The 144,179-nt window shown below is 48.6% G+C and overlaps 2 protein-coding genes and 4 non-coding genes across 9 annotated transcripts in view; 4 read left to right on the top strand and 2 right to left on the bottom strand.

Annotated features, from left to right (window-relative positions):
- The window catches only part of LOC119967833, a 141,470-nt gene extending 109,624 nt beyond the window's left edge, over positions 1-31,846 (bottom strand). The window contains exon 1 of the mRNA XM_038800866.1: positions 31,817-31,846. The gene's annotated coding sequence lies outside the window, so the exon portion shown is untranslated. The remainder of the gene's footprint in view (positions 1-31,816) is intronic.
- Positions 31,847-36,796: 4,950 nt separating this feature from the next.
- Positions 36,797-115,369, top strand: LOC119967830 (NACHT, LRR and PYD domains-containing protein 3-like). Of its 4 annotated transcripts, XM_038800860.1 has the most exons (13): positions 36,813-36,873; positions 37,535-37,681; positions 46,222-46,378; positions 51,188-51,284; positions 65,803-65,969; positions 73,662-73,833; positions 73,938-73,997; positions 82,157-83,894; positions 98,235-98,321; positions 100,570-100,740; positions 103,272-103,442; positions 108,242-108,409; positions 114,075-115,369. In XM_038800860.1, the coding sequence occupies exons 4-13, from the start codon at positions 51,275-51,277 to the stop codon at positions 114,160-114,162; spliced, it is 2,832 nt and encodes a 943-aa protein (XP_038656788.1). In that variant the 5' UTR covers positions 36,813-36,873; positions 37,535-37,681; positions 46,222-46,378; positions 51,188-51,274; the 3' UTR covers positions 114,163-115,369. The 4 variants fall into 4 exon arrangements, with proteins under 4 accessions (XP_038656787.1, XP_038656789.1, XP_038656788.1 ...); XM_038800859.1 differs by lacking the exon at positions 37,535-37,681 and having other exon boundaries at positions 36,797-36,873; XM_038800861.1 differs by lacking the exon at positions 37,535-37,681 and having other exon boundaries at positions 36,797-36,873; positions 46,222-46,443.
- An 11,819-nt stretch (positions 115,370-127,188) lies between these two features.
- trnat-cgu lies at positions 127,189-127,262 on the bottom strand. The gene has a single exon. It is a non-coding gene; the product is annotated as a tRNA-Thr (tRNA).
- A 5,766-nt stretch (positions 127,263-133,028) lies between these two features.
- On the top strand, positions 133,029-133,100 carry trnad-guc. The gene has a single exon. It is a non-coding gene; the product is annotated as a tRNA-Asp (tRNA).
- Positions 133,101-141,142: 8,042 nt separating this feature from the next.
- On the top strand, positions 141,143-141,214 carry trnad-guc. The gene has a single exon. It is a non-coding gene; the product is annotated as a tRNA-Asp (tRNA).
- A 2,290-nt stretch (positions 141,215-143,504) lies between these two features.
- trnad-auc lies at positions 143,505-143,576 on the top strand. The gene has a single exon. It is a non-coding gene; the product is annotated as a tRNA-Asp (tRNA).
- The last annotated feature ends 603 nt before the right edge of the window (positions 143,577-144,179 follow it).

Genomic DNA, 144,179 nt, shown 5'->3' with positions numbered 1-144,179 from the left:
TTATCCACCGGGAATCGTCGAATCAGCGCCGTTTGGGGCCCTTAAAAGAGCCCACAAGTCCTTTTAAAGCGGGAGCTGCCGAAAGTGCGGCTTAGCTCCGCATAGCCGCAACCGGAAGTCTGAGCCAAAACACTTTTTAACAAAGACAGAAGGTTTGAATTCGCGACAGAGAACTGTTATCACTTTTAAATTATCAAGTGATCTAAACACCTTGTTTAACATACAGAGAAACCAGTATACATCTGCTTGATTTGAATGCAGCTCTCCAGCTGAAAGCGAAACTAAAACATAGTGCCAAAAAGAGCATTCCAGAAGGGCAGCACGGTGGCGCAGTGGGTAGCACTGCTGTCTCGAGGTCCCAGGTTCGATCCCGGCTGTCATTGTCCATGTGGAGTTTGCACATTCTCCCTGTGTTTGCGTGGGTTGCGCCCCCACAACCCAAAGATGTGCAGGGTAGGTGGATTGGCCACGCTAAATTGCCCCTTAATTGGAAAAAATGAATTGGCCATTCTAAAAAATGTTTTTAAAAGAGCTTCCAGCTCAAAACGAAAGTAAAAAGCAGAATCACATTCCAGCTCCACCCACACAATGAAATCATTGCAGCCATTTGATAAAACACACTTTTCTTAAAAGGACTCTCACATGACAGGGGGAAGCACAGATTTGAACCAGGGAAGTGGGATGGAAATTTTTGGAGAGCGGAAGAGAAGGGAATTAGAACATTAAAGGATTTGTTTTTTGGGGGTCAGTTTATAGGATTAAAGGAGCTGGGAACGAAGAATGGTTTGGATTAGGGGGAAATCTTCAGGTACATGGTCGAGATTTTGCCAGGAGATCCAGAGCTTCTCGGTGGAGTCAGCCTCCACGTTGCTGGAGGAGGGGCTGAAGACGGGGGGACTGGAGAAGGCGGTAGTGTCGTTGGTTTAGGGGGCTATTTTGGGAGAGGACAAGGCATTGCTGAAAGGGATCAAAGTGAAGTGGGAAGAAGAGTGGGGAGATGGTGTGAAGGAGTGATTCTGGTGTGAGCCGCACTGGAGAGTGAATGCCTCCACCTCGTGCACGAGGTTGGGGCTGATGCAGCTGAAGGTGGTATATAGAGCGCATCTCACAAGGGCGAAGATGAGCCGGCTCTTTGAGGGGGTAGAAGATGTGTGTGAACGTTGCGGGACTGGCCCCGTAAACCACGTTCGTATGTTTTGGTCTTGTCCAAAAGAGGTTTATAGGGTAATCTCAAACATGGTGCATGTGGGGCAGGTAGCACAGTGGGTAGCATTGCTGCCTACGGCGCTGAGGATCTGGGTTCGAATCCCGGCCATGGGTCACTGTCCGTGTGGAGTTTGCACGTTCTCCCCCTGTCTGCATGGGTTTCACCCCCACAACCGAAAAGATGTGCAGGATAGACGGATTGGCCACACTAAATTGACCCTTAATTGGAAAAAATAATTGGGTACTCTAAATTCATTTTTAAAAAGTGGTGCATGTGAAAATGGACCCAGGCCCTCGGGAGCCCATATTCGGGGTATCGGACCAGCCGAGGTTGGAAACGGGGCGGAGGCGGATGACGTAGCCTTCACCTCATTGATCGCCCAAAGGCGGATCCTGTTGGGATGAAGGGCAACCTCTCCACCCAGTGCCCTGACGTGGCGGGGGGACTGCCTGGAATTCTTAACTCTTGAGAAGGTTAAGTTTGAACTGAGGTGAAGGATGGAGGGGTTCTACAATTCATGGTCGTTATTCATTATGCAATTTCTTTTTTTTTAAACATTTTATGAAGGCATTTATAACAAGATACAAATACAAATGTAAACATAATTCAATGTGCAACACCCCCAGCATCTCTCACTGTTCCCGTCTAAGCCAACCAAAAATAACCTAACTTCCCCTGCCTCCCTTACCCCCTAAACCTCTCCCCTCATTGAATCTGCTGTTTCCTTTCCCCCGAAGAAGTCGATAAATGGCTGCCACCTCCGAACAAACCCTAACATTGATCCTCTCAGGGAAAACAGTTGTAACGGTATTATAATTAAATAAGGGCTGAAGCTGTGGTTACCCCTTTAAGGGTCTCCACAATATTTAAAGCGGCACGGTAGCACAGTAGAAAGCACTGTTGCTTCACAACTCCAGGGTCCCAGGTTCGATTCCCAGCTTGAGTCACTTGTCTGTGTAGAGTCTGCATGTTCTCCTTGAGCTCTTGGGTTTCCTCCAGGTGCTCCGGTTTCCTCCCACAAATCCCGAAAGACGTATTGCTAGGTGTGATGAATGGTATCAGTAGCTGCTGTAACTGTACCTTACCTTTAATACATTGGCCCTTTAAGACCGGGCTTGGAACCCTGGGGGACTCCGCCTCTGGCTCCACCCCCAGGAAACGGTATATAAGTTGAGGCTCACTCGGCAGCATGTGGTGAGCACACTTCTTGGCTGCTGTTCAGTTCTCTGATGATTAAAGCCTTTGAATTACCAATCTTCTCTCCTGTGTCGTAATTGAGGATATCTCAATTTAATCATCAGTTGTTTTGGAAGGGTGTAGGAAGGACGGTATCGAGGGTGGTAGGATCCAGGGTCAATCCAGGCTGGGGACTCGCAATATTTGGGGTTGCAGTGGAGCTGGGAGTGTAGGAGGTGAAAGAGGTCGGTGTTTTGGCCTTTGCGTCCCTAGTAGCCCGGCAGAGGATTCTTCTTCAGTGGAAGGATGCGAGGCCCTCAAGCGTGGAGGCCTGGGTCAATGATATGGCAGGGTTTATTAAATTGGAGAGGGTGAAATTTGCCCTAAGGGGGTCAGTGCAGGGGTTTTTCAGGAGATGGCAACCATTCCTAGACCTCCAAGCAGCACGGTAGCATGGTGGTTAGCATAAATGCTTCACAGCTCCAGGGTCCCAGGTTCGGTTCCCGGCTGGGTCACTGTCTGTGCGGAGTCTGCACGTCCTCCCCGTGTGTGCGTGGGTTTCCTCCGGGTGCTCCGGTTTCCTCCCACAGTCCAAAGATGTGCGGGTTAGGTGGATTGGCCATGCTAAATTGCCCATAGTGTCCTAAAAAAAAAGTAAGGTTAGGGGGGGGGTTGTTGGGTTACGGGTATAGCGTGGATACGTGGGTTTGAGTATGGTGATCATTGCTCGGCACAACATTGAGGGCCGAAGGGCCTGTTCTGTGCTGTACTGTTCTATCTTCTATCTATCTATCTATCTAAAAGGTCAGCAGCGGAAACCCAGAGGGGGGGGGGGTCTCTTTGTTTTTGTTTTGGGTTCAATCTTCGCTAACGGCGGGCGTTTATTTATTGATTCTTTATTGTATAAATGGGGGGGGGGGGGTTTGTTCTATTTGTTCTTTGAATTTTCTGTTATTGTTTCTTTTTTGTGAAAATGTGAAAATCTGAATAAAAATTATTTAAAAAAAAAAATGTAATCATCAGACGCATCAAGATGGACAGCTCTCTAAAGCTGGAGAAACTCAACCTGGACGCTCGGTCGCCGGAAGCCCCTGAAATTTTAAAATATTGGCTCCGGTGCTTTGAGGACTATCTTGACTCCCCAGCGACTGATGTCGACGGCGCTTGCAAGCTGAGATTACTACATGCCCGGGTAGGCCACCGACTCTCCTCCGTGATTGAGAACGCTACGACCTACGAAACTGTGGTCGAGATACTGAAGAAACGCTTCGTAAAGCCGATTAACGAGGTACACGCCAGACATTTGCTCTCAACCTGCAGCCAGCGTTCCGGAGAAACTCTGGAAGAATACGTGGAGAGACTCACTGCGCTCGTGAGGAACTGCAACCATAAAGCAGTGACAGCAGAAGCCCACATGAACTTGCATATTCGCAATGCCTTTGTGTCCGGTATCAGGTCCTCGTACATCCGGCAGCGGCTCCTAGAAGACGGGGCACAGGATCTCCAAGGCACGGTAACGCTCGCCTCTTCTCGAGAAACGGCCCACCGTAACCTCCGTACATAGTCCGCGGACCTTGCAAACCCCTTTCGATCCCCTCCAGACTCGGCCACGCTACAGGCCTGAGCCACGCGGCAATCTGCTCACTCCGGGGGTTCCCCATGCTATTTCTGTGGGCAAGGTCAGCACCCTCGTCAACGTTGCCTGGCCCACTCCGCGATCTTCAACGACTGCGAGAAGAAAGGGCACTTCGCTAAAGTCTGCCTGGCTGGGCCCAGAGGCCACAAACAAAATCCTTACCAGGCCCAGAAATCAAGCTCCCGGCCTCACAGGCCCTGCAACGCGGCCGCGCGGAGGCCGGACATGCCCACTTCCGACGCGTCATCGACCTCGTGTGAGTCATGGGAGCAGCCATCTTCGAACCCCGACACGTGCGACCGATGGCGGCGGCCATTTTGTGACTCCAGGCGGCCACTTTGTGAGTCCGACTTAACCGAGCACTCTGACTACCCGCAATTAGGAGCGATCACGCTCGATCAATCACGGCCAAAGCACCTGCAAAACTCAATGATGCGGGTGCGAATCAACGGCCACGACACTCCCTGCCTATTCGACTCCGGAAGCACGGAGAGCTTTATCCATCCAGACACGGTAAGGCTCTGCTCCCTGCGCACCTACCCCGCCTCCCAAACTATCGCCCTCGCCTCTGGATCCCATTCGGTACAAATCACGGAGTATTGTGTCGCTGACCTCGCAATCCAAGGCGCTGAATACATCCGTTTTAAACTCTACATCCTCCCTCAGCTCTGCGCCCCCCCTGCTGCTCAGTCTGGACTTTCAGTGCAGCCACCGGAGCCTGACACTGTAGTTCGGCAGACCTCTGCCCCCATTCGCGGTATGCAGCCTGGTGACACTCCCCCCTCTTCGCGCCACCCCCCCTCTTCGCGAACCTCACTCCTGACTGTAAGCCCGTAGCCACCAGGAGTCGCCGGTACAGTACCCAAGACATGACTTTTATCAAGTCAGAGGTTCAGCGGCTACTACAAGAGGGGGTCATAGAGGCCAGCAACAGCCCTTGGTAGTCTGTTCCGGGGAAAAGCAACGAATGGTAGTGGATTATAGCCAGACCATAAACCGCTTTACGCAACTCGATGCGTACCCACTTCCCCGCATAGCGGAAATGGTGACTCAAATCGCCCAGTATCGGGTATTCTCCACGGTCGACCTAAAATCGGCCTATCATCAACTCCCTATCCGCCCTGAGGACCGCCCCTACTCGGTTTTCGAAGCAGCTGGTCGGCAGTTTCACTTCCTCAGGGTGCCTTTTGGTGTCACAAATGGAGTCTCCGTTTTCCAGAGGGCGATGGATCAAATGGTGGACCAGTACAGCTTACGGGCTAACTTCCCGTACTTGGACAACATCACCATCTGCGGCCATGACCAGCAGGACCACGATGCAAACCTGAGGAAGTTCCTCCAGACTGCCCGGGCCCTCAACCTCATGTCCAACAAAGAGAAATGCGTGTTCCACACAACCCGGCTAGCCATCCTCGGCTACATCGTGGAAAACGGGGTCCTAGGCCCAGACCCCGACTGCATGCATCCCCTTAAGGAACTCCCCCTCTCCCGTCGCCTCAAGGCACTCAAACGGTGCTTGGGGCTTTTCTCCTATTACGCCTAGTGGGTCCCCAGATATGCGAACAAAGCCCGACCACTCATTAAGACCACGGTTTTTCCCCTGACGGCTGAGACCCAGTCGGCTTTCAGCCGTATCAAGGCCGACATCATCAAGGCCGCCATGCACGCGGTGGACGAAGTCATTCCCTTCCAAGTAGAAAGCGACGCATCAGACGTTGCCCTGGCTGCTACTCTCAATCAGGCGGGCAGACCAGTAGCGTTCTTCTCCCGAACCCTCACTGCCTCGGAAATTCGGCACTCTGCAGTCGAGAAGGTGGCACTACCTAGCTGGTAGGAGGTTCACCCTCGTCACGGACAAACGGCCGGTCGCCTTTGTGTTCGATAACGCACAACGGGGCAAAATAAAGAATGACAAAATTCTGAGGTGGAGGATACAGCTCTCCACCTATACGTACGATATTAAATATCGCCCGGGGAAGCTCAACGAGCCCCCGGATGCCCTGTCCCCACGGCACGTGCGCCAACGCGCAAAAAGACTGCCTGAGAGCCATCCACGATGACCTCTGCCACCGGGGGGTCACCTGGCTTGCCCACTTCATCAAGTCCCGCAACCTTCCCTACTCCACCGAGGAGGTCAAGGCCATGACTAAGGCATGCCAGATCTGTGAGGAATGCAAATCGCAATTCTATCGACCAGACAGGGCCAGCCTGATAAAGGCCTCTGGGCCCTTTGAGCGACTAAGTGTGGACTTCAAAGGGCCGCTCCCGTCCACCAACCGCAACATCTATTTACTCACCGTTATCGATGAGTTCTCCCGCTTCCCTTTTGCTATCCCCGCCCCGATATGATCTCGGCCTCCGTGATCAGGTCACTGCACAGCATCTTCACACTGTTTGGTTTCCCCGCTTATATCCACAGCGACCGGGGTACATGGTTCATGAGCGATGAGCTGCGGCTATTTCTGCTCAGCAAGGGCATTGCCTCGAGCAGAACGACAAGCTATAACCCGCGGGGAAACGGGCAAGTGGAGAGGGAGAACGCGACAGTTTGGAAGGCTGTCCTTCTAGCCCTACGGTCAAGGAGTCTCCCAATCGCCCGCTTGCAGGAGGTCCTACCCGATGCCCTACATTCCATTAGGTCGCTCCTCTGTACGGCCACGAACGAGACCCCTCACAATCGTTTGTTTGTCTTCCCCAGGAAGTCCACCTCTACGGTCTTGCTTCCACGTTGGCTGACCACTCCGGGACCAGTCCTGCTCCGGAGACACGTGAGGAGCCATAAAACAGATCCAATAGTCGAGAGGGTCCAACTGCCACACGCAAACCCTCAATACGCCTACGTCGAGCACCCCGACGGCAGGCAGGATACCGTCTCCCTGTGAGACCTGGCACCCACTGGCTCTCCCAGCGACCCCGCCGTCTTCCCCACCGACCCCCCCCCCTCCTACCGACGCTCCCCTCCCCGCACCGACTGCCGACCCCGACAGCGCCCCCCCCCCCCCATAGCGCCCCCAGCCGGCACCGATCACCCTAGTCACCCCGGATACCCCCCCCCGCTCCAAGGCGGGCAAAGGCTCAGTCAACCGTGCTCCCGGATATACCACCATCGAAACCGACCGTATCCACGGCACCACCGCTGGAGCGGAGAAGGTCAGCACGGATGGTCAGACCACCCACAAGACTGAACTTATAACTCCACTTCACCCCCGATGGACTATGTGTTTTTTTTAAAAACAGGGGATGTGATGAATGGTGTGAGTAGTTGCTGTAACTGTACGTTACCTTTAATACATTGGCCCTTTAAGACCGGGCTTGGAACCCTGGAGGACTCTGCCTCTGGCTCCGCCCCAGGAAATGGTATATAAGTTGAGGCTCACTCGGCAGCATGTGGTGAGCACACTTCTCGGCTGCTGTTCAGTTCCCTGATGATTAAAGCCTTTGAATTACCAATCTTCTCTCCTGTGTCGTAATTGAGGGTATCTCACTAGGTAATTTGGACATTCTGAATTCTCCCTCAGCGTACCTGAACAGGCGCCGGAATGAGGCAACTGGGGGCTTTCACAGTAAGTTGATTGCAGTTTTAATGTAAGCCTATTTCTGACAATAAAGATTATTATTAGATGACTTGAAGACCTCACAGATGCAAAACCGCTCCCCCCCACCCCGCCAGCCAGAACGCTTCAGCCCTCTGTGGTAAAATGGACAGAGGCCTGAATTTTCGGACCAATATAAAACGGGACACTCTATAAGTTAAGAATTGGACATTGTAAATTAAACCACAGTCCGCTGCACGCAGGCCTGATGGGAATGCTAACTTGGCCAGGTACTAATACTCTGAACACAGACAGACTTTCCAGGACATGTCTGGGCCTGCCGTGTTAACTATAAATCAGGAGATATTCGGTCCCATTCAAATGGATCGATTGTTGTGGATTGCCCAGATAGCAGCACGGTAGCATTGTGGATAGCACAATAGCTTCACAGCTCCAGGGTCCCAGGTTCGATTCCAGCTTGGGTCACTGTCTGTGCGGAGTCTGCACATCCTCCCCGGGTGTGCGTGGGTTTCCTCCGGGTGCTCCGGTTTCCTCCACAGTCCAAAGATGTGCAGGTTAGGTGGATTGGCCATGATAAATTGCCCTTAGTGTCCAAAATTGCCCTTGTGTTGGGTGGGGTTACTGGGTTATGGGGATAGGGTGGAGTCGTTGACCTTGGGTAGGGTGCTCTTTCCAAGAGCCGGTGCAGAATCGATGGGCTGAATGGCCTCCTTCTGCACTGTAGATTCTATGATTAAATATTTCTATAATGTTCGACCTTCTGACACCCAGTTACCATAAAAGGATAAAAGCAAATTACTGCGGATGCTGGAATCTGAAACGAAAGAGAAAATGCTGGAAAATCTCAGCAGGTCTGACAGCATCTGTAGGGAGAGAAGAGTTAACTTTTGAGTCCAATGACTCTTTGTCAAAGCCCATATATGGAGTACCGTATATGGAGTAAAGTTATGTGCAAACAATACACCAAGAGATGGACCCCTGGTGGTAGGTTCCTGGTGTCCTGCAGAATTACAATCAGCAACTCCATTGGGTGTTGCAACACCCATCCCTCTCCAAACTGGGTGCCCGTAGATCAGGAGTGAGGGGCTGATCTCAATCAGACCTAAGTCCAACTGCATAGCTGCGCATCCTCGGGTCCAAGCAGGACCGTTTTGAGGTCATGGTTGGCATTGACCTTGAGCTGGGCCGTTGCACCAATTTGCCAGGCATCATCCAGCCCACTCCTCCACCACCCAGCGCTTCCCCGGTCCTGGTCATCCCGTCAACTACAGTCTCCCCTCTCCGCCAGCCACCCGAAATGACATTGGGAGAGGTGTGGATTTCTGAGCAGTGGCTCCCTGACGACAGCTCCTACTCCAGACCTGGGAGAGCTGCGGCACAAGGCAACTATGCTCCACACTTTGAGCAGATCCTGGTAAAAGACGGGCAGCGTCTGTAAGGAGTTACGAAGTCCCCTCAGGTTTATGAACAGGAGCTGAGTCGTAGTTCAGGCTGCGCACCTGGCTGAAAAAATACATCATCAGGGCACACCATCTAGAAGGGGGCTCGACATACAGGTATCATGACAGGGTCTGAAGGCACACCAGTACCTGATGCCATCCCTAAGCAGGAGGCTCAGAACCAGTGTAATCTTTTGTCTCAGAAGAACTGTATCAGCATCCTTTAGATCTTTATGACAAAGGCAGGGGGTGGGATCAAAGTGACCAGCAGGTACCACAACGTGGAGGCAATCAACTGGTTTATAATCAGAACACGGCCCTGTAGGTCAGCACTCGGAGCAGTCCCGTGCAGAGTCTCAGACAAGTGGTGACCTTGGCTTCTGCCAATTCGCCAGCCGGGATTCCTCAGCCAGGCAAAAGTGGACTCCCACATAGAGGATACTGACCCTGCTCCAGGTGAAAGGCCTCTGGGAGGTGGTCCGTCAGCCACCAGGCTTCTGGCACACTTGGCCCAGTTGATCCTGGTAGAGGACGTGGCAGAGTACACAGCCAGGCACTCATGCATCCTCCGCTGCTCAGCAGAGTCAGTGAACATGAGGAGGGCATCGCCATAGGCCGAAAGGACCACCCTGATGCCCGTGCAGAACCAAGCTCCACCACCTCCTCCGCAGAAAAGGCTCCATGCAGATGGAATACAGTTAGCCAGACAAGGGGCAGCCCAGATGCACTCCTCTCCCAAAGCGAAGGCGCACTGTCAGGGACTTGTTAACCCGAACAAGACATTCTGTCACCCGGATCCAACTTCTGTACAATGCTGCAAAGTGAGTGCCAAACCCAAATGCCCGCAGAGTTCCCAATAAGTATTTGTGATCCACCCTGCCAAACGCCTTCTCCTTAAGAAGGTGAGAGGTGCTAGACAGACCTGCCCTTGGGGAATGGTGGATCAGGTCCCAGACCAGTGGGCGGCATGGCGGTACAGTGGTTAGCACAGTTGCTTCACAGCTCCAGGGTCCCAGGTTCGATTCCCGGCTTGGGTCACTGTCTGTGCGGAATCTGCACGTTCTCCCCATGTCTGCGTGGGTTTCCTCCGGGTGCTCCGGTTTCCCCCACAGTCCAAAGATGTGCAGGTTAGGTGGATTGGCCATGATAAATTGCCCATTGTGTCTAAAAAGGTTAGGCAGGTTACTGGGTTGTGGGGATAGGGTGGAGGTGCAGACACGATTGGCCGAATGGCCTTCATTCTGCACTTAAATTCTGTGATCTATGACCAGAAGGATGTTGTCGTAGATGGTCCAGCCCAGAACGGTGTAGGACCGGTCAAGGTGGATTATTTGGTCCAGCACAGTGCCAAGGCGGGAAGACATTGCCTTGGCAAAGGTTTTGTAGTCCGTGCTGAGGGGGGAGACTGGGCACCAGTTTTTAAGAAGGCAGAGATCTACCTTTTTGGACAGCAGTGCAATGAAGGTCCTATGCCATGAAAGGTGCATCTCCCTGGTCGAGATACATTCCACAGGAGCCCACATAGTCGTTCCTCAGGACATCTCAGAACGCCCTGAAGAACTCCACAGTCAGCCCTTCCAACCCTGAGGTCTTTCCCCTAGAGAGGCTGTTGAGGGTGCCAGTCTCAACACCCAGGCTGATGGGGGCACAGGATTTTCTGGAGCCCTCTGGGTCGACCTGTGGCAGGTCCTCCCACAAAGCTCTGCAAGCCACCTCGCTGGATGATTCAGAGAGAAGAGGGCCATGTAGAAGCCACGGCCGCGGGCATTGATGCCCTCTGGATCCAAGACGAGGGATTTGTCATTGGCCAGCAGTGTAAGAGCTGCTGATGGACCAATGCCTTTTTTTGCAGCGAGTAGAAAAAGGGGATCCTCGTCCATGAGGGACTGGATTCGCGACCTCACGTATGCACCGTGGGACCAGATGAGTTGCAGGTCCCCCAGCAAGACCTTCTTTGCTCTGGACGCTAGCCGCTGAGTGAGATCAGGCTGACCGAGACGTGACTCCAGTCGAGCATCTCCTTCTCCAACTCCTCAACCCTGGATTTCCGCCTCTTTGCCGACCCCTATGCATACTCCTGACAGATGACACGGATGAGTGTCTTACCTACGTCCCGCCATAGCCTCAAGGAGGGGAAGCCTCCCTGCTTCCTTCTCCAGCCGGTCCAGAAGCGACAAAACGAGCCCAGGAACTCCAGCAGCAGGTTGTTAAAGTGCCAGTAGGCAGACCATTTTTGAGTGCAAGACGGAGCGAGTTCAACCCACACCAGACGGTGGACAGAGCATGGCATCTATTGCACAGAAGCCGCTGGAACCCTGGGCAGGTGCCCCCTTAAAATGTAAAGATGGTTGATTCTGGATGCTGTGACTCACATAAGTAAACACACTTGGGTCAGGATGGAGATGTTGCAAGACATCCACCAAGCCCAGGGACATAACCTGTGCAGCGCTGGGCACCAAGGTAGTCTCTTGATTCATGGGTGCAGTTGAAACTCCCCACCCCCCCTCCAAGGATGATGCACTCGCCCACATCGATTATTCTGCTCGTTCCCTGCTCCTGGAGATGCCATGTTTGTTATTGTGTCCCATGCCTTCTTTCCGGCTCTCATTTCCCTGCCACCCCCACACCTCCCAGGTTCTCCTGTCTTGTTCCCTGTCTCTTCCATCCCCCCCCGCCCTCCCCTCCTGTGGTTCACCTTAATTTCCTCTGAGGTTTAGCTGTCCCCCAACCCCATCTCCCGGTCGATCTCTCCCTCTCTTTGTCTACTCACCCCTGGCTATTCTTCCGCTTGTTCGTTGGCCACAAACAGATTCCGGAACAATTGCATGAATGGCTCCCATGTTCTGTAGAAGCCATCGTCTGACTCTCGGATGGCGAATTAGATTTTCTCCATTTCGAGAGATTCCGAGAGGTTGGACAGCCAGTCTGCAGCTTTGGGTGGTGCTGCTGACCGCCGGCCGAACAGGATTCTACGGCGGACAATCAGGGAGACAAAGGCAAGGGCATCCACCCTCCTCCCCCGGAATAGATCTGGCTGGTCTGAAACCCAGAAGACCACCACTTTCAGGCATGGCTCCACCCTCATCCCCACCACTTTGGACATTGCCTCGAAGAAGGCTGTCCAGTACCCAGCAAGTCTGGGGCAAGCCCAGAACATGTGGGCATAGTTGGTCGGGCCTCCTTGGCACCATTCGCATCTATCCTCCACCCGGTCCGAGAAGAACCTACTCATACGGGTTCTTGTTAAGTGGGTTCTGTGTACCACTTTTAGCTGCGTCAGAGCCTTGCGCACGTAGAGGTGGAGTTGACCCTATGCAGTACTTCGCTCCAGAGTCCTCACCCTATCTCAATCCCCAGGTCCTCCTCCCATTTCTTTCTTGTTGCGTCCAGTACGGTGTCGGTCCTTTCTACCAGTCGGTCATACAGTTTCCTTTATCTAGTCTGCTTGCTTCCAGTAGTTCTTCCAGTAATGTCTGTCATGGCGGTTGTGGGTATGTCTTTGTCTCCTTTCATAGGAAGTTTTTGAGCTGTAGATACCTTAGCTCGTTCCCCCTGGCTAGCTAGCATTTCTCTGTCAGTTTGTCCAGTGTTGCGATCCTGCCGTCCGTGTATAGGTCCCTGAGTGTCAGTGTCCCTCCATCCTGCCCGCACCTTTTGAAGGTGGCGTCAGTCAGTGCTGGTGTGAATGATTGGTTGTTGCTGATGGGAGCTTTGTCCGACATTTTGGTCAGGCCAAATTGCTGCCATAGTTAGTTCCAGGATTGGAGGGTGGCTATCACCACCGGGCTACTGCAGTGTTTTTTGGGTGGGGATGGGAGTGCTGCCACGGCGAGTGCCCGGAGGGAGGTCCCCATGCAGGAGGCCTCTTCCGCCGCATCCACTCGGCTTCTGGCTCCTTGATCCATCCCCTTATTCGCTTGGCCGTCGCCGCCCAGTGGTAGAATTATAGGTTTGGGAGGGCTAGCCCCCCCCCCCGGATTTTGTTTTTTGTAGGACCTTCTTTGGGATCCTCGCATTCTTCCCCCCCTCCCCATACGAACGCCATGATTAGTTTGTCCAGCACTTTGAAAAAGGCCTTGGGGATGTAGATCGAATGGATCTAAGTAGGAAGAGGTACCTGAGCAGTACGTTCATTTTGATCGTCTGGACTCTCCCCGCGAGGGAGAGTGGGAGTGTGTTCCACCTTTGCAGGTCTTTTTTACTTCCTCCGTCAGACTGATCAGGTTCCATTTGTGGATCCCTTTCCAGTCATGGGCTATTTGGATCCGCCGGTTACGGAATTTGTGTCGGGCTTGTTTAAACGGCAGTCCCGTTAGTGCTGCCCCCACCCCTACTTGTGGGTGTACTGGGAAGATCTCGATTTTGCTCATGTTGAGTGATGGAACCATCAATTCAGCAATCCCGCGTAGTTGGATCTGAACAGAAGCTTTAATACACTTACAACAGAGCCAGCCTATTCGCCGTAGAACTCCATTAACTGGCTGGCTGGTTCTAAGGCACTGATCTTTATACATCGGTTCCAGGGGGAGGAGTCCTGGGTGGAGCCAAGGGAGGAGCCCAGTACAAACTCTCACGTACTCCCAGAGTGACTCCCCCTGGTGGTCGGATAGTGCAACAGCACTTACAATGGTGGACAGTGAATATATATACACGGAGTTATATTGGCAACTATATACAGCATTGATCTTACAATGGGTAGATAACGAACATATATACATGGAGTGATATTGGCAACTATATATAGTGTGAATCACATTCGCCACATTCATCCCCGTTAAAAAAATCAAGTCCGGCGGGTGTGATGGCTCAAAGAGTCAGTCTGTCCGGTGGACGAATTGTCCGTTTTGATGTGCGGAGCACCGGGGTTGCCGCCTCTTGCGGTGGCTGGGCGGGCATCGAGGTCTGGGGTATGGTTGCCGGCTCCGGGGCGAGTCTTGTCCGAGCCTCATACGCCTCCTGGTCGAATGGAGACTGGGGGCGCGGGGGGCGGGCTGGTGCAGGCGCTCGGGACTGGTGGGGTGAGCTCGCAGAATCGGGGGCGTAAAGGGGCGGCAGCATAGGGAACGAGGAAAGGAGTTCCACGGTGGGGGTAGATGGGGGGCTGGATCCAGCAGGTGCCAGGTCCCGGAGGGATACTGTGTCCTGGCGACGGTCCGGGAACTCAACAAATACGTACTGTGGGTTGGAATGAAGCAGACGCACCTTTTCAACAATGGCATCTGTTATGTGCGCCGTGACGTGCTTCCTTAGGAGAACCGGGCCTGGCGTCCTCAGCCACGCCGGAAGTGAGACCCCTGTGGTAGTGCCCCTGGAAAAAATGAAGAGCCGCTCGTGAGGGGTTTAGTTGGTAGCTGTACACAGGAGGGATCAATTGCTTGGAGTACGTCCGGGAGAACTTCCTGCCATTGGGACACTTGGAGCTTTCTGGACCTGAGGGTCAGTAGGACGGTCTTCCAGACCATTGTGTTCTCCCTCTCCACCTGTCTGTTCCCCCTGGGGTTGTAACTGGTAGTCCTGCTCGAGGCGATGCCCTTGTCGAGCAGGTAATGACGCAGCTCGTCACTCATAAAGGACGCACCCCGGTCGCTGTGCACATAGCTGGGGAAACCGAACAGGGTGAAGACACTATGCAGGGCCCTAATGACTGTGTGGGAGGTCATATCGGGGCATGGGATGGCGAAGGGGAATCGGGATAACTCGTCAATAATGTTAAGGAAGTAAATGTTTTTGTTAGTGGAGGGGAGTGGCCTTTTGAAATCGATCGCAAGGCGTTCAAAGGGCATAGAAGCCTTGACCAGGTGGGCCCTGTCTGGTCTATAGAAGTGCGGTTTGCACTCCGCACTGATCGGGCAGTCCCTGGTGACTGCTTTTACCTCCTCGTTGGAGAAAGGCAGGTTTCGGGCTCTGATGTAGTGGACGAGCCGGGTGACCCTTGGGTGGCAGAGGTAATCGTGGATGGCCTTTAGGCGGCTGATTTGTGCGCTGGCGCATGTCCCACGGGATAGGGCATCCGAGGGCTCATTGAGCTTTCCTGGTCGATATTTGATATCGTAATTGTAGGTGGAGAATGCAATCCTCCACCGGAGAATTTTGTCATTTTTAATTTTGCCCCTTGGCGAGTTGTCGAACATGAAGGCGACCGACCGTTGGTCGGTAATGAGGGTGAACCTCCTACCTGCGAGGTAGTGCCTCCAGTGTCGAATAGCCTCCACGATGGCTTGTGCTTCCTTCTCGACTGAGGAGTGTCGGAGTTCTGAAGCGGATAGGGTATGGGAGAAAAATGCAACGGGCCGCCCTGCTTGGTTTAAAGTGGCTGCTAGCGCTATCGCTGAGGCGTCGCTCTCAACCTGAAAGGGAGTGGATTCATCCACTGCCCGCATGGCTGCTTTGGCAATGTCGTCCCTGATGCAGCTGAAGGCTTGGCGCGCCTCAGCAGACAGGGGAAATAGTGTGGCCTTGAAGAGTGGGCTGGCTTTGTCCACATATTGGGGGACCCACTGGGCGTAGTACGAAAAGAGCCCCAAGCACCGTTTGAGGGCCTTGGGGCCATGGGGGAGGGGGAATTCTAAGAGGGGGAGCATGCAGTCCGGGTCTGGGCCCAGGACTCCATTCTCCACGACGTAGCCAAGGATGGCTAGTCTGTTTGTGCGGAACACGCATTTCTCCTTGTTATATGTAAGGTGTAATTTTTGGGCCGTCTGGAGAAAACGGTGGAGGTTGGCGTCGTGGTCCTGCTGGTGATGGCCGCAGATGGTAACATTATCCAGATATGGAAACGTGGCCCGCAGCCCGTACTGGTCTACCATTTGGTCCATTGCTCGTTGGAACACCGTTAGTGACGCCGAAGGGAACCCGGAGGAAATGGCAATCAGCCTTGAACGCCGTGTAGTGGCGGTCCTCCGGGCGGATTGGGAGCTGGTGGTGTGCAGACTTCAGATCCACCGTGGAAAATACCCGATATTGGGCGATTTGGTTTACCATGTCTGCGATTCTGGGGAGGGGATACGCGTCTGGAGCGTAAAGTGATTGATGGTCTGGCTATAATCGACGACCATGCGGAATTTTTCCCCGGTCTTGACGACCACCACCTGAGCTCTCCAGGGACTGTTACTGGCCTCGATGATCCCCTCACTGAGCAGCCTTCGGACCTCCGTTCTGATAAATACCCTATCCTACAGGCTGTACCGCCTGCTGCGGGTGGCTACCGGTTTGCAATCAGGGGTGAGGTTGGCGAAGAGAGGAGGGGGGGGGGCGATGCACATCGTGGCGAGGCTGCAGATAGTGAGTGGGGGCAGGGGCCCGCCGAAGCGGAGGGTGAGACTCTTGAGATTACATTGGAAATCCAAGCCTAAGAAGAGTGGCGCGCAGAGGTCGGGCAAGACATACAGTTTAGATTTGGAATAGCTAGCGCCTCGAATCGTTAGCGTTGCTGTAGTGCGGCCTTGGATTTGGATGGAATGGGAGCCCGAAGCAAGGGTGATAGTTTGGTTGACGGGATAAATAGGGAGGGAACAGCGTCTTACCAGCTCTGGATGTATGAAGTTCTCTGTGCTCCCGGAGTCGAAGAGGCACGACGTGTTGTACCCTTTGATCTGGACCTCCGTCATCGAATTTCTCAGATGCTTGGGGCGAGATTGGTCGAGGGTGACCGTGTTGAGTTGTGGGCTGCGTAGTGGGTGCCCGGGGGGAGTCGAATTCTTCCGATCGGGCGTCCTGTCGAGTAGATGCCGCTGCGTTCTGGCGAGCTTGATGCAGGAACACTGCTCTGAGTTGCGGGCCATGTGGTCACTGCCCGGGGAGGTCGTACTCCTCCGATGAGCTGTTTGAGTCTGGGGATGCAGCTAGGGCCCACGGATTGCACGTGGAGGGTGGTGATGAAGATGGCGTCCAAGATGGCGGTCCCCATGACTCGCACGTGGCCGGCCGCATGGTGGAGGTTTGCCAAGATGCCGGCCCCCATGGATCGCACGTGGCGGGAGGGGGCGGAGCCTGAGCGTAGGCCGCAGCATATTGGGCCCCGCGGGCCTGCTGGTGCTGGGGGCGATGTTTTTGGACTGTTGGGATGTTGAGGGCTGGGGCCCTTCTGCCGAGGCACACTTTAGAATAGCGGCCTTTCTTCCCGCAGCTGCTGCAGGTCGCTGATCGGGCTGAGCAGTGCTGCCGCGGATGCTGGCTTTGTCCACAGAAGTGGTAGGCTGGAGCAGTTGAATAACTGGTTTGGGGAGCTGAATAGTGGCAGGCTGGAGCAGTTGAATAACTGGTTTGGCGAGCTGAGTAGCTGGCTGGGCGAGCTGAGTAATTAGCTGGAGCAGCTGGATAGTTTGAGTAGTTGACTGGGACAATAGGGCAGCCGGCTGTGGCAGCGCGATAGCTGGGGGGCCTTGCGGCACAGGCTTGTGGGGTCCTCAGGTCGGGGGCCCATGCGGGGCTTGCGGGGTCCGCGGGAAATTAGTTGAGGCTGCGGAAGGAAACTTCCATCGTGATAGCAGCCTCTACGGTAGTCTCTAAGCCCTGGGCCCCATTTTCTAATTGTCTCTGGCGTACATAGCTAGATCGAAGGCCCGCTACAAAAACATCCCGCACAGCAAGCTCCCTATGTTCGGCCACGGTTACGGCTTGGTAATTGCAGTTATTTGAGAGATTGTTCAACTCGCGTGCAAATTCAGCTAAAGTTTCAGTAGCCTGTTGTCGGCGAGTCGTGAACACATGGCGGGCAAAGACCTCGTTCATGGGCCTAATATACATTTTGTCCAAAATCGCCAGCGCTGCGGTGTAGGAACCGGTTGGGTTTAGTTGTGTAGAAATTATGTGGCTTACCCTCGTGTGCAGTAGGCTGAGCTTTTGTTCCTCCGTAGTTTCAGCGGTGCTGATTTCGGCCAGGTTGGCCTGAAAACATTTCAGCCAGTGGCAGAAGGTTTCTTTCGCCTCTGCATCCTGTGGATCGAGTTCTAGACGTCCTGGTTTTAGAGCGGATTCCATGCTTTACTTTGGCACCTTCTTAAGTGTATTAAATTGATGGAACCATCAATTCAGCGAACATGTGTAGTTGGAACTGAACAGAGGCTGTAATACACTTACAACAGAGCCAGCCTATTCGTCGTTGAACTCCATGAACTGGCAGGCTGGCTCGAAGGCACTGATCTTTATACATCGGTCCCGGGGGAGGAGTCCTGGACGGAGCCAAGGGTGGAGCCCAGTACAAACTCTCACGTACTCCCAGAGTGACTCCCCCTGGTGGTCGGATAGTGCAACTGCACTTACAATGGTGGATAGTGAACATATATACACGGAGTTATATTGGCAACTATATACAGCATTGATCTTACAACGGGTAGATAACGAACATATATACATGGAGTGATATTGGCAACTATATATAGTGTGAATCACATTCACCACATTGAGTTTGCCCGAGAAGCCGCCAAAACTCTTTCATGAGCACGATGATTCCATCCATGCTGCTCTGTGGGTCCAAAATGTAGAGGAGCAGGTGATCTGCATAGAGTGAGACTCTGTGCTCACTGCCACCCCTTCGGATCTCCCTCCAGCTTTTTGCTGCTCTGAGCACGATTGCTGGTGGCTCGATTGCTCGAGCGAACAGCAGCGGGGACAGTGGGCATCCTTGTCTGGTGCCCCTGTGCAGCTGGAAGTATCGGGAGTTGGTATTGTTGGTCCGTACGCTCGCCATGGGAGCATTGTATTGGAGCTTTACCCAGGAGGTGAACCCTGTTCCAAGCCCGAACCGCTCCAGTACCTCTATGAGGTATTTCCATTCGACTCTATCGGAGGCCTTTTCTGCGTCCAGGGAGGCGATCACCTCTGGTGTTCTCTCCCTGGAGGGGGTCATTATCACGTTTAGCAGGCGCCTGATGTTCGAGCTTAGCTGTCTACCTTTGACAACACTCGTCTGCTCCTCTGCGACCACTTCAGGTACACAGTCTTCTAGCCTTTTGCCGAGGATTTTGGCCAGTATTTTGGCATCCACATTCAGCAGTGAGATGGGTCTGTATGACCCACATTCCGTTGGGTCTTGCTCTTTCTTAGGTAACAGCGAGATTGAGGCCTGTGCTAGCGTGGGTGGCAGTGTGCCCCTAGCTAGCGGGTCTGTGAACATCTCCCGCAAGTGCTGTCCCAAATTATTTGTAGAAGTCTGCTGGGAACCCATCTGGCCCCGGCGCCTTCCCCGCCTGCACGGAGCTAACGCTGTCCATGATCTCTCCCAGTGCTAGTGGTGCTTCCAGGTCCCGTTTTCTGTCCTCCCCGACGATTGGAATGTCCAGTCTATCAAGGAACCGTCTCCTCCCAGACTCCCCTATTGAGGGCTCTGAGGTGTACAGCCCTTGGTAGAAGGCCTTGAAGGTTTTATTGATCTTGTCTGGTTCTGTTTCTATAGTGCCTCTGGTATCCCTGATTTGTGCAATTTCTCTGGTGGCTGCCTGCTTTCTCAGCTGGTGTGCCAACAGGCGGCTGGCTTTGTTTCCGTGTTCGTATAGGGTCCCACATGCCTGGCGGAGTTGGTGCACTGCTTTACTGGTGGAGAGCAGATCAAATTTCCTTTGTAGTTCTTTCCTCTCCGCCAGGAGCTCTGTGGTCAGGGCCTCAGAGTATTTACGGTCGACCAGCTGCCGCCTAGCCACCCTTTCTTCCCTATCTCTTTGCGCTTTAGTGCTTCCCAGAATGCAGAGGGTGAGACCTCCCCATTCTGGTTGTTCTCTGTGTACTCTGCTATGGCCTGCGATATCCTTTCGTTGAAGGCCTTGTCAGCTAGTAGGGCAACGTCCAACCTCCATGTGGGCCGTTGGGCCCTGCCCGTCTCCATGTAATGTGGAACGTGGTCTGATATCACAATTTGTCTATCCCCGGAAGCACGGTTTGCCCCACCACAAAGAAGTCAATTCTGGTGTGCTGGGGAGAAGGAGAATTTCTTCTCCTCTGGGTGGGTGAACCCCCAAGAGTCCACCGCTCCCATCTGCTCCATAAAGTGACTGAGTTCCCTTGCCATGCAGGGCCGGGTCAAGGTACCGGCAACTCAGGCAGTCGCCGGGGTGCCATGTGCTAGGGGGCCGCGTAAAAGACTCGGGTACCGCGCATGCGCAGTTGGGCCGGTGCCAACCAGCGCATGCGCGGTGGCCGCCCTCCCCCAGGCCGCCCCGCACAAACATGGCAGATGGATCCAGGCTCGCCGGTGGAAGGAGGCCTGCCGACAGAGAGACCGGCCCGCCGATCGGTGGGTCCCGATCATGTACCAGGTCACTCCGCCCCGCCCCCCCTCGGCCCTCCCCCTTTCCCCCCCCCCGCCCCGAAGGGCGCCGAAGTTCAGCTTGCCCGGGGCGCCAGCAACCTTAGGGCCGGCGCTGTTGCCATGCTTGAGGTTTTCCCCGTTTTGGGGTTTGATCTGTCTGTCTTTGGATCCTGTACACAGTTGAAGTGTCCCCCCCCCCCCCTCCCCCATGATTAGCCAGTGCGTCGCTATGTCAGCGATTTCTGCCATGGTCTTCTTGATGTAGCTCGTGTCGTCCCAGTTGGGTGTGTACACGTTAACTAGTATTACCGGTGCCCCATCCAGGGCACCGCTGACCATGACTTACCGTATCCCCGCGTCCATAACCGTCTTTGTCGCCCTAAATATCGTCCTCCTGCCTATCAGTATCGCCACCCCCCCCCTCCCCCGTCCTGGTCCCATAGCAGGAATGGTAGGTTTGTCCCACCCAGTCCTTTTTTACCGCAGTCGGTCCTGCTCTCTCAGGTGTGTCTCTTGGAGGAAGACTATGTCGGCCCTTATATTTCTTACGTGGGTGAGGACTCTGGATCTCTTCACTGAGGCGTTGAGCCCCCTTACGTTCTAAGTGAGTATCCGGGTCGGGTGCTTCTGCCCCTCGCTCTTGTAAGATTAACCATACTTACCTGGTGGACGCGCTCCTGCCCTCTGGGGTTTCCGTTTGTTAGATGGCCATCCAGGATGGCCGCTGTCACTCCTCTCTCCATGCAGTCGGGTCCCTGCGCTCCGGGGTTTCCCTTTGTCCCGGGGAAACCCGACATAGCCGCCCACGGTGCATCTGCTACGCAGGTAGTCCCCTGCACTCTGGAGTCTCCCTTCACCCAGAGACCGTACTGGGTGGTGCTTGCAGCAATTCCTTCTTCCGAGCCTTTGGTTGTGGCACTTTGTAGCCCTATTCCCTTTCTAGCCTTGTTTGTCCTTCCTTCCCTGTGCCCCCCCACCCCCCCCTCCCGTATATCCCTCCTTTGTCCCTCTTTCCCCTGTTCCTGATTGCTCTCCCGCCTCTGTTGAGTGGTCCCCCCCCACCCCCTGCCTGGCGCCTTCCCACCTGTTGGGGGCGCACTGCGGCCCTGCTTTGTTGCATGCCCCCGGCACTAGCTTTCCTGCTTGTGTGGTGGCCCCCCTCTCAGGAGTTACTGTCTCGCTTCTCCCCTGCCCGTCCTCTGCGGTTTTCTGCCTGCTCTTCCCCTATCCTACCCTGCACTCCTCTTGCTTGCTCTCCCTTCTCTGCTACTCTCATTCCCTCGTGCTGGAGCCTGGTCTCCCACCTGAAGCGGTCCCTCAGGCAATGGTTTGCTCTTTGTTCAGGGTGTGCTCGTCGTGGCGGGGCGAGGGTGGGGGGTGGCTGGCGTTGCTTCACCCCTCCCCCCCCCCGTCGGCATGTTGTTGCCCCTTGCCAGGGCCCCTCATTTCTACCCTAGCTGCTGGTTTTTCCAGCCTGTGTTCCTCAACAAACTTGTTTGCTTCGACAGGGGCTCTAAAGAAGTATTCTCTTCTTGGTATGTGACCCAGAGTTTCGCTGGGTACAGCATACCATAACGCACGTTATCTTGTGAAGAGCTGCTTTCGCTCTCTTGAACTCGGCCCGTCTCCTGGCGAGGTCTGCCCCAATGTCCTCGCAAACTCTAATGAAGTGTCCTTTCCATTTGCAGGTTCTGTTTTTCCTGGCCCAGCGCAGGATTGTTTTCCTATCTTGGTACTGGTCCAGTTCAGCTATAACTGCTCTCAGGTGGTCCCCTGCCTTGGGCTTTGGGCGCACTGACCGGTGTGCTCTGTCCATTTCTGGTGGGTTTGGAAAAGTTTTCCTCCCCACTAAGTTGCCCAGCATCTCGGCCACGTATGTCGTGGGGTTTCTACCCTCGATCCCCTCTGGTAGGCCCACTATTCTGGCATTTTGCCTTCTCGAGCGGTTTTCCTGGTCGTCCACTCAGCCCTTCAGGCTCCCCTGTGTTGTGCCCAGTCTCGCCACCTCATTCTCTAGGGCTGTGATCCGGTCGCTCATGTCAGTCGCTGCTTTCTCCAGCTCCTTAATGGTCACCTCTTGGGCTTCCAGTTTCTTCCCTTGGGCTTCCAGTTTCTCCTCTCCTCTGCCCAGGGCATGCTGCACCTCCATCAGGGCCTTGGCCATTGCTGCCTGCACTGCGGCCTCTATGTCTGCCCTTGCCTCTGCCTTGTTTACCTGCTGATGTTCCCTCAATATCGGCAAAGGCTGCCTTCCAGTTCCAGTTCCCCCTTAGCCCCGGGGGAGAATGCACCTGTCTGCCAAGCTCTTTTTTGATGCGGCGATGCTTCCGTTCTACCACTTTGTGCGCTGATTAGCTCATCTGAACCGGCTCCCCCATTGCCCCGTATGCCTTTGGTGCCCCTTCTCCCTCTGCTTTGGCTCCCTTATGGCATTTTTTTTCCCCCTTCCCTTTCTTTTTTTTCTTTTCCTCCCATTTCTTTTCCTACTTTTTTTTGTTTCTTCCCTTTTTCTTTTCCCCTCCCTTCTCTCCTCTACCACTTTATTTTTTCTCTTTGCTCAAATTCCTTTCAGGAGAACTTTTTTTTTTTTGGCGGGGGAGGGGGGGGGGGGGGGGGGAAAGAGGTCGATACCCGCTGCGCTCCTTGCTACTTGGTCCGGGCCGCTGCTCATCGCACCCTGCATTCTCCTGCTGGGGGGGGGGGGGGGGGGGGGGGGGTCATCGGTCGCTCCTCCGTTCCTTCCTTCCTGCAGGTTTGGCCCCCGCTTCGGTCCTGGCCGCCGCTTGTTCTGCCCACCATCTCCAAAGCTCATGCATACTTTCTCAAGGGTGGTACACGCCTGGCAGGATCCTGATACGCTACGAAACACCGTACACACCTGGCAGGATCCTGATATGCTGTGAAACTCTGTACATACCTGGCAGGATCCTGACACACTGTGAAACCCTGTACACACCTGGCAGGATCCTGATACACTGTGAAACCCCGTACACACCTGGCACGATCCTGATACACTGTGAAACCTTGTACACACCTGGCAGGATCCTGATACACTGTGAAACCCTGTACACACCTGACAGTATCCTGATACACTGTCAAACCCTGTACACACCTTGCAGGATCCTGATACACTGTGAAAACCCGTACACGCCTGGCAGGATCCTGATAGTGTGAAACCCTGTACACACCTGTCAGGATCCTGATACACTGTGAAACCCTGTACACACCTGGCAGGATCCTGATACACTGTAAAACCCTATACACACCTGGCAGGATCCTGATACACTGTGAAACACTGTACACACCTGGCAACATTGTTAGAACTTCCAGGGAGGTCCGGGTTTCTCAGGTTGGAGAAGATGAAGTTCACCCTGAGAGGATCAATATTAGGGTTCGCTCGAAGGTGGAAGCTGTTTATCAACCTCTTTGGGAATAATTAAGCTGACAGCAGAAGGGGGATGGGGTCAAAAGGAAAGAGGGAGGCATGGGGGGCTGGTTGAGGTGGGAAATAGTTAGTAGGAAAGGGGGATTTGGGGATTATGAATGTAAGCCATGTTGGCTGGGTTTGTTGATTGGTTGGGTGGGTGTTATTTACTTTGTTAGTTTTCCTCCTGAAAATTGTGAAAATTATATATGCCTTAATAACATTTTTTTTTTTAAAAGGTTACCATTGTTAGATTGAGTAATTACAGGTCAGTCAGCTTGATGTCAAATGCTGGACAAATAATTTTTAAAACTTCTGAGACAATGTAAAACATCATTAAGAAAGGCAGTAATTTGTTAAAGGTGATCTCTGACAGATAATTCAGAAGATAATACAGAAAACCACTGAGGATAGAACCTTTGATTCAGCCGACATGGATTTTAGCGAAGCTTTTAACGAAGTCCCAACTAGTCAGAAAAGTAAAAGGCCATGGGATCCTTTGGAAAGTTATAATTTGGATCCAAAATGTGCTCAGTGACTGGAGGCAAAACACAATGGTGGATGGATATTTCAGTGATTGAAAGACTGTTTCCAATAGGGTTTCGCAGGGCTAACTGTTGGTGCCTTGTTGTTTGTGGTAAATATCAATTAGTTTGACTTAAACATTGTAGCGATCTGCCCAAGGGGCACTCTGCTCATTTCTAAATTTTTTACAAGTGGTTGGAAGTGAAGCAAAAAGCTGTAGAATGAAAGATAATGGCTGGATGGTGGGATGGGGCGGGGATTGTGCCACGCTGCTCCGACACTGGGGCGCCGACCGGATAATCGGTACTAATTGCACCCACGCGGTCGCTGCCGTGCCAGTCGGGGGCCATTAAAAGCGGTCCCCGTGGCAATTACATATGGTCCCACCCAGCGGGACCTTGGTGTTCTGGTTGTGGGGGCCGTCCTGGGGGGGGGGGGGGGGGGGGGGGGGCACGGGGAGGATCCGACTCCAGGGGGATCCTCCACAGTGGCCAGGCCCGCGATCGTGGGGCTACCAATCGGCGGGCGTGCTCATTCGGGGGGTGGCCTATGTTCCTCCGCGCCGGGCACCTGGAGGGCTCTGCCATGTTGCCCGGCGCGGAGATGTCAACCACATGCATGCGCCAGTGCGGAGCAGGCCGTGGCTCGCATGCGTGGATCCGCGCCGGCCGTGGTGTGCATCCGCGCCGGCCATGTCGGGCCGGCTTTCGGTGCAGGAGCATCGCACAGCACTCCAGCACCATTCTAGCCCCCAAGGGAGAATGACTGGGCCTGGAGTCCCGTTGACGCCGGCGTCGCTCGCGCCAGTTTTAACGCCGGCGTCAACACTTGGCCGGAATTTTGCAGAATCCCGGCCAATGTCTGTGCACTGGATAGCTGGTCAGAAAAGTGACAAATAGAATTTATTTCAGAGAAGTCCAGAGATGTGCAGGTTAACTGGATTAGCTATGTTAAATTGCCCCTCAGAATCCAGGGTGTGATGAAGGTTGCAATTTCAGCTGTATTGTATTATAGTTATTTGATGAAGTAAGAGTTAAAAGCCTGGATTAGTGAGTGAGTGACTGCTGCAAGCATGTTTTAAAATGATCCCAGTTTGAAAGTTTGGGAGCTAGGGTGCAATTAAAGCATTGTAAAAAGGCTTGGGCTAATGGAATATTGTTTTTATAACAGGGGATTCCTTGTGGAGTGAATTAGATTTCAACTTGGTGTTACAACACCCTGGACGAGTGTGCGGTCAATTCCAGGCCCCTTGACCCGGAGTCACAACATTTGTGAATTAACAAATAATTCTTATAAACTTGTCAAGGTTTAGGCCCTATACTGTTCCAATGAGGCAGAGACATCAGATTTATAAGTAAAACATTTTAAAATTGTTCATTTATAACAAGGAAAAAGATCATTATATAATAGTAAGAATGGAACAATGGCCTGCTAAACTAACTATTACCCCAAGCCCCGTCCCATCCTCCAACCAGACACAGGGCAGACATACAGTGGAGTGGGAGATGGTCACAAAATAACAGGGATTAAGAGGTATGAGAAGGTTCTTTGATGTAATGGCCTGTGTAGCCAGCGATCTTGTAATGGTGTCTTCAACCAGAACCTGTAGGCTGTAGAATGCTCTCTAAAACGTCAGGCAGAGCGAGAGAGAGTTTTGAAATTGCCTCTTGCTTGGATCTTTTCACAGAACTCAGGACAAAATGGAGCTCTTCACAAGACCCGCCTTTCTTGCAGAAGGTTATGAGCAGAAGACATAGGAGCAGAATTAGGCCATTCAGCCCACTGGGTCTGCTCCACCATTCAATCATGGATGATATGTTTCTCGTCCCCATTCTCCTGCCTTCCCCGTTAACCCTTGATTCCCTTATTAATCAAAAACCTATCCATCTCCTGTTCCTTTTTTAAAGCCGCTCAATGGTTTGGCCACTGCCTTCTGCGGCAATGAGTTCCACAGATTCCCCACTCTCAGGCTGAATAAATTCCTCCTCATCTCAGTTTTAAAGGACTGTTCCTTCAGTCTGACGCTGTGGCCTTGTTGTTCTGTTTGCTTGCTATAAATATGGCGGTTAATAAGGTCGCCTTTCTTAATCCTTATTATGACTATGCTTTCAGAGTCGCCAGGTATCTCTCGATACCGCCACAAGGTTCAACCCGAATACCGATCAAAGAGCCAATACACCAGTTAGTTAGTTCAAAGTCAATACTACCTTATTTACATACAATATGATTTACTCATCCACAATAACACTACAGGCTAAACTATATCTATCACTAACACCTATACTTAACTTCGGGTGCCCACTTAGGTCAGAGGAACAATGGCCGTTGTTCGGATCTGAGGCTGTTGGGTTCGAAGAGGTAACAGGAGTACAGCTAAGGTCTGGTGGTGCTGGTGGCAGGGTATCTCCGCTTGAGAGCCAAATCCAAGAGAGTGAACCTTTCACAGGGGTTCCTTCTTATACTTGGAGGGGCTTCGCGCACTTTTAGGCAGGCCTTAAACTTGGTCCCAATTAATTCGGCAGCTTGGATTGGATTGGATTGGATTTGTTTATTGTCACGTGCTCCGAGGTACAGTGAAAAGTATTTTTCTGCAAGCAGCTCAATAGATCATTCAGTACATGGAAGAAAAGGGAATTAAACAATTCAAGAAAATACATGAGAATACATAATAGGGCAACGCAAGATATACAATGTAACTACATAAGCATTGGCATCGGTTGAAGCATACAGGATGTAGTGTTAATGAGGTCAGGCAATAAGAGGGTCATTTAGGAGTCTGGTGACTGTGGGGAAGAAGCTGTTTTTGAGTCTGTTCGTGCGTGTTCTCAGACTTCTGAGTCTCCTGCCCGATGGAAGAAGTTGGAAAAGTGAGTAAGCCGGGTGGGAGGGATCCTTGATTATGCTGCCCGCTTTCCACCGGCAGCGGGAGGTGTAGATGGAATCAATGGATAGGAGGCAGGTTCGTGTGATGGACTGGACGGTATTCACAACTCTCTGAAGTTCCTTGTGGTCCTGGGCCGAGCAGTTGCCATACCAGGCTGTGATGCAGCCCGATAGGATGCTTTCTATAGTGCATCTGTAAAAGTTGGTAAGGGTTAATGTGGACATGCCGAATTTCCTTAGTTTCCTGAGGAAGTATAGGCGCTGTTGTGCTTTCTTGGTGATAGCGTCGACGTGAGTGGACCAGGATAGATTTTTGGTGATGTGCACCCCTAGGAATTTGAAACTGCTCACCATCTCCACCTCGGCTCCGTTGATGCTGACAGGGGTGTGTACAGTACTTTGCTTCCTGAAGTCGATGACCAGCTCTTTAGTTTTGCTGGCATTGAGGGAGAGATTGTTGTCATTACACCACTCCACTAGGTTCTCTATCTCCCTCCTGTATTCGGACTCGTCGTTATTCGAGATCCGGCCCACTATGGTCGTATCGTTAGCAAACTTGTAGATGGAGTTGGAACCAAGTTTTGCCACGCAGTCGTGTGTGTACAGGGAGTAGAGTAGGGGGCTAAGTACGCAGCCTTGTGGGGCACCGGTATTGAGGACTATTGTGGAGGAGGTGTTGGTGTTCATTCTTACTGACTGTGGTCTGTTGGTCAGAAAGTCAAGGATCCAGTTGCAGAGTGGAGAGCCAAATCCTAGGTTTTGGAGCTTTGATATGAGCTTGGCTGGGATTATGGTGTTGAAGGCGGAGCTGTAGTCAATAAATAGGAGTCTGATGTAGGAGTCCTTGTTTTCGAGATGCTCTTGGGATGAGTGTAGGGCCAGGGAAATGGCGTCTGATGTGGACCGGTTGCGACGGTATGTGAATTGAAGTGGGTCAAGGCGTTCCGGAAGTATGGAGGTGATGCGCTTCATGATCAGCCTCTCGAAGCACTTCATTACAACTTCTTGATTATTGTCATCGATCTAAGCCAATAAAGGGGCGCGTGCCTGGATGGCTGGGCATGTCCTAGGTGGCCGTTGGCCTTGCTTTGTTCGTGTCTTCTTGTTGGGGTAGTGGCACCGGATTGTCTGAGACAGTATCGGCTACCTGAGCACTCGTTCTTTGTTTCCCGGAGATGTGCCATCAATATGCAAATCGACCCAGAGTTTCGATTCCATCTGCAGACTGCCTTCCAAATATACATTCAAGTTCTGTGCCTGCTTGTTGCTTTGCATTGTCCATTTTTCCCTATAGGCTCTGCGAGTGTCCATTTTATTTACTGAAAGTGGACATCCCAGATGGCTACATCCTCAGGTTCTAATTTTTCCAATGAGTGGAAACATCCTCTACAAATCCACTATATCTAGGCATCTACGTAGTCTGTAAGTTTCAATAAGATCCCCCAGGGCATCAAGAGGAAGACATGGATTCATTCAAATGGCAGGTAATGCTGCTGACATTTTAATTATCCCCGAGAAATTCGACAAACGGCTGCCACCTCCGAGAGAACCTTAGCGTAGACCCTCTTAAGGCAAACTTTATTTTCTCGAGGCTGAGAAACCCAGCCATGTTGTTAACCCAAGTCTCTACACTCTGGGTCTGAGAGTCGCTCCACATTAATAAAATCCATCTCCGGGCTACTAGGGAGGCAAAGGCCTAGACGTCGGCCTCTTTCGCCCACTGAACTCCCGGGTCTTCTGACACTCCAAAGATCGCTATCTCTGGACTCGGCACCACCCATGTGTTAAGCACCTTGGACATTCCCCTCGCTAACATTGCCAGAACTCTCTAAGCTCCGGACATGCCCAAATCATGTGGGCATGGTTTGCAGGGCTGCCCTTGCACCTCATACAACTATCTTCTACCCCAAAAACCTTGCTCATTCTCGCTGCCATTATGTGTGCCCGGTGGACCACCTTAAATTGAATTAGACTGATTGGATCTGGCACATGATGAGGAGGAATTAACCCTGCCCAGGACCTCTGCCCACAGACCCGCTTCCAACTCCTCCGCTAGCTCCTCCTCCCACTTGCCCTTGAGCTCCTCCGCCAGGGTTTCCTCCGCCTCCTGTAGTTCTTGGTAGATATCCGACACCCTCCCCTCCCACACCCAGGTGCCGGAGACCACCCTGTCCTGTATCCTCAGTGGCAACAGCGTCGGAAAGGCCACTACCTGCTTTTTCAGGAAGGCTGGTACTTGCAGATATTTAAAGGTGTTTCCTGGTGGCAGAGTAAATTTCTCCTCTAGCGCATCCAAACTGGGAAAGCTTCCATCGATGAACAAATCTCCCTGAGAATTTGGAGGCTGGTTTGCACTCTCATTCTGAGAGGGCAGGGCCTTCTAAGAGCCAGTAAGGCTGGCTGTACAGAGGTCAGGGCACCATCTTTAAATGGTGCCCTGATCTGTGCTGAGAATAAAATTACCCCCCACGGTCAAAGAGGACCACTCCCCCACCACCCCTCCTGCAACTTCCCCTTCTGCCCCCCCTTCTCCCCTCCACAAGTATCGGGGCACCCCAAATTCCCAAACATGCAAGCATAAAGGCACTCCAGCACTCCATCCCCTTGCCTACCCACCTCTCCCCCAAGAGGCTCTCCAGAAGGTCTACTCCTGTCAGTGCCTGCCATTCCCAGTGTGGCAGGGAATGGTGGGGGACAGTGCCCTGCGTGTCCATTCCATCCGGGGGCTATACTTATCTGTGCTGGCGGCCAGCACGGCCAGTAAATCATGGCTACTGTTTCTGTACATGAGATGATAAGCCATTCAACTATCAAAACAACTGATCTCTGAACAAAAATGGCTGCAGCTGTTGGGCAAATGAGCACTGACATTCCACAGCTAATTGGTATTTTTGGAGATACTCAGATTTTCATTCACCTAACAAGCCACCTTTCGGGACTACTGGGAGGAAACTGGAGCACCTGGAGGAAGCACACGCAGACACTGGGAGAATGTGCAGACTCCGCACAGACAGTGACCCAAGCTGGAATCGAACCTGGAACCCTGGCACTGTGAAGCAACAGTGCTAACCACTGTGCTACCGTGTCGCTCAATTCTCAAGGGCACTTAAGGATCGGCAACAAATGCTGGTCTTGCCAGTGATGTCCAAATCCCATGAAGGAAGAAAAATAGACTTCAGTTATGTGAAGTCCCTGGAGAAACTATCACTGATCTGCATAGAACAGAAAGGCTAAAGGGAGATTGAGCAGGGAAGTTTTAAATGAGAAAGGTTTTGATAGCGAGTGAGAAAATTCTTCCACTGACGGAAGGGTCAGAAGCAGATCACAGAATAGAATCCCTACAGTGCAGAATGAGGCATTCGGCCCATCTAGTCTGCACCAACCTTCCGAAAGAGTTTTCCACCCAAGTCACGTCCCCCACATTCACCCACCCTCTCCCCGTAACTCCATAACCTAACCTAACCTGCGCACCCCTGTACACTAACAGGCAATTTAGCATGGTACATCCACCCAACCTACTCATATTCGGACTGTGGGAGGAAACCAGAGCACCCAAAAACTCCACAGTCACCCAAGGCTGGAAATGAACCAGGGTCCCTGAAACTGTGAGGCAGCAGTGCTAACCACTGTGCCATCCAGGACTATGAACAGATTTATGGCATCTGTAATTGGTTAAGAAACCAGAAAGAAGATCAGTTGTATTTAAAAGAGTAAGTTGTTCTAATTTGGAAGGAGCAATCTGAAAGAGTATGGATGCAAGTAACTGGTCACTATTCCCCTTTCCAACTGCTGGCTCTGACTAAGGATTTTGAAATGAATTAATCTGTAGACAGAAACTTTACTCACCAGTAGTGGTGCCCAGGACAAAAGGGCCACCAGAGTCAGAATCTGGATATTTTTCAGGAAAAACTTCTTCACAGGAAGAATGGTGAAAATAGGGAACTCTCCAACATATAACAGCAGATATTAGCGCAGTGAATAATTTTCAATCTGAGATAGGGATATGTTTGCTGCCCAACGTGTGGCTATGAAACAAGGGCGGGCCAATGGATTTGTCTCGCAAATCAGTCATGATCCGAGTGAATCGGCAGCTCAGCCCAGGGAGCTCAGAGGTTGTTTTACCCCCAGGTGGCTGGGCGGTGGTTACATTGCCGGTTCCAGGAGTTGAAGATGGCCTTCAGCCATTTTGATTCAGCCCACCTTTCAGATACTTTAACCCTTGTCTGATATCAGTGATATTCATGCGTTCTTTTTATTTTAGTTTCACGACAATGTCCAGGTTCACAGTCTCGGTCCCCAAATCGTGTTACAGGTTCAAAATGGCAGGAGCAGAAATCCAGCTGAACAGATCAAACTGTGGAGTTGTGAGGAAGATGGACAGAGCTTCAAAAACTGAGAAAACGTTGAGAGGATAAGGAGGCCGGAAAAGCGATCCAGATGTTTTACGCTTCAGCCACAGGTCTAACCAGGTGAGTCTCAGATCAAAAATTATCGTCTTAAATATACTAATTTATGGTTTAATGTGACAGAAAGTTAAATGCTTCTCAGCACAAACATCCAGCCGATAAGGTGCAACTTGAATTAGGAAGTGAGATTCAACTTAGGGTTTGATATGGTAGCCGTTAGAGACATTGCTGCAAGGTGGTCAGTGTTGAAAACTAAATATACCAGATTATAAGATTAACGTGAAAGATACAGAAAATGGAAGATGAACTAGAGATGCCCCGTACCTCTTAATTTCTCATCATCCGGGGCCCTGAAAACTCCTTCCAAGTTAAACAGTGATTTCCATGTAATCTTTCAGTTTCCTAACGGTATTCACTGCTCATGATCCCTCTTCATCAGGGAGTCTAATCGCAGATTGGGTGCAGACTCCTTAGTTCAGTTTAGCTCGAGTTCCCGGTCTCCCCTCGTTTTAATTCTGGTTTCCACTCATTCTGTCCTGGGCCTTGATCCAAAGAAGCACAGTCGAGGAACAACACCCAAACCCAACAGGTTTACATCACAGTCTCAGAACCGTTTATTTTGATTTTAATCAATAACTGTGGTCCCCACTGTCACATCCTCCAGATCATATTTAATTCCTAAATCCCTCTCCCATAGACATTGCCTCAACTTCCCCATCTCCATCAAACCTTTTCCCCCTCGACTCTCCCCATCTCCATCATCCCTTTCCCCATTGATTCTCCCCCGTCTCTATCATCCTATTTATTTGTTCATGGAATGTGGCCGTTGCTGGCTGGGGCAGCATTTATTGCCCACCCAGCGGGCATTTAAGACTCAACCACATTGCTGTGGATCTGAAGTCGCATGTAGACCAGAATGGGTAAGGATAGCAAACTTCCTTCCCGAAAAGATATTAACCAGATGGGATTTTACAACAATTGACAATGGTTTCATAATTGACTTCAAATTTCAACGTCTGCCATGGTGGGATTCAAATCCGGGTCCCCAGAGCATTATTATCCTGGGTCTTTGAATTACTAGTCAGGCGACAATACCACTATGCCACCGGGAAGAAGCAGTCAGTGCAGGGACCCCCTGCGGTTGTTCCCCTGAATAACAAGTATACCGTTTTGGATACTTGTGCGGGGGGGGGGGGGACTTACCAGGGGTAAGCCATGGGGTACGGGCCTCTGGCATGGAGTCTGTCCCTGTTGCTCAGAAGGGAAGGGGGGAAAGGAGTAGAACATTAGTAATTGGGGACTCAATAGTCAGGGGCACAGATAGGAGATTTTGTGGGAGCGAAAGAGACTCACGTTTAGTATGTTGCCTCCCAGGTGCAAGGGTACGTGATGTCTCGGATCGTGTTTTCTGGGTCCTTAAGGGGGAGGGGGAGCATCCCCAAGTCATAGTCCACATTGGCACTAACGACATAGGTAGGAAAGGGGACAAGGATGTCAGGCAGGCCTTCAGGGAGCTAGGATGGAAGCTCAGAGCGAGAACAAACAGAGTTGTTATCTCTGGGTTGTTGCCCGTGCCACGTGATAGTGAGATGAGGAATAGGGAGAGAGAGCAATTAAACACGTGGCTACAGGGATGGTGCAGGTGGGAGGGATTCAGATTTCTGGATAACTGGGCCTCTTTCTGGGGAAGGTGGGACCTCTATAGACAGGATGGTCTACATCTGAACCTGAGGGGCACCAATATCCTGGGGGGGAGATTTGTTAGTGCTCTTTGGGGGGGTTTAAACTAATTCAGCAGGGGCATGGGAACCTGGATTGTAGTTTTGGGGTACGGGAGATTGAGAGTATAGAGGTCAGGAGCACAAATTTGACTTCGCAGGAGGGTGCCAGTGTTCAGGTAGGTGGTTTGAAGTGTGTCTACTTCAATGCCAGGAGTATACGAAATAAGGTAGGGGAACTGGCAGCATGGGTTGGTACCTGGGACTTCGATGTTGTGGCCATTTCGGAGACATGGATAGAGCAGGGACAAGAATGGTTGTTGCAGGTTCCGGGGTTTAGGTGTTTTAGTAAGGTCAGAGAAGGGGGCAAAAGAGGGGGAGGTGTGGCGCTGCTAGTCAAGGACAGTATTACGGTGGCGGAAAGGATGCTAGATGGGGACTCTTCTTCCGAGGTAGTATGGGCTGACGTTAGAAACAGGAAAGGAGGTCACCCTGTTGGGAGTTTTCTATAGGTCACTTAATAGTTCTAGGGATGTAGAGGAAAGGATGGCGAAGATGATTCTGGAAAAGAGCGAAAGTAACAGGGTAGTTGTGATGGGAGACTTTAACTTTCCAAATATTGGCTGGAAAAGATATAGTTCGAGTACATTAGATGGGTCGTTCTTTGTACAATGTGTGCAGGAGGGTTTCCTGACACAATATGTTGACAGGCCAACAAGAGGCGAGGCCACATTGGATTTGGTTTTGGGTAATGAACCAGGCCAGGTGTTAGATCTGGAGGTAGGTGAGCACTTTGGAAACAGTGACCACAATTCAGTGACCTTTACGTTAGTGACGGAAAGGGATAAGTATACCCCGCAGGGCAAGAGTTATAGCTGGGGGAAGGGCAATTATGATGCCATTAGACATGACTTAGGATGTGTAGGTTGGAGAAGTAGGCTGCAAGGGTTGGGCACACTGGATATGTGGAGCTTGTTCAAGGAACAGCTATTGCATGTTCTTGATAAGTACGTACCAGTCAGGCAGGGAGGAAGGGGTCGAGCGAGGGAACCGTGGTTTACCAAAGAAGTGGAATCTCTTGTTAAGAGGAAGAAGGAGGCCTATGTGAAGATGAGGCGTGAAGTTTCAGTTGGGACGCTTGATAGTTACAAGGAAGCGAGGAAGGATCTAAAGAGAGAGCTGAGACGAGCAAGGAGGGGACATGAGAAGTCTTTGGCAGGTAGGATCAAGGAAAACCCAAAAGCTTTCTATAGGTATGTCAGAAATAAAAGAATGACGAGGGCAAGAGTAGGGCCAGTCAAGGACAGTGGTGGGAAGTTGTGCGTGGAGGCTGAGGAGATAAGTGAGATACTAAATGAATACTTTTCGTCAGTATTCACTCAAGAAAAAGATAATATTGTGGAGGAGAATGCTGAGACCCAGGATATTAGAATAAATGGCATTGAGGTGCGTAGGGAAGAAGTCTTGGCAATTCTGGACAAGGTGAAAATAGATAAGTCCCCGGAGCCTGATGGGATTTATCCTAGGATTCTCTGGGAAGCCAGGGAAGAGATTGCTGAGCCTTTGGCTTTGATTTTTAGGTCATCATTGGCTACAGGAATAGTGCCAGAGGACTGGAGGATAGCAAATGTGGTCCCTTTGTTCAAGAAGGGAGTAGAGATAACCCCGGTAACTATAGGCCGGTGAGCCTAACGTCTGTGGTGGGTAAAGTCTTGGAGAGGATTATAAAAGATACAATTTATAATCATCTAGATAGGAATCATATGATTAGGGATAGTCAACATGGTTTTGTGAAGGGTAAGTCATGCCTCACAAACCTTATCGAGTTCTTTGAGAAGGTGACTGAACAGGTAGAAGAGGGTAGAGCAGTTGATGTGGTGTATATGGATTTCAGTAAAGCGTTTGATAAGGTTCCCCACGGTCGGCTATTGCAGAAAATACGGAGGCTGGGGATTGAGGGTGATTTAGAGATGTGGATCAGAAATTGGCTAGTTGAAAGAAGACAGAGAGTGGTAGTTGATGGGAAATGTTCAGAATGGAGTTCAGTTACGAGTGACGTACCACAAGGATCTGTTCTGGGGCCGTTGCTATTTGCCATTTTTATAAATGACCTAGAGGAGGGCGCAGAAGGATGGGTGAGTAAATTTGCAGACGACACTAAAGTTGGTGGAGTTGTAGACAGTGCGGAAGGATGTTGCAGGTTACAGAGGGACATAGATAAGCTGCAGAGCTGGGCTGAGAGGTGGCAAATGGAGTTTAATGTGGAGAAGTGTGAGGTGATTCACTTTGGAAAGAATAACAGGAATGCGGAATATTTGGCTAATGGTAAAATTCTTGGTAGTGTGGATGAGCAGAGGGATCTCGGTGTCCATGTACATAGATCCCTGAAAGTTGCCACCCAGGTTGATAGGGTTGTGAAGTAGGCCTATTGTGTGTTGGCTTTTATTGGTAGAGGGATTGAGTTCCGGAGCCATGAGGTCATGTTGCAGTTGTACAAAACTCTAGTACGGCCGCATTTGGAGTATTGCGTACAGTTCTGGTCGCCTCATTATAGGAAGGACGTGGAAGCTTTGGAACGGGTGCAGAGGAGATTTACCAGGATGTTGCCTGGTATGGAGGGAAAATCTTATGAGGAAAAGCTGATGGACCTGAGGTTGTTTTCGTTAGAGAGAAGAAGGTTAAGAGGTAACTTAATAGAGGCATACAAAATAATCAGAGGGTTAGATAGGGTGGACAGTGAGAGCCTTCTCCCGCGGATGGAGGTGGCTAGCACGAGGGGACATAGCCTTAAATTGAGGGGTAATAGATATAGGGCAGAGGTCAGAGGTGGTTTTTTTTACGCAAAGAGTGGTGAGGCCGTGGAATGCCCTACCTGCAACAGTCGTGAACTCGCCAACATTGAGAGCATTTAAAAGTTTATTGGATAAGCATATGGATGATAAGGGCATAGTGTAGGTTAGATGGCCTTTAGTTTTTTTCCATGTCGGTGCAACATCGAGGGCCGAAGGGCCTGTACTGCGCTGTATCGTTCTATGTTCTATGACTGCCCCACCCCCCCCCCCATATCCCTTTTCCCATCGACTGTCCGCCGTCTCCAATATACCTTTTCCCACGGCCAATCTCCTGTCTTCCACTTATTTCTCATTCTTTCCTTTCTCCCTGTTCCAGCTCATTCTTTAATTCCCCTGACACCTCCCGCTTTTCCATTTCTGATCATATTTGTCTTCCCTGAACCGTTAAACCTGTTTCCATCGCCACAGAAGCTGCCGGGGATCTGGACGGAAACCTGGATAAATCAACGCCCCTGGATGACTCTGCCTTCCTATTGGCTGCGAATGGGTGATTGACAGCTGCTCTCACGAATCGGGAGAGGGGAAACGACACGTCACGTCACGGCACGTCACTGAGCGTGCTGAGTGCTGTTCGTCTGCAAGAGGCTCGGCCGTTGAACCGCCAGAGCGCGAGCCGCAGGTTTCCGGAGCATCTGCCATCCCTTTGCTGCTCGTGCGTGATCAAAAAGCGAGCATGCGCAGTTCAGTGATACATCTACATCGAGCCCCCTCCTAGATCGTCTGCCCTGACGACAATTCAGTTCGTAGTCAGCGCGCAGTTGTCGTGCTGCTATGTGGACAGTTTCTGGTTTCCGCATTGTTTTCTGAATTGGTGAGGAAAACTTAAATATTCATAATTAAACTCTGGATATATAGTGTTCAGAGAAATATACAACTTAAATTATACAATCTAAATCTTATAAAAACAACGGCTGGGCCGAAATATTAATGTGTAATTTGGAGTGAGTGGTGAAATTTTGCCTCCAGCAATTAAAATGGAGAAAACAAACCCGGGGAGGATGGAGTCAGTGAGATCAGACAGTGTGTAACTCGGGGAGGATGGAGCCAGGGAGATCAGACAGTGTGTAACTCGGGGAGGATGGAGCCAGTGAGATCAGACAGTGTGTAACCCGGGGAAGATGGAGTCAGTGAGATCAGACAGTGTGTAACCCGGGGAGGATGGGGCCAGTGAGATCAGTCAGTGTGTAACCCGGGGAGGATGGAGCCAGTGAGATCAGACAGTGTGTAACCCGGGGAGGATGGAGCCAGTGAGATCAGACAGTGTGTAACCCGGGGAGGATGGAGTCAGTGAGATCAGACAGTGTGTAACCCGGGGAGGATGGAGCCAGTGAGATCAGACAGTGTGTAACCCGGGGAGGATGGAGCCAGTGAGATCAGACAGTGTGTAGCCCAGGGAGGATGGAGCCAATAGGACCAGACAGTGTGGATTTATTTTAGTCCAATAAAAATTCCTTTGTACAAAAAATATGCAGAATACAAACAAGTGACAGGATACCGTAAACACGAAACACTGCAAGAAAGAAATGAGAGGCGAAGTCAGCCTGTCGCTCATCCCCTCCCACGAAGCACCCGCAGACAATGTGTAAATTCACTGCCACTGGAGTTCCAAATCAGTTTTGGTGAGTACTGGTCTCTGCTGCTCTGGGGAATGGCAGTATCGTCTACTTGGCAGTCCCTCTTTGCCTGGCTGAGGAAACCTGGCGAATTGGCAGAAGCCAAGGTCACCACTTGTCTGAGACGCTGCACGGGACTGCTCTGAGTGCTGACCTACAGGGCCGTGTTCTGATTATAAAGCAGCTGATTGCCTCCACGTTGTGGTGCCTGCTGGTTAATTTGATCCCACCCCCTGCATTTGTCATATAAATCCAAAGGATGCTGATACAGTTCTGGGACAAAAGACTGCACTGGGTCACTGTTGAGGTTCTGAGCCTCCCGCTTAGGGATGGCATCAGGTACTGGTGTGCCTTGCGCTATCAGACGCTGAAGTGATACATCTACATCGAGCCCCCTCCTAGATAGTCTGCCCTGACGACGTATTGTTTCAGCAAGGTGCACAGCCTGAACTACGACATACAGCTCCTGTTCATAAACCTGAGTGGGACTTTGTAACTCCTTACAGGTGCTGCCTGTCTTTTACCAGGATCTGCTCAAAGTGTGGAGCATGGTTGCCTTGTGCCGCAACTCTTCCCCCGTCTGGACTAGGGACTGTCGTGAGGGAGCCGCTGCTCTAAAATCCACACCTCTACCAATGTCATTTTAGGTGGCTGGCAGAGAGGGGGGCTATGGCAAATGGGATGACCAGGATTGGGGAAGCACTGGGTGGTGGAGGAATGGGCTGGATGATACCTGGCGAATTGGCATGTTGCACGACGGTGGATATCCAGCTCGCTGCCAACGCCAACCATGACCTCAAAATGGTCTTGCTCGGACCCGACGACACTCGTGAGCTCGAGAATGCTCAGCTATGCGGTTGGACTCGCGTCTGAGCGGACCCTTGCACCCATTTTTCAGTTTCTTGAAAAACCTTTTGTTGCAGTTTTGTTTGCGCTTCAGCCCCATACTCTTGATCTACAGTTTGGAGAGGGATGGGGAAGGAGGAGGATATTCTTGTGAAGCTGCCCCTCGGACTTGCAAAATCTGCCATGAATAAATCCAGACAGTGGGCGACTGAGGGTCATCCATCAGTGGGCGACTGAGGGTCATCCAACCAGACTGTCTGCCTCTCCACTGTGGCTTAATTTGCAGCCAGGTGTCCCTAGAGAGGGAGTATATGATGCCCATTGAGTCTGGTGTTCATGTTCCATGTTCAGTGGGCACTGCAGAGTCTGGGGTGCTTTATTGACGCTTTTAATCAGCTTTTGGTTTGACGTTTTAAGTTTGATTTGCTCTTTCTTTTTGTTTGAGTGGGTATCCCTTTAAGGGGGCTGCCCCTCTTACTTTATCCCTCAGTTTCAATCAAAATAGTTGGAGCCAGTGAAATCGGACAGTGTTTTGTGTGTGTGTGTGTGTGTGTGTGCGCGCGCGCGCTTTTCCACATTGTATTCCATCTGCCACTTCTTTGCCCACTCTCCTAGCCTGTCCAAGTCCTTCTGCAGCTCCCTCAACACTACCTGTCCCTCTGCATATCTTTGTGTCATCTGCAAACTTAGCAATAGTGCCTTCAGTTGCTTCTTCCAGATTGTTAATGTATATTGTGAAAGGTTGAGATCCTGCCACCGACCCCTGAGGCACACCACTAGTCACCAGCTGCCATCCTGAAAAATACCCCTTTATCCCTACTCTCTGCCTTTTGCCAATCTTCTGACCATGCCAGGATCTTACCCTTAACACCATGGGCTCTTACCTTATTTAACAGTCTCCTATGTGGCACCTTGTCAAAGGCCTTCTGAAAATCTAAATAAATCACGACCACTGGTTCTCCTTTGTCTAATTTTCTTGTTATCTCCTCAAAGAACAGATTTGTCAGACATGACCTCCCTTTGACAAACCCGTGCTGACTCAGTCCTATTTTACCATGCACTTCCAAGTGCTCCGCATTCTCATCTTTAATAATGGACTATAAAATCTTACCAATGACCAAAGTCAGACGAACTGGTCTATAATTTCCCGTCTTCTGCCTCCCTCACTTCTTAAATAGGGGTGTTACATTAGCCATTTTCCAGTCCTCTGGGACCCTCCCTGCCTCCAGTGATTCCTGAAGGATTACCACGATGCCTGCACAACCTCCTCAGCTATCTCTTTTAGAACCCTGGGGTGTAGTCCATATGGTCCAGGTCAATTATCCAACTTTCTGACATTTCAGTTTCCCCAGAACCTTCTTAGTGATGGTCACTACACTCACCTGTAAGAAAACGGGGCCAATCTCCTCCGGTCATGACTAGATAACTGGCTATATGTAAACATGTGGGCCACTTCAAGGGTGGGGATCTGGTCCAGTTGAATTGGTGTCCCCCCCAACTGCCTGCCACCTGTTAGTCAAGGCACATGACCCGCCAGGGACTGTGCCCAGGTCAGCAGGAAGTGGATGATTCAGCATCAGATATGGATACATAATCCTCAATACTTTGTGAGGACAGTATGGTCAAAGACTGACCTCCGATAGGACCCCTTCGACATTTGGCGCTAGTACGATACTGCCCAACATCTCACATACCTTCTGACCTAGTCTCACAGCTGTCAGAAGAACAACCAGGAGCAAACCGACGAAGGAGACCCTCATTGCATCCAGCGAAAGAGGGACCTTTGGAGGGAGGAATGTAATAACCCGTGCGAGACCCGCAGGGACAAGCCAGTTGATCTCCCTTTGGGGCCCGTGGAATACGAGCTTCCCTGCTCATGGGCAGAGACTCATCAGCTGGGCCTCGTAGAAATCACTTTATAATAACTGGCCCAGATCGGGACCAGCATGGTCAATAGTCTGGTTAGGGACCAGTTATTTGGCTTAAAATAAATTGATATTTTGATTCACCTTCTCGGGTCTCCTGAGCTTTTATAAAGGGTTTTGGGAATCGGCAGGAAAGTGTACCCAGGATGAGCCATGATCATATTGAATGGCAGAGCTGGCTTGATAGGCTATAGCATCTACTTTGCACCTCTTTATTGTGTTCTTGTGAGCAATGAGGACATAATCCGCAACAACGACAGAATCCGGAATGACTGTGGACATATTGTGAAGTCAGATGTTTTTCAAATGAGCGATTTAATCCAGATAAAATCAAATTACTGCAGATACTGGATTCTGAAACAAAAACAGAAAATACTGAACAAAGTCAGCAGGTCTGACAGCATCTGTGGAGGGATAAGGGAGCTAACGCTTTGAGTCTGGATAACTCTTTGTCAAAACTTTCATCCAGGTCTGGTCAAGTTTTTTGTCAAAGGTTTAATCCAGGTCTAATCTCTCTGTAAGGTTGGAAAAACTGGCTGAATGTTCAGGGTTAATCGTCCTCTTAATTCACCTCAGAACATATGATGTTTGTTTTGTTACTTTTGTTTTCAGTTATTTTCACTGAGTGACCTCACCTTGTCCCAGGTTAACAACTTGTCAGATCTCAGGAGACGAGGAATTGGTTCTAATTTAAATCTGAAAGACCGTGAAACATTCAGTGTAAACTATGTATTTGACAGTCCAGGGGCTGGGAAAATATAAGGGTTATTTTAATACAATGTCACATGAGTAAAATAAGATTATAAAGCTGTTGATTCTGACTGGTAGATGAGCATAATGAGGAATCACGCATTGATCTCTTTGTGGGGCTCGTTGAGTACGGTTCCCATGGTAATGGGCTGAGGCCCGTCCAGTTGGGACTCGTTATCAAACCTTTTGTATACTGTTCCAGACCCGAACTGGGAGTTCCTGTTAGTCCCAGGCTGGGACACGGGTGTTGTATGCACCGGGTGCAGCTTTACTTTTGAGTTAAAATAAATTTGATTTAACCTTTATCTGTATCAGGATTACTACAATTTCGTACGAACTTCCACAAATTGATAATGCTGGAAAGACCAATAAGGTCTGGCAGCATCCGTGGAGAGAGAAAGAATTAATGTTTGAAGTTGATGTGACTCTTAAGCTTTCTGAGCTTCTTCAAGTACTTTTGGAACTTTTGTCTCTGTTCCGAAGAAGCCATATTGGACTCGCAATGTTCACTCTCTTTTTCTCTCCACTGTCTGATCTCCTGAGTTTTTCCAGCGCTTTGATTTTATTTCAGGGTCTACAGCCTCTGCAGCATTTGGCTTTTCTTTTTATTTGAATAGCCGACTGTACTTAAGATCCAGGATCAACTAGGAGGCCTCTGAGGGTAGCAACAGTGGAAATTGTGCAGGCATTGATCAAAAACATCAATTTCTCCTTAGATCCAAGGAGAGTGCCAGAGCACCAGGACATACAATTGGCTGAGTAATAAGCAGAAATAATCATGAGCAATAGTATTTTTTTGTTCAGAATAAAGGAAGGCTTATGTCAAGTTTCACTCGGGTGGGTACAAGAACCACTGCAGTTTTTAAGAAGTATTTTAATCAAATTTTAACATTTTTACATTTAACACACATAACATTACAAAACAATATAAACCCAACACCAACCCCTGAACCAGCCTGCCCCAACCAACAACCCCCTGCTGACCCCCCAGCATTTGTTGGTAACCAGCTCCCCGAAATATAGTATAAACAAACCCCATCTTTTATGGAAGCCTTCACTCACCCCTCTTAAAGTGAACTTCGCCTTTTCTAAATGCAAGAATTCCACTAAAATTCCCCAGCCACACCGAGGCACAGGGTGGTGAAGCTGACCTCTATCCCAACTGAACTCGCCTGTGAGCGATCAATGAGGCGAAGGCCAAAGCAGCTGCCCCAGCTCCCGTCTGCAACTCTGGCAAGTCCAACACCCTGAATATGGCCCCCAGGGGACTAGGTTCTAAATCCACATGCATGATCGCTGACATGGTGCAGAAATATAACCTTCAAAATGTCTCCAACTTCGTGCAGGACCAGAATATGCATATGTGATTGGCTGGGCCCCCCCACACCACTCACAAACATCCTTCACCCCCTCAAACAGCCGGCTCACTCTCGACTTTGTCAGGTGCGCTCTCTGTATCTATAGCTGTATTAGCTCCAGCCTCGCATACAAGGTTGAGACATTGACCCTCCACAGCACCTTATACCACAACTCCTCCTCCAGCATCATCCCCAGCCCCTTCTCCCATGTAGCCTTCACCCCCACCAGAGAAGCCTTATCCTCATCGAAAATTCTCCCATAGATCACCAATATTAACCCGCCCCTCCTCACCAACGACATCACCGACAACACCCCTTTCAAAAACAAGGAGGGCGGTGCCACCGGAAAGGTCGGGAGAACTTTTTTTTTGCAAAATCCCGTACCTGCGTGTATCTGAAACCCTCCCACGCGGGGACCCCAAACTTCTCCCCCAGTTCCTCCAGCCGTGCAAATCACCCTTCATCTCCATCACCCCTCGCATCCATCCTCCCTGGCTCAAACCCGTGGTTGCCTTATCAGCATCAACTTTGACCCTGCCCCAACCTAAAGTGCTGACGAAACCTCCATGGGGTAAATGGGAGTGGTGCTGTTGTGAGCGCCCGCACCCCCAACCGCTTGCAAGAGCCTGCCTCCATCCTCACCCACATCCGTCTCCCTACTCTGACCCTGCACCTTCATCACATTTGCTGCCCAATAATAGTATAACAGGTTTGCACGGGCCATGCCCCCCGACTGCCATTCTCTCTGAAGTACTGACCTCCTAATCCTTGCCACCTTACCTGCCCCGCAAACGACAAAGCCAACCTATCTACCCCCATAAAAAAACTACTTCAGCAAAAAGACTGGTAAGTGCTGAAATAAAAATAAAAACTGCGGCAAAATGTTCATCTTGACTGCCTGCACCAGACCCATCAGTGATAGGGGAAACTGTCCCACCTTAATATATCCACCTTGACCCTGCCCGCCAGACTTGTAAAGTTCAACTTAAGAAGCTGGGCCCAATCCCGAGCTACCTGCACTCCCAAATACCTAAAGTGTGGGTTGTTTCCACCCTAACTTTCAACTCCCTCACCTCAACTCCCGCCCCTGTAGAGGACACCACAAAACACTCACTTTTTTCAAAATTTGACTTGTAGTCTGAAAAAGCCCCAAATGTCCTATGTAGTCCCATTGCATCCACCACTAAACAGCCCAGGTTAGAGACACACAGCAACAAACAGCAAACATCAACAGACAGTGACACCCGATGCTCCACCCCCCTCGATGTCGCCCTTCATTTATCTGAGCACACCAACACTATGGCCAAAGACTCTAGAGCCAGCGCAAACAGAAGTTGGTGGGGGGGGGGGGGGGGGGGGGGGGGGGGGGGAGAGACAAATAGGGCACCCCTGCTTCATTTGCCTCTGCAACGGAAAATACCCTGAATTCATCTCATTTGTGCGCGCACACCATCGGATATACAACAATTTAACCCATGCCACAAACTTAGGCCCAATCCCAAACCTCTCCAACACTGCAAACAAATAGATCCACTCCACACAATCAAACGCCTTTTCCGCATCCAGTACCAACTCCCTTCTTTCTGCCGGAAAAAGCACCACATTCTCTGCACATTTGATGACAGCTTTCTGCCCTTTATGAACCCCATCTGATCATTCCCAATCACCTTCGGGAGGCTCTCCTCCAACCTAAAGAACTGCACGTTTGTTAATATCTTGGCATTCGCATTCAACAAAGATATAGGCCTATATGACTTACACTCCAGCGGGTCCTTGTCCTCCTTAAGCAACAATGAAATGAATACCTGTCCCATTGTCTCTGGCAATGCTTCCTTAGCCACTGCGCCATCAAATATCTCCATCAACAGCAGCGCTAACTTAGCCATAAACTTTTTATAAAACTCGACCGGGAAGCTATCCGGCCCTGGTGGCTTGCCCGCACTTCTTCCACCCCCACTGGCTCCTCCAATCCTGCCTTCTCTTCCTCTTCTACTTTGGCACACTCTAAACTACCAATAGCTCCCGCATGTCCAACTCATCCTGCGCTCTAACTTGAACAGTTTCTTAGAGAACTCCTCAAATGTCTTGTTCACCTGCTCCGGTGCCACCACCAGCTCCCCATGTCCCATCCCGGACCCAGACAATCTCCCTTGCTGCCGCCTGCCAGTGGATCTGGCCTCAAAACAAGCAGCTGGCCTTCTCCCCATACATGTACATGGCCCGCCTGAACTGCCGAATGCCTTTCCCATGGACACAAACTCACCTGTAGCTCCTTCCTCCTCATCAGAAGACCCAGAGTGGGATCCTCCACATACGTTCCATCCACCTCCAAAATCTCCTCTACCAACCGCTCCTCCCTTGCCTCTCTATCCACCCATGCCTTAAACGGGATGGCCTCTCCCCTCACTACTGATTTCAACACTTATAGAACATAGAACAGTACAGCACAGAACAGGCCCTTCGGCCCTCGATGTTGTGCCGAGCAATGATCACCCTACTCAAACCCACATAAACGCCCTATACCCGTAACCCAACAACCCCCCCCCCCCCCCTTAACCTTACTTTTTAGGACACTACGGGCAATTTAGCATGGCCAATCCACCTAACCCGCACATCTTTAGATTGTGGGAGGAAACCGGAGCACCCGGAGGAAATCCACGCACACATGGGGAGGACGTGCAGACTCCGCACAGACAGTGACCCAGCCGGGAACCGAACCTGGGACCCTGGAGCTGTGAAGCATTTATGCTAACCACCATGCTACCGTGCTGCCCTTAACTGACCGTACGTATCATACCACTGACGGCAAATCTCCATTCCTAATGAATCCTACATAATCCCATTTTGGTACAGTAATTTGGGTCTGCCAGCAACTCCATGTCCAACCTCCATTCAGGCCTCTGAGCTGGCCCCTTCTCCAGGGCCACATCTACCCAATGTGGAGCATGGTCCGAAATAACAATTGCAGAATATTCTGCCTCCCTCACTCAGACCAACGGCGCCATTTCCATAACAGAAAAAGTCAATCCTTGAATACACATTGTGCACTGGCAAAAGAACGAGTTCTCCTAATCCAACGGGTGCAGAAACGTCCACGGGTCTGCCCCTCCTATCTCCCTCATAAACGCAGCCAACACCCCTCCCCCCAAAAAGGTGTCAGCAAACGCGGCTTGAACCTATCCACCTTCAAATCCAACACTGCATTCTAGTAGCCCCAGTGTTAACTGGTGCATATCCAAATTTGGTGTGCGGATCATCACTTTGAGATGATTGGAAAGAGATCAAATTGGATGAGAATCTTTTTTACACAAAGGAAGTGGTTAGGATCTGGGATGCACTGGCTGAGAGTGTGGTGGAGGCTTTCAAAAGAGAATTGGACAAGCAGCTGAAGGGAAATATATTTTAGGGTGTATGTGGGAGAGTCCAGGTTAGTTGCTCTTGTGGAGAATCGACATAAAATCGATGAGCTGAACAAATTTGTAATATAGAAAATGATATGGGGTGTGTTGGGAACTAAGTGGTTCTGTTGTTGGGAGAGAATAAGCACAAGACAGACTGGAGCAAAAGGAAGAAAACTGCAGTGAACAGTTGGATATCAGAGCTGTGTTTGTAGTGTGGCAGTAATTTTCACCTTGAATATTTGTCTCCTTTTCTACCATGCTATTAGACCTAACCGTGAATAATGAAGTGATGGGATGGTCCACAGCTGGAATTAAACCGGGATTGAGGAAAAACAGCAGGTGAATTAGCACAGGATCGTGATAGCCCTAACCAGAGAGAACCCTTCCGATTCAAAGAGTTTCCTAGATCAACTGGAAAGAAAGGTAAGAGAAAATCCCATTGACTCTGATGAAGACTGGTCCTGTAGACAGTACAAAAAGGTTACAAGGTAAGGCAGAACTGGTGAGAATGAGACTGGGAGAGTCTGACCATCGTACACAATTATCCAGCATGAAGCGATTTAATGTAAAGTGAAATAAGATCGTTTTTTGTCGTAAAACAAATGAATCAAGTGCATATTTTAGAGTGGGAGATTTGATTGACTCCAATCTAGGGCAGAGCTAATTTGACGGAGTCTACTTGGACTGCAGCAAGTCTTTTGATAAGGTCCCACATGTGAAACTGATAGTGAGGTTAAGAGCCATAGGACCCAAGGAGGTCAAGGAGTTCTTCTGACCAGAAGCCTATGCCCAGAGGGGTCCCGCGTCTGCTTATTGGGCATGTCTGGACACACACTAATTTCATTAGACCTCAGTCAAAGCGACGTCTTAAGCACAGAAAAGGCCCTCCGGCTCATCGCATCTGCGCCAGTCAAAAACAACCACTTAACTATTCTAATCCCATTTTCCAGGACTTGGCCCTTAGCTTTGTGTGCCTTGTCATTGCAAGTGCACATCTGAGTAGTTCTTAAATGTTCAGAGGGTCTCTGCCTCCATCACCCTTTCAAGCAGCGAGTTCCAGACTCCCACCATCCTCTGGGGGAAAATGTTTTTCCTCACTAAACCTATCGCCCCTTACCTTAAATCTATGCCCCTGGTCATTGATCCATCCACCAAGGGGAAAGGTTTCTTCCTGTCTACTCTATGCCCCTCATAGTTTTATACATCTCAATCATGTCACCCCCTCAGTCTCCTCTGTCCCAAGTAAAACAACCCCAGTCTATCCAATCTCTCTTCATAGCTAAAACTCTCCAGCCCAGGCAACATCCTGGTAAATCTCCTCTGCAGCCTTTCCAGTGCTATCACATCCATCCTATAATGTGAATTCCAGAACTGAACACAATATTCTAGTTGTAGCCTAACCAATATTTTATACAGTTCCAACATAATGCCCTGCTCTTAAACTCTCTGTCTCGACTAATAAAGGCTTATGTCTTCTTAACTACTTTACTCACACCAAAGTCCCTCTGATTCACGGTGCATCCCAGTGTCCTGCCATTCACCATGTATTCCCTAGCCCTGTTTGTCCTGCTCAAGTGCATTACCTCACACTTATCTGGATTGAATTCCATTTTCCAATGATCAGACCATCTGACTAGCCCATCTATATTTTCATGTAACCTTAGGCTATCCTCCTCACTATTTACCACCCCTACCAATTTTCATTTTACTTACTGGTCAGCAATATTTGTCATCCAAATCATTCATATAAACCATATACAATAAAGGCCGCCACACTGATCCCTGCAGGACCCCGCTGGGCATAGGCTTTGTAGCCACCTGGGGTGGCCACTGCCCAACACAAAATGGAAGATTGCAAGGAATGCAGGGAAAATGGACATGTTGTAAAGCAAGCAGCTTGCAAAGCGATTGTATATTGGGACGACTGCAGAAACCAGTTTTGACTGTTGCAGAAACCAGACAGCACTGTGAAAAGAAACCAGTTAACATACTAATGAGGCGATACCGGGCGATCCCAGGTACAATGGAAACAAGTTAAACACAGATCGATACATTCTATGAAAGGCCAGACCCTGTGGCGCCAGAGAAGCCCAAAACAATAAGTCCCAAGAACCGCCCCAGCGACCGAGGAACTGCCCCATGATTGGGGGGTTCAAACATATCGATTGGGAAGAGACCCAATCGATTCCAAGCAGGTAAAGGAGTCCACCCAAAGGGGCGCGGATCCCCTGGGACCTATAAAAGAAAGGTCCCACACATGGTTCAGTCTCCTGGCTCCTGTCTCCTACTCCAGCCTTCGGAAAGCAGCCACCAACAAGTAAGTGCCTCCCAACGACCGCTACCAGAGATAGGCACTCCTGACTCCCTTTTTAATTGATACCAACCTGAAGTCTGCAGAGCAGAGCAAGAGGCCTTGTTCCCTGACCCAGCAGTTCCTTTGAGATAAGTATTAGTTATTTAGCGGTAGGAGTAAGTTTAATCCTTTTAGCGTGTGCATGGGTAGTTATTATAATTGTATTATAATAAACTCTAGTTGTTTGGACTTACTAATTGGTGTACGGTTTTATTGCTTTGAACTTCACCTTCAAGCTTGTGGTGGTGTCTTAATGACACCTGGCGACTCCAGAGCTTAGACAAGAAACAGAGCCAAATTGAGTGTTAAGCACACTCACACAGAAGCAGCAACAGCTTCTGGTCAGAAAAACTCCTTGACCATCACTCTCTGCTTCCTGCCGCTCTGCCAATTTTGGATCCAATTTGCAAAATTTCCTTGGGTCTTATGGGTTCTTAACCTCACTATCAGTTTCACATGTGGGACCTTATCAGAAGACTTGCTGCAGTCCAAGTAGACTCCGTCAAATGCATTGACCTCATCTACACACCTGGTCACTTCTTCGAAAAATTCATCCAAGTTGGTCAGACGTGACCCAGCCTTAACAAAACCACGCTGACTGTTCTTCATTAATCCCTGCTTCCACAAATGCAGATTATTTTTTTATTTGTTTTTAATGAATTTAGAGTACCCAATTAATTTTTTTTCCAATTAAGGGGCAATTTAGCGTGGTCAATCCACCAACCTTGCACATCTTTTGGGTTGTGGGGGCAAAACCCACACAAACACAGGGAGAATGTGCAAACTGCACACGGACAGTGACCTAGAGCCGTGATCGAACCTGGGACCTCGGCGCCTTGAGGCAGCAATGATAAGCACTGCCGCCACACCAAATGCAGATTAATTCAGTCTCTCAGAATTGCTTCCAATAGTTTCCACACCGCTGAGATTAGACTAACTGGCCTGTAGTTTCCTACATCTTTCCCTCCCTTCTTGAATGATGTATTGAAGAATCAGTATTAAAATATTCTGAAATCTGATGACAAATTTAATGGGAGATTGAACTGAGAAACTATTTCCTGTGAATTCACTGGACACGATGCTAATCCAAACCTCAAAGATCAGCACGGTCTCTGACCAGCAGTTATAGAATCAAAGAACAGAATAATTACAACATCAAGGGGGGGGGGGGGGGCTATTTGGCCAGTTATGTCATCACTGGCCCTCTGAAGGAGCAATTCCTCTCGTGCCTGTCCTGTAGCTTTTAGCTATGGAGTATTGTCAGAACGTGAACACTGAAAACAGCTTCATTATCTTTCAACACCCTCAATTTTTATTACTGGGGACTGTAACATAAAACACTGGGTGAGTGTTTTCTTTCTGTTTCATTAGTCCCAGTGACATAAAACAGAAATTGAACAATTGCCAATTATTTTAAATCTGTGCCCTCTTGTTCTCTATCATTTCACAAGTGGGAACAGGTTTTCCCTATCTACTCTGTCCAGATCCCTTATAGTTTTGAATACCTCTACCAAACCTCTTTAAGGCTTCTTTTCGCCAATGAAAACAGTCCTTGGGTGGGATTCTCCGACCCCGCGCCGGGTCGGTGAATCGGCGGGGGGCCGTGCGAATCGCGCCATGCCGCCGGGACGCGATTTTCCGGCCCAGATGGGGCAAGCGGCCCTAAAAAAAAAGCCGCCGCCGTTCTATGCTCTGAGCCGGTGGGACCTCGGCATTGAACAGTCGGGTAGCGGCCTATTGGGTGGGGTCTGGCTTCCGATGTGGCCTGGCCCGCGATCAGGACCCACTAATCGGCGGGCCGGCCTCTCTGTCCCCCGGCCTCCTTTCTTCCGCGCCGGCGCCTGTACTCCTGCGCCATGTTGGGTCGGAGCCAGCGCGGACAAGGGAGATACCGTGCATGTGCAGAAATCGCGCCAGTGGGACTGCGCATGCGCAGATTTACGCCGGACCCACTGCGCATGCACGCATCCCCCGGCCCCCATTCCACGGCCGGATCAACAGCTGGAGCGGTGAACCGCTCCACCGCACTGCTGGCCCGCTGTAGGGGCCAGAGTTGCTGATCCTGGGGCCGTGTTGATGCCGTTGAGAAACGCGACGGCATTTCCGACCGTGTCAACACTTAGCCTCAGGATCAGAGAATCCCGCCCCTTACTTCTTTAATCTCTCTTCATAACTGAAGTTCCTCATCTCCAAAACCATTCTCTTGAATCTTTTCTGCACTCTCTCTCTGATCCCCTGCTAGCAGGTTTGTGGGAAGGGGTAATGTAAAATTTCTCGGATAGCCTTCCAGCCAGATTCGCTTTAATGCTGCGATCGGCTAGATTTGCATGCCTTTATCCCAATTGGGGCACTGAAGTGGCCAAATATTGACTGATTACAGTCTATTTCCCACTCAGCCTCAAATTTGAGGTGGGAGGAAGGAGTTCCGAAGCGGGGGGAGGCCTGAAAATTAGCCAGACTCGGGGATTGGGTGGGGAGCATCTCCATTAGCAGTTCCATTTTGATATTGGGCACTCTGCCCGAGAAGTTCCTCCCTTCGCTCAGCCTCTCCACCAACATTCAGCACACTGCCTTCCTCTGGCCCTCACCTCCCTTCCTTGAGGCAACCAAAATTTACCTAGTTCTAGAAACAAAGGACTTAACCTCCAGTGGCATGCAGTCCAAGTCCTGTCCACTCCAACTTCTGGCACTGCAAGGACTTAGGGAGTTGCCATCCAGATAAAGTGGCTGGCAGCTCTCTGAGACTAGACTTCTGTGTGAGGGATGAGTCAATTGGTGTGAAGTGGCTGCATGGTGGAAGGGATGCGTTTGCTGCTGACTTCTGGGCTGGATGAGAAGGGAAACACCACACTAAAACTCCTGATCTGTATATTTTGCAGAGCATCAGAAAACTGGGAACGTCCGTCACTACAATGGCTGAAGGTCCAAACAGCAGTTAAAATCCAACATCTTCAACAGGAACGAGAATGGACACAGGTATATTCACAATATATATGGAAATATAATTTCTGTCTGATAAAAGATGCATGTTTTGAGCAGGAAACTGCAGCTCACACAGGAAGGAAGAGCATGACTCCCTTCATGCTGAGTGAAAATAGGGAAGTCAGTGACCATCTAGTCGGCCTCCATCAGTAGCTTCCTTTCACCATTGGGTGCCTGTGGTGGTATGACTAGGAGGTTTACGGTACCTCAGAGTAGTGCTGCCATTGGTGCAGAGGACTCGCTGCCCATTGACTCAGGCAGGTCATGTGCCTCTCTGCCAATTGGCTGAGGCTAGTCATGTGACTGCTCACCGATTGACCGAGAGGCCGGTAGCCCCTCCAATGAGGCGGGGTATAAGAACCCGTAGCAGCCTTTCTCTGTAAGTCGACTGCCGGGCACACAACTAATACATTAAAGCCTGTTATTTGGAACTTCTTCACGACTCGAGTCCAATTGATGGTGCATCAGTGCCCCCCAAATGTCTGACCTCTGAAGGTGCACTTTTCACCTCTCCACCAACAATACTCACCTCCCAGCCCATCCCCCTGGATCTCACCTTTCCTCTTCACCTTCAGGCCCCTGCATGCATCTGGTCCTGGACGCCCAGGACTTGGATCCTGGGGAATTGTGTCCATGCAGCTTCTGACACTCCTGGTACTAGAGAGCTACTGTCCAATCAGATTGGTCGGTGTATAAAGTGTTACCAGATGGGATATACTATTGTATGTCCGCGATGATGATATATCACTGACATCAGTCCATGATGTTGACTTTCTCAACAGAGAAAGGAGTGACATGCCTACTCTGTAATCTGTTTAGATGTAGTACTAATAAAAAAGTATTTATCAGATGCCAGAATATGACGACAGTTTGTCCAGTAAACAAGTACGCTTAGAGTTCTCAAACAGAACAGCTGTGGCATTAGTGGAGACGTCGAAGCAGAAAATGCAATGGTGTTATCACCGGAACCACACAGAAAAACACCCTCAATCGCAGTTCATGTTTACAAGGAAGGAGGAGGCTAACTGGGGAGAGGTAACAATGAGCATACCAAGTGAACAGTCCCTGCCCCTACCTTATTCGAATATCCCAGGGGCCTGCAGGGAGGCCAGAAGTGGGAGTTATGAAAATGTCATTTCCTTCAACATTCCATGATTCTATGATTGCAGAAGCACCAAGTCAGTTTATTTATGCTTTAGGTTTCATTGCAGATGATGCGGCAACAATTGGAGGAGTCTCCTGCAGACTTGAGAGCAGTCCCAAAGCTTTTGCTGGCTATTTTAGCTCAAAGCTGTTGCACGTTTTACTATGGGCGCAAAACGCGTTTATTGGGGTGTATTAACTTCCAAGTGCTTAACACCACTAGGCTCTGTCTTATGTATTTATTCAGCTTTAGGAGTCGCCAGTTGCCGTATAGACAACGTCACTAGTATTCCAAGGTCAAGTTCAAAGTAATAAAGACGATACACCGATTAGTAAGGTCCAAACGATAATATTTATTATACAGTAATAATAAATATTCATGCACACACTAAGAGACTAAGCTATGACTAAACTAAAGTAATCAGAATACTTATCTAACAGGAACAGGCAAGGTCAGGGAGCGAGGCCTTCGTCTTGGGCTGCAACCTTCAGCAAGCATTCTGGTCACTGGGGGTTCTAGCGGGCTTAGTTCGCGTAGCGAGCGTCGTACTGGCACTTACGGTTCGGCGGCTGGTGCTCGATGGCTGGAGTCAGATAGGATCTTCAAGGTCTTGGTCAGAGCCGGAGCACGGAAAAACAGACCGGACAACACGAGGTCCCTGTCTTTTATAGGGATTCCATTGTCCTTCCCTCTTCTTGGGCGGGCTTTACCTATTGGGTCAATTCCTCATCGATACTGTTTTGATTCCCCAATGCGAGGGGGTCTCCGTGATGGGGGGGGCGTTTCTTATGCCCTTTTGTTTGGAGGTTTCTGGTGCCTCGATGTCTGGGCCTTGATTAAAATGTGTCCATTCAGAATCAAATGTATCTATTGTGTGGGTATTCAGGTCTGATTGCCTCATTAGCATGCAAAGCGTTTTGCCATTTGCACCTAGCTAAGGTCTTCTCACCTGAGCCCAAACTGGTTTCTGCTGCTGCAGAATGCAAAATGCTCTCTTTGCAGACTGCTGTTCTGGCTAAACTGTCTGTTTCCCAGCAGTCTTAGCGCTTGGCTTATTTTGTAGCTCAGCGTCCATTTTAGGTGGCTACATTCCCTCCTTGTGATCCTCACAATCAAAATATTGTGAAGGATCACAATGTACGTCGCCTTGAGTGCATCTGGGTTGCCTTCTTTGTGTCCCCTGACCTCTTGCCAGTTCCTGGGCTACTCTATCTTAAACTATGGGAAGAAATTTTTTTTTTACCTAACATCTCTACTTGGCGCTATGTCAAAGGGGACATGCATTACCATAAACTGGGAACCTCTACCTATCACAATTATCCCTAACTTTACTTAAACATTTCCTCACACTCTAAAACCTTAACCATTCACACCACAACATCACATTTCCTAACTCGGCAGTCGAGTATAGGACAATACAATACAGGGTCGAATTTTTATTCATTCTTTACACAGTGCTTTATTCATCATGGGGCAAAGGGGATTGATGAAATCGGAAAATAGGAGATCGAACTCCATAGACGGAAGGGCAAGAACGGGAGGCTCTCCTCTTCCACTTCCTCAACCTGAGGGTCTGTACAAGGATAACGAGGATCGCAATCACCAGTAGTGATTCGATTACGTATGACATGGAGTACCATGTCATAAATTTAGTGCACCAGGTCTGAACCTCACTGATCAGAGCTGAGCACTGGGGAGTGGTTGTAAGGGAAACATTTACTGTGGGGGTTGTGGGGGAAACGTGTCTTGTTTCCACACAAACAGATATAACAGTTAACAACAATAGGTGAGCTTCCATCATCTTTATCTTGGTTTTCCTTCTTTCTTCCTCCTGTATGGACAATCCTTGCTTCGATCCCTGTCTCGTCCTTCGAAAGCTATGGGATCAAGCACAGTATCTGTCAATACACAGTTTAAGATCTTTACCTGTTAGTGCATCTGTCTTTTATATTCCGATTGACCCTTTAAAAATGACTGGCCAAGTCACACCCTGTGACTCCCCTCATTTTTTTTTTCAAAAGCGAATTTGAAGACCAGAATACACCTAACAATCCTTCTCCTGCGAGCCGTCTCGCAGGCTTTGCTAGTTTACCATCCGAATGTTCCTGGATGTAAATAGCATGTGGATGGCGGCCGAAGGGCTGCCTAACGAAAAATGAAAACAAAATTTTGAAAGAAACGTCCGAATGAGTTGCGTATGGGCCGCTACGGGTACGAGTTGGATGGGGTCCCCGGGTAGGGCGTGCTGTGCCATACCCGAGCTTGGCTGACCAAAGTGGGTTCTCAGACAGGGCGGGTCCTCAGTGCCGTTTGTCCACTGCCTGAGTAACCTGGATTAAAACGGGTACGAATGTGTTAACCGTGACTTGCAGCCTCTATTCGCCGAATAGAGGGGCACCTAAAAACACTGGAGCCAAGATGCTCCTTTTGGGAAATGAGCTGGGCTTCAGACATTTCAGACGATACGGTGAGCTGCTCACCATAGAAGTTCTCAGAGGTTTCGGCAGAGAAACTATTGGGTGTGTAAGGCGTTCACAAGTCTTACAACTTTGAAAAGATATCCAATCAAACTGGTGTTTTGGAACCGAAGTTCTCAAAGGTATCTGCGGACAAGCTAACGTGTATGTGAGGTGGTCACAATCTTTTCAGCTGAAAAGAAGATGTCCATCCTCCAACTGAACCATTTACATTCTTGAAACAAAACAAACATAAAACGAAGACAAACATACGGGCAGGTTCCATCAGAAAGGACATCGTTTCCCTCAAACGATTCCTATTTTACATCATCTGGACACCTCACTTTTCCTCTGTCTCTGTGAACAGGGTCACAAAGGGGTTGCCGTATCGGGAGTCAGACACCGTGTCGTCCTGCTCTCCCGGATCCCACACCCTTGTGTGGATCAGGCATGCTATTTTCGAATTGTGTGACCGGGGGTCACTCTCGTCATTGCGGACAAGTCTGTATGAATTGTCCCTGTGCCATAGTGTTGTGTCAAGTGTGGTGTTGGGGTAGTCGGGGTCGGGTGGTGGTTCTGGGTTTTTAAGGTAAGTGACTTCCATGGGGTCACTGGAGTCGGGGTCGTAGTTGGTGCAGTGTGGGCTGTATGGCTGTGTGCTGTCGCTGTCCTCAGAGTCAGTGTCTGTCCTGCTGTCTCTGCTGTGGCAGCTTGTGGGCGTTTCGGGGCGTGGTCTATTGTGGTCTGTGGGCGGAGTCGTGGGCGAGTCCGTTGATGAACTGATCTGCGAGGGGGATGGTGGAAAAGTGTCTCTAGTGGGCGGGGTGAAGTGTTCTGCTGCATCTAGCAGGACATGGTGAGCATGGTTGGCCTGTGTTCCATATGCCTTTAACTGGTTGATATGGAACCACGCGGTCTTCCCATTAGGATATTTTACCCTGTAAACTGAGGGGCTAATTTTATCCGAAATTGAGTATGGACCGGAATATTTTGGAGCCAAAAAACTGCTGGGGTTGTAAACAGATAACATTACCTGTTGCCCAACCTGGAATTCTGTGGGGTGTACGGTCTTATTAAAACAAGCTGTGCGTTGTTGACGGCGTTTTCCAAGCTGAACTGCGGCTGCAATCTGTGCAGACCTCACAGTCTCAACTAAGTCTTTAACCGTCTTTTCGTGTGTGAGGGCTGTCACCTCGGGGCTGGTCATGTCCAGTCCTAAAAGGAATTCTGTCCCTTTCATAGGGCGTCCGGTCATGAGTATGTGTGGTGTGTAGCCTGTGGAAGTGGAAACAGTGTTCCTTATGAACATGAGTGCAAATGGGAGCACTGAATCCCATGTGGAGTTATTCTCCTGAACCATTTTTCTAAGGGTAGTTTTTAGAGTCCGATTAATGCGCTCCACAATCCCGCTGGACTGTGGATGATACGCAATATGAAAATTTTGTTTTATTCCAAATATTGTCAGGACGTTCCTCATGACCCGTCCTGTAAAGTGAGATCCCTGGTCCGAATCAATACTTCGGGGTAAACCCCATCTCGTGAAGATGTGGTGGGTCAGGATCTTTGCAGCTGTCTTTGCTGTATTTGTTCTAGAGGGGAATGCCTCTACCCATTTGGTAAAGGTGTCGATGACCACCAGAACGTATTTATAGCCATTCCTACAAGGGGGCAATGGTCCTATAAAATCGATCTGGAGGTTTGTCCAGGGGCCGTTAACTGGGCGAGTATGCCGAAGTTGTGCCTTCTTAGAATACCTCTCCGGGTTATTCTGTGCACAAATAAGGCAATTCTCTATGTAATGCGTGACATCAGTCCTGAGATTAGGCCACCAACAGAGTTGCCTGAGGTGCCTCGTTGTTGCATCAATTCCCTGATGCCCGTGGTTATCATGGAATAAAGCAATCATTGCATTCCTGTCCTGCTGCGGGACCACATAAAGTTGTTCCTTAATGATCACACCCTCATGTGTGGTCAGTGCGTGTTTAAATCTCTCGTACTCTGGCACAAAATTGCCTTTAAAAACCTCCCGGAGGTCCTTATCCTGCTTTTGTGCTGCTACAAGATCTTTAATATCTGTCTGTGAGATTTGGACTGCGCTCACAGGGGCGCTAGCTGGTGCGCTAGCTGGGGGGGTCCATAAGTGTCCTCGCCTGGAACCTGCCTTAGCCAATGCGTCGGCTTTTACATTCCCAGGGGGGGATGACCTATGGTGGCTTCTTACTTTTATTATTCCGAAGGTCCTGTCCTTCGCTTTTTCTAAAATATGCTGGAGTAGAGGGGCTGATGGAAGGGGTTTCCCGTCTGCGGAGACAAAACCTCGTGTCCTCCACAGGGGTAGAAAATCGGTTAAGCTATTACAGACATATAAGCTGTCTGAATATATGTCTGCTGGGCTGGGGAAAGAAGCGGGGTGGTCCACTATATACGCTATGGCCGCGAGCTCTGCTGCCTGCGCGCCTAAGTGACCTGGTAGTTTTAGAGCGATTTCTTCGAGAGCGCGCCCCTGCGCGTCCTCTACGTAGATGCCGCATCCTGTGATACGCTCACCATTTAAAACTGTGGAGGAACCGTCTACATAAATCCTCAGTGGTCCACACGTGTCTGTGGGTTGGGGGCTTTGTTTTGGGTTCCCTATCTTCCTGGGGGGTGTCTTTGCGATAAAGGGTCCTGTGTTATGCAGGGGAGCTACAATTTCACAGTCATGGGGCTGTCCGGGGTATTGGAGGTTGTCTGCTAAATATGTGTGTGTGCGGGTCCGTTTTACTGTAATGTCCCGTCCTTGTAAAAGTAGTGTCCATCTAGCTGCCCTAATCTGGCTAACTGAACCGTCCTTCAGTCGACCGTCTAGGAGTAGCTGTGTGGGTGTGTGTTCGGTCAGAATAGTAATGGGGTTGAGTCCGGTAATGTACGAGAAGTACTGAACTGCCCAGAAGACAGCAAGGAGGTGCCTCTCACAGGCAGAGAATCCTTGTTCTACCGGGTCTAACAGTCGGGAGGCATAAGCCACTGGTCTTAGCTGCTCGTGCCGTTCCTGAAGCAACACGGCCGAGAGGGTCAGATCGGTGCTCGCTACCTCTATTGCATAGGGGGAAAGTTGGTCTGGGACTAGCAGCGCGGGTGCTGCACTAAGGGCTCGTTTTAACTCCTCCACAGCGCCTGTATGCTGCGGAAGCCATTCCCAGGGGGCTCCTTTCTTTTTTTTTTTTATAAATTTAGATTACCCAATTATTTTTTCCAATTAAGGGGCAATTTCGCATGGTCAATCCACCTACTCTGCACATTTTTGGGTTGTGGGGGTGAAACCCACGCAGACACGGGGAGAATGTGCAAACTCCACACGGACAGTGACCCAGAGCCGGGATCGAACCTGGGACCTCAGCGCCGTGAGGCGGTTGTGCTAACCACTAGGCCACCGTGCTGCCCTGGGGGCTCCTTTCTTAAGGAGGTCTGAGAGTGGGGCGGCTTTTGTCGCGAATCCGTCGATGTGGTTCCGACAATAGCCAACCAGTCCTAAAAACGACCGGAGGGCTGATACATTTTGGGGAAGGGGCAATTTGACAATCGAATCAATTCTTTTGAATTCGATCTCGCGTTTGCCGTGTGTGATGATTGTTCCCAAATACATCACTTTAGTTTCAAAAATCTGGGCCTTTCTTGGGTTAACTTTACATCCAATTGAAGTCAACAGTTCCAGGAGTTCGGCCAGAAGCGTAATGTGCTCTGCCTTTGTGTCTGTCTGCAGTAGTAGGTCGTCTACATACTGTACCAGACATTCGGGGCGGGAAAATTTCTCTAAACCACTTGCCAACTGTCGGTGGAAAATGGAGGGGGAAATGTGGAATCCTTGTGGAAGGCATGTCCACGTATACTGTTGCGATTTGAAAGTGAAGGCAAATTTGTACTGGCACGCTTTTGCCAATGGTATTGACCAGAATCCGTTACTGATGTCCAATACCGTGAAGTATTTGGAGTTGAGTCCCTGCTTGAGCATGGTCTCGGGACTAGTAGCTACCGTTGGGGCTACTGCGGGGGTGACTTTGTTGAGTTCCCGATAATCGATGGTCAGACGCCATGATCCATCGGGCTTCTTCACTGGCCAAATAGGGGCATTATTGGTCGAGGCTACCGTTCTGAGCACACCTTGCTCCAATAAGCTTCCTATCACCGTTTCTATTTCCACCTCTGCTTCCAGGGGAAATCTATACTGTTTCTGTGGTCGGGGGTCCTGTCCGGTAACGTGAACTGGTCCAGTCATTCTGCCACAGTCATGACGGTGACTTGCAAATGCTGTCCTGTGTTTGTTCAGTAGGGCTTTTATTTGTCTGTCGGTGTGGAGTGTAGTCAGGTCAAATGAGTACTCTCCCACTGCGCTAATCCGATTAGCGTAGTCTCCTACTGTGAGGGTGGCTGGTGCTCTGTCTGATCTAGCCATTCGCCAGACACACTGGTTCACTGGGTCGAACGACAAGCTATGAGCGTTCATAAAGTCTATCCCTAGGATGTGTTCTGCTGTCCGGGGAAGATTTACTAAAACTACGGGGTGTCTTGTGGAAATGTTCCCTAGCTGGATCGCTACGGGTGCTGTGATGTGTCCCTGCTGCGAGTGTCCGGTGAACCCGCTAAGTGTAATGGTGGATGTGGTCGGCCACGTGTCTGCGTGTGCCGTGGTCGTAGAGTTAATGGTGGTGCGGGAGCCTCTTGTGTCCCACAGTAACTCTATGGGCTTCCCTTTTACTCTCGCTGTGACTACGGGTCTCCCTGATGAGTCCCATAGTGTGTCACAGACCCAAGTGGGGGAGCCCGAACACCGTCAGTTCGTCTCGTCCACATTGGTGGGTCCTGACTGTACTGCTACATTGTGGATGGGTTTTGCCTTACTGCGGTTCAGAGTGCCTGTCTGCTGGCCTCTCTGAGATCGCTGGGGTGCATTGCATTCTTTTGCCCAATGCCCTAACTGTCCACAGTTATAGCATTCCTGGCCTTTCTGCTGTGGGCTGCTCTTCCCTTCATTTACCCATGCGGGTTTCTGATGCTCTCTCACTGCCTGAATATCTGCGGCAGCCTGAGCCTCTTCTGGGGATTGAACCTTACTCTTTGCCTGAATTGATTGCTCCCATGCGCGGGACAACCTTTTCAGGACCCATTTCTCATTATGGGCCTCTTCTGAGGGGTCATAACTATTGCAAGCGCTCTGTCCTGCCTCTGTTGCGTGTGAGATTATGGTTCGCGTCCATTTGACCATATTTTCCCGGTTCAAATGCGCTCTGTTTAACTCGCCGAAAACTGCGTTGAAATGAATCCACAGCCTTCCTGCGAATGCTGTGGGGTTTTCGGATCTTTTCTGCCGGCACTTATTAAGACCTTCCACGGGGTCACCTCGATTATACCCGATGGCATCTAAAATGGAGGTGTGCATCTCTTCTAGGGTGCAACGTTCTGTGGGTCGGGGAGGGCTGCTACTACTGACTGGTCTAAGCTCAGCACGGTGAGCTTAACCTGCTCTCTCATCCAGGCCGTACATGGTAGCCTGCTGTTTTACTTTAGCAAAGAACTGGTGGGGGTCTGCGGTGGGGAGGAATGGAGTGATCTTCTCACATGCGTCCCTGAGCTGGATTACAGTTAAGGGGGTGGTGTAGGTTATATCGGGTGCGCCTTCTGCTATGGCTTTTCTCTGCGTGGTTACGGGATTCATGGGTGCGGTTATGATCTGATCTGTGGGGGGTGGGGGTGCCTGCCTTTTCTGTTGCGCTGCTGGCGCACATGTTCCCTGAACATATCGCTGTGCTGTTTCACTTAATTCTTGCCAATCTGGGGCATTTTCTCCATCTAACTGGGTTCCAAAGGAGCTTTGGAACCCATTTTGCACCGAAAGCAGCGATTGCAGCTCTGCAATCTGTTTCCTGCATTTCGCGTGATCCACAGTACTTTGCCTTTGCTCTGTGGTTGCAGCATGGAGTGCTCTCAAAGCTGCTTTGAGATCAGAGCATTGCCTCTGCAATGCCTCCACCTGCTTCTCTGATTCCTCTCTTATCAGAACGGCACGTTGCACGTCCTGATAAGCCTTTTCGTACTGGGTCTGGGAACTGCTGAGATGGGGTAGACAAGACTGATGTGCCCTCTTGGCATCATCCACCTCTCTACCTTTCTCTACCAACTTCCCTCTTAGATCCAGATTCTCTTTCTCAATGTCCCTGACATCGACCTTACTCATTCGGTTCCTTTCTTCTAATTCTGCCCGGAGCGTCCTGACGACCTCCTCTGTGCCTCGCAACTGTGCCAAACAGGACACAATCGCCATCGGCTTGCGTGCTTTACTAAGGTTCTTTTTGTGAATTTGAGAGAGGTTCTCCCACCAAGTATGTCCTATACTTCCGGGACCTGTCTCCTCATTCAAACAAAACTCTTTCCAAAGGGGCCATCCCTTTCCTTGTAAATATTTGCGGAGTTCCAGCTCCCACGTGGGACACTGGCCTACCCTGCTACTGTTGCTGGTCGCTGCGACCACAAACCTTTCTGGATCCATCAGACGTTCCATTGCCTGCATGGCCATTTTCTCTGACTCTCTTTTAGTTAATTTGGAACAGGGGGTTGCTGGGGTTGTGTTTCAAGAAACGGGTACGGCTTACGCTATGTTCCGTTCAAAAACTGCCGAAAGTTTGTCGCAACAAAATGCTTTCAGTTTTACCTTACAGCCCTGTTAGTACGCATGCACTAAACACACTTCCGAATTACGCTTATTAGTTTGAACACCTTGAATACTCGTGATTTTCTTTACTTTATTACTTTCTCTGTAATTTGGAGTTCCAATTCAAATTTCAGGGTCCTGGACGGTGTGGGGTTTCCACTTACAACCGTGTCCCGCCAGGAAGTCGCCACTAAATGTTGCACGTTTTACTATGGGCGCAAAACGCGTTTATTGGGGTGTATTAACTTCCAAGTGCTTAACACCACTAGGCTCTGTCTTATGTATTTATTCAGCTTTAGGAGTCGCCAGTTGCCGTATAGACAACGTCACTAGTATTCCAAGGTCAAGTTCAAAGTAATAAAGACGATACACCGATTAGTAAGGTCCAAACGATAATATTTATTATACAGTAATAATAAATATTCATGCACACACTAAGAGACTAAGCTATGACTAAACTAAAGTAATCAGAATACTTATCTAACAGGAACAGGCAAGGTCAGGGAGCGAGGCCTTCGTCCTGGTCTTGGGCTGCAACCTTCAGCAAGCGTTCTGGTCACTGGGGGTTCTAGCGGGCTTAGTTCGTGTAGCGAGCGTCGTACTGGCACTTACGGTTCGGCGGCTGGTGCTCGACGGCTGGAGTCAGATAGGATCTTCAAGGTCTTGGTCAGAGCCGGAGCACGGAAAAACAGACCGGACAACACGAGGTCCCTGTCTTTTATAGGGATTCCATTGTCCTTCCCTCTTCTTGGGCGGGCTTTACCTATTGGGTCAATTCCTCATCGATACTGTTTTGATTCCCCAATGCGAGGGGGTCTCCGTGATGGGGGGGGCGTTTCTTATGCCCTTTTGTTTGGAGGTTTCTGGTGCCTCGATGTCTGGGCCTTGATTAAAATGTGTCCATTCAGAATCAAATGTATCTATTGTGTGGGTGTTCAGGTCTGATTGCCTCATTAGCATGCAAAGCGTTTTGCCATTTGCACCTAGCTAAGGTCTTCTCACCTGAGCCCAAACTGGTTTCTGCTGCTGCAGAATGCAAAATGCTCTCTTTGCAGACTGCTGTTCTGGCTAAACTGTCTGTTTCCCAGCAGCCTTAGCGCTTGGCTTATTTTGTAGCTCAGCGTCCATTTTAGGTGGCTACAAAGCTAAACTTGGTAATAGAATAAGTTTTAACCAGAGGTCACAATAACGTGGGAATGGACTGAATTATTTCTAATGAACCTATATTGCTTATTTAGTTCTTGCAGATACGAGGCACTGAAGGATGAGTTAATCCATGATAAGAAGTCTTACAACACCAGGTTAAAGTCCAACAGGTTTGTTTAGAATCACTAGCTTTCGGAGCACAGCTCCTTCCTCAGGTGAACTTTAACCTGATGTTGTAAGACTTTTTACTGTGCTCACCCCAGTCCAACACTGGCATCTCCACATCATTAATCCATGATGTGGAGATGCCGGCGTTGGACTGGGGTGAGCACAGTAAGAAGTCTTACAACACCAGGTTAAAGTCCAACAGGTTTGTTTCAAACACGAGCTTTCGGAGCACGGCTCCTTCTTCAGGTGAATGGAAAGGCTTGTTCCAGAAATGTTTATATAGACACAGTCAGAGATGCCCGGAATGCGAGCACCTGCAGGCAATCAAATCATCAAAGATGCAGAGAGAGAGGTAACTCCAGGTTAAAGAGGTGTGAATTGTCCCAAGCCAGTTCAGTCGGTAGGCCTCTGCAAGTCCAGGCTTGTTGGTGGGGGCCGAATGTAATGCGACATGAATCCCAGATCCCGGTTGAGTCCGCATTCATGCGTGCGGAACTTAGCTTGTCTGCTTTTTTGCATCTTTGTAGAAACTGAATGTCAGTGTCTATATGCGCGATCTTCCTGGAGATCCTCTCCACTTTGAGCCGGCAGTTTGCGGTGTCAATGGTAGCCATGATGTGGAGATGCCGGCGTTGGACTGGGGTGAGCACAGTAAGAAGTCTTACAACACCGGGTTAAAGTCCAACAGGTTTGTTTCAAACACGAGCTTTCGGAGCACGGCTCCGAAACACGAGCTTTCGGAGCTAAGTTCCGCACGCATGAATGCGGACTCAACCGGGATCTGGGATTCATGTCGCATTACATTCGGCCCCCACCAACAAGCCTGGACTTGCAGAGGCCTACCGACTGAACTGGCTTGGGACAATTCACACCTCTTTAACCTGGAGTTACCTCTCTCTCTGCATCTTTGATGATTTGATTGCCTGCAGGTGCTCGCATTCCGGGCATCTCTGACTGTGTCTATATAAACATTTCTGGAACAAGCCTTTCCATTCACCTGAAGAAGGAGCCGTGCTCCGAAAGCTCGTGTTTGAAACAAACCTGTTGGACTTTAACCTGGTGTTGTAAGACTTCTTACTTAATCCATGATGGCATTGTTGTGGGATCTGAGATGAAAAAATCTCCAAACATCTGCAGAAGAAAGATTTTTTTTAAATTTAGAGTACCAAATTCATTTTTTCCAATTGAGGGGCAATTTAGCGGAGCCAATCCACCTAGCCTGCACATCTTTGGGTTGTGGGGGAGAATCCCACCCAAACACGGGGAGAATGTACAAACTCCACACAGGCAGTGACCCGGAGCTGGGATCGAACCTGGGATCTCGGCGCCATGAGGCAGCAGTGGTAACCACTGTGCCACCATGCTGCCTGCAGACCAAACATGACCTTACGTTAGACAAAGTGGTATAAGGAGCCAGGCTGAGCTTAGCAAATTTAGCTGGACTATCATTCGGCACTGCTCCAGTGCTTCATGTGACTCTGTTGACTGAGCAGGCACACAGGTAGTAGCCCCATCCTTAAGAAAGCCCACAAAACTCCATACCAGCTGCCAATTTCAGAAGCTTGTGTTGTGGCACAAAGACCAACATTCGTTTTATGAATATGCACCAGGACTGCACACAAAGGGATGCAGAATGCTTCCAGTGCGACTGTCGTGTTGAGCACACTGAGATAACACGGGCTGCAACTGGATGCAGCCTTAGCTGAAAGATACTCCAGACCTTGAAGTTAGTTCAATCTGATTTATTGAACCTGTTACACAGTTAGCACAATTCTCTGCGAGTTCGACTCTCTGCTAACCTACGTGTGGTTACTCTGTCTGACTGAACCACATGCTGGAGGTGTTATGTGATATATACACCCTGACTCACTCTGTAGATGTCCCCAGTGGAAAGAGGCGGAGTGTGTGCCTCGTGCCTTTTATAATGGGAAACCACCCCCAAGTGTTCTGCCTGCTGTTTGGTTATGTCCTGTTCTCTGTGTTCATTAGCTGCCTGTCTGTATCATTATGTGCATGTCTGCATATCATGACAGCGACAAAACCGGAAGTGTTTCTCCAATCAACAATTAGGTAGAAAATATGAAAATATTTATGAGACACTCTTTTTGCAAGAAATTGGGTATCAAGATAAAGAGCATTATGTTATTTTGATGATAATTTTGGACTTCTTTATTGTACAAGACGCAATATGAGATTATTGAATGGCAGAGCGCCTTATACCTGCCCCTAATATGCATGTTCATATGTTTGCAATGAAATGTTTGTTATAAGACTTTGTTTAATTGAAGTAATTAATGTAAATGTAGTTAATGGGTTTTTATGAATGAGAGTTTTGTTTTTCAATATATAGAGGGGAGGCATGAGGGTCCATAGGGATTTTTTTTTCAGGAGCATAGCTTGGCATGAGGCCGTAGGGTCTGTGAGATGGGACGTGGTTGAGGGTGAAGGGGTTGAGGGTTAAGGGCCGGAGTCCCGAGGTAGACCTTCTTCCGAGCACGCCAACACAGCTGACAGGATCCTCACTTGTTCCTGGGTCGCCTGCATCAAGTCCTATTCTCCAAACTGAAAATCGGAAGCTCAAGCAGACATTTTAGATGGAGGCTTTGCGAGACCAATCTTGAGAAAAAAACTCAGGCATTTGTATTTTGAGGTCAAATTAGTGAACATTTGGATTTACAGAGGATAATCCAGGAGACTGGAATTGATAAGCTAAAGGTAAGTTGTGCTTGACCTGATAATTATATTAAGAACTGACGATACAGATCAATGAAATGTAGAATATGCGGTTTATACAGATTTTAAATTGATGCTTGAGACCGTGATTCAAATGGGAAATTGCTTGTTCAATAGAAAATATATTAAAGTGGACTGAGCAGAGTCGATAATATGTTTCATCTTTGTTTGTGTTCACAGATCCAAACTCTACAAACACTGAGTTCTTGACAAAGTACGATGATTACCAACTGTTCCAGTTGACAAAATTCTACCGGGACAGATTAGAACAGGCTATTGAAGAGGTGGTGGATGGAGTCAGTTTATTGTTAACATACGGGAGACATTTCAGTGGAAAAGAACATGGGGTAAGTGGAAGGACACAAAATGTGTTTGGATTATTTTCTTATCGCAGAACAGACTGAGTAATCACAAATGAACTGTTGGATACGGTGAAAAAAGTCTGTCTGAATCACTGTCTAACATCATGGCAGTCACCTGCTGCAATGATATTGAAGTTATTGATCAATCACAGTTCATCCATTACAGACCCAGACATGAAGTGAGGAAAACCACAGCAGAATATTTAGAACCACAGTCATCTGTTTCTCCCAAGGAAGTTACAGATGTCATATTCCCAATTAATCATATGCTACATTCAAAAATATGGCATTCTAAAACAAATCTATCTAATTTTGCATCAGTCCTGACAGTGACCCAGTGACAACCCTAGGAAGCCTTGCCGGGATTCTCCAACCTTGTCTGTTGCCGCCCCACCACAAGGGATAATGGAGAATTTAGCATTCTGGCTGCTTTCACTTTCAGCAGGACTGGAGAATCCCAGGCACGAGCGAGGTCCGAGAATCCCGGCCCCTATTTCACAGATTGACAATTTCCTCTTTGAGATATAGGACGCGATTCAGTGGCCTCGTAGCCGTTGAATCTTGCGAGAGGCCTCGAGATTCATGACGCTCAAAACGTCTCCTCCCGAGGCATTGCAATCTGGATTACGATTTCGCTGGGCGAGATCCAGATATGCATATTTAAATGAACCCAATGCCTGATTTAAATATGCATTCGCTGGATTCTGCTGGTGCCCGGGATTCAGTGACTGTGCCTGGGCGATCTTGCCAGGCTGCCACTTTGTACTGGTCCACGCGAACGTGGATCAGTCATAATGGCACCTGGGTGGGTCTCCCTAGGCATTGGAGACCCCCAGGTGGCTGGGCCCGAATGGTGGGGGGAGGTGGCCTTGCCCATAACAGTTGGGGTGAGGGGTTCGAGAACCTTAGAAGAGGTAAGTTGGGTGAAGTAGGGGGGAGTCTGGAGGCCACAGTGAGATCTCTGAGGGTGATTGAAAGATCAGGCTGCCTTTAAAAATGGCGTCCTGATCCGCGAATAGTCTAGCTCGCCAGAGCAGGAAATGGCGAAAGTGCAGCCTTGGTGGGGAGTTACTCGCCGAGTCAAAAAAAACGGCAAAGTGCCGTTGAATAGCAGGATCATCCCACTAAACGCGCACAAAACCGGACATATAATTGTTTTGGTTGAATTGCACCCAAGGTCACAATTTTAACTCTATGTAAGTGAAGGAGTTTTAAATCAGATAAAATCTCAGGCGCGATTCTCCGGCGTCGTTGTGCTCTCTCTCAAGTGTAACAAGGCCGGTGAATAGCGGGAGAGGCCAAAGATGAGATCCGCACCGGCGCTAAACAGTTTGTGATGCAACCGGACCGCTCCCATAGGCGAAATTGGGATCTCGCCGTAGCATGGCGAGAAACTAATTATCACCACTTAAGCCCCATTTTCATACAATCAATGATAGCGAACCCATATCCAACGGCCTCCCGTCATTTAGCCGCTCCCTATCATCTCCATCAGCTCCGGTAACCCACTTCCACAAGGTCAGCATCAGGCTGGGAACCAGCTGAGTCCTGGGATCCAGCTGCCGTCTGACTGCTATCTTGCCTGGGGTTCCTGCCTCCACATGATGTGCATCATCAGCAGTGTGATGCTCACCAGATTGTGCCCCAATAGCCTGTCCACTAACATGTCCCACTGAGGTGTGTTTATCTGTGCTGGTGGGGGTTGGGGATGACAGCTGTGCCATAACCATGGTGGCATCCTTGAAGCTCTCCTCCGAGGTGTTCTTCTCGGAGTCAGGAGAAGGGGCCGCCCAGGATAGGCCAGTGCCGTCGGCTGGACGACCTGAAGAAGAATGAACATGTGGTGAGTGGGAGGGATTGGTCAGTCAGTAAGGCAATAACAACTCACGTTTGACAGGTCCCCCAGGTGGAGCCCGGTGGTTCCTCACCTCTGCGTCATCCAGCAGCCTCCTTGTGGCTGACCGATCTGTCCTCAGCCACCCATGTCACCTCTGAGGAGGTAAGGATTCTTATGTCCGGCACCCCACCGCCAGTTTGGGTCCTCTCCCGCTGATTGTGGGTGAGCTTTTCCTGAGGAGACACAGAGGGGGCATTGTTAGCAATACGTTTGGTTCGTAGTGGTGGGAGAGGACGTGTGCAGGATTGGGGGTCGCATGGAGTTGGTGGGGGGGGGTGCATGCTCCCGTGGGGGTGGAAGGGTCTCGGGTGTGGGGCGGGGGGGCTTTGGTGTCTTCTCACTGGTGCTGCCCTATGTATGTTGTTGACCTTCCTGCACTGCTGACCAGTCCTTTTGGTCATACTATTCGAGCTGACAGTCGCCGCCACCTCATCCCAGGCAGCACTGGTTGCCTTGTGGCTCACCCTCCGGAACCCTCGGGGGAACAAGAAATCCCTCCTGGTCTCCACCGTGTCTAACAGCCTCTCCAGCCAGCATCCCTGAATCTCGGGGCTTGTCTCCTCGGCGTACTTGTTGTGAGCTGGCTGGGGTTAGCTGAGCAAGTGCAGCGTAAGTGCTGCTCAACTGTGTAGTGGGGGTCTGGAGATCACGGTCCCGGTGAACCAGCTGGCGAGCCTTTATTTGCAGCGAGAAGCCCATGAGGCCTCGTTTAGTGGACCAATTAATGGTGAAACTCGCGGCAATTGCCGCTCGCTACCGCACTGAGAATTTTTTCCAGAGAATTGCACCCCTAATCTATTGTTTGCTAGGATTAAGAACATAGAACATAGAACACTACAGCGCAGTACGGGCCCTTCGGCCCTCGATGTTGCGCCGACCTGTGAAACCATCTGAAGCCTATCTGACCTACACTATTCCATTTTCATCCATATGTCTATCCAGTGACCACTTAAATGCCCTTAAAGTTGGCGAGTCTACTACTGTTGCAGGCAGGGCGTTCCACACCCCTACTACTCTCTGAGTAAAGAAACTGCCTCTGACATCAGTCCTATATCTCTCACCCCTCAATTTAAAGCTATGTCCCCTCGTGTTGGTCATCACCATCCGAGGAAAAAGACTCTCACTGTCCACCCTATCTAACCCTCTGACTATCTTATATGTCTCTATTAAGTCACCTCTCAGCCTTCTCCTCTCTAACGAAAACAACCTCAATTCCCTGAGCCTTTCCTCGTAAGACCTTCCCTCCATACCAGGCAACATCCTAGTAAATCTCCTCTGAACCCTTTCCAAAGCTTCCACATCCTTCCTATAATGTGGTGACCAGAACTGCACGCAGTACTCCAGGTGTGGCCGCACCAGAGTTATGTACAGCTGCAGCATGACCCTGTGGTTCCGAAACTCAATCCCCCTGCTTATAAAGGCTAGCACACCATATGCCTTCTTAACAGCCCTATTAACCTGGGTGGCAACTTTCAAGGATTTATGTACCTGGATGCCGAGATCTCTCTGTTCATCTACACTACCAAGAATCTTGCCATTAGCCCAGTACTCTGCATTCCTGTTACTCCTTCCAAAGTGAACCACCTCACACTTTTCCGCATTAAACTCCATCTGCCACCTCTCAGCCCAGCTCTGCAGCTTATCTATGTCCCTCTGTATCCTATAACATCCTTCAGCACTATCCACAACTCCACCGACCTTCGTGTCATCTGCAAATTTACTAACCCATCCTTCTACACCCTCTTCCAGGTCATTTATAAAAATGACAAACAGCAGTGGCCCCAAAACAGATCCTTGCGGTACACCACTAGTAACTGAACTCCAGGATGAACATTTGCCATCAACCACCACCCTCTGTCTTCTTTCAGCTAGCCAATTACTGATCCAAACCGCTAAATCACCTTCAATTCCATACTTCCTTATTTTCTGCAATAGCCTACCGTGGGGAACCTTATCAAACGCCTTACTGAAATCCATATACACCACATCAACAGCTTTACCCTGATCCACCTGTTTGGTCACCTTCTCAAAAAACTCAATAAGGTTTGTGAGACATGACCTACCCTTCACAAAACCGTGTTGAGTATCGCTAATCAACTTGTTCTTTTCAAGATGATTATAAACCCTATCTCTTATAACCTTTTCCAACATTTTACCCACAACCGAAGTAAGGCTCACAGGTCTATAATTACCAGGGTTGTCTCTACTCCCCTTCTTGAACAAGGGGACAACATTTGCGATCCTCCAGTCTTCCGGCACTATTCCTGTCGACAAAGACGACATAAATATCAAGGACAAAGGCTCTGCAATCTCCTCCCTGGCTTCCCAGAGAATCCTAGGATAAATCCCATCTGGCCCAGGGGACTTATCTATTTTGACATTTTCTAAAATTGCTAACACCTCCTCCTTTTGAACCTCAATTCCATCTAGCCTGGTCAACTGAACCTGAGTGTTCTCCTCGACAACATTGTCTTTCTCCAGTGTAAACACTGACGAAAAATATCCATTTAATGCTTCCCCTATCTCCTCTGATTCCACACACAACTTTCCACTACTATCCTTGATTGGCCCTAATCTTACTCGTTTCTAATTTACCAGTGCCGCCTCCAAACCTTTCCACCTTTCAAGTTCAGGCAAGTTGTCTCTTTCTATGTCTCTGTTCTGGCGAGAGGAAAAGCAGTGTGGACCTGATTGGTATATTTCCAAAAAATGTAAGCAGTGATTCATAGGTCAGCAGCTGGGTGTCTGTTTGTTGAGTATTGTTTTTTCCCTAACCTGGGATAGTGGTTTTAGTTACTAATCGAAAACAAATCAATAGTGTAGTAACTAGCTAAACTAATCCTGTGTTTTTGGGGGGCAGGTGTTTCGGAAGTGTTTCCAGTCCTATGATCGCCCTCAGCATTTTAAGCTTGAGGGGCAGCCACGAGAGACACTGCAGAACCTCTGAGAAGAGAATTTCTTGAGTCATGTGTTCTAGGGATGGTCACCCCAGAGACAGTAACGATTCAGCATAAGCAGATGGATAGCTCTTTGGAAGAGTAGTTAGTACAGGAACCTTCGGGGTGTCTGCCATTCTCAAATTAATACTCAGCATTGGAGACTGTTGGGAGGGACAATATGTTTGAGGAGTACAGACCAGGGCACCCATCAGCAAGGGACTGCACAGGGGGAACACTGAAAAATAGAAATGCAGTCATTAAAGGAGATTCACTAGTTAATGGCCAGACAAACATTTCTGTGAGCTGGGTCTTTATGCATGATGTGTTGCCTCCATGTGCCAGGATTAACGACAAGTCCAAAGATGTGCGGGTTAGGTGGATTGGCCATGCTAAATTGCCCGTAGTGTCCTAATAAAAGTAAGGTTAAGGTTACGGGTGGGCCCGAGTTGTTGGGTTACGGGTATAGGGTGGATACGTGGGTTTGAGTAGGGTGATCATGGCTCGGCACAACATTGAGGGCCGAAGGGCCTGTTCTGTGCTGTACTGTTCTATGTCTATGTCTATGACACCATAGCGAGGGTGCAGAATATTTTACCGGGGGCGGGGTTGAGCTGGAAATTGTGGTGCACATTAGTAGCAACGGCAAATAGGGGGAAGGTATTGACGTCCTCTGGTCAGATTTTCAAGAGTGAGGGAGAAAGTTGAAAAAGAGAAACCTTGAAGGTGGTAATTTTTGCCGGCAAAAGTTGAAACAGGAAGTTAAGGAGGTTCGGTTCACGGCTTGAGGTATTATGCAGGAGGGACAGCTTCGGATTATTGGGGCAAGTCTTCATTTTGTATGATTTTGCTGTTTTTTGGTTTGCATTTGCATCCAGTTAAACATTAGTAACATACAAAATAGGCGAGCAGGAGGCCATTCGGCCCTTTGATCCTGCTCCACCATTCATTATGATCATGGCTGATCATCCAACTCAATAGCCTAATGCCGCCTTCTCCCCCATATCCTTTCATCCCCCTCGCCCCAAGTGCAGCAGAAACAGAGAACACGACAAAAGCCATTGTCTACTATACTCAGTGCAGACTCTATCTTGTCATGCCCTTTCTATCCACTGTCTGATATTGAATCATCTCACAATCAAACCGAGTTGAACTTCCAAGCTCATCATAAAGATCACCTGCTTCTATCTTCGTAACATTGCCTGTCTCAAGTCCTGAATCAGCTCATCTGCTGAATCTTCATATATACCTTTGCTTGATCCTGGCAGGCCCTCCATTATCTCTAATCTTGAGGAACTCAAAAATTCTGCTGCTTGTCTCCTGACCTTCCCCAAGTCCAGTTCATATGATGCGTTTATGCTTGCTCATCTATAATGGCTCCTGGGGCGGGATTCTCTGACCCCCCCGGCGGGTCGGAGAATCGCCGGGGGGGTGGCATGAATCCCCCCCCATGCCGGCCACCGAATTCTCCGACACCGGAGATTTGGCGGTGGCGGGAATCGCGTCTCGCCGGTCGGTGGACCCCCCTGCCCCCGGCGATTCTCCGGCCCACGATGGGCCGAAGTCCCGCTGCTTCAATGCCGGTCCCGCCGGTGTGAATTGAACCAGGTCCCTTACTGACGGGACCTGATAGAGGGGCAGGCTCCGGGGTCCTGGGAGGGGGCGGGGGGGGGGGGGGGGGTGGTGCGAGGCGATCTGGCCTGGCCTGCGATCGGGGCCCACCGATCCGCGGGCGGGCCTGTGCCGTGGAGGCACTCTTTTCCTACGCGCGGCCATCAGCCTCTGCGATGGCCGACGCGTAGGTGACCCGTGCATGTGCGGGGATGACGTCAGCAGCCGCTGACTCTCCCGCGCATGCGCGGACTCCCACCGGCCAGCGGAGTACCTTCGGCCCCGGCTGGCGTGGCACTAAATGCCTTCCACGCCAGCCGGCAGGGGGCCAGCCACTCTGGGGCGGGCCTAGCCCTTAAAGGTGCGGGCCTAGCCCCGAAAGGTGCGGAGGATTCCGTACCTTTTGGGCGGCTCGACGCCGGAGTGGTTCACGCCACTTCCTACCGCCAGAACCTTCCGCCCCGCCGGGTAGTGGAGAATACCGCCACTGGTCTTTAAATTGTCCAGTTTAACCTCATCCAGCTCCAAAGCCATCCTGTGTCACTGAAATTCTCTGTTTCTGTGATGCTGATCTGTTGTGCACTGACTCCTTCACACCATCGCTTGTGGCCAGATTTCAGCTTTCTTGTACCCCACTCTTTAATGTTCCACCTATCTACCTCCTTCTGCTGGTTAAAACATAACCATTTTTGTTTTGGTCACTCATACTGTATCATGCTTTGTATTGGGTTCATCAATTGATTCCACCTCTGTGAAAAGCTGTGGCACATTTGTCGATAGCAAATGCTCTATATAATTCTAACCTGGCGATGAAAGTCCTGACTACACAAGGTTCATTGATGGAAATGAATGTGAGATACGTGGATCATATTGGAAATCAGTAATCCAATATGATCCAGTTGTATCTCACACTCATTTCCTGCTGTCACAATTTGATTTACTCAGAAATAAAATAGCAGTGGAAACTTCACGACAGAGAAAACTAATCACATTAAAATTATTGTGGATTCTAAATCCTCATTCTCCTTGAAATATTTTTCCTATTTCTGTTTTAGTTTCATCCAGTTTGTTTCCTGTTATCGCCTGAATCATGCATTCACCCATGTTCACCATGGGTCAGAACCCAGCGCAGTGACTGTTTTCTGTGCTCAAAACCACGAGGAACTCCCATCCCATTCTCAGTGTTTATCTTTCACTCTGATCCTCAATATTATTCATTATAATTCTTTACAGAAAATCACTGAACTCGCAGAGAAGGGAAACCGGATGGACAGTTCCAAACTTCTCTTAAATCTGGTGACGGAGAAAGGCTCTCAGGCCCGGAGGGTAATGTGGGAATCCTTTGTGAAGATGCGCCATTCTGTACCAAAGCTGGAGAAACTACTTAAAGAAATAAGGGAATCTGGTACGGTAAAATCACACAACGAACAAAATTTTAGATTGAAACTCTATATATCACTATAGTAATACACTGATGTGATTTCATGAAATATGAATTTATTTAAACAGGTTCTGATTCAGGCATGAACATGAAGCGAGATGTATCGGAAATACCAAATCACCCGAAAGGTAAAACAATGACATGGTGATTTTGAGCTCTTTGTTCTATTTGTGAGAATCACTCATTTTGAGTATTTCAGAACCTGAAAATCACAACTAAAAAGGTTGGAACAACAGGGCAGAATGTACTTTTAATTTGTCATTAATTCTCAAAACCTTCTGCATAAAGTTGCGATTCATACCATCTATGATGTTTCCTAAATGACCAAAATGAAACCAGGCAACATATTTATTGGTGGATCAGTTGGAATGCACTATAAATGTTTTACATCTGAACAGGATGTAATGAGGTGGACTAGAGTTTCTATACTCATGAGTATCGCTGATCTGACAGGGCTTTTTTCAAAAGGGTAAAATAGGATACTATCGAAATGGTGAAAAGTTGCAAACAGTGTAAGTCGAAGACATTTTCAGATTCAGTTACATAAATCATTGAAATGCCATGGACAGAGAAGAATTAAAAGCTCTAATGGAATGCTGAACTTTAAAACCTAGAGGACAAGGTTTTCTCACACTAGTCCCGAACGATGTGCTTGTTAGTTGAATTGGACATTCTGAATTCTCCCTCTGTGTACCCGAACAGGCAGCAGAATGTGGCGAATAGGAGATTTTCACAGTAACTTCATTGAAGTGTTAATGTCAGCCTACTTGTGACAAGAATAAAGATTATTATTAAGGATACGAGGGGTAGAAGTCATGCTTTAGCTGTACAAAACCCTGGTTAGATGATAACCTACAGGATGATGAGCAGTTCCTCACATGCATACAACATGTCAGAAGAGATATATTGGGCTCAGAGTGAATATAGTAGATTGATACCTAGGATGATACTTGAACTCCAAGAGTTTAATTACAGGGAAAGATTCCTCAGACAGGTTTCTGTTCCCTGGAATTAAGATGAAGAGGTGATTTGATCAGCATAGGAACATAGGTATGAGGAGCAGAAGTTGGCTATTCAGCGCTTCGAGCCTTCTTCACCATTCAATCAGATCATGACTTATCTCTTCTTCGTCTCAAATCCACCTCCAGATCTGTTCCCCATATCCCTTTCACCTGTTTTCCATCAGAAATATATCTATTTCCTTCTTGAAACCACTTAATGACTCCGATTCCACCGCACTATGGGGCAGTGAGTTCCACAAATTCACCACCCTCTGTGAGCAGCAGTTACTCCTCATCTCCGTTCTAAACCTACCGCCTCTCAACCAAAGGCCATGATTTCTCGTTCCAGATTGTCCTGCAAGGGGAACATTTGGTCTGCTTTTACTTTATGAACCCCTTTTAGTATTTAATGGTCTGCTTTTACTTCATCAACCCCTTTTAGTATTTAATATACCTCGATCAGATCCCCTCTCATCCTCCTAAACTCCAGCGAGTATAAGCCCAAACTTTTTTCTTCAATTTAAAGTACCCAATTATTTTTCTTTCCAATTAATGGACAATTTAGCGTCGCCAATTCACCTACCCTGCACATCTTTGGGTTGCGGGGGTGAGACCCACACAGTCACGGAGAGAATGTGCAATGTCCATACAAACAGTGACCCGGGGCCGGGATTCCACCTGGGTCCTCGGTGCTGTGAGGCAGCAGTGCTAACCACTGTGCCACCGTGTTGCCCTAAGCCTGTTTAATCGCTCCTCATACATCAACTCTTTCATCCCCAGAAGCAATCTGGTGAACCTCCTCTGAACTGCCTCCAATGCCACCACATCACATGGGCAGCAGGGTAGCATGGTGGTTAGCATAAATGCTTCACAGCTCCAGGGTCCCAGGTTCGATTCCCGGCTGGGTCACTGTCTGTGTGGAGTCTGCACGTCCTCCCCCTGTGTGCGTGGGTTTCCTCCGGGTGCTCCGGATTCCTCCCACAGTCCAAAGATGTGCGGGTTAGGTGGATTGGCCATGCTAAATTGCCCGTAGTGTTCTAATAAAAGTAAGGTTAAGGGGGGGGGGGGTTGTTGGGTTGCGGGTATAGGGTGGATACGTGGGTTTGAGTAGGGTGATCATGGCTCGGCACAACATTGAGGGCCGAAGGGCCTGTTCTGTGCTGTACTGTTCTATGTTCTATGTTCTATCCTTCCTCAGCCAAGGAGACCAAATTTGGACAGAAAACTCCAGATGTAGTCTCGCCAACACTCTATGCAATTTCAACAACACTTCTCTACTTTTATACTCCAGTCCTTTTGCAATAAACGCCAACATTCCATTTGCCTTTTTAATTACATGCTGTACCTGCAGACCGACTTTCTGCGATTCATGAACAAAGACACCCAGATCCCTCTGCCCAGACACATTTTAAATCTGCTTTCCATTTAGATAATAACTTGCCTTCTATTTTTTCGGCCAAAATGAATATCCTCACACTTATGGACATTAGGCTGTGTCTACCAAATTTTGGCCCAATCTTTTAGCCTATCTCTATCCATCTGTAAATTTGTTATCTCCTCTTCACTGCCTGCTTTCCCACCTATTTTAGTATCATCTGCAAATTTTGTTATGTTGTACTCTATCCCTGCTTGCAGATCATTTATATAGATTATAAACCGTTGAGGTGTGAGGACTGACCTCTGTGGCACCCCACTAGTTACAGTTTGCCAGCCAGAGAAGGACCCATTTATCCCAACTTTCTGCTTTCTGTCAGTCAGCCAATCCTCAATCCAATCTATTATTCCACCCCCAATTCCCTGCGACTTCACCTTCTGGATCAGTGTTTTATGCGACACCTTGTCAAATGACTTCTGGAAGTCTAGATGTACCACATCCACAGGTTGCCCATCATCCACATTGCTGGTTACGTCCTCAAAGAACTCAAGCAATTTTGTCAAGCATGAGTTACCCTTCATAAAACCATGCTGACAATGGTGGATTGCATTTTGTCTTTCCGAATGTTCAGTCATCTCCTCCTTCATGATTGATTTCAACACCTTCCCCACCACAGAGGTAAAGCAAACCAGTCTATAGTTTCCTACATTTTGCCTCTCTCCCTTTTTGAATAGGGGCGTCACATTAGCATGTTCCCAATCCACCAGCACCCTTCCAGAATCCAAGGAATTCTGAAATATCATAACCAATGCATCCACTATCTCTGCTGTCACCTCCCTTAATATCCTGGGGTGCAGGCTATCAAGTCCCAAAGACTTATCTGCCTTTAATCCTATCAGTTTTTTCAATACCGTTCCCCTAGTGATGTTTATTGCACCAAGTTCCTCTGCATCAACTTTAGTTTTTAGAAATGTTTTATTATCTGCTATTGTGAAGGCAGAGGCAAAATATTGGTTCAGTGCCTCTGCCGTCACTGTGTTCCCCATTATTACCCAGCCAACATCGTCCACTAAAGGGCTAACATTTACTTTAGCTATTCTCTTCCTCTTTATATACTTACAGAAGCTTTTCGTCTCAGTGTTTATGTTTTCTGCTAATTTCCTTTCGCAGTTCATCTTAGCTCTTTTGATTTTATTTTTAGCAGCCTTTTGCTGAACCTTAAAGTCCTCCCAATCCTCCAGCTTACCATTCACTAGCTTTTACATATGCCCTCGATTTTGACTTTGTCGTCCTTGACTTCCTTGTTTAGCCATGGAACATTTTTCTCCCTTTTACAATTCCTCTTCCTCTCAGGAATATACTTTAATTAAGAGGTATTTAATATCTCCCTGAACATCTGCCATTGTTCCTCAGCTGTCCTGCCCTCAATTATCTGTGCCCACTCTACTTGGGCCAAGTCTTTCCTCAGCCCTGTTTAATTACCTCTTCCCAACGCTAAAACTCTTATATGGCACTGTCTTCTATCACTCAATCTGAATTTGAAATTCTAGCATGCTGTGTTCACTCTTTCCAAGAGGATCCTTAATGACAAGACTATTTATCAACCCTTTTTCATTACATAATGCTAAATCTAAAATAGCCTGCTCCCTGGTTTGCTCCATAACATATTGTTCTAAGAAACAATCCCTCATACACTCTATGACATATCCCTCGAGGCTACCCTTGCCAATTTGATTAATCCAGTCTATATGCATATTAAAACCACCCATGATTACTGTTGTGCCCTTCTCACAAGCCCTCATTATTTCTTGGTTTATCCTATGCTCCACTTTGGATGTATTTCTCAGTGGCCTGTAAATTACTCCTACCAAAGAGTTTTTTCCCTTGCTTTTTATTTCCACCCGGATCGATTCAGCATTTTGGCCTTTTGTGCCAATATAATTACTTAATAAAGCCTCAATAGCATCTTTAACTAAGAAAGCAACTACATTTCCAGTTCCATCCTGTCTATCCTTTATCCTGTCTATCCAAACGTGGACCAGGCGGAACAGCACTCTGATTTACCCGTGCCGTTGAAGACCCCAGGGTGGTCAGGGTAAGTGCAGGGTGACCCCTTGGTCCTCCTCCAGGAATAATAATAATAATTCTGGCGCCTGTTCGGATACAAAGAGGGAGAATTCAGAATGTCCAATTCACCTAACAGCACGTCTTTTGGAATGTGGGCACCTTGGCACTGTCCAGCTGGCACCTTGGCACTGTCACCCTGGCACTGAGAAGGTGCCTGGGTGGCACTGCCAAGTTGGCAGGAGCATTGCCCCGGGGCCCAGGGTGGCACTGCCAGGGGGTGAGGGGGGCCACGCCCATGAAAGGAGGGTAGAAGGGGAGGTTTGAATAGTGGGGGTGTGTAGGACAGGTAAGTAAGGCCTCTGGGGGGGTTGGAGGTTTGATGGGTGGGGTCCTGGAAGGGAGGGAGTGCTGCGAGGGGGCCTCAGAGGGTGGACCTATGTGGACCCAACAGCAGAATGACCTCACTTGGGGCGTGTGGGGTTGTGCCCATATGTGTGGGGGTTGACATTGCTCATGGGTGGGGGGGTGGGGGACCCATAAGCTCACTTAGAGATCAGGGCACCCTTTCAAAATGCCACTCTTTCTAAATGGAGTTCAGCTCCCCAGTGCTGAACAAAATTCTAAGTGTGGGCTAAACCGGTGAGAAACTCTCCAGGGCCTAAAAACATGACTAAGTGTAATTAAATAGCGGTGGGGAACTCGCCCACACAGTAAGTGGGAAACCCCCTGAAAAACCACGCCATAGATGAACTCAGAAATATCTCTTGAGAATCGCGCCCATAGTCTAAAGATTACAGCCAGACCTTTCAGAAGTGAATGTGAATTAAAACATTTGAATAGCGAAGTCTGTTGACCAAACAAAATCCATCTAAACGCTCATCCTTATCTCAATTTCAACTTCTATTGCCTTAATTCATTGACTAGAATCATGAGTAAAACATTGTGGAGGCTGAAAATCTGAAATAAAAACTAATTGCTGGAAACACTGAGCAGGTCTGGCAGTTTCTGTGGAGAGAGAAACCGAGTAAATATTTCCAGTCGATGACACTTCACCACATCAGCTATTCACAATATATATTAATGATTTAAATGAGGCAACAAAATGTAATGTCACCAAATTTGCAGAACACAGTGTTGGATTGGAGGGTGAGCTGTGAGGAGGATGCCAAGATTCTTCAGTGTGATTTGGACAAGTTGAGTGAGTGAGTAAATGAATGGCAGATGCAGCATAATTTGGATCAATGCGAGGTTTGGTAGCAAAGACGGGAAGGCAGACGATTATCTCAATGGCCATAGATTAGGAGTGGGGAATGTGCAACACGACCTGGGTGTCCTCATGCACCAGTCACTGATGGTAAGCATGCAGGTACAGCAGGCGGCACAGAAGGCAAATAGTATGATGGCCTTCATTGCAAGAGGATTCCAATACAGGACCAGGGATGCCTTGCTGCAATTATATTGGGCGTTGGTGAGGCGACATCTGGAATATTGTGTGCAGTTTTGGTCTCATCTGAGGAAGGATGTTCTTGCTTTGGAGAAAGTGCAGCAAAGGTTTACCAGATTGATTCCTGGGATGGCGGGTCTTACATATGAGGTGAGATTGAGTCGGTTAGGATTGTATTTGCTGGAGTTCAGAAGAATGAGGGGTGATCTCAGTAAAACCTATAAGATTCTAACAGGACTAGACAATATAGATGCAAGAAGGATGTCCCCAATGCTCAGGGTGTCAAGAACCAGGGGTCACAGTCTGAGGATACGGGGTAGACCATTTAGGACAGAGGTGAGGAGAAATTTGTTCACCCAGAGAGTGGTCGGCCTGTGATATTTGTTACCACAGGAAGTAGTTGAGGCCAAAACATTGTATGTTTTCAAGAAGCAGTTAGATATAGCACTTGGGGTGAAGGGGGTCAAAGGATATGGGGGGCGGAAGGCTATTAAGTTGAATGATTAGCCATGATCATAATGAATGGCTGAGTAGGCTGAAAGGGCTGATTGGCCTCTGTTTCTGATGCAGAATCATCGACCTAAAATGCAGGCTCCTTTCCTCTCTTCACAGATGCTGCCTAACCTTCTTTGTGTTTCCAGCATTTTCTGTTTTGATTACCTTAAATCATCGCTACATATCTTCGGAATGACAGTAACTCTTAACTGTGATTTGGTCACTATAAAACTGTAGGTAATATAACAGATGACCTGGTTGAGTCCTGAAGCAACAGTTTGTCCCCTGTCTATTGTCCCCTACTCAGTACACATGATGTGAGGAATTCTCCAATTTTCATTCGATGTGCGGAGGCACCTCCTTGCTCTCTGACTTCATAGTGCCTCCTTGCCCTTCCCACCCTCCTCTTGCATAGCCTTCCTTTCACATTAACCCCCCCCCCCCCCCCCACCCCACCCCTTGTCTTTGTCAACCACACTCTCATCTTACACTCCACCCTCGGTTAAACTTCAGTCGGTCAAAGGGGAGGCTGCATGATTCCCGTAGCACAGTGCTGTCCAGGCAGACAACAGTGCTGGACACCGGGAGCAGATCACCCCTGTACTCCTCAACCATGGACACAGAACTAAGTTCACCCAGTGACAGAGCCGCAATATATTTCCAAGTCAAGATGGTGAGTGACATGGCAGGGAACCTCTAGGTGTTGGTGTTCCCATGTATTTGCTGCCTTTGATCCTTACCTATCCTGGGCGCATTATAATAAGCCCCTCTGGCCCCAAGACTGCACTCCTCAGACTCTCCTACTCTGCTGCATGCCGCCTCCTCCCCCCACACCCCACCCCTACATACTCGCAGTAATCATCCCCTCTCCCTGCTTTTGATCTAGCTGAGTCATTATTCTGGGGTAAAGGAGTCTGAGACATCAGGCAGGCTGGAGCAGAGATTTACAGCCAAGTTTGAATTTGCGACTCGCCTTCCCAGCTCAGCCTCTGACGTCCTGGTTTCCTGCAACTCCCAGATATGTCAGCCAACCAGTTAGTCTGATTTGCTTACCTTTGCCTCTGCTAAGTCAGTGGAAAAAAAAATCCTTGACCTGTTTGCCATTCAATGTTCCTTACGGTTCAAGAGCATTTGTGACAGCATCAAGCAATTTCATGACTGGGAAGTCAGTCTCCTCTTCACTGCCTTGGAGGAGGGGAAGCTTGCGATTCCCCACATGTCTGTTAACCCATTGGGGTCACAACTCCCAGCTTAGGATCCCTTGCAGTAGAACCCCTCTTGGCTTCTAACCAGGAGGGTGTGAGGATTTATAACGCATTGTTTGTCAAACAGGACAGGCTGTAGAACATAGAACACACAGTGCAGAAGGAGGCCATTTGGCCCATCGAGTCTACACTGACCCACTTAAGCCCTCACTTCCACCCTATCCCCGGTAACCCAATAACACCAGCGAACCTTTTTGGGCAATTTATCATGGCCAATCCACCTAACCTGCACGTCTTTGGACTGAGAGGAAACCGGAGCACTCGGAGGAAACCCACGCAGTCACGGGGAGAACATGCAGACTCCACCCAGACAGTGACCCAGCGGGGAATCGAACCTGGGACCCTGGCGCCGTGAAGCCACAGTGCTATCCACTTGTGCTACCGTGCTACCCGAATTGCATTCATCATTAGAGAGAAAATATAGCTTCAGAGAAACCTCCATGTTTGGTAAATATTAGCTCAGCCACTGGTATCTTTTCAGCAGCGATTCCAATAACTGAGTTTTAACTTGTACAACTATCTCTATTGGAAGTGTGAAAGCCATCTTATCCCATTTTACTGAATGCAAAAATAGACTTGGAAAGTTGTTTTTCTATCAGTAATAAAATTGAGAATCACTTTCTGTCTGTTCTAATTCAAGATGTTCAGCAGAAACACAAGGAGACACTCTGGGTACAAACTGAAACACTGAGAGTCAACACTATCCTAATAAAGGAGAAGGTTAAGATTTTCCAGCTGGTTAATCGATACGCTGAGCTGACGATCATTTCTACTGTTCGAGATCGGACACTTGTAGAACATGAACTGCTGGCAAGAGGCCGAGACCATGAAGAGTGGAGAGAGAAACATCTGCGGAGAGAACTGGAAAAGATCCGAACTGATCAACTGTTCCAGAGCAGTTTTTCCCAGAAAAAATCCAAATCTGGAAATTCAGCAGCAGTGAGTGGAGTCCCAGGAATTGGAAAAACAACAATGGTACAAAAGATGGTTTATGACTGGGCCACTGGGAAAATATACCCACACTTTCAATTTGTTTTCAGTTTTAAATTCCGGGATTTGAATAGTATTAACTGTAGAATAAACCTGAGGAATCTGATCCTCAATTTCTATCCTTACTTTGGGAATGTTCTGGGAGAGCTCTGGAAGAACCCAGAGGGATTGCTGTTTATATTCGATGGTTTGGATGAATTCAAGGAAATGATCAATTTTGCTGGCAATCGGAGAAATACAGAACCTCAGTCCATGTGCACAGGTCCCGAATGCTGGTGTGAAGTGTCTGACATTGTGTACAGTTTAATACAGCACAAGCTGCTCCCAGGATGTTCAGTGCTAGTGACCACCCGCCCCACTGCATTACATTTATTGGAAAAGGCTGAGATCAGTGTCTGGGCTGAAATCCTGGGATTTGTTGGTGATGAACGGAAGGAATATTTCAATAAGTTTTTTGAAAATCAGATGGTGGCAACAGCTGTTTTCAAACATGTGAAGGAGAACGAGATCCTGTACACCATGTGCTACAACCCTTCCTACTGCTGGATCCTCGGCCTGTCACTGGGCCCCTTCTTTACACAAAGTGACAGGAAACAGCAGCAAATTCCCAAGACCATCACCCAACTATATTCCTACTATATTTACAACATTCTGAAAAATCATAGCCAAGAGATTGAAAGCCCCCGTGATGTGTTACTGAAGCTTGGTGAGATGGCCTTCACAGGAGTATCTGAGAAGAAGATTGTGTTTAGAAATGGTGATTTAATCGAGTACAATCTGCAACCTTCCCAGTTCCTGTCTGGGTTCCTGATGGAACTTTTGGAGAGAGATGATTCTGCCCAGAGTGTGGTTTACACATTCCCACACCTCACCATCCAGGAGTTTGCAGCTGCACTCGCACTATTCCTGACTCCAAATCGCGAGAATATCGGGAAACTCCTCTGTGACGCCCACAGCAAGGGAGATGGACGATTTGAGATATTTCTCCGTTTTGTTGCTGGTCTCTCCTCCTCACAGTCAGCTCGGCCCCTGGAGGAGTTTCTGGGTCGATTTCTTCATCAAACAACCTGCCGAGTGATTGACTGGGTGAAGGAGAAGGTTGAAGGTCAGATTGTAAATACAAAAAATGAAACTGGTAAAAGGAACCTGCTGAACACATTTCACTACCTGTTTGAGTCTCAGAATAAAGCACTGGCTCAGTCCACGGTGGGATCTATGCAAGCACTTACGTTTCGTGAATTGCGATTGACCCCAATTGACTGTGCGGTCCTGTCTCAGACCATTGGACTGTGTGATACAATAAAATATCTCAGTCTACAAAAGTGCTACATTCAATGTGAAGGACTCCAGCGGTTGGAACCCGTTCTGCACAAATGCAAGGGGCTGAAGTAAGTTTATTTGGTCTATAGCTGGTATTTTCATTGTTGTAAAAGAGAAAGAGCTTCAGAGGAGCTTCACAAAATAAGAATATAAAATTCCAAGGTGGAAAATAAGAATTGTGTCTTTACTAACAAGTTGTTGCTTTATGTGTTGATGACTGAAGTGTATGAGCGTGGAATTAAGAGGAAAATAAACTGAGACCTATTTATATTAACAGAATATATATATTCTAAACATAATAAATGCTAGTGCAGAAAAATGCTTTGGAAATACTAATAATTAATCAGACAAACTGTAAGCTGTACAGATCATAAAGGAAAAAAACTCCTGTCTTGCATCATAAATAATCAAATGTTTTCTGGTGGAGAGAGTGAAATCCCTTAAATGTTGATAATTATGTAAAGATATCTTGTCAGGACTAATCACTCAGTTCTGTTCATTAGTATTGCGTTTGTTCATGGGATGTGGGCAACGCTGGCAAGGCCAATACTTGTTGCTCATCCCTAATTGCCCATGAGAAGCTGGTTGAGAGCTGCTGTCTTGAATCACTGTAACCATGCATTGTAGGAAGACCCGCAGTGCTATTGGGAAGGATGTTCCAGAGACTGTGAAGGGACAGCAATATGTTTCTAAGTCAGGGTTGTGAGTGGCTTGAAGGGGAACTTCCACATGGCGGTGTTCTCATGCCCTTGTCCTTCCAGATGGTGGTGGTCATGGGTTTGGAAGGTGCTGCTTAAGGAGCCTTGCCGATCATGTAGATGGCACGCACTGCTGCTACTCTACGTTGGTGATGGAGAGATTGAATGATGGATGGGGTGCCAATCAAGTGAACTGCTTTGTTTTGGATGTATCAAGCTTCTTCAGTGTTGTTGGAGTTGCACACATCCAGACAAGGAGAAAGCATTCCATCACACTCCTGACTTGTGCCTTGTAGATGATGGACAGTCTTTTAGGAGTTGAAAGTTGAGTTATTCCCACAGAATTTCTTTTTTTTAATAGCCAATTCATTTTCTTTTTCCAATTAAGGGGCAATTTAGCGTGGCCAATCCACCTGCCCTGCACATCTATGGGTTGTGGGGATGAGACCCATGCAGACACGGGAAGAATGTGCAACCTCCACACGATCAGTGACCTGGGGCTGGGATGAAACCCGGGTCCTCGGCGGCGTGAGGTAGCAGTGCTAACCACTGTGCCACCGTGGCACTCCCACTGCAGAATTTCTAACCTCTACCGTGCTCCATATGATTGATCCAATTAAGTTACTGGTCAATGGTAACCTCCAGAATGTTGATAGTGAAGGTAATACCATTGAATGTTACGGGAGATGCTTGATTCCTCTGTTGGTGGAGTTGGTCATTGCCTGTTATTATCAAAGTCAATCCTGAATTTGTCCAAGTCTTGCTACATATAGACATATGCAGAAATGCTTCATTATTTTAGAAGTTGTAGATGGTGCTTCAAATTGTTCACTCATCTGCAAACATCCCCACTTCTAATGTGGTGGAGGGAGGACCATTGATGATTCATTGCTGAAATGGTTGGGCCTCAGACACTGCCCTCAGAAACCCCTGCAGTGATGTTTTAGGATTAAGATGTTTGATCTTCAACAACCACAACCATCTTCCTTTATGCTCAGTATGACTCCAGCCAGCAGAGTTTTCTCTCTCATTCTCATTGATTCGTTTTTAAAAATATGTTTCCTTGGAAAAAATGTTATTGAACTTTTATTATTTTATACCCCAAAATTACAAAAAGTACAAAAATAACAAACAACAACAGTAACCCAAATAATAAGAACATTAACCAAGTAAACCCACCCTCCCTTACTCCTTCACCCCTCCCCACCTCTATGCCTCCTCCCCCCAACAACAGCTAACAGTGACAAATTCCTTAAAGTACAATATAAGGGCAGCACAGTGGCTCAATGAGTAGCACTGCTGCCTCATGGTGCTGAGGTCCCAGGTTCGATCCCAGCTCTGGGTCGCTGTCCATGTGGAGTTTGCAAATTCTCCCAGTGTTTGCATGGGTTTCGCCCCCACAACCCAAGGATGTGCAGGCTGGGTGGATTGACCACGCTAAATTGTCCCCTAATTGGAAAAAATGAATTGGATACTCTAAATTTATTTTTAAAAAGTACAATATAAATGGTTGCCATCTATGATAGAACCCTTTAATTGACCCCCTCTCGGCATATTTGACCTTTCTGAGGCACAAATACATGGAAACATTGAAAATAGGAGCAGGAGGGGACCATCGGCCCTTTGAGCCTGCTCCACCATTCATTATCTTCGTGATCATCCAACTCAAACTAATCCTGCTTTCCCCCATATCCTTTGATCTCCTTCGCCCCAAGTGCGATATCTAACTGCTTCTTGAAAACATACAATGTTTTGTTCTCAACGACTTCATGTGGTTCATAAGATATAGGAGCAGAATTAGGCCATTTGTCCATCTGGTCTGCTCCGCCATTTGATCATGGCTGAGCTCCTCCTGGCCTTAACTCCACCGTCTTGCCAGGCCTTCATATCCCTTCAACCCATTACCAATTAAAAATCTGTCTAACTCCTCAAATTTACTCACTGCCCCAGCATCCACAACACTCTGGGGTAGCGAATTCCACAGATTCCACAACCCTTTGGGAGAAATAGTTTCTCATCGACTCGATTTTAAATTTGCTGCCTCTTATCCGAAGACTGTGACCTCTCGTTCTAAAATGCCCCACAAGAGAAAGCATCCATTCCACGTCAATCTTATCCATACCTTTTATCATCTTGTATACCTCAATTTGATCTTCCCACATTCTTCTAAACTCCAGAGAGTATAGGCATAAACTGTTCAATCTCTCTTCATACAACAAACCTCTCATCTCTGGAATCAACCCAGTGAACCTCCTCTGAACTGCCTCCAATGCCACTACATCTTTCCTCAAATAAGGGGACCAAAACTGTGCACAATACTCCAGGTGTGGCCTCACCAATGCCTTGTATAGTTACAACAACACTTCCTTGCCTTTGTACTCTATACCTTTTGCTATAAATGCCAACATTTCATTTGCTTTCTTTGTTATCTGCTGTACCTGCATGCAAGGTTTATGTGACTCATGAACGAGATCCCTCTGCAACGGAGCACCCCAAAGTGTCTCTCCATTTCGATAATAAGTTGCCTTTCCATTTTTCCAACCAAAATGCATAACGTCTTATCCACATTAAACTCCAACTGCCACATTTTGGCCCACTCCACTGACCTATCTGTATCCATTTGTAAGGCTCTTATTTCCACATTGGAACTTACTTTTCCACCTATTTTTGTGCCGTCTGTAAATTTGGCTATAGATTCTTCGATCCCTGTATCCAAGTCGTTTATGTAGATTGTAAATAGCCACCTGGACCCCCAAATACCGAAAACTACCCCTGCCCCCCACCCCGAGCTGCTGACCACAAAATTCTTACTCTTCCCTAAATTTAACATGTACCCAGATAAGGAGCCAAACCTCATCAATGTATTCATTATGCTCCCATCACTGGCTCCGGACCCCTCATGTATAGCAGAAGGTCACCGGCATGCAAGGACACTCTGTGTTCCACCCCACCTCTAACAATTCCTCTCCACTTATTTGAGGCCCTCAGGGCAATAGCCAGTGGATTAATCACCAGCGCAAACAAGAGGGGAGACATAGGACACCTCTGCCTCACTCCCCCCCCCCCTAAAGAATAGAATCACCACTGTGCAGAAGGAGGCCATTTGGCCCATCAAGTCTGCACCAACCCTCTGAAAGAGCATCCTACCTAGGCCCACACTCTCAACCTGTCCCCATAACCCAGTAACCCCACCTAATGTTTTAGACACAAAGGGGCAATAATGGCCAATCCAACTATCCTGCACATCTTTGGACTGTGGGAGGAAACTGGAGCACCCACGCAGACAATTGGAGAATGTACAGACTCCACACAGGCAGTCACCCAAGGCCGGAATTTAATCAGGTCCCTGGAGCTGTGAGGCAGCAGTGCTTACCACTGTGCCGCCTCATGTAGCCAAAATGACCCTGAACTCATGGTGTTGGTACGCATGCAGGCAGAAGGAGCCTCTTACAACTGCACTCACGACACAAACCCAGGGCCCAGTCAAATCTTCTCTAAGATGGGGAAGAGGTACCTGTACTCAACACTATTGAATGCTTTTTCTGCGACCAGCGACACGATTAACTCTAGTTCTGGCCTAGCTGCTGGGGTGAGAACCGCATTGGATGACAACTTTCAGCCCTTCACAAATCCCGTCTGGTCCTCCACAACTACATCCGGGAGTCAGGGTTCCAACCTCAGCGCCAAGATCTTGGCCAAAAGCTTTGTGTCTACATTAAGCAGGGAAATCAGACCCACACTCTGTATGGTCCTTATCCTTTTTCACACAAGGGGGGAGATGGATGCCTGCAGCAACGTCTCGTAGAGAACCCCGCTCTAGGGAATCATGATACATCGCCTTTAATAATGGAACCAACTCATCCACAACTTCTTATAAAATGTTATCGGGAGCCCATCTGGATCCGGGACCATCCCCATCTGCATTTTTCCCAAGGCTTTTCAAATTTCTCAGCGATAACTCCAGCTCTTCCGAAATTCCTCCCCACCTTGGGAAACTGTAGATCCTCTTAAAACGTATGCCGTTCTACATTTCTCCCTGGTGGCTCCAACCTATAAAGCAACTCATAAAAGGCTCGAAATGCCCCTTCACCTTGTCTGGGACAGAGACCAGCCTGCTGTTTGAATCCCTAAACTGAACATCTCCAGCAGCCTCCTGCCGCATTAGCTGGTGAGCAAGTGATGTCTGGCCTTCTCACCGTACTCCTACACCACCCCTGGCATACTGTCCTGGACGTAGATAGCAGGTCAAACTGCAATTGTAGCTTTTTCCTGTGTGCTAATAATTCCGGAGCAGGGTCACTCGCATACCCATGGTCCACTCCCAGGATCTCATTCACTACTGTCACTCCTCCTTGGCCTCCCCATCCACGTGTGCCTTATGATATGATGTTCCCTCTAATCAACGCCTTCAACACCTCCCACAAAGTTTATACCGTCCTATTCTTGTTAAACTCCACATATTCCCTAATGGCTTTGGAAACCTTATGACAGAACCCAATGCCTGATAAAAGCCCTACATAGTACCTCCATCCTGTATGCTACATCTGACTCGCCTCTGACGTCAGATCTACCAAGTGCGGAGCATGGTCAGAAATAACCACCGCCGAATCATCTGCCTTTTACCCCGGGGAGAAGTGACAAAAAATTACCCATGACAAAAAAGTCTTACACTGGGGGGAAAAATGAGAACTCCTTCCCTGCATAAACGCCATGGTTTGCACCTCTTGTCTCTTCCATGAATACCGCTAACACCCTGGCCAACCCCAAAGGTTCCAGTGACTTTAGCCTGGAGTAATCCAGCTTTTGGTCGAGCACACAGTTGGAATCCCTCCCGAAAATCTATTGGTGTCTATCTAAATCCGGTATTGCAATCAACAACCGCCTTATAAACTTTACATCATCCCAGTTTGGGCAGTTTACATTCACTAACACCACTGCCTTCCCCTCCAATGTGCCTGCAACCATCACGTATCAAGCCCTCTGATCAGCAAGACCTTCCCGCATAAAACAGACCCTTTTGTTGATTAGAATCACCACCCCATTTTCTCCCCGTGTCTGCGTGGGTCTCACTCCCACAACCCAAAGATGTGCAGGGTAGGTGGACTGGCCACACTAAATTGCCCCTTAATTGAAAATATTTTTAAAAAAGAACCGCCACACCAATTGGCCCTGCTAATGAAACCTGAATGAAACACCTGACTTAGCCAGGCCTTCCGCAGCCTGGTCTGGTTCTGCACCTGCAAGTGAGTCTCCAGTAAGAACACTACATCAGCCACCAAACCCTATAATTGCCCTTTTCACTGGCCCCCCGAGGCCCCGCACTTTCCCAGTGCCTAACCTTGCTGAGGGTCTCTCACCCCCTCACCAAGGGGTCAGCCAGTACAACGGTGGCAAATCATTCCCTCCTTACAAATTACTGGGTCCCAGGCCCACTTAAGATGGCCACCGGCCCCACTCCGAGGATGAGACAAAGAAAATTCCATGTCAATGTTCGCCCCCCCCCCTCTCCACCCACCCCCATGGCTTGCAAAATACCTGCCACCTCAGTCAATACCTTCCCCCTCCCCCCACCATTCAAACAAACAACTAGACCCATTCTGCCTCGCCAAAACTGGCCCAACGGGTCGCACCCCTCCCCCCACTCCACTCCCGTTCATTAGATACTCCTGCTTGCCAATGAGGTAGCCCCCACCCAGAGTCCGCATCTAAAAAGCCAACAAGAACAACAGCCTAATCCCTCCGAGCCCGCCCTTCCATCCAGTGCCCAAACGCTGGTGTTCTTACTATATATTTCTCTTCCCCTACTGGTACCCTATCAAATACCCCTTTTGCAACACCGGCTTCCAAGGAAAAATAGTAAGAAATATTAACACATTGTAATAAAACATCATCAAACCCACGACCCGTCTCTCATATAAAAAGTCCCCATCAGCCCCCCTCGGACCAGTCGCCTCTGCCAGCTCCGGCATAAAAAAGGAATGATGTTTCACAGTGGCTCATTGCCGTGGCTTCTGCTGGAGTGCCAGCTCTATCCAGCTCCAGAGGGGCGAACACCTTATCCTCCCCCCCCCCCACCCCAACAGCTGAGAGAACATCTCCGAGAAATCCTCGGTTGGCCTTGAGCCCTCCACTCCACCATCCTGAGGTTCATCCGCCTTGACCTATTCACCAGATCTTGCACTTTTGCTCTCAGGCCCTTGTTACTCCGACACGAGCAGCAATTCCGTTTTCAACGAGGCAAACTGCCCCTCGTGCTGCGACAAGGCCTCCTCCATGCCCTTTAACGTCTCGCCTTGCTCTTGCACAGCCTTCAAATGCTCTTAGTCAGGCCCAATGCCTGCTTGATCGTGCCACCGGGAGTCCTGTAGCCCCCGCAGTGGCAGCAGCAGAAAGGTTGGCAGCTGCTTTCTCAGGAAGTCCCACACTTGCAAGTATCTGAACCCATTCCTTGGCGGCAGTTTAAATTTATGCTCCAACGCCTTCAAGCTGGGAAAGCTCCCGTCTATAAATAGATCCCCCATCCTTCTAATTCCTGCCCTCTGCCAGCTCTGGAACCCGCCTTCCAGCTTGCCCGGAACAAACCTGTGGTTGTTGCAAATCGGGGTCCAGACCGATGCACCCTCCACCTTCTTATGCCTCCTCCGTTGCCCACAGATCCTCAAAGCCGCCACTACCAGCGGACTCGTGGAGTACCGGGCCGGCGAGAATGGCAGAGGTGCCGTAACCAATGCTCCCAAGCTGATGTCTTTACAAGGCGCCGCCTCTAACCGCTCCCATGCCAACCCCTCCCTCTTTACTCACTTCCAAATCATGGCGATGTTAGCCGCCCAGTAGTATTTGCAGACGTTCAGCAGTGCCAACCCCCCCCCCCCCCCCCCCCCCCCCCCCCCACCCCCCCGGACTGTGCTCCAACCACATTTTCTTCACCCACGGGGTTTTATTCGCCCATACCAATCCCGAGATGATCTTGTTCACCCACTTGAAAAAGGCATTAGGGATGAAGATGGGGAGGCACTGAAAAACAAACAGAAATCTGGGGAGGGCCGTCATTTTCACGGTCTGTAGCCTCCCGCCAATGACAGTGGGAGCATGTCCCATCTCTTGAAGTCCCCTTCCATTTGCTCCACCAACTGGGATAAATTAAGCTTATGCAGTGCCTCCCATTTCCGAGCCACCTGCATTCCCAGATAGTGAAAGCTCTTCCCCACCATTCTAAATGGCATATCCCCCAGTCTCTCCTCCTGCCCTCCAGCCTGGATCACGAACATTTTGCTCCTCCCCATGTTCGACTTATACCCCAAAAAACTGCCAAATTCCCCCAAGATCCACATGACCTCTCCCATCCCCACCAGCGGGTTCGAAATGAACAAGAGCAAATCGTCCGCATAGAGCGAGACCCGATGCTTCACCCCGAACCAGCCCCTGCCAGTTCCTCGAAGCTCTTAGCGCCGTGGCCAGTGGCTCTATAGCTAGAGCAAACAATAATGGGGAGAGGGGGCACCCTTGCCTCGTCCCCCAATGTAATTTAAAATACCCCGACCCCAGCCAGTTCATACGTACACTCGCTAGAGGCGTCTGGTAAAGCAACCTCACCCAGCCAATAAAGCCCTCTCCAAACCCAAATCTTCCCTGCGCCTCCCACAGGTACTCCCAGTCCACCCGATCAAAAGCCTTCTCCGCGTCCATCGCGACCACCACCTCTGCCTCTCCTCTCTCTGAGGGCACCATAATAATATTTAGGGGCCTCCGCACATTAGCCTTGAGCTGCATGCCCTTAACGAATCCCGTCTGGTCTCCTGTCACCCCCGGAACACAGTATTCTATCCTAGTGACCAATCTCTTCGCCAACAACTTGGCATCTATATTCAAAAGCGATATCGGCCAATATGACCCACACTGCTCCGGGGCCTTCTCCCGTTTAAGAATAAGTGAAATGAGGCCTGCGACATTGCCGGGGGGGGAGGATTCCCTTCTCTCTAGCCTTGTTAAGCGTCCTAACCAGCAGTGGGCTCAGTATCTCTGAGAACTTCTTATAAAATTCCACTGGGTAGCCATCCGGCCCCGGAGCTTTGCCCGACTGCATATCCTCCAGCCCCTTAATAACTTCCTCCATCTCAATTAGGGACCCCAGTCCCTCCATCAGGTCCTCCTCCACCCTCGGGATCTCCAACCGATCCAAAAATTGCGTCATCCCCTCCATACCAGCCGGGGGTTCCAACTCATATAGTCTACTGTAAAATTCTTAAAAAACTTTGTTTACCTCCCCTGGTTTCAAGACCATGTTCCCATCCCTATTCTTTACCAATCTCCCTGGCCGCCTCTCTCTTCCTAAGCTGCTGTGCCAACAGCCTACTTGCCTTTTCCCCGTACTCATAAACCGCCCCTTTTACCTTCCTCAACTGATCCACTGCTTTCCCTGTGGTCAACAACTCAAACTCCGCCTGCAGCTTCCGCTACTCCCTGAGGAACCCCGCATTTGGGGCTTTCGCTTATCTCCTGTCCACCCGAGTATCTCCTCCACTAACCTCTCCCTCTCCGCCCGTTCCCCCTTTTCCCTATGGGACCGGATCGAAAGTAGCTCCTCTCTAACAACTGCCTTCAGAACTTTCCAGATTGTCGCCGCAGATACCTCTCCCTTGTCATTAGTTTCCAGATAGTTCTGAATGGACTTATTCACCCGCCCGCACACCGCTTCATCCGCTAACAACCCCAGATCCAATCGCCATAAAGATGTTGCCCTCGCTCCTCGCCAACCTGCAAGTCCACCCAATGTGGGGCATGATCCGAGACTACAATTGCCGAGTATTCCGTCCCCACCACCCTCGGTATTAGCGCCCTGCTTAGAACAAAAAAGTCAATACGAGAGAAAACCTTATGAATGTGCGAAAACAAAGAAAACTCCTTCACCCTCGGCTGTATAAACCTCTATACCCCCATTTGTATAATAAAGCCCTTCAATTCCTTTGCCACATCCGGCCTCCTCCCTGACCTCTATAATGACCCATCCAATTCTGGATCAATGACCGTGTTAAAGTTCCTCTCCCCTGCCCCCATGATCAAGTTATGCGACTCTTAAGTCCGGGATCTTACCTAACACCCGCCTCATAAACGTCACGTCGTCCCAACTCGGAGCATATATACGAGCACCAATCGTACACCATCCAGCCTTCCACTCACCATTATGTACCTACACGATTTTCCCCGCCTCGAATGCCACTCGCTTACTAATCAAAATTACTACCCCTCTGGTCTTTGAGTCCAGCCCTGAGTGGAACACCTGGCTAACCCAACCCTTCCTCAATCTCGTCTGCTGTATAACCTTTAGATGTGTCTCCTGTAGCATGGCCATATCTCCTTCAGTTCCCTCAGATGCGTGAACATATAGAGATATATAGAGAAATACATGTGAGCCCTTTTGACCGGCCCATTCAGCCCTCTTACATCCGACGTAATCAGCCTGGACGGGGGGGGGGGGGGGGGGGGGGGGGCGTCCACCCCCTCCCTGCCGACTAGCCATCACCCTTTTTAGGCCAAAACCGGGCCTGTGCCACCCGCTTCCCCGGGCACCTCCACGAGCAGAAAAGCTCTCTCTCTCTCTCTCTCTCTCTCTCCTCTCTCTCTCTCTCTCTCTCTCTCTCTCTCTCTCTCTCTCTCTCTCTTCCCCCCCCCCCACCCCCGGCCAGGCCAAGCACCTGCTCACCCTCCACTGCCCTTCCGAGAGTCAGCTGTACCATGCTGATCCCGATAACCGCTACCCCTTGCGCCAAACAGTCTCCCTATTGTTCGAACCTCTCCCCCCACATGAGTAAACCTGATAACAGCATCACATTCCCCAGTGAATAAACAGCAGCAACAACGAACAAAAAGATGCAATTACTAGGCACCAGTGAAGAAACCGTCCCTTAAGGCAAGATCCAGTCTCCCAAAGAAAAGCTCTAATTTGAAGACCCCCTCCCACCCCCCACTTCAAGTCTCTGCAAGGAAAGCACTCGACAACCATCACCGCCGCCCACAGTTTCCCCCACAACATGAAATCTCTTTTCTTTTTAGAAAAAAAACCCCAATACAGTGTTACGAGCCACCGCTACAGAACTTATCTGCAACTTCACCCCCTTCTTAAAGAGGGTCGCCTTTGCCCAATTGAACCCAGCCCGTCTCTTGGCCAGCTCCGCTCCCAGGTCCTGATAAATACTCAACTCATAGTTCTCCCATTTGCTGCTCCGTTCTTTCTTGCCCACCGCATGACCAGTTCCTTGTCTGTAAACCGGTGAAAATGTACCACCATGGCCCTCGGCGGGTCGTTCGCCCTGGGCTTCCTCGCGAGGGCTCTATGCACTCTATCCACTTCCAGTGGCCGAGGGAACGTCCCAGCCCCCATCAACTTCTCCAGCATGTACGCCACATATGCCCTCGCACCCCAACCTTCACAGCCTTCAGGGAGGCCAACGATTCTAAGGTTCTGCCACCTGGACCTATTCTCCAGGTCCTCCAGATTCTCCTGCATCCTCTTCTGGCGGTCGTCCAGCACCTCAACCTTGTTCTCCAACACAGTTATATAGTCCTCCTGGTTGGATATCTTTTGTTCGAGCTCCCGTATCGCTTTTCCCTCGGTCTCCTGATTCAAGACTACTTGATCGATTGAAGTCTTGATCGGGTCCAGCGTATCCTTTTTCAGCTTGGTGAAGCAATCCTCAAAAAACTTCACCAGCTGCTCCATCGACGCCATGCTGTCCCGTGGTACCAGCTCCGCTTGCTTCTCGCTATCAGGACTGAGTCGTTTCATACGGCCACTTCTGGTCCAATTCTCCATACACCAGAGAGGGAATCCTCCTGACTGTAACACAGTTCGCCGATTTATCCCAAAAGATCCAAGAAAAGTCAGGGGCAAAAGGTCCGAAAGTCCATTACAGGCCGGAGCTATCGAATGTGCGACCTACTCCTCCATGGCCGCCACTGGAAGTCCAAATCCCTCTAACTATTGTTATGAACCCCACTGATGTTCAATGCGCGATAACCCCAAATCCCAAAAGGAATCATGGAATGCTGGATCTTAACAATTTACTTGTGCCATGTAGGAAAGTATGAGAAAAAAAGATGATATTCTGTGAGGAAAGGTTCTTGTTGTGAATAAAAACATGTTTATTAACCTTTAAAACATAATGAGAAAGGCAATGGTAAAAAACAACATTTACAATTAATTACAATAATGATTATCCAGATAGTATACTTGAATTACCCCCAATCTATATCTATCTACTTTCCTAAACTCTGAGAATACCCCTTCCCCAAAACCACATCCCATAGATTTTAACACTATGAGCCAAATCTATCAATAATTACCACACAGGATCTATAGTTTTCTTTTAGGAGCCCTTCTAGTTCAGTGTAGAACAGGGGTGGGCAAACTATGGCCCGCGGGCCGCATGCGGCCCGCCAAAGGTCTTTATGCGGCCCACCAAGATCAAGTCATTTAAAAAAAATTCTTTTTTTTTTTAAATTTTTAATATTTTTTTTATAAGGTTAATGGGGGGGGGGGGGCTGTTGGGTTACTGGTATAGGGTGGATACATTGACTTGAGTAGGGTGATCATTGCTCGGCACAACATTGAGGGCCGAAGGGCCTGTTCTGTGCTATACTGTTCTATGTTCTATATGAGGCGCCTAGAATCATAACCGGGTGAAGCGCCATTTTTGAAAAGTAGAGAAAAAGAGGGCTAAAGGCAGGATGCCGCCGGGGGAAGCGCTGAGGTATATGCCGCACGCTAATTGGTTACAACCGGGACTATTAATTAATATACTATGCGGCCCTTTAAAATTGTGAATTTCTGAATGTGGCCCTTGCACGGAAAAGTTTGCGCACCCCTGGTGTAGAATATCTGCGGTCTAACACAGACTTTCTGCTTTCTGCACACCAGCTTGCCGCTCCCTGGTAGAAAATAAAGTTCTGCTTGACAACTGAGCATGGCTGTGATCTAGGCCCTTAGACTGTTAGACTCCACTTTAAACATAGAACATAGAACAGTACAGCACAGAACAGGCCCTTCGGCCCTCGATGTTGTGCCGAGCAATGATCACCCCACTCAAACCCACGCATCCACCCCACACCCGCAACCCAACAACCAACCCCTCAACCCTACTTTTTAAGACACTACGGGCAATTTAGCATGGCCAATCCACCTAACCCGCACATCTTTGGACTGTGGGAGGAAACCGGAGCACCCGGAGGAAACCCACGCACACACGGGGAGGACGTGCAGACTCCACACAGACAGTGACCCAGCCGGGAATCGAACCTGGGACCCTGGAGCTGTGAAGCATTTATGCTAACCATTGTTCACCCTGCTATGGTCAGTTAGTTCTTCACCCTGCAACCACCATTCTCGTCCAAGCAAGCTGAACAAACCTCAAACCTATTGAACAATTGTAAAAGCTGTTCCAGTGCCCTCAAAATACCTTTACCTGCCTCACTTGCAGTCACACTCTCCTGTCCCTGACCACTGACCAAATCAAAAGACCTTGTCCGAAGAAGTGTGACTGCCTCTGGCAAAATGAATCCAGGTAATTGACTCCCTCCTTGATGTGTCACAGTATCTGTAGTTCAGCTTCGAACTCATAAACTGCTCGAACTTCAAACACTTAGTGCAGACATGTACGTCCTGGATCAAGCTGGCACCCAGGGGCTCTCATATGCTGAAGCTGTGGGCAAACCGCCTGTCCTGCCATCCTTAATGTGTTCTTGTTAACTAATTTTTTCAGAATATTATATTTTACTTTTGTTTTTATATATTTTATTTTCCTTACCACATATTGCTATACTCTTTTACACCTTGCAAATAGAATAAATCTCAGTCGCATACTGCATACTCACCAAATGGCTAACCCCTTCTTCTGTAGCAGAGTAAGACCACTTCCTGAAAGCTTAGATAGGTAGAAAGCAAAAGAGAACCTCTTTCCCTTCCTTCGATAACTCATAGAAGTCATAGAATTTACAGTGCAGAAGGAGGCCACTCGACCCATCGAGTCTACACCGGCCCCTGATAGAGCACTCTGCCTAAGCCCACACCTCCACCCCATCCCTGCAACTCAGAAAACCCACCTAGCATTTGGACTATGGGGCAATTTGGCGTGACCAATCAACCTAACCCGCATATCTTTGGACTGTAGGAGGAAACCGGAGCACCCGGAGGAAACCCTCGCAGACACGGGAAGAAAGTGCAGACTCCCGATAGAGAGTGACCCAAGCCGGGAATCGAACCCGGGGACTGGCACTGTGAAGCAACAGTGCTAATCACTGTGCTACCCATAATCACCCTTTAATCACCCAGCTCCCAGCACTCTATTCTAAGTTGCTCTTCTTCAGGTTAAGCACGTGAGAAGGTTTCACTGTAACAACTCAGTTCCCTCCAGTGAGTCTTTGACACAACCACAGATCTCACCCTCAGGACAACCAGCAGCCTCAATGATGGCTGCCATGTGTCTCTGAATGAGTCCACACTTCGTCTGACACCCCTCTATTCCAACCCAACTGGCTCTCAGTGACAGGAAACCTGTATCCATGCCAATCAATGGCATCCCCACAAAGAAATCTTAACTTTAATCAGTATTCCACCAGTGGTAAGTTTCTTAACTGAAAATAAACCCTGCTCCTGTTTCTCATCGCGGTGGTGAAAATTCAGTCCATTTTAATGTGTTTCTCACTCTCTCTCTTTAGGCTGGATTACAATCATCTGGGAGATTCAGGAGTGAAACTACTGTCTGCGGCTCTGAAGAAACCAGACTGTAAAATACAGACACTGGAGTAAGTACAAGACTATGTGAGATTATGTTTGTAATAGTTGGATGTCTGTCATTGTTGATTATTATCAGCATCAGTAATGGTTGGCCTAGTGGTTAGCACAGCTGCCTCACGGCGCTGAGGTCCCAGGTTCGATCCCGACTCTGGGTCACTGTCCGTGTGGAGTTTGCACATTCTCCCCGTGTCTGCGTGGGTTTCACCCCCACAACCCAAAAAAAAATGTGCAGAGTAGGTGGATTGGCTACGCTAAATTGCCCCTTAATTAGAAAACATAATTGGGTACTCTAAATTTTAAAAAAAAAGCATCAGTAATGGTGTCAATAATAGACTATGTATCTATTGGGACTAAAGGAATATGGGGGAAGATGGGATCAGGGTATTGAACTTGATGATCCGCCATGATTATAATGAATTGCGGAGCAGGCTCGAAGGACCGAATGGCCTCCTGCTTCTATTTTCTATGGGCGCGCTCGAATGGAAAACAGCAGCCCTTGTTTTGTGTGAGGGAGAAGAATGTTAGAGGACAATCTACATTCCAGCAGGTCCTTCAGAATGCTCCTATTCTGGACCTCCATGTGACAACTGTTGAGCCAGACAAGCAGCAGGTTTTATATTGACCAGAGGCTGTCCTGTGCGCATCCGTTAGGCCAGTGACTGTGAACCCCAGTACCCATTTCACCAGCGATGATTGCTTGCTGTACCTCCAGGCTGACATACCTCTGACAGCCAATGCTGTAGCCTGGGCATTGCCAATGCAAGGTGGGGATGTCCTTTCCATCAAATTCCTTTCATCAACATTATTTTAACACTCTGTGTTGCACTCACCTTGTCAGAACACATCAGGTCATTGATCATTTTGCTGTACTGCAACCCCATACCCCACACCTGCTCTGTCCTCTGGAATTTCTGTTCATTTTGATGGGCTAAGCTTATGCTCCTCCCATTCGGAGGGAACAGTACCTCCCTCTGAACCCGAGCAGCCTGGAGGAGCACCTCCAGGGAGGCATCAGTGAATTGAGGAGTATGATTTAATTTGCCTCCTGTCATTACAGTACCTTATTCAGTAACCAGGGCTCCCTCACTGGTCCCCCCAGAGCTGTTGCCTTTGAAAATACTGCTAGCTGCTTTTAAATATGGCACTAGCCTTGCCTGAAGCAGGACTTCCCCTCCAGTGGTTACGGTCTGGAATGCACTGCCTGACATTGTGGGGGGAGACACGTTCCAAGGACAATTGGACTGTTATCTGAGAAGGAAGAATGTGCAGGGTTACTGGGAGAAGGTGGGGGAATGACACCTAGTGAATTGCTCATTCAGAGAGTCAGTTCAGATGCCCTGTGCTAACTGGCCTCCTTCTGTCCTGTAACAGTTCTGCAGTTCGGCCTGAGTGGCTGGCTTCTCCCCTGTCAGACTTTAATTGGCTGGTTCAGCCACTGATGTCTTCACAAGTGGAGTTGGTTAACTCGGTTGGTTCGGTGGCTAGCGTGTGATGTAGAATGACTTTAATATTGAGGGTTAGATCCCCATGTCAGCTCTGGTAGTTTATATACTCTTGACTCCTCCCGCTTGTCCACGCTTGCTAAGTAAGAAGTTGTCTTTCTCCAACAGAGAGCGATACAAATAGTCCATTGTGGACTATGTTAAATAACTAACCCTGTCCACATAGCCACTTCACCAGCTTGTGGTCCAAATATCAGTACATCCACCTCTCGGGGCTTTTCACAGTAACGTCATTGCAGTGTTAATGTAAGCCTACTTGTGACACTAATAAGGTTTATTTATTACAACCTTGCCATTATCTTACGCAAACTCCATTCTCAAGTTTCTCACCAACCCAAGCTCCTCCCTGATGAATCAGGGTAAGGACATGGGATCTTGTGCCTTTGTCTTGCTCCAACACCCCTTTTGTCATTTAATCACTCCTGCAATTCCCTCTTGTTCTTTCATTGTCACTGCCCCCCCATCCCTATATCCCTGTTGTTTAAAACAATTTAATTTGCAGTTATTTCTCAGTTGAAAGCTCATCGAATTGAAACATTTCTTTCCTCACAGATACAGTCTGACCTACTGAATATTTCCAACACATTCTACTTGTATTTCAGATTTGCATTATCAATAATATTTTGCCTTCTGTATAAGTGGAAGTTGTGTTTTTAAGTGTCCTACCCTGTACGTTATCATTGTTAATAACAATTTTTTAGAAGCCTTGGCGATTTACCCTGATTCCTGTTACTTTTTTCTCGCTGATCCCCAGTCTGAATGAAAACGAGCTCTCAGATTCATGTGCTGAAGATCTAGCTTCGGCTCTCAGTGCAAACCAGTCACTGACAGATCTGGAACTGAGCAATAATAATCTGGGAGATTCAGGAGTGAAAATACTGACTGCGGCTCTGAGGAATCCGGACTGTAAAATACAGAAGCTGAGGTCAGTACCAGACTGTTTATAATGATTAGATATCTAGCAATATATGTTAGACACTGTTATTAGTATAATAAATAAAGTCTGTCCATTATTATCATAGTCAGTAATAAGGTCGTAACTTGCATGGGGTTACAGTCAGAGCTTATTGCCACTCCGCTCAAAATTATTTACCCTGAAATGCAGCCGTACCTTCCTTCCAACTCAGGCCAGGTGAAAAAGGTGCAGTGGGTTCCCGAGTCCTTGAGTCAAGTGCGGGAGAGTCTCGGGTAAGGAAGCCACTCCCTATGTTTTATGGGGTTGAGAGGTTAGTCGGGAAGGGCTGAGGGTGGAGTTTGGACTGCAGGGATCCAGAGGTTCACTACTATAATTACCCAGAAGTTAGAAAAGATTTTTAGAGTTGTAACTTTTTCTAGGTAACTATTACTCGAAGAATGTCGGAATCATCTAAAATTTGCAATTTAAATTGGAGTATCAGATGGTTCGCATTGCAGGGCAACTTCCCAACAAAAGTTTCCAGGGTAATTACCATGCAGTCCTTTGCGCAGACATCTGGGGATGTGAGGGGCAGGATTGCATCTTTGGGCTATCCCGCAGGGAGGACACGGGCTAAACACCTGGGAGGACATATGGGCTCAAATCCGGCATTTTCACTGATGCCTGTTCTCTGACTGATCCCAAGCGAATAGGATGTCGGTCCCACAGACTTTTGTGCTGAGGTTCTGGTAGAATAATGTGACTCGCACCCTCTGAGGTCTCCCCTCCTCTTCAGAGGTGAGTGGTTGTCCCTTGATTTGTGAGAGGGTGAAGTGTGATTAGAGAGAAATGTACATTCCAACTAATCCCCCAGGCTAGTCTATGTGACCGGTGATCGACATCAGAGCACATGTTTTGTGATCACCAGAAAGTCTCTGGCGTCCATCTATTAGGCCACTTACTCTCTGAGCTCCACAACCCATCTCACCATCGTTGATTGCCCGCCCTGCCTCCAGTTATCCCTGCTCCAGCCCTTCGCCTTCTGTGGGCATAAGGATGCAAGACCTTGACGCTGCCACACTTCATCCTTCATTCCCTGACGTTGTGTCCTCTCTTCTCCCAAACTCATGGGTAGAATTTTTTTGTTGCTTGGGCAGACATAAGCCAAACCCGAAAGCACATGAAATCATGCAAGTCATCAGGCACTCGCCCACCATCATCGCACATTTGCGAGATGTTTCAATTGGCGGGCACGCGTGAGGGTCGGAAGCGTGTCCACTGGCAATTTAGCCCATTAAAGAGCCATTTGAAATATATTTGCTGAGACCTATCTACTTTTTAAAAAAAATTTAGAGTACCTAATTATTTTTTTCCAATTAAGGGGCAATTTAGCGTGGCCAGTCCACCTAACCTGCTCATCTTTAGGCTGTGGAGGTGCAACCCACGTAGACACGGGGAGAACGTGCAAACTCCACTCAGCGCCGTGAGGCTGCAGTGCTGCCACCGTGCCACCCAAGATCTATCTACATTTGCGGTTGGTGGGCAGGCCGATTGGCCAGATGGCCTTTACATTTTAGCGACAATTTCATTCCAAGGTGGGATGAAATGTCAGGGCTGAAATAAAGTTTAAAAGGGTTTCTGAGGACCTAGGTGTTTGTTTGGATATGCTGCCTCGACGGTTTGCTCCGCTTTTTTCATTGGGATTAAATTTTTACAGTTCTGCAGCTCCTCCTTGAGACAGCTCCCCTTAAGCCATTCCACATCTGCCCTCTTCCTAACCTCCCCAGAAGCCTTCCTCAGCACGTGTTTCATGTTGGCTGTCTGTTAATTGGCCAGCCAGTGTGCAATCGCAGCCAGAAGCGTATTTCATTCTGAATGTGTGCCCCCAATGGGTGAAAACTTCAGGCCATATATTTCCATTGTTACTCACCCATCAAAGACACACACTGCGTGTGCTGGTGCCAGCCTGCCTATCTTGGCACAACAGGGATGCTCATGTATCAGTCACGGCAGTGAGGGTATCAACTCTGACTGACCGCGACCCCCCACAGAGAGGTTGGAATATGTCTAACAGCCAATGCTGCTGCCTGATCATTGCCAATGGCTATGTGGGCATGATATTTCTGCTAATTTTATTTTACCTATCAACTTTCCATGAAGTGCACACTAGTGACACAGGATTACAGTGTAGAGGGCTATGCTTTGTCTTGCACCATCACCAATATCACTTCAATTACACTTGCACTTTCATTTTATTCTTGCCACCTTCCCATCGCCATTTCTCTTCACTTCAACCCTAACAACTCATTGTTTTTTCCCCCATTCTTATATAAGCTCATCAATCTGTTTCTCCTTTCACATATACCGCTGAACTTAGTGAGCATTTCCAGAACATTTATTTATTTTTCACATTTACAGCATCATTTGTATTTTGCTTTTGTACTTAGCAATTGTGTTTCTTGAATGTTTCATACTGTACATTATTATTGTTATTAATAGTGTTCTTTAAATTACAGGATATTGACTCTGATTCCTGTTATTTTTCTCCCTCTGATCTCCAGTCTGTCTGATAATACTCTCACAGATTCTTGTGCCAAAGATCTCTCCTCTGCTCTCAATGCAAACTGGATACTGAAGGACCTGGATCTGGGTTGGAATAAACTGGGCGATTCAGGAGTGAAATTTCTGTCTGAGGCACTGAGGAACCCGGACTGTAAAATACGGAAACTGCAGTAAGTACAAGATGGTGTGAGATTATGGCCTGAATTTTTCACCTGTCAGACATGTGCACTTGTTGGGCCAGAAGCTGATTTCATGCTGGCTATCCAATTAACCATGATGTGGAGATGCCGGGGTTAGACTTGGGTGGGCACAGTAAGAAGTCTTACAACACTAGGTTAAAGTCCAACTGGTTTATTTGGAATCACTAGCTTTCGGAGGGCATCTAACCAGGAAAAGATCAGAAAAACAAATGTGGGTTCATTCAAGTGGGGGGAGACAAATGTAGTCATAATCGGGGATAGTATAGTTAGAGACATAGACACTGTTCACTGTGACCAGGATCGAGAGTCCCAAAGGTTGTGTTGCCCACTTGGTGCCAAAGTTCGGGATTTTTCAATTGGGCTGCAGAGGAACTTGGAGTAGATGGGGAAGATCCAGTAGTCCACGTAGGTACCAACGACTTGGGGAGAACAAGGATAGAGGTTCTGCTGAGGGAATATAAGCAGGTAGGGGCTAAATTAAAAAGGTGAACCAAAAGGTAGTAACCTCCAGTTTACTGCCTGAGTTATGAGCTAATTGGCACAGGGTCAATAAGAAGAAAGAGGTTAATGCGTGGCTCAAAGGTTGGTGTGGGAGAAATGGGTTTGAATTCATGGTCCATTGGCACCAGTACTGGGGAAGGAGGGAGCTGTTCTGATGGGATGGTTTTCACCTGAATCAAGCTGAGTACTGGTGAATCGCATAACCAGGGCTGGATAGAGGTCTTTAAACTAAATAGTGTAGGAGGTTTAGTTTCATGGTAAATTAGATAATCAATACGGGCAGCATGGTGGTTAGCACTGCTGCCTCACGGCGCTAAGGACCCGGGTTCGATCCCGGTGCTGGGTCACTGTCCGTTTGGAGTTTTCACATTCTCCCTGTGTCTGTGTGGGTTTCACCCCACAACCCAAAGATGTGTAGGTTAGGTGGATTGGCCACACTAAATTGTCCCTTAATTGGAAAAAAAAAATTGGGTATTCTAAATTTATTTTTAAAACGGAAAATCAAGTTAAAGGAGAAGGTAGGAGTGGATGAGGGTATTGCTACAAGAAAACAAAAGGAAGGGGGAGAACGTGTGAATGTCACATTGCACCAAAGAATCTGACTTGAGGAGGGAAATTTGATAATGGAGCAAACTTAAAGACTATAGGCATATTCTCCGCCAGCGGGATTCTCCGTTCTGCCAGCAACGCACCCACGCCTGTGGGTTTCCGGGTGGCGTAGAGTGGCCACAATGGTAAATCCCATTGGCAGGTGGTAGGAACAGAGAATCCTGCCGTCAGCAATAATGCGCCACCAAGGAACACATGGCTGGGGGACCGGGGAATCCTCCCCTTTGTGTCTGAATGCACGAACCAGTCTGAGGAAAGGAGTAAAATAAATTAGTTAACAATACAAAAAGAGACAAAGGGAGGTGATTTGCTGGTGATTACTGAGACAGGGGCGTGATCTCCTGGCCACGTAGTGCCGGGCACGAAAATGAGCGGGCGGTTAGATAGCGGGAGAGGCTGAAATTGGGAACCACGCCAGTTGCCATCGGTTTCCAATCTAACCAGCCTGCTCCCGTTGGCGAGATCAGGATCCCACAGCCATGTGGCGAGAAACCAGTAATTACCAATCCATCCCATTAACAGGAAAGATCTCCTATCGAACGGCCTACCATGATCCAGCCTCTCCAGCGAGTGGTCACGGGGGCACCTTTTAGAACAACTATTTAAAAACTTGAAGCGAGCGAAGTGTGACTGCTGTGGGGATCTAAGGCGTGAGAAGCTATCTTTGAAATCGTCAGTCACCCCAGGAGCACCGGGGGTGAGTGGGAGACCCCAGTGGGGGGGGTGGTGGAACAGGCTCAGTCGGAGGGGTGGGCCACCATCGTTGGGGGTCGGGTCACCCCTGGGCTGGAGGGCGAGGGGCGCTCGGGGAGCGCGGGTCTACCATACCACCCCCCAGTATCGCGTATATCCATAATGGGGGCAGCTCCAACTGCAGCCTGTCTGTCCCACAGAACACCCCCAGGACAGAGCCCCATCCGTGGTAATATAATGAAGGTCACTTTAACCCCCACTGACCTTGGTGTGCGCTGGGCGTACAGTTGGAGGCTATTGCTAATGTGGAATTGGTGATCCTAGTGATATGAGCACCTCACAACTCCCATGTGGAATCCCATGGGTAGGCATGCCATGAAACAGGGAATTGTTACTGCCTAGCATCCCTGTCAGGCTGTGAGGCCTGGATACATGTCATGAACTCTGATGCATCAACACCACAGAGGCAGTCAACATTCGAACACCCAAGGACTGGGCCCCAGCACTGGGGACATCCCCGCAACCAATAGATGGGTGTGTCGACCAGGGAGGGAACCGGTCAAGGTTACGTCTCCAGCTGGTGTCTGGGGTACAGGGTCCGGTGCCCAGGGGCCACTACTGCAGCCAAGGTTGCGTGTGCAAGGAATGTTGGATGGCACCCTGAGGGATGGCAGGGGTTGTGAGAGTGGAGGAGGCTTGGGGATCCAAGAATATCGGGGTGGAACCAAAGCTGATTGTCAGTCTCCTACTCGCTCCAATTCCTTAGATATTACATTATGGATGATATATTGGGCCATGTCAAGCTGCCCTCATGGCGGCATTGGCAAACCAGGTGACCAGGCATCGGAGAAGTCAGCGACAGCAGTGCCGACAAAGGCTCAAGACAGCGGGCCATGTACAGGACCCCGTCCCACAATCTGAGGACCTGACCACCCAACAGACAAGGGATGGACCGTGAAAGGGAGGCTGGTGATACAGCCTAGGGTGCACAGGCGACAGCATGTGCCGCAGGAGGCTCTACCTCAGCACGGAGACGGTGTGGCACCTTTGCTATGTCCTTATGGATTTGGCACCACGTAGAGGAGTAGGACACCCTCTCCTGGTGGCCGTCAAAGTCACCGCAACCCTGATTTCTACTCTTCAGGATTCTAACAGGGCTTGTGGGCACTTGTGCGGCATTTCCCAACCAACAGCCCACAAGTAAAGTCACAGATGCCATGTTTGCCCAGGCAGCTGCCTATATAAGCTTTAACCTGGACTAAGCCCATCAAGGCAGTAAGATTCTCCACCACCGCCGGGATGCCCCAGGTCCACCAGGTAACAAATGGCACTCATGTCACCTTGAATGCACCAGGCGGTCCGGGAGTGCCCTTCATCAACAGGAAGGGGTTCCGCTCCCTAAGCATTCAACTTGTATGCGACCACAACCTGAAGTTCGTGCACGTATGTGCACACTTCCCAGAGAGTGTGCACATCAGCTACATCTTGGGCCAGTCAGAGATCTCAAGCATCTTTGAGGGACACCCCAGGGTGGCCCTTGTGGAATAAGTGGTACCCACTTAGGGCCTGGCTAATGATGCCAGTAGGGAGGCCGGTGACCGATATGGAGACCCAATATAATGAGGCCCGCCTGGCCACCCGGCTGTCATTGAACGGTGCATCGGACTGCTTATAATGCGTTCCGATGACTCAAACGCTCTAGTGGTGTACTGCACTACAACCCACAGAGGGATGCGTACTTTGTGGTGGTCTGCTGTGCCCTCCACAACCTGGCACAGCAGAGGAACGAAGTGTTGGAGGTGGAGGAGGAGGAGGACTTGCCACCACCTCCGATAAGTTGGACGAGAAGGAGCTGAGCCAGGACGGGTATGAGCCAGGGGTGACTAGCCAGAGGGCGGAGAATAGGCAGCCTCGGAGGACCAGGGAGGCCCTCATCCTCACCCGCTTCTCATAGGTCGTGGTTTCGTCCATCAACTCTCCCTCTCCCACCCACAGTTTCCCCCCACCCCCCTGGACCATTCATTCTGCAACCACCTACCCATTACCTGCCGCTTCCCCCTCCCCAAATCATCCAGTTCCACTCTCTAGGGTCTGTGTTACATCACTCCAGGTTGATAGGCCTGTGTCGGCACTGTCAGCGGGTCAATATACGAGGCAGGAGGGTGATGATAACCTGCTGTGAGCTCAGCTCTGGTGCTAGCAATCTGTGCTATATTTTGACTGTTGAGTGCATGCTCACACCCATCACCTGCACGTAGTATGCCTTGGGGAAGGGGGTGGGGCAAATCTAGTAGCTGGGAACCCATGGGGCTGGAGCCAGGGGAGGATCAAGGACAACTGGGGGAGAGGGGGTTTCAGGCCCTCCTGCAGTGCGGAATAACGGGACGGCATGACTACAAACTATTCCTGTGTCACTGGCCATCTCATGCCCATCCCTGGTGACCTAAGGCAAAGACATAGGGATCCTGTACTTTTGGCTTGTCCCATCATTCCTTTTGTCATTTAACAACTCCTGCAATTCCATTCTGTTATTTCCTTTCTCCCACTATCATCCACCCCCAGCAACTGGAATTGCTTAAATCCTGTCATTTCCCAGTTCCAATGAAAGCTGTAATGATTTTTTTCAATATAGAGTAACCAATTATTTTTTTCCAATTAAGGGGCAATTTAGCGTGACCAATCCACCTACCCTGCATATCTTTGGGTTGTGGGGTTGAGACCCACATAGACACGGGGAGAATGTGCAATCTCCAGTGACCTTGAAAGCTGTAATTGATACTCTGCCATTCTCTCTCTTCACAAACACTTGCCTGACCTGCTGAGTTTTTCCAGCATATTCTATTTACGTATTCTATTTTACAGCATTAATAATATTTTCCTTCCATCTGAATGAAAGATGTTGGTTTTTGCTGTCTCATACTGTTATTAATGAACAGGGGATTTATTTTTCTTCCTCTGATCCCCAGTCTGTATGAAAACAGCCTCACAGATTCTGGTGCCGAGGATCTTGCCTCCGCTCTTCGTACCAAGGAGTCACTGACACATCTGAACCTGCAGGCAAATTCCTTCACAGACCAATCTGTCCCCGCTCTCCGTGACCTCATGCTGACCTGCAGGAATCTGTGCCAGATCAAGTGAGTGTTTGTGTTAATTTTTAGTGTTGCAATTAAAATATAAATGGGATTTTAAAATATAAATTGGCCTAATCTTCCAAGCAGCGACAATGATAAGTGGATTCTCTGATACTGCTGCATATTTATTTTGGGATCTTCAGCACGGTGACCCCAGAGGTCCCCATCAGCAAAGAGATGGGACTCACCCTATTTACAGCACTAACTGCCATATGGTAATGTTAAAGGACCGGCATTTTAATTACTGTTAGTTAATGACTGAGTGAGAGGGTTTGCTGCAGGGCTGGGAGAGGAAGGTAAGTCAGAGAATGGTTGGGGATGTTGGAAGAGTGCCTGGGGAGTAGTTGTATCAGGTCATGTGGTTAGTTGGAGGAACACGAAGGTGGTATGGAGATAGATAGTCTGGGATGGTCAGGGGACTGGTCGAGTGGTGGGGCTGTGATGGGTTTTGAGTGAGGTAGGTAAAGATGGTTGGATCAGCAGTGGGTCAGTCCGGGTGTTAATTGGGATTGCTCAGCGGCATAGTCAGGTCTGACATTAGTTGGGTTGGGTAGTCAAGTTGGGGCGTTTAGTCAGAATTGGTCAGGGTGGAGGGCAGCACGATGGCACAGTGGTTAGTATTGCTGCCTCACGGCGCCGAGATCCTGGCTCTATTCCAGTTCTGGGTCACTGTCCGTGTGGAGTTTGCACATTCTCCCCGTGTTTGCGTCGGTTTAGTCCCCATAACCCAAATATGTGTAGTGTAGGTGGATTCGCTACAATAAATTGTCCCTTAATTGAAAAAAATGAATTGGGCACTTGATAGATCTGTACTTTGGTCAATATATCTTATGTGTCACCGCATGATACATTACTCGACAGAACTATAAAACTGAGCTTCATGCATGAAGTAAATTCAAGCTTTATTCAGTTGTTTTGCAGATGTCTCGCATCAAGTCAGTTTGCTTGCAAATACAGAGTTTTTAAAAGTTCATTTTGTGCAAGCAAACACAGGTGACTGAGTCAAATTCAATACAAATTACAGTTCTTGATGATTTCTTCAAATTAAAATACACGATACAGAGAAGTTGAAAATAAACAAAATAGCTTCTTCAGAGCAAAGCGCAGGAAATAGTTAAAGACAGGAAATTGCTCACAATCGGCACCTATTTTTAAGGTATTGCTAATGTTCTGTCCCCTTTCTGACTGTGATTGGGTCATAATAATTATAGTTCATTTTATTCGACAGAAATGACTTGATCAAATTTTTAGCATTGGGTGACTGCATCATTTCATTCCCATCTCTCTGTATCAGTTCTCATGACCACTGAACTAGGAACTTTGCCCAGATGCATATAGTAACGAGTGTGTAACAAATGTGTGTGTCTGGAGTTTTAATCTGATCATTCTCATCGTGTTCAGCAGTTTTCACTGCCTGCCTGTTTGAACTGTGTGACCTTAGTGAAGCCATTTTGAGCTTAAATCATTTTAAAAAGCCATTTTGAATTTGAAGCTTTTCTTCCTTTTAAACTTACTATATATTAAAACTAGATTTCTATCAGTACGCTAAATGTTAAATAAAAAAATAATTGGTCGGGGTGCAGTTGTGTGGAGGTCAGGAGGTAGTTGGGTTGTAGAGGTGGTTGGGGATAGTTGGATCGAAATGGGGTGCTAATCGGGTGGTGTTCCGTATTTTGGTGGGGCGGGGGGGGAAGGTGGTATGATTTGGGTCTTAGTTGTGGAGTTATCCAGGTATTAACTTGGATTTACAATGTCTAACATTTCGCACACAATCAATCCTAATGAGAAACGGTACTGGATTCACGATTGACACTCAGGATGCTGACAAACTGCAGCCTCATATACACACCAACACGATGGCAACAAGACATGCGGCCCAACGATCTTCGGACGCCGGGCTGGAGACCCTGCTGGATACGGGAAGGAGGTTGCCATTTACTGTGCCTGGACGTAGGTGGCAAAGGCAGTGAGCGCCACCAGCAACATCGTCCAAACCGGCCAGCAGTGCCGTAGAATCTGCACAACCTCCTCAGTACAGACAGGGTGCGGAGGCAACACTGCCCCTGGCATTATCCCCTGTTCCACACACCTGTAACCCTACCTTCCCCACCGCATTACCACCCCCACCCTGTCTCCCACCTGGAGGGCGGCCAAACCCCCACCCTGCACCGCATGTTGGTACCCATACTGGCCGCCATGGCCAGGTGCCCAGGCCACTTCAGCCACCAGCTACCCATCTCCTGGGCTGAGTGCGTCCGACTGTCTCACACTGTCGTTTACTGCCCCATCCCCTCAGGAGAACGCCGCCCATAGCCGCTGGAGGGGGGGAAAACTGGAGGGTGACTGCCAGACCTGTGGGCTCTCACTATAGCTGAGCAGAGGGTCCTGGACATGGTCAGCGGCCCAGATGAAAGGGAGATCACCGCGAGGATGTGTCACCCCGCTGAGTTCCGGCTCCCCATGACAAGTGTCAAACCCACACCACACTCATCCCCCACCACCCTCACCCCCATCCCCAGCCTTAGCCTCATCCCTACCCTCACCCCAACTTCCCTCGACCGTGGTCTAATCATGAGTCTTGTCCTGAGTCTTGCAGGGCCTGCTGGTGATGGGGCGGGTCCATTTTCTGTACCCTGCCCCAGCCAGTTCCACAGCCGGAGCCCCGGGTGCCAAGCAGTGATGAGGACAGCAGCACGGACACGAGGCATGGATCTGAGACCGAAGACACCCCGGAGCTCGGGTGTGAGGATGACAAACATTTCCCTCCACAGCAACACCCTGAAACATCCCAGAGGCACTCACCTCAGTTGGCTATTTTAGTGAAGAGGCTCCTGGGACACGATCTGGTGGGCACCCCATAGCTGACCCTGCATATCAGGTGGAGGTAGGAACTGCCGAGGGGACAGACGGTCGGAGGGCGGGCCGGCCCCAGGAACTGGCTGCTGACCAGGCGGGTTTCAGGCTTCTGGAATGGACAGTCCCATCGATTGTGGAGATGCAGTCACAGAGCCAGGGACTACGTGAGGGGTTGTCGGCGAGCATCCAGCACCTGCAGGCGCAGGTGGATGAGTCCAACCACATTCAGGATGAGGAGGTGGTGCTGACTATGCGTGCCACCTAGGCCAAAACCGCATGTGTGGCGTCCGTGGTTAAGGCATTGGGGGCGAGAGTTGTGACTATGGATAAGCTTGTCCAAGGTCGAGGGCATTCTGTGCAGGCCTTAGCCGAGGCCCAGGACAGGGTTGAAGCCTCTCAGTGCCGTGTGCCAGAGCCATCTGGAAATTGCAGTGGCTGTTCTGAGTCTGACCCAGTCACAGCGAGCTGTGGCTGAGAATGTCGGTGGCATTGCCCAGGTGCAGACACAGAGGGAGGAGGACCAATCCCAGAGGGCGATGGCGCAGTTACTGGCTAATGTGACACAAACCCAAAAGGTAGTGGCACAGTCAGTAGGCGATGCAGTGCTGTCCCAGACAGAGATGGTCCACCCCCTGTGCATGCAGCCCTGGTTGAGACCAGAGCGGGTCTCCAGGACTGGCAGCACCAGGTGGTGGAAAAGCCTCAGGGCGGTGGCGGTATCTCGCTTGCACCCCGGTCCCATGGAGTAGCCCTGGAGGCCATCAGGCACCTCTGGAGAGGAGGAGGTGATGGGGTCCATGCCAGTGACTCCCGCATGGGAGGTACCGGTACACCGCAGCACCTCCCACTTGCACCCCCGCTCCCTGTCCCTGGTGCATCAGGTGGGCAGCGAGCAGAAAAGGGCGGCAGCAGGCCACCGGGACACCCGAGCAGCAGCAGGCCATTCCAGGCCCGGTCGCCCCATAAGACGGCTGCTAGTGAGGACCCAGGTCACAGGGTGGGACTCACAGCAGGCTGCCTTCATCCTTAATGTACCACCTAGAGGTAGCGTTTGGGCCCGTAAGGCCAGAACGTTAGACACCAGTTAAGTTGGCAGGGCACAGCTTAGTTATAGGGGCAAGGGCACGTCTCTGTAAATAGTTGTGCACATTACACTGTTACAAGCTGCCTCGGTGCTCTGTCAGATGGGTGTGAGCGGAGGTCTGGTCTGACCTGGCCAGAGAGGGCGAGGGGTGGAGGGGAATGGGTGGATGTTGCGGGTAGGCTGGGCTCCCCCTCTCCTCCCCCCCCCCCCCCCCCCCCCCCCTCCCCCCTCCAGCTGTCACCTCAGGGATCTGATGTGACCATGTGATGGAATGGCTTGCTCGCATGCAGGAATCACTCAGGTGGACGGTGCAAAGTACTACCGTGGACAGGAGTCAGATGTTGTGAAACGATGTGGAGCACCAGCGCTCATCGCAGAGCGGGATGTCAACCTCCATGGACCAGACCCGGTGTAACTGCCAACTCAGGGCCCTCACCTTGTAGTGTGGCAGGTATGTATCATGCAGGGGTTTGCAGGTGCCTGGACCGCTCTGGAGGGTCCCTTCATGCTCCCAGTTGGTGAACCTGGAGACGATCAGGGCATCCCATGCACGTTGGCCCTGACGCACACATTGTGTGGCCTTTCGTGCCTGCCTGGGCCCCATGCCCTGCCCACCTTCGCTCTCCCCCGCATCCTCCTCGTCGGAAGAGGACTGGTGTTCATACTCCTCCTCCAGCACCTTGCCCCTCAGCTTTGCGATGTTGTGGAGGATGCACCAGGCCACCACTATGCTGGCAACCCTCTCAGCATCATACTGACGGGTCCCTCCAGAACGGTCCAGGCACCTGACCCACAACGCCAGGAGACCGCTCAATCACACCCCTGGTCGCTGCATGGGCGTTGTTCTAGTGGGTCTCGGCATCAGTCTGTGGTGCCTGGATAGGCGTCATCACCTCAGTCCACATTGAAGTGGATTTATTGTGCCGACTGGGCATATAGGTCCTCCGCGACAGCACGGGTGCACCTGTACACTGAGCTCTGAGATCCAGGACAGGTCCCCACTGGAAGACGCCTATGACGTAAAAATCCAGGGCGACCATCACCTTGACGGACACCGGGAGCGGGTTTTACTCCCCCCATACTCCCGCGGTGCCAGGTGCGCCATGATATGACAGATATGTCACACTGTCTCCCTGCTCAGCCAGAATCTTCAACGGCATGCCGATACGGCAGGGCCTCGAATGACAGGCGCTGCCAGTGCACTTGAGACCTCATGTAGCGCCTCCAATGCAGCTCCTTCTTCTCGGCCTGTTTGGCAGCCGATTCTCCATCCTGGGCAGCTGCGTCCTGTTCTTCTGGGACAGGCTCCGTAGCTTCCTCCTCCTCAAGGAGCCCATCAAACGGTATTTACTGTACGTGTGTTCTGGAATGCATTGGCGCTGTCGAGGCAATAGAGAACTGTGATTTGCCGTTTCGGGTTACTATGTCCGGCATTGATTAGCAATCTTTAAGGAGTGATTGTAAGTAATTTTCTGGTGTGATGTTAAAGATATTTTAATACTGTGTTAGTAATAAAGTTTGTTTTAATACACCATATCCCTATTTCTTCATGAGATCACCCCTGGAGCAAAGTATCCTTTCCTCACAGTCTTACAAAATTAAAATACAATGTTGGGATTTCTGTCCAGTAACCGAGCCACTGTTGGGGTCTGGCCTGGGATCGTAATACTGTTACTTTCACTGTTCTTCAATGTGCTTATTTCCTGATTGATCTTTAATCTTTTTCAGCCTGGGGGATAATAAATTCAGTCCAAATGGAAAAGAACAACTGAAGTTACTGCAGGAATCCAGATCGGGACGGAAAGTGATAGTTTGAATATTTCAATCATAAACATTTCAATTTAGAATCACCAGTGCTCCATTCAATGAACATTTCTGTCTGATTTCCTATCTGATTTTCTGATAAGACTCTATAGTTTGAGGAAAAAAAATCACGACTCTGAAATTTCAAATTAATTACCATGTAGTAATAAGGAATTAATTCAGATATAGTGAAATGAACAGGTAACAGGAAGAAAAGAAATACATTTTATTATCTCTTTCCTGTACTTTGTGATGTGATCCCCACACCCAGTTAGTGTTCATAATCCACAAATTTCAGTTAGATTTAATGGCCATTTAATGGAACATATTTCAACTATCAGGGGCAGAGAGTGCATTGGTTATGTTGCTGGACTAACAATCCAGAGGTTATGTTAATAATCCAGAGAACATGAGTTCAAACGACAGTTTGAGAATTTTAATTCATTTTAATAGAAACTGGATTTTAAAAAGAAACTGCTGTCAGTGATCATGAATCTGTCCGAGTTTTTTGGAAAGTAAATGAGATCCATTCAACTGGCCTGTTTTATCAAACAAGATACGTGAACAATTCAAGAAGATGGCCCAACAGCATCATCTCAGTCCAGTTTGAGTCGAGAATTATAGTGACACCCACAGCTGGGAAATGAATGGAAAAGAAACTTGTCACTCGGGTATAAAACAGGTTTCAGATCCTTGAAATGGAAATTGAACGGTTTCTGTGAGGCCACCGATTTCTAATGTCAGTTTATCACCAGATAAATATCCATGCAGACTCTGGGAATCCCCCATATCTCCTTGTGTTGGAGCGGATGGGACCTGTTGTATCCACTTGAACAGTCAATGGAAAGGAGAATCAGGCCGTGTATGAAAATCATGGCCCATTTCTATCCCCCGTTTTGGGCAAAATCTCAAAACGAAACCTCATCAACAGTATTAGATAGACTGAATACTAAATGGATTAATAGTCGATACTAAATGAATCTTGTCAATCTGCAGTAATCACAGATACTGACCTAAACTATAATTTGATAATCAGTGATCTAGTGAATGTTTTCTTATGGCGATAGACAGCTGACAATCTCTCCCATTTGTTGTGCTAATTAACTGCCTATTATGTGTTAATAATATTGCTTGGTGACCCTATGTACACTTTTAAAAAGTAATTCTTCTATTCAGTGATCAAGTTGTGGTGATCATGTTATTGAGTCAATTAAACATTCGCAGTGGATGATTTTCTCTCGGACTTGTTCCTTGAAGATTTAACAAGAAAGGGTTAATTCATTCACATAGGAGGTTTTGAATTGAGCGTTGGTGAAGTTAACGCCGACTGAGTGGAAACTGGACGGCAGGGCAGCACGGTAGCACAGTGATTAGCACAATTGCTTCACAGCTTCAGGGTCCCAGGTTCGATTCCTGGCTTGAGTCACTGTCTGTGCGGAGTCTGCACATTCTCCCCGTGTGTACGTGGGTTTCCTCCGGTGCTCCGGTTTCCTCCCACAGTCCAAAGATGTGCAGGTTAGGTGGATTGGCCATGCTAACTTGCCTGTCCAAAATTGCCCTTAGTGTTGGGTGGGGTTACTGGGTTATGGGGATATGGTGGAGGTGTGCGGTTGGGAAGGGTGCTCTTTCCAAGAGCCGGTGCAGACTCGATGGGCCGAATGGCCACCTTCTGCACTGTAAATTTTATCAAAAATTCTATGAAACTATCAGACAATTCAGCCAAACACTGTTGGGAATCATTCACTTTTAGATGTAGGCTGCGGGGTGGGGTGGGAGGAGTGAAACTCAGACGCAATGCTTCCTTTGTGACGACTTAAGGTAAGGGGTGTAAAGGTTGATCAGCTCCTTTGCTCTGTTGGGACTCTGAATATCAACATGAAATCAACAGGAGTTTGCAGCCCTCTGGTTCAGAAGTGATTGTGCTGCTATTGAGCCACAACTAACAACTGGTGGGAAAACAATATAAATCCATCTGCATGAATGAGCCGTGCTGCAGATGTCAATGAACGAATAGGAATGTAAATACAATGTACATAAAGATCTACAGGATGTGGTCTCTGGCAAGAGTCTGTTAAGTACTGGGAACTGAACCAGTGACAGTTTAGGTCAGGAACAGCTGAACTGCAGGTGTCCAAGGACAGATCTAGGGCTCAGTCTGTCCAGTGAGGAGAAGAAAACACAACTGCTCATAGAAGCAGAAAATTTACAGCACTGAAGCAGACCACTCAGCCCAATGTGTCGGTGCTGTTGGAAAAAAGGCCACCAGTCTCAACCCACTTTCCAGTCCTTGGTCTATAACCCTGTATTGGTTGTTGGCCTTCAGCCGAATAGCCAAAGCTATTTTATAAAGGCTTCTGCGCCTATCAAACCTTAAAACAGTGAATTCAAAACACTTTGTGCACCTGGGTCAATAGAATCCTTTTCTGCCTTCTAACTCACTGACTGAAAGCGTGGTAGAGGCAGGAACTCTCACAACATTTGTAATAATAATCTTTATTGTCACAAGTAGGCATACATTAACACTGTAATGAAGTTACTGTGAAAAGCCCTTAGGCGCTACAATCCGGCACCTGTTCGATTACACAGAGAGAATTCAGAATGTCCAATTCACTTAACAGCGTGTCTTTCGGGACTTGTGGGAGGAAACCGGAACACCCGGAAGAAACCCACGCCGACACAGGGAGAAAGTGCAGACTCCACTCAGACAGTGACCGAAGCAGAGAATTTCAGAAGTCTTGAGGTGAGCATTTGACATGCCATAGCATACAAGGTAATGGATCAAGTGTTGGAAAATGGAATTAGAGTAAATAGGTGTTTGATAATTGCTCAGATACGATTGTCTGAAGGATCTCTTGTTGTGCTGTGAAAACTCTGACTTTAATCCTTCATATCTTGGGCCCCAGTTATTGACCCTTATGACAACAGACATGTCCTTCCGAGCCACTTCCAGCTCGATCCTCATTATTATATATGCCTGATGCACGATCAATTGCACAAAAGACTCAGATTGGTACAACTGTGACTTTATTACAGTCAGATGCTTGGCCTCCTGCTGCAGCTGGCGAAATGGCTGATCAGGAGAAGGACACGCATATTTATACGGCTCCTTGTGGGTGGAGCTAGCCGGCAGGGGATACCGGCAAACCTATAGTGTAGGTCCGACCTTACATCCCCTAATACAGGAGCACAGTGGTTCACCACATTCACCCCCTGTTAAAACTTAGTCTGGCGGGGGTGGCGTGCAACTATATACAGATTTACAAATAATTTACAGTGGGGAGGTGAAAAAAATATGTCCATTTTGGTAGTCCGGTTCCCATCAGAGATTAAGTCAGTCCGGTTGTTTGACGGTTCGTCGCTGGAATCGTCATAACGGTGGACTGGTCCTGGAGCTGCGAGCCAAGTCGGGAGCGAAACCCCGGATGTGGACTTCCTGGGGAAGGTAAAAACATTCATGGGGTGTGTTATTTGTCGCGGTGCACAGTCGAGACCTTATGGAGTGTAGTGCATCAGGGAGGACCTCCTGCCAGCGAGTGGTTTCTGGACCGTAGGGCCAGCTGGACGGCCCTCCAAACCGTTCCGTTCTCCCTCTCTACCTGCCCGTTTCCCCAGGTGTTGTAGCTGGTCGTCCTGCTGGAGGCGATACCCCTGCTGAGCAGGAACTGATGCAGCTCATCGCTCATGAATGAGGATCCCCTGTCACTGTGGATGTAGGCGGGGAAACCGAACAGGGCGATAATGGTGTTGAGGGCCTTGATGATGGTGGCAGACGTCACATCGGGGCATGGGATGACGAAGGGAAACCTGGAGAATTCATCGACCACACGGAGGATATATATGTTGCGGTCGGTGGAGGGGAGGGGAAATCCATGCTGAGGCGTTCAAAGGGGCGGGACGCTTTCACCAGGCGCGCACGGTCCGGCCGGAAGAGGTGTGGCTTGCACTCCGCACAGACCTGGCAGTCTCTGGTGACTGTCCGTACGCCCTCGACGGAGTAGGGCAGATTGCAGGCTTTGACGAGGTGGTAGAATCGAGTGACCCCTGGGTGACAAAGGCTGTCGTGCAGTGCCCGGGAGAGGGCGTCTGGGGGCTCATTGAGCTTGCCGGGCGATACAAAATCTCGTAATTATAGGTGGAGAGCTCGATTCTCCACCGCAAGATTTTATCATTTTTGATCTTGCCCCGGTGGGTGTTCTTGAACATGAAAGCTACCGACCTTTGGTCAGTGAGGAGAGTGAATCTCCTGACGGCCAGGTAATGCTTCCAATGCCGCACAACTTCAACGATAGCTTGGGCCTCTTTTTCAACGGATGAGTGCCAAATTTCAGAGGCATGAAGGGTGCGGGAGAAGAATGCTACGGGTCTGACTGCCTGGTTTAGAGTGGCGGCGAGGGCGACATCTGAAGCATCGCTTTCTACTTGAAAGGGCAGTGTCTCATCTATTGCGTGCATCCCGGCCTTGGCTATGTCTGCTCTAATACGGGCGAATGCATGTTGTGCCTCGGCTGTGAGGGGCAATTGGTTGGACTGTATGAGTGGGCGGGCCTTGTCCGTGTAGTTTAGACCCACTGGGCGTAGTAGGAGAAGAACCCAAGGCAGCGTTTGAGGGCCTTGGGGCAGTGGGGGAGGGGGAGCTCCATGAGGGGGCGCATGCGGTCAGGATCGGGCCCCAGGAGTCCGCTTTGGACTACATAGCTGAGGATGGCTAGACGGGTCGTGCGGAACACACACTTCTCCTTGTTGTATGTAAGATTGAGGAGAGTGGTGGTGCGGAGAAATTTAGAGAGGCTGGCGTTGTGGTCCTGCTGGTCATGGCCACAGATGGTGATATTGTCCAGGTACGGAAACATGGTACGCAGACAGTACCGGTCAACCATTCGGTCTATCTCCCTTTGGAAGACCGAGACCCGTTAGTGACGCCGAAGAGAACCCTAAGAAATTGATTGAGCCGACCGTCCGCCTCGAAGGCAGTGTATGGACGGTCCGATTTACAGATGGGGAGCTGGTGGTAGGCGGATTTCACGTCTATTTTTGATGAGAAGACCCGGTACTGTGCAACCTGATTGACCATATCAGATGTGCATGGGAGGGGGTACGCATCGAGCTGCGTGTAACGATTGATGGTCTGGCTGTAGTCCACGACAATTCTGTGTTTCTCCCCAGTTTTAACCAATACCATTTGGGCTCTCCAGGGGCTATTGCTGGCCTCGATAATACCCTGCTGAAGCAGCCGCTGGACCTCGGACCTGATGAAGGCCTTGTCCTGGGCGCTGTACCGTCTGCTCCTGGTGGCGACGGGCTTGCAATCCGCAGTTAGATTGGCAAAGAGGGAGGGGGGGTCAACCTTGAGGGTTGTGAGGTCGCAAACGGTGAATGGAGGTAGGGGCCCACCGAATTTGAGGGTTAGGCTCTGGAGATTACACTGAAAATCCAGACCCAGCAATAGTGCAGCGCAGAGGTTGGGGAGGACGTAGAGCTGGAAACCGCTGAATTCTACGTCCTGGACAGTGAGATTGACCACACAGAACCCTCGGATCGAGACAGAGTGGCATCCGGAGGCCAGGGAGATCCGTTGGTTGGCGGGGTGGACTGCGAGGGAGCAGTGCCTTACTGTGTCTGGGTGAATGAAGCTTTCAATGCTCCCTGAGTCCAGCAGGCAAGAGGTCGCGTGGCCATTCATTTTCACTGTTGTTGAAGCGGTGGCCAGGTTGTGAGGGCGGGACTGGTCCAGTGTCATCGAGGCGAGCTGCGGGTTGGCGTCCGAGGATTCAGATGGGGAGCGTCGGTGACCTGAATCCAGCGTTCCTGTCCCGTGGGGGAGACAATACTGTATGGCAGTGTCTGGAGGGCCTGTTGGGAACAAGATGACAGTGTCCATGGAGCGCACGTTGTGGGGGCGGGGCAAGATGGTGGCGCCCAAGGGCCACACGTGGACCTAGGAGGAGAAGGTGGCGGCACCCACTGGTCACATGGACCCGGGGGGAGACGATGGCGGTGCCCATTGTGCGTTCGGCCGGGGGGAGGGGGCGATTGCGGGCGCGATAGCAGCGGCTGCGCGGGCCTGGCACACAGCTGCGAAGTGGTCCTTTTTACCGCAGGATTTGCAAGTGACGGTTTGGGCTGGGTAGCGTTGGCAGGGGTGCTTCTGCTGGCCAAAGAAGTAGCAGCAGGGACCCACAGGGTACGTGTTATGGTGGGTGGTGCAAGTGTATTGATTAGGAGGGACCCCAGCCAGGGGGGTCATTTGCAGGGTCCAAGAGGGGCAGGAGGGGTGGGCTGCGCAGCGAGCGGGGTAGGCTTGGATGTTTCGAGATGCGACCGTCATGGAGAGCGCTAACATTTTTGTCTCCATTAGGTCAAGCGTGGCCCCTTCCAGCAGTCGTTGTCGGATGGATTTCGACCTAATCCCTGTTACGAAAGCGTCACACATCAGGAGGTTAGAATGTTAAGTGGCCGTGATGGCCTGACAGTCACAGTCCCGTACGAGTGGGATAAGAGCCCGCCAGAAGTGTTTGATCACCAGGTAGTTGTACCCGAGTGGCGAGTACATGCCTTGCGAAGAGTGTGTTTGTCTTCTGAGCGTAGTTCTCTTTTAGGAGTGCCATCACTTCAGCGTAACTTGGGGCATCTTAGATCAACAGGAACATGCTGGAGCTCAACCTGGAGTATATAACTTGAATTTTCTGAGCTTCCATCGGCGCGGGGGTCGCAGCTTTGATGTAGGCATCAAAACAAGCCAGCCAGTGATTAAAGTCCTTTCTGGCGTCTGGCGAGTGTGGATCCTGCTGCAGGCGATCTGGTTTGATCCTGATGTCCATAATGTCGAAAAATCTGACTGTAATACATTGATGCACGATCAATTTGCATGAAAGACTCAGATTGGTACAACTGTGGCTTTATTACAGTCAGATGTGTGGCCTCCTGCTGCAGCTGGCGAAATGGCTGATCAGGAGAAGGACACACATAATTATACAGCTCCTTGTGGGCGGAGCTAGCCGGCAGGGGCTACCGCCGAACTTGTAGTGTATCCTACCTTACATCCCCTAATACAGGTGCACAGTGGTTCACCACAATGCCCCAAACTGATGTTGATTCAGTCTCTACTGTCATTCTTCATGGGGAATGTGTGAGCAGCAGGCTGTCAGAACAACACCAGCAGTGCAGCAATCTCCTCAGTACATCTCACTCTACAGCCAGTATTCAGGCCTGACTACTGGTGACACTGATGGTTCAACCAGGGATTGTAGTCTGGGTTAAATCAAGGCTTTAGCTGTTCATTTGGCAGGAGGTAGATTAAGATAGTAGGACGTACTGGCGCTGGAAGGTGTGCAGAGGATATTCACTAGGTTAATCCCAGAGTTGAGGGGGTTGGATTACGAGGAGAGGTTGAGCAGACTGGGACTGTACACATTGGAATTTAGAAAGATGAAGGGAGATCTTATAGAAAAATAAAATTATGAAAGGAATAGATAGGATAGATGCTGCAGGTTGTTTCTACTGGCGGGTGAAAGCAGAACTAGGGGGCACTGCCTCAAAATAAGGGGAAATAGATTTAGGACTGAGTTTTGGAGGAACTTCTTCACCCAAAGGGTTGTGAATCAGTGGAATTCCTTGCCTCGTGAAGCAGTTGAGGCTCCTTCATTAAATGTTTTCAAGATAAAGATAGATAGTTTTTTGAAGGATAAAGGAATAAAGGGTTCGGGCGGGAAAGTGGAGCTAACTCCACAAAAGATCAGCCGTGATCTCATTGAATGGCGGAGCAGGCTCGAGGGGCCAGATGGCCTGCTCTTGCTCCTCATTCTTATGTTATGTTCTTATGTTTAAGATGCAGCGATGACAGAAGATTCTGTAGTTAAGGGAGCAGAGAGGCATTTCTTCAGCTGCAGACATTAATTCAGGATGATATGTTGCCAATTCAATGTGATATCCAGTCTCCATTGCTCTGTAAATTAGAGAATTTCATAAAGTAGCATGTCTCTGACAGAAAAAGAAGATCCTCTTAATCTCGGGGAGGGGGCGCTATTTTGAAAAAGCACCACCCTCTTTCTGGAAGGGAAACATTCTCTTATTTTTATATATATTTCAATCAGACCTTTCATTCTTTTAAACTCCAGTGATAATGGGCTTAACCTGTCCAACTCTCCCTCGTAAGTCAACTCCTTCATCCCAAGAATCAGTTTGGTGAACATTATGTGAACTGCCCCTGATGAAAGTGAATCCCTCCTCACAGTGCAGTCAAACCAAAGCCCTGTGTAGTTGCAGCACGGTTTCTTACTTTTATACGCCAGCTCCCTTGCAATAACGTCCCAAATTCCATTTGCCTCCCTAATTATGCAATGGACCTGCATGGTCATTTGTTATCATTTATGTACAAAGACCCCTAGATTCCATTGCATTGCAGCATTCTGAACTCTATCCCCACATTTCAATAGTCCTTTATTATTCCAACCAAAGTGATAAATTCACGTTTTCCCATATTACACTCAATTTGCCATTTTTTTCTTTGCTGACTGAATATATCTAACTGTTCGCAGACTCCTGTCTCATCCTCGTAAATTGCATTCCGACCATTCTTTGCATTGTCAACATATTTGACTACAATAAAACCGGATCCTTCATTGAGTCATTAATATGCAGCAGGATAAAAGGGAAAGTTTAACAAGAGTTGAATGTTGACTGGAAAAAGAAGACAGTGGCATAAATAAATAATAGAATTTGTTCCACTCTAGGGATTGAGTGTCAGGTTTCTCTATCAACAAGTGTGAAACGTGTGAGTACATTTCCTTTACAGCCATCTGCGACATTCCCTTGGCTGTATCATTCTGGCCACTCTTTCAACAACCCCCAGGATTGAATGATTTTCCTGTGGGGTGAAAACTAATTAGCTGTCTTGTTATTCCTTCGCTCTGTTGCCAGTCCCTCTGAGAAGCTGGATCAGAGAAAGATCTCAGAGAGGGACTTGGCAGCTTCCTCGGGCACCATTGAAAATGCGGCACAGCTGGAGAAACATCAATTTGAATTCACTGTTAACTCCTCCCTCATTTCATTGTTGTTACAGTGTCCAGAGACAGATAGAACATAGAACATAGAACAGTACAGCACAGAACAGGCCCTTCAGCCCTCGATGTTGTGCCGAGCAATGATCACCCTACTCAAACCCACGTATCCACCCTATACCCGTAACCCAACAACCCCCCCCCCCTTACTTTTAGGACACTACGGGCAATTTAACATGGCCAATCCACCTAACCCGCACATCTTTGGACTGTGGGAGGAAACCGGAGCACCCGGAGGAAACCCACGCACACACGGGGAGGACGTGCAGACTCCGCACAGACAGTGACCCAGCCGGGAACCGAACCTGGGACCCTGGAGCTGTGAAGCATTTATGCTAACCACCATGCTACCGTGCTGCCCCCTATTGTCCAAACCCTTGAGGACAAGCTTTGGGAATAACATAGGTTGAGAAACGGCAATGGGAGTCTCCATCGCTTTTTCCTCTCTAAATCCTGTAACAGATCATTTTTCAGTTGGCTTGAGGAGTATTATTGAATAGTTTCTCCTCCTGTCCATATTTGACGGAACTCTGAACATTTCCCGGATGTGTAAACTCTCCCAGGTCATCAGGAAGATTGTGAACAGCTTCCACAGGCAGGACAACCACATTCTCTACATCCTCTATCACTGCCAGGGTGTTGCTGTTCTCCAGCTGTTGAACCAGCTTTGTGATCCGGATGAAACAACATTTACTCTCAAGAAATTTCAGCCAAAATTAGGCTGACCTCTGTCTCCCACAGACATGATCACAATGACGACCTGGATTACACCAGTCTCCCCACTGCCACTTCAGGCTCAATCCAGATGTGTGGAACTTTGTTGTCCAGTTCAACCATGAATTCAGCTTCCTCCCCATCCACCCAATCTATTAAATGCCAGCTGTCTATCACCACACAAACATTGCTAACACTCTCTGCTGTCTAAACCTGAATACAGACTGAATACAGCTCTCCCGATGAAACCCTAATTTCCCCACTGCACGAATTAATGCTTTCCTGGATGCAACAGTTAAAATCCTGAATTGAGCACAGTGGTTAGCATTGTTGCCTGTGGCGCTGAGGACCAGTGTTCAAATCGCGGCCCCGGTCACTGTCCGTGTGGAGTTTGCACATTCTCCCCGTGTCTGCGTGGGTTTCGCCCCCACAACCCAAAAGATGTGCAGGATAGGTAAATTGCCCCTTAATTGGGAAAAATAATTTGGTAATCTCAATTTATTTTTTTTAAATCCTGAATCGAATAAAGTCCCACACAACCTGCTCACTGCCTCCGTGCCAATCACAATAAGAAGTCTCACAACACCAGGTTAAAATCCAACAGGTTTGTTTCAAATCACTAGCTTTAGGAGCACTGCTCCTTCCTCAGGTGAGGAAATTTGAACAGTGATTTGAAACAAAACTGTTGGACTTTAACCTGGTGTTCGAAGACTTCTTACTGTGCTCACCCCAGTCCAACGCCTGCATCTCCACATCATCCGTGCCAATCGCCATTGGTTCTAGTGAGTTATTGAGTTAATTTGAAGATCTTTGCCTGTCCCTTCCAAACCTTCCAATCCCACCTCTATCCCCATTTCATCAACATTCCAGCTATGCATTACTGTACACATTCTCCACTCCTCTATTCGATTGTTTGGAAAAATATTCCTCCTCACTCCCCGCACCAGCTCCACGATAAGCAGATTTTATTCAAGGAACAATACCACCAACATCTGGAACTCAGAGAAACACGTGTAGACCGTCCTGACCCCAGAGCCCATTATGCCTTTTAAAGAGAATATAGCTAAAACAAGATGACCTTGTATCAAATTTGGGGACTGAACCCTGGGGAATTACCCTAATTACTCGTCCACTTACAGGACCCCTACATCCCTTCTATAAATATATATTATTAATGACTTTTGATCCACGGCCCCTAGTTATTAGCCTACACTACTCTTCCGAAACATACAGCAGACATTGCTCATTTTATACTTTTGGGTGTCATGAGGAGTGAGTACCTTGAAACAATGATGGTGATTGAATGGGGATTTAAGCTCTTGGCCCTCAGATTAACAGGTTGATGCTCTAGTCACTGAACTTTCCAGACTTTCTGTAGTGTTGTTCTCAGAGCTGTCTTTATTGTCTGATCAAATACCTTTTTGCATTTTCTCCTTTGATAATTCTCCCTCTCCAGCTCATTTCCCTCCCAGACACACCGGCAGCCTCCCTTTGGCTTCAATTCACAAATCGTCCAACTTGCACCAACTACTCGCTCTTTACAGTGACAACTGTTTTTACCCAGGTATCTGCACTGGAATTTCAATGTGTTGATTATTACATTTATTTCGGGGAGATATTAATACAAGGACAGAGATGAATTTTCAGAGTGGATCAATGGTAACATCTAGTGTTTGTTGTACAGAATGCAAGAAAGCTCAGCGGGTACAGGTGAGAATTGTGTGAATCACAAAGTTCCAGGGTGCAAATAGATCATCAGCACAACGTCTTCACCGAAAATGCTTCACCATTTATCCCTCCCAACTCTTTCCCACCAAATATTCAGTAAGATAAATCATTCAATACTTGTTCACAATTATCGCTGGCAAACATTCAAAATGTTCCTTCTGCATTTCCAGAGGTAAAATATATATTTGAATATATTCAAGAGGCGACTGGATATAGCACTTGGGGAGAATGGGATCAAAGGCTATAGGGAGAAAGCACGATTAGGCTATTGAATTGGATGATCCACCATGATCATGATGAATGGTGGAGCAGGCTCGAAGGGCCAAACGTCCTCCTCCTGCTCCTATCTTCTATCTATCTATGTGAATCTTGTCTTCCAATAAAACATAAAATGCTGGAAATAAGTATCAGCAAGCCCGGGGGTATCTGTGGAGGGAGAAACAGAGTTAATGTTTCTTGTCTGAGTAACTCTTCTGCAGGGTTAAAGAGAGGGAGAATTGTGATGTACTTTATACTGTTTAAGATTTGGTGAGCAAAATAGAAGTCCAGCAACAGATAGAAGTTAAGAAATATTTGACAAATATATCATGGAACACTAATATCAAGATAGTGTTAAAGACAAAGGAAGTTCCACAGGGTGGTATAAATGCGGCAGAATGTATTTATATCAGAACAAAGGCCAGCGGTCTGTCAAAGCAAAACTTAAAAACAAGTTACAGATGGCCCTGTGCGGGAGGGGCGGAAATGGGACCAATTGGATTCAGAAGGGGGACAATTTTGATCATATCTGACCTGGGCCTTCAGATATTTTTCCAGCTTCACCTGTTTTCAGCATGAAAACGCAATATTTTTTCTCAATGTCTAATACATGTAGTGAATATACAGTGAATGGTAGAACCCTCAAGAGTATTGACAGTCATTGGCAAGTCATGTTGCAGCTGTATAGAACCTTAGTTAGGCCACACTTGGAATATAGTGTTCAATACTGGTCGCCACTCTACCAGAAGGATATGGAGGCTTTAGTGAAGGTGCAGAAGAGATTTACCAGGATGTTGCCTTGTATGGAGGGCATTAGCTATGAGGAGTTGAATAAACTCTGTTTGTTCTCCCTGGAATGAAGGAGGTTGAGTGGCGACCTGGTAGAGGTCGACAAAATTATGAGGGGCATAGACAGAGTGGATAGTCAGCATCTTTTTCCCAGGGTAGAGGGGTCAATTACTAGGGGGCATAGGTTTAAGGTGCGAGGGGCAATGTTTAGAGGAGACGTACAAGGCAAGTTTTTTACACAGAGGGTAGTGGGTGCCTGGAACTTGCTGCCGGAGGAGGTAATGGAAGCAGGGACGATAGTGACATTTAAGGGGCATCTTGACAAACACATGAATAGGATGGGAATAGAGGGATACAGACTCAAGAAGTGTGGAAGATTTTAGTGTAGACGGGCAGCATGGTCAGCGCAGGCTTGGAAGGTCGAAGGACCTTGTTCCTGCGTTGTACTTTTTGATTGTCACTGTGTTGAGTTAAAGCATTAACTAAATGGATAAAGGCACCGCTGAGATTTGAACTCAGGATTTCCTGTTTACGAGACAGGCGCTTTAACCAACTAAGCCACGGCACCAACCTGGCAGCAAAAGTTGCAATCCAAATTTTTGAATTGTTTCCCACTATTTTGCTTCACTATTTGGTTCATTTGTCGTGTCGGATACACACTGCCAATTAAGAACACTCATCTGCACTGGAATGTCAAAGCTTTGAAGATTGCATTTATTTCTGGAAGGCTTTAAGTTCACAAAATTCCACTGGGAACACATGAACAGGAAAAGATTCATTGGGTAATGATTGAACATGATATTTGTTGTGGGAAAGTGTGAATCCGTCCCCTTGAAAGCAAGAAAGCTCATTCGGAGTGACGTTTAAACTATGGGATTTGCAAAGTGTAGGGGATGGAAATAGATCTGTCACTATTTAAAAGCTCAATTTTTTACCCCTTCACTCTGTCCTGTCCTGTAACACAACTCTGCCAATCCCTTCCATTGCTCTCGGTGATCACCGGGAATAATTCAAAGCGCTTCCTTAAGCATCAACCTCCAAACTTCCTTATATTGGACATCAATCCAGATGCGTTATTCGGATTTTGTTAGGTTGATTTAAACTTCATAAGATCTGTATCCATATTGTTTCTTTCTGGTTTTTACTGGTTTGGTATTGTCTCGTTTCTTTGTTTTTTCCTTCATGTTACATTAGGTCGGTTGCTATGCAACCATTCACAACCTCATCTGGACACATCTTTATTTACTGTCAACATAACGAGTCTCTTTGCATTTTGCACCATGAAGCATTTTCTCTCCTTTCTTCCTCCCTCACAGAGTTTCGCTTTTGTACATACCTACCCCATCTCGCACTCCATTGGTTTATATTTTTACCTTTATTCAGTTGTGAGGAAAAGACATCGGCCTGAACGGTTCACTCAGTTTGTCTCCTGGCCTGCTGAGCATTTCCAACATGCCCACTATTTTACTTTTCAATCTGAAAGGATGGTGTATTCTAATCAGTTTCAATATGAACTGAAAGCGAATTAATTGACAGGATGATAGGGTAAACTGGATTGTGGAACAGCCCTTTCCCAAAGCGGTTACACATTTGATGGGCCGACACTGGCGTCAACTAACAAGCGAGCATTGCGATGCATGTATTGAATTCGATCTCACTATTTTATCACTGAGAATTCTCCGTCTGTTCTGGCTGTGACAGTGAGAATTGACAATTATCCGGAAGGTGTAATTGAAGCAGATCAGGCACGAAGTTTTGAATGGTTGAGAAACCGCGAAATTCATGATCCATCTGCTCCTATTTCTCATCATCTCACAGATACTACTCAGAGGAAACAGAGGATTACATTGACCTTGGAGTGTTTCACCAGTGGGACTCCGGCGTTTAGTCACTTACGGATCTCAAGTACTATAATCCTAGAATCATACAAGAGGTGCTGTATAGAAGGAGGATATGAGGCCTGTCCAGTCCGTGATGGCGTTGTCAAGAAGACATTTACCCAGTACCATTCCCTCGTCTTCTGCTTTCTCTCTGTTCACTTCTCCCTGTTCAGCGATTGTCCCTTTTCTATTTTCTTCCATGGTTTCAAATCTCTAGAAAAGGAGAAATCGTTCAGTGAGAGGACAAGTTCAGCCAGATGAAGGAGAGTGGCGGTGGACGGAGATAATTCAGGCCCCTGTTCGAGGAAAAAGCGGAAAATCTTCAGACCGTCCTGATGTGGGATAGAGGTTTAGATGGATTGGACATCCAATATGAAACGCAGGTGGTTAGGGCTGGGGGAACTGGAAGTTGTTGATAGGGCATCAGAGGAAACATGTATGGGTGGAAAGGGACATGGCAAAAGGAGAAAGTATGGATTCAAGAGAGAAAGAAATGAGCGGGGTGAAGGAGGAACAATCCGGCATGATGGGCCGACTGGACAATCATAGAATAATAGAATTTACAGCCAAAAGAGAAAATGCTGGAAAATCTCAGCAGGTCTGGCAGCATCTGTAGGGAGAGAAAAGAGCTAACGTCCTGCCTCCCCCCACATCTATATCTGTCACAGTGTCTCTCCTTCCCCCCACACCGACATCTGTCACGGCGTCCCCCTCCCCGCACACCTTCATCTGTCACAGTGTGCCCCCTCTCTCCACACCTACATCTGTCACACCTTACCCTCTGATCTTAATTTGAGACTGGGCCACTTGAAATCACAGCGGTCGATGGTGTAGAGATTCAACTCGGGAATGTGCAAGACATTGCGGGCCAGGAGCCAGTGTCGGGAAGCAAACCCGGGGGGTGATGTCGATTGTCCCCAAAGCTCATTGAATAATAGAATGCTGCCGACAGAAGAAAACCATTCGGCCCGTCTTGCCTATGCGGTCTCTCGGGAAGACCTATCCAGTTAGTTTCACTCCTCTTCCCTGTAACCTCACGGATTCATTGAAATCCATTCTGCAAGTTATTGCTGAATCTGCTTCCTCTAACCTTTCAGACAGTGAATTCCAGATCAAAAACAATCCGCTGCTTCAAAGAAACTCTTCCCAGTTTCCCCTCTGATTATTTTGTCAATTTCTCTCCTGCGGTTACCGCCCCTTCTGTCAACGGAAACAGCTTATTCCAATTGACTTCAGCACTTTTAAGAACTTTATTAAACATCCTCCGAACTTTCTCTGCTGGAAGGAGAACATTCCAGCTTCCTACTCATTTCAATAATTGCAGTCCCGCATCCCTGGTACTCGTCTAGTAAATCGCTTCCGCACTACCTCTGGTAACTTGTTAGCTTTCCGAAAGTGAGGTGTCCGGAATGTGTGAGAATACTCCAGTTGGGCTCTGATCAGTCATTCAGAAAGGTTCAGCACATCTTACCTGCTTTCGTATTGCAGTCCCGTTTCAGGTTCCTAACTCAGTGTGGGTTCTGAATTTTGAAACTAAAGGATTGAGGATTGTTGTGCAACTGACTGTTCCTGACTCTGTGACCAATGCACAATCAGTATCTGCACTAAAATAAAAAAGGAAAACTGATTGGAAAAACTCAACAAATGGGCAGGATCTGTGGAGGGAGAAACTGGATGAACTTTTAGAGTCCCCGTCACTCTCCCTCAGAGGTTCATCAGCACTGCCTATTTTCTCAGGATTCCGAAGTCTGCCTTGAATACTTTCACTGTAACCTTCCTACCGTGGGGTAGGAATCTCATGCCCCTTGGTGACAACATTCACTTTCCAGCAGTCCACACAAAATCACTCTGTTCCATCTTGCGTTGGCACCATTACAATTGATGAACTCCAATCAGAAGAACTCAACTCATTCACGTCATTTTGGAGCATAGATTCAATTTATTTTTTGTACTTCTGATAACTTTGCTAAATTTAACGTGCATGTTATTTATTGGAAATGTTTCCCCAACTTCGACAGCATGCATTGCCATCTCCTTTCTATCTAATTTATTCCCACTTAATCCCATAAATACATTTATCAGTCACTCATCCAATTGACCTCGACTCTTATCTGGAAGATAACATAACCCATTGATTAAATTTCCCATTATCCAAATGAATTCGAGGAAAGACACAGCGGAATTTAACCGTTACTCTTCTCACCGAAACGGATCGAATTCAACTCCGAGCTTGGGGTTTCTGATTTGAGAGTTTAGAAACTGCAATGGCCTGGCATGGATTCTGGGTGCATTGCACGGAAGCAGCTGTGCCCCTCAGTTTACCCCCATCGCTAGCTATAAGGTCTTTAATATTGCAAGAAAAAAATCCCTAGGATCCTAAAAAGTCTATTAAAAATAAAACATAGCTGCTGAGGTGCTTCAGAAAGCGGGATTCGGTCAGTTGACAAACACTTGTTCAAAGAAGCATCTTAAAGGGGGGAGGGAGCTGGAGAAGTGGAGAGGTTTAGAATAAAGACCAGAGAACAACACAACACAGGAACCTGTTTAGGAGGGAATTCAGAATGTTAGACTGGGCCAACTGAAATCACGGCTGTCGGTGCTGTAGACATCGGGAATATATAAGACAATATGTATATCGGGAATATATAAGACATTGCGGGGCAGGAGCCAGTGTCAGGCAGCATTGATATCGACTGTCCCCAAAGCCCATTGAAAAATAGAATGATGTAGCACATAAGAAAGCCATTCGGCCCGTTTTAGTGTACTCAATTTTTTTCCCATTAAGGGGCAATTTAGCCTGGCCAATCCACCTAGCCTGCCCATCTTTTTGGGGTTGTGGGGGTGAAACCCACGCAAACACCGGAAGAATGTGCGAACTCCACACGGACAGTGACCCAGAGGCGGGATCCAACCTGGGACCTCGGCGCCGTGAGGCAGCAGGGCTAACCCACTGTGCTACCATGCTGCCCTTGAAATCTATTCTGAAAGTAATTATTAAATCTGCTTCCCCATCCGTTCAAGCAGTGAATCCCGCACCAAAACACTCGGCTGCATCAAAGAAACTCTTCTCAGTTCCCCATGTTTCTTTGGCCAATTTTCTCTCCTGCACATCCCGCCTCACTCAATGGAAACAAGTTATTCTCATTGACTTCAGCATTTTCCCCAGCTCCATTAAACCTTCTCCTAACTTCCTCTGCTGGAATGAGAACACTCCAGCTTCCTACTCTTTCGACATAACTGTAGTCCCGCATCTCTGGTATTAGTCTAGTAAATCTCCTGTGCACTTTCTCTAGCACCTTGTCATCTTTCCTAAAGTATGGGTTCAGGAATGGGTGAGAATACTCCAGCTGGACTCTGATCAGTCATTCAGAAAGGTTCAGCATATTTTCCCTGTTTTCATACTGAAACCGGCGGATTGAGGGCATTTGTCCAACTGACTGTTCCTGACTCTGTGACTGATGAACAATCTCTATCTGCACCACAATATCAATAGAAAACTGCTGGAAAAACCTCAAGAAATGGGCTCGAGCTGTTGAGGGAGAAAAAAGTTGAGGTTTCAAAGTCCCCGTCACTTTTCCTCAGAGGTTCATATTTTCCACAGGATTCCGACGCCTACCTTGAATTTTGTGTTTTCCGAAATGAAAATTGAGCGTCTCCCCGTCGGGGAATTGAACCCCGGTCTCCCGCGTGACAGGCGGGGATACTGACCACTATACTAACATGGATATGCAGCCCTTTTGATCACAGGGCAAGTCAATTCATTCAATTCCCTATATCTGTCGCTCTGTGGGCCAATGAGCATCAAATATCCCAGGTAGTAATTGAAACAGTCAGCTCCATTAGAGAAAGTATGCTGACATCTTCTAATCTCACTGCGAGATAACTGAAGGGGTTCTCCCAGCCGCTTCAGGCCCACCGTTCGTGGAAAATTCCTCAAAAGATTGAACTCTTGAGCCTCATGATGCTTTTATCTCATGTGGATGCTGGACTGAAACATAATCAGGAAATACTGGAGAATCTCAGCAGGTCTGACAGCATCTGAGGAGAGTGGAGGGAACTAGTGTTTCGAGTCTGGATGACTATTTCTCAAAGCTGGAGAAAACTGCAAATAGGGTCAGATGTATACTTATTAGGGGGGGGGGGCACTATATTTTCCTTTCTGATTGTGTAATATTTTCTGTTTTTGTTTCAGGTCCCAGCATCCGCAGTAGTTTGCATTGACCTGAGGGAATGAGACAATCATTTGAGGAATTAACCACTAACTGTGGGCCTAAAGCGCCTGGGACCCCGTTCCGTTATCTCGCAGTGAGACTGGAATGTGACAGGAACCCTCATCTAATGGAGCTGTTTCAATTCCCAGTTGGGATTTTTGGCGCTCATTAACCTTCAGATTGGCAGATGGAAATGAGGAGATTGAATTGTCCTGTGATCAGAAGGTCAGGCAACCGACGTGATCCTCGTTAGTATAGTGGTCAGTATCCCCGCCTGTCACGCGGGAGACCGGGGTTCAATTCCCCGACGGGGAGGCGCTGAATTTTAATTTCAGAAAACACAAAATTCAAGGCAGTTCGCAATCATCTGGAAAATATGATGTGGAGATGCCGGCGTTGGACTGGGGTGAGCACAGTAAGAAGTCTTACAACACCAGGTTAAAGTCCAACAGGTTTGTTTCAAACACGAGCTTTCGGAGCACGGCTCCTTCTTTATCCTTCTTATCTGGAAAATAAACAGTACTGATAAAGTTCTGTGGAAATGTGATGGGGACTCTAAAAGTTCATCCTGTTTCGACCACCACAGATACTGACCGCTTTTTGAGTTTTTCCAGCACAGTTCTGTTTATATTTTGGTGCAGATAGAGATTGTGCATTAGTCACACAGTCAGGAACAGTCAGCTGGACAACAATACTCAATCCGAAGGAGGCTTCAAATTTCAGAACCCACACTGAGTTCGGAACCAGAAATAGTAAAGCAGGGAAGATATGCTGAACCTGTCTGAACGACTGATCAGAGCTCCGCTGGAGTATTAGCACCCATTCCCGACACCACACTTTAGGAAAGATGACAAGGTGCTCGAGGTAGCGAAGGGGAGATTTACTAGATTAGTTCCAGAGGTGCGGTTATTTGAAGTGAGGAGGAAGCTGGAGTGTTCCCCTTCCAGCAGAGGAAGTTAGGAGGAGGTTTAGTGAAGCTGTTCAAAATGCTGAAGTCAATGGGAATAATTCCATTGAGAGCAGAGGCGGTAACTGCAGGAGAGAAAATTGACAAAACAAACAGAGGGGGAAATGAGAAGTTTCTTTGAAGCAGCGGATTGCTTCGATCTGGAATTCACTGCCTGAAAGGATGGATGGAGCAGATTCAATTACTTTCAGAATTTATTACAATGAATCCGCGAGGTTACAGGGAAGAGCTGCGAAAGTCATTGGATAGGTCTTCCCGAGAGACCGCAGACACAAGACGGGCCGAATGGCTTTCTTCTGTGCGGCATCATTCTATTATTCAATTGGCTTTGGGGACAATCGACATAACCTCCGCGTTTGCTGCCTGTCACTGACTCCTTCCCCGCAATTACATGTATATTTCTGATTTTAATTTCTACAGCATCGACAGCCGTGATTTCAACTGACCCAGTCGAACATTGTGGATTCCCTCCCTGAACAGGCTCAGAGGGCCGAAGGCCTGTTCCTGTGCTGTTCTTCTTTGCTCTTTGTTCTAAACCCCTCCCCCTCCCCAGCTCCCTCCGCTCTTTAAGATGCTTCTTTGAACAAGCTTTTGTCAACTGACCGAATCCCGCCTACTGCGGTTCCTCGGCAGTTTTGTTTTATTTTTAATACAAGTTTAGGATCCTTAGGATGTTTTTGTTGCAATATTATAGAGCTTCGAGCTGGCGATGGTGGTATCCCGAGGGGCACAGCTGACTCCAAGCAATGGATCCAGAATCCATGCCAGGCCATCTCAGTGCATTGATTTCTAAACTCAAATCAGAAACGCCAACTCGGAGCCAGTGTCGGGCAGCAAACCCGGGGAGTGATGTCGATTGTCCACAAAGGCCATTGAATAATATAAATGATGCGGAGCAGAAGAAAGCCATTCGGCCCGTCTTCCTGTGCGGTCTCTCGGGAAGACCAATCCAGTTAGTTTCACTCCTCTTCCCTGTAACCTCACAGATTCATTGAAATCCATTCTGAAAGATATTATTGTACCTACTTCCTCCGCCCTTTCAGGCAGTAAATTCCAGACCAAATCGATCCGCGGCACCAAAGAAACTTCTTAGTCCCCCCTCTGATTATTTTGTCAATTTCTCTCCTGCACTTACCACCTCTCTCAATTGTTATTCCCATCGACTTCAGCATTTTGAACAGCTCCATTAAACCTCCTCCTAACTTCCTCTGCTGGAAGGAGAACACTCCAGCTTCCTCCTCACTTCAAATAACTGTAGTCCCGCATCTCTGGTGCTCGTCTAATAAATCTCCCCTTCACTACCTCTCGCACCTTGTCATCTTTCCTAAAGTGGGGGTTCGGAATGGGTGCTCATACTCCAGCTGGGCTCTGATCGGTCATTCAGAAAGGTTCAGCATATCTTCTCTCGTATTGCAGTCCCTCTGCACACTGAAACCAGCGGATTGAGGATTGTTGTCCAACTGACTGTTCCTGACTCTGTGACTGATGCACAATCTCTGGCTGCACCAAAATATAAATAGAAAAGTGTTGGAAAAACCTTAAGAAATGGGCTCGAGCTGTGGGTGGAGAACCAAAATGAGCTTTCAAAGTCCTCGTCACTCTTCGTCAGAGGTTTATCAGCACTGACTATTTCCCACAAGATTCCACCGTCTGCTTTGAACTTTGTGTTTTCTTAAAATTCCGAGTCTCCGAACAGAACCCCGGTTTCCCGCGTGACAGGCGGGGATACTGACCACTATACTAACGAGGAACACGTTGGTCTGCAACCCTTTTGATCACAGGGCAAGTCAATTCATTCAATTCCCTACATCTGTCGATCTGTGGGTCAATGACCATCAAAATCCCAGATGGTAATTGAAACAGTCAGCTCCATTAGAGGAGGTATCCTGACATATGTATGTCCCTGTCAGGCAGGGAAGATAGGGTCGAGTGAGGGAACCATGGTTGACAAGAGAGGTTGAATGTCTTGTTAAGAGGAAGAAGGAGACTTATGAAAGGCCGAAGAAACAAAGTTCAGACAGGGCGCTGGAGGGATACAAGATAGCCAGGAGGGAACTGAAGAAAGGGATTAGGAGAGCTAAGAGAGGGCATGAAAAATCTTTGGCAGGTAGGATCAAGGACAACCCCAAGGCCTTTGACACATAAGTGAGTAATATGAGAATGACTAGACCGAGGGTAGGTCCGACCAAGGACAGTAGCGAGAGATTGTGTATTGAGTCTGAAGAGATAGGAGAGGTCTTGAACAAGTATTTTTCTTCAGTATTTACAAACGAGAGGGGCCATATTGTTGGAGAGGACAGTGTGAAACAGACTGATAAGCTCGAGGAGATACTTGTCAGGAAGGAAGATGTGTTCCGCGTTTTGAAAAACTTGAGGATAGACAAATCCCCCGGGCCTGACTGCAATATATCCACGGATTCTATGGGAAGCAAGAAATGAAATTGCAGAGCCATTGGCAATGATCTTTTCATCCTCGCTGTCAACAGGGGTGAACATAGAACAGTACAGCACAGAACAGGCCCTTGATGTTGTGCAGAGCAATGATCACCCTACTCAAACCCATATAACCCAACAACCCCCCCCCTCCCCCCCCTTAACCTTACTTTTTAGGACACTACGGGCAATTTAGCGTGGCCAATCCACCTAACCCGCACATCTTTGGACTGTTGGAGGAAACCGGAGCAGCCGGAGGAAACCCATGCACACACGGGGAGGACGTGCAGACTCCGCACAGACAGTGACCCAGCCGGGAATCGAATCTGGGACCCTGGAGCTGTGAAGCATTTATGCTAACCAACCTGCTACCGTGCTGGTACCAGAGGATTGGAGAGTGGCGAATGTCGTGCCCCTGTTCAAAAAAGGGAATAGGGATAACCCTAGGAATTACAGGCCGGTTAGTCTTACTTCGGTGGTAGGCAAAGTAATGGAAAGGGTACTGAGGGATCGGATTTCTGAGCATCTGGAAAGACACTGCTTGATTAGGCATAGTCAGCACGGATTTGTGAGGGGTAGGTCTTGCCTTACAAGTCTTATTGACTTCTTTGAGGAGGTAACCAAGCATGTGGATGAAGGTAAAGCAGTGGATGTAGTGTACATGGATTTTAGTAAGGCATTTGATAAGATTCCCCATTGTAGGCTTGTGCAGAAAGTAAGGAGGCATGGGATAGTGGTTTATTTGGCCAGTTGGATAACAAACTGGCTAACCGATAGAAGACGGAGAGTGGTGGTGGATGGCAAATATTCAGCCTGGAGCCCAGTTATCAGTGGCGTACCGCAGGGATCAGTTCTGGGTCCTCTGCTGTTTGTGATTTTCATTAACGACTTGGATGAGGGAGTTGAGGGGTGGGTCAGTAAATTTGCAGATGATACGAAGATTGGTGGAGTCGTGGATAGTGAGGAGGGCTGTTGTCGGCTTCAAAGAGACATAGATAGGATGCAGAGATGGGCTGAGAAGTGGCAGATGGAGTTTAACCCTGACAAGTGTGAGGTTGTTCATTTTGGAAGGACAAATATGAATGCGGAATTCAGCGTTAACGGTAGGGTTCTTGGCAATATGGAGGAGCAGAGAGATCTTGGGGTCTATGTTCATAGATATTTAAAAGTTGCCATTCAAGTGGATAGAGCTGTGAAGAAGGCTTATGGTGTGCTAGCATTCATTAGCAGAGGGATTGAATTTAAGAGCCGTGAGGTGATGATGCAGCTGTACAAAACCTTGGTCAGGCCACATTTTGCAGTTCTGGTCGCCTCATTTTAGGAAGGATGTGGAAGCTTTGGAAAAGGTGCAAAGGAGATTTACCAGGATGTTGCCTGGAATGGAGAGTAGGTCATACGAGGAAAGGTTGAGGGTGCTAGGCCTTTTCTCATTAGAATGGAGAAGGATGAGGGGGGACGATAGAGGTTTATAAGATGATCAGGGGAATAGATAGAGTAGACTGTCAGAGACTTTCCCCACGGGTGCAACACACCATTACAAGGGGGCATACATTTAAGATAAATGGTGGAAGATATAGAGGGGATGTCAGAGGTAGGTTCGTTACCCAGAGAGTAGTGGGGGCATGGAATGCACTGCCTGTGGAAGTAGTTGAGTCGGAAACGTTAGGGACCTTCAAGCGGCTATTGGATAGGTACATGGATTAGGGTAGAATAATGGAGTGTAGATTAACTTCTTCTTAAGGGCAGCACGGTAGCATTGTGGATAGCACAATTGCTTCACAGCTCCAGGGTACTCCGGTTTCCTCCCACAGTCCAAAGATGTGCAGGTTGCGTGGATTGGCCATGAAAATTGCCCTTAGTGTCCAAAATTCTATGATTAACCTAGGACAAAAGTTCGGCACAACATCGTGGGCCGGGGGGATGCTGTGCAGCAGGCCAGCGGGAGGTAAAGATTGACAAAGTCGTCGTGGACAGAAAGACAAAAGGAATTGTAAATGTGGGTGATAAAAGCTAAGAAGGGTGCTGATAGTGGCACAGTAAGAAGTCTTACAACACCATGTTAATGTCCAACAGATTTGTTTGGAGTCACTAGCTTTCGGAGCGCAGCTCCTTCATCACTAAACACACCTGTTGGACTTTAACCTGGTGTTGCCTTGACTTCTTACTGTGCCAACCCCAGTCCAACGCCGGCATCTCCACATTGTAGTGGCACATAAAGAGATTAGTGTCCAAAATTCTATGATTAACCAAGGACAAAAGTTCGGCACAACATCGTGGTTCCGAAGGGCCTGTTCTGTGCTGTATTTCTCTATCTATCTTCTAATCTCACTGCGAGATAACTGAAGGTGTTCCCCCAGCCGCTTCAGGCCCACTGTTAGTGGTTAATTCCTCAAATGATTGACTGAACCCTTGAGCTAAACGCATGATGCTTTTATCTCAATCAGATGCTGGACTCTGAAACATAATCAGGAAATACTGGACAATCTCAGCAGGTCTGACAGCATCTGAGGAGAGAGGAGGGAACTAATGTTTTGTGTCTGGATTACTATTTCTCAAAGCTGGAGAAAACTCAAATAGGGTCAGATTACTTCGTATCCTTTTTTTTGTGGGGGCGGGGGGGGGGGGGTGCTGTACAGCAGGCCAGCGGGAGGTAAAGATTGACAAAGACGTCGTGGACAGAAAGACAAAAGGAATTGTAAATGTGGGTGATAAAAGCTAAGAAGGTTGCTGATAGTGGCACAGTAAGAAGTCTTACAACACCATGTTAAAGTCCAACAGATTTGTTTGGAGTCACTAGCTTTCGGAGCGCAGGTCCTTCATCACTAAACACACCTGTTGGACTTTAACCTGGTGTTGCCTTGACTTCTTACTGTGCCAACCCCAGTCCAACACCGGCATCTCCACAATGTAGTGGCACATAAAGAGATTAGAATGTGTGAATGGCAGAATAAAGGTGAGCAGTGTGTCAAAGGGCAACTGGGAACAGGGAACAGATGGTCCAAGTGGGTTGGGGGAGGGGAGGAAATAACAGATCAATGGAAGAAAGGAAAATAAATTGATAGAAATAAAAATGAGGTGAAGTTGGAGGAGAGAGTTCACAGTCTGAAATTGTTGAACTCAATGTTCAGTGCGGAAGATTGTAATGTGCCCAATTAAGAGATGAGGTGCTCTTCCTGTAGTTTGATCTGGGGTTCACTGGAACATTGCAGCAGGCCAAGGACTGACATGTGAAAATGAGAGCAGGACGGTGAGTTGGAATGGCAAGCGACAGGAAGGTTTGGGTTCTTGCTTGTTGACACATCTGAGCTGTTGCACCCAGTCTGCATTTAGTCTCTCCAATATACAGCAGTCCGCATTGGGAGCAGCAAATGCAACAGACCAGATTGATGCCCGTGCACGTGAAGCACTACCTCACTTGAAAAGCGTGTTTAGGCCCAGGGATGGTGAGCAGGGAGGAAGGAGATAAAGGGGCAGGCGTTACATTGTCTGCATTAGTACGGGATGGTGCTGTGGGAAGCGGGTCAGGTGTTGAGGGTATTGGAGGAACGGACCAGGGTATCCCTGAGGGAATGGTCCCTGATAAATGATGACAGGGTGATTAGGGGAAGGTATGTTTGGGGGTTCATTGGAGTTGGCGGATATAGCTAAGGAAGATACTTTGAATGCAGAGGCTGCATGGGGAGGGAGGGAGGGGAGGGAGAAAAGTGAGCACAAGGGGTATCCTATCCAGGTTCTGGGAGGTAGGGGATGTGGTGAGAGCAGAGATGGGGTAATAGGATCGGCCACAGTTGGGAGCCCGTCGACAGCAGTGGGTGGGAAACCAAGATTAACGAAGAAGGAAGACATGTTAGCAGCATCATTTTGGAAAGCGGTATGACCAGAACAGATAGAACAGATGTGAAGGATGCCGTCCAACAGGATGAGGAGTGCCAAGAGCTGTAGTCAAGGTAGCTTGGGAGCCAGACGGTTTGTAATGAATATTTGTCGACAGTCTATCCCCAGAAATTGAAATTGAAAGGTCACGGAAGGAGGTGTCGGAGATGGACCGTCTGAAGGTGATACTGGGGTAGAAATTGGAAGCACAGTTAATAGACTTAATATACTTTCCACCCCACCAGTCTCCCCAGCCAAAGAATGGGCAGCACGGTAGCACAAGTGTAGGTTCACAGTACCAGGATCCCTGGTTCAATTCCCTGCTGGGTCACTATCTGTGCGCGGTTTGCATGTTCTCCGGGTGCTCTGGTTTCCTCCCACAGGTCAAAGACGTGCAGGTTAATTGGTTTGGCCGTGATTTTAAAAAATGTCCTCAATGACCAAAAAGGTTAGGAGGGGTTATTGGTTTACGGGTATAGGGTGGAAGGGCTTAAGTGGGTCGGGGCAGACTCGATGGGCCGAGTGGCCTCTTTCTGCACTGTGTGTTTCATGTTCTATAATTGTCTTCTGCCAGTTCCGCCAACTCCAGCAAACCAACAAACGTACCTTTCTCTCACTCGCCCTGTCAGCATTTTGGTGGGAATGTTCCGTTAGGGGAACCCTGATCCACTCCTCCAGCAATTCACCCTCTTCCCACGTGGAGTGTGATCTCTCTCTTCCACCTTCACCCCATTTTTTATTTCTATCAATTTACTTTCATTTCTTCCAATGAAATTGTTCCCTCACAATTGGCCCCTCCCCTATCCAACTTGGACCATCTGTTCCCAGTTGCCCTTTGACACACTACCCACCTTTGTTCTGCCATTCACACAATCGAATATCTTTGTATGTCACGATCAGCCCTTGTTAGTGTTGACCATCCCCAACTACATTCCTTTTGTTTTTCTGTCCACGACATCTTTGTGAATTTCTATCTTCCGCTGGCCCCCGATCCAGCCGCACCACTACAACACCCCCCCCCCCCCCCCACCTCAAAACAGTGTAAAACTGACCCTGTGATCAGACGGACAGCCGACTAACGTGTTCCTCGTTAGTATAGTGGTCAGTATCCCCGCCTGTCACGCGGGAGACCGGGGTTCAATTCCCCGACGGGGAGACATCAAATTTTCATTTCTGAGTACACAAAATTGAAGGCAGTTCGCAATCATCTGGAAAATAAGCAGTTCTGTGGAAAAGTTATTGCGACTCTAAAAGTTCATCCTGTTTCGACCACCACAGATACTGACCGCTTGTTGAGTTTGTCCAGTACTATTCTGATTCTATTTTGGTGCAGATAGAAATTGTGCATTAGTCACACAGTCAGGAACAGTCAGCTGGTCAACAATACTCAATCCGCAGGTTTCAAATTTCAGAACCCACACTGAGTTCGGAACCAGAAATAGTAAACCAGGGAAGATATGCTGAACCTGTCTGAAAGACTGATCAGAGCTCCGCTGGAGTATTAGAACCCATTCCCGACACCACACGTTAGGAAAGATGACAAGGTGCTCGAGGTAGCGAAGGGGAGATTTACTAGATTAGTTCCAGAGGTGCGGTTATTTGAAGTGAGGAGGAAGCTGGAGTGTTCCCCTTCCAGCAGAGGAAGTTAGGAGGAGGTTTAGTGAAGCTGTTCAAAATGCTGAAGTCAATGGGAATAATTCCATTGAGAGCAGAGGCGGTAACTGCAGGAGAGAAAATTGACAAAACAAACAGAGGGGGAAATGAGAAGAGTTTATTTGAAGCAGCGGATTGCTTCGATCTGGAATTCACAGCAGATTCAATAATTACTTTCAGAATTTATTACAATGAATCCGCGAGGTTACAGGGCAGAGGTGTGAAACTGATTGGATAGGTCTTCCCGAGAGACCGCAGAGGCCGGACGGGCCGAACGGCTTTCTTCTGTGCGGAAGCATTCTATTATTCAATTGGCTTTGGGGACAATCGACATAACCTTCGCGTTTGCTGCCTGTCACTGACTCCTTCCCCGCAATTACATGTATATTTCCGATTTTAATTTCTACAGCATCGACAGCCGTGATTTCAACTGACCCAGTCTAACATTGTGGATTCCCTCCCTGAACAGGCTCGGAGGGCCGAACGCCTGTTCCTGTGCTGCGTTGTTCTTTGCTCTTTGTCCTAAACGTCCCCAGTTCTCCAGCTCCCTCCGCTCTTTAAGATGCATCTCGGAACGTTTTTGTCAACTAAACGAATCCCGCCTTCTGCGGTTCCTTGGCAGCTTTGTTTCAATTTTAATACAAGGTTAGGATATTTAGGATGTTTTTGTTGCAATATTATAGAGCTTCGAGCTGGCGATGGTGGTACCTTGAGGGGCACAGCTGCCTCCAAGCAATGGATCCAGAATCCATGCCAGGCCATCTCAGTGCATTGATTTCTAAACTCAAATCAGAAACCCCAACTCGGAGCCAGTGTCGGGCAGCAAACCCGGGGGGTGACGTCGATTGTCCACACAGCCCATTGAATAATATAAATGATGCAGCGCAGAAGAAAGCCATTCGGCCCGTCTTGCCTGTGCTGTCTCTCGGGAAGACCTATCCAGTTAGTTTCACTCCTCGTCCCTGTAACCTCACGGATTCATTGAAATCCATTCTGAAAGATATTATTGTACCTCCTTCCTCAGCCCTTTCAGGCAGTAAATTCCAGATCAAATCGATCCGCGGCACCAAAGAAACTTCTCAGTCCCGCCTCTGATTATTTTGTCAATTTCTCTCCTGCACTTACCACCTCTCTCAATTGGAATAAGTTATTCCCATCGACTTCAGCATTTTGAACAGCTCCATTAAACCTCCTCCTAACTTCTTCTGCTGGAAGGGGAACACTCCAGCTTCCTCCTCACTTCAAATAACTGTAGTCCCGCATCTCTGGTACTCGTCTAGTAAATCTCCCCTTCGCTTCCTCTCGCACATTGTCATCTTTCCTAAAGTGTGGGGTTCGGAATGGGTCCAGCTGGGCTCTGATCAGTCATTCAGAAAGGTTCAGCTTATCTTCCCTCCTCTCGTATTGCAGTCCCTCTGGACACTGAAACCGGCGGATTGAGGATTGTTTTCCAACTGACTGTTCCTGACTCTGTGACTGATGCACAATCTCTATCTGCACCAAAATATAAATAGAAAACTGCTGGAAAAACGTCAAGAAATGGGCTCGGGCTGTGGAGGGAGAACCAAAATGAGCTTTCAAAGTCCCCGTCACTCTTCGTCAGAGGTTTATCAGCACTGACTATTTCCCAGAGGATTCCGCCGTCTGTTTTGAATTTTGTGTTTTCCGAAATTACAATTCAGAATCTCACCGTCGGGGAATTGAACCCCGGTCTCCGGCGTGACAGGCGGGGATACTGACCACTATACTAACGAGGAACACGATAACGTCCAGTCTTTTTGCAACGAACGTGATCTTCGTTAGTATAGTGGTCAGTATCCCCGCCTATCACGCGGGACACCGGGGTTCAATTCCCCGACGGGGAGTCATGGCATTTTAATTTCGGAAAACACAAAATTGAAGGCAGTTCGCAATCATCTGGAATATCAGCAGTACTGATAAAGTTCTGTGGAAAAGTGATGGGGACTCGAAAAGTTCATCCTGTTTCCACCACCACAGATACTGACCGCTTGTTGAGTTTAACATTCTACATTTTGCGAATCACAAATTTTGGGCAGCGTCGTCAAGAAAAAGCTTCACATTTTTCTCCCTCCTAACTCTCTACTGTGCAACAAGCAGTAACATAAACAAACTAATTCTTGCTCCCAATAATCGAGGGCAATTATTCAAAATTGTCGGGGAGGCATGAAGCTACAAAGATAACGTTGATCATTTGTGCCTAAAATGGCATTCTCCCCAATGTTATTGCAATGCGGTTGCGTACAAAGCCCTTAGATTAACCCAACGGACGAGCGGAGGTTGGATTTGGACCCAGGACCTCCTGTGTACGAGTGGCGTTTTAAGCAACTGAAAATTATTAGGAGCTATGTAACAGCGAGAACTGAGAACTTTCATTTCAAAGAGAGTGCAGCTATTGCTGAGTAGCTTTGTGAAGATAGGAATTTCCAGACAGCTCTGGGGAAAAACAA

This window comes from Scyliorhinus canicula, chromosome 6 (assembly GCF_902713615.1).
Source record: "Scyliorhinus canicula chromosome 6, sScyCan1.1, whole genome shotgun sequence".
Classification (NCBI taxonomy): Eukaryota; Metazoa; Chordata; class Chondrichthyes; order Carcharhiniformes; family Scyliorhinidae; genus Scyliorhinus; species Scyliorhinus canicula.
Note: the sequence above shows the minus strand (reverse complement) of the source record. Positions and strands in the feature narration are given on the sequence as shown.

What these genes read in the sequence shown, in the direction of transcription:
- LOC119967830 (XM_038800859.1), top strand. An exon ending in TCAGTGGAAAAGAACATGGG is followed by an intron (nt 65,970 to 73,661) that starts GTAAGTGGAAGG and finishes AATTCTTTACAG; the next exon opens with AAAATCACTGAACTCGCAGA. An exon ending in TGTAAAATACGGAAACTGCA is followed by an intron (nt 103,443 to 108,241) that starts GTAAGTACAAGA and finishes TCTGATCCCCAG; the next exon opens with TCTGTATGAAAACAGCCTCA.